Source organism: Dendropsophus ebraccatus, chromosome 3, assembly GCF_027789765.1.
Source record: "Dendropsophus ebraccatus isolate aDenEbr1 chromosome 3, aDenEbr1.pat, whole genome shotgun sequence".
Classification (NCBI taxonomy): domain Eukaryota; kingdom Metazoa; phylum Chordata; class Amphibia; order Anura; family Hylidae; genus Dendropsophus; species Dendropsophus ebraccatus.
The window spans coordinates 139,778,795-139,922,973 of NC_091456.1; the positions used below are offsets into that span (position 1 = coordinate 139,778,795).

Consider the following 144,179-nt stretch of genomic DNA (forward strand, 5'->3'; position numbering starts at 1 on the left):
TTATCTGAGCGGCCTGTCAGCTGAGAAAGGCCGCTCTGAAGCTGGAGCGAGTGGACCCGGGGAAAGGCACAGAACAAGAGGAGCCCTGCAGCCTGGATAGGTAATGTATTCTTCTTTGCATATCGTCAGCGCCGGCCGCGCACCACTATTACATGTAGCGGCCGACAATTATAGGTTAGAACCTACTGTATATCAACGAACAGCCGATGACAATGGCTGAATTTAATTGCTGTTGGCTGAAGAAGTTGGATGCAACCCTTTGAGTGTGGTAAAACAAGAATATAGCCTAAAGCCTAAGGCTGTATTCCCACGTTCCGTGTTCCTCACGGAACATGGACGAGGAATGCCTGTAACAGAGTCTCCCCCGCCCGGGCAGCATCTGTAATTAGATGCTGAGAGCGGGAAAAACTGTACAGATATGCGCCGCACTGTAATGACAGCACCACGTGCGGCTGATTCATTACAGCGCGGTGCATATCTGGACAGTTTCCCCCGCTCTCAGCATCTAATTACAGATGCTGCCCGGGCGGGGGAGACTCTGTTACAGGCATTCCTCGTCAGTGTTCCGTGAGGAACATGGAACGTGGAAATACAGCCTGAGGCCGGGTTCACACTATGCAAAAAACACGGCCGTTTGCAAAATACAGGTTATTTTACGCAAATATGGCAGTTGTTATGAAATACGGCCGTGTTTTTTTATGTAGTGTGAACATAGCCTAAGGCTGTATCCAGCCAGTTTTGAGTCTGGGTTCAAACTACGTATATTTCAGTCAGTATTGTGGTCCTCATATTGCAACCAAAACCAGGAGTGGATTAAAAACACAGAAAGGTTCTGTTCACACAATGTTGAAATTGAGTGGATGGCCGCCATATAACAGTAAATAACGGCCATTATTTCAATACAACAGCCATTGTTTTAAAATAACAGCAAATATTTGCCATTAAATGGCGGCCATCCACTCAATTTCAACATTGTGTGAACAGATCCTTTCTGTGTTTTCAATCCACTCCTGGTTTTGGTTGCAATATGAGGACCACAATACTGACTGAAATATACGTAGTGTGAACCCAGCTTAAGGCTGCATCCAAAGTCTTCAGCCAATGGTAATCAAATGTTGCACACTTGGGTTTGGATGAACGCACGAGGTTCGCTCATCTCTGTTCCTAACATCAATCAAACCTTATCCAAATTCCCTTTTACATATAGGAGTAGCCATATGTACATACCATTCTTCTGATAATTTAGATTTATAGTAAATGTATTTCCAGCAATACATAGACGGCAGTGTCTTTACCTTATGATAAGAATTGTTCTTTTAAATGTATTTACAGAGTGCAGTTTGTTTGGTTTGGAAGCACGAATACTCCCACAGAACACCCACTCTTAGCGTTTTGGTGTCACACGTGTATAACACGGAGATATAAGAGGCTTAACTATTTAATGAAGCATACAAGTCACAATGGCCCTCCTTGCTGCGCTGCTCCTAGAGATGAAGACGTGCTTTGCATGATGATTTCATTATGATTCTGCTAAGAAAACACTGCAATTGGGTGATATAGTGATCTGTCTGAAAGCATTAATAAAAGCACACTAATCTCTGCCAATTGTATAAATGCAAACTCAATATCACATACAAAGTCTCCCTAATGTAATCCTTAAACGTTAATAATATAGTAATTATATAACAGGCAGGTGCAGTGACAAGAATCTATGAAGAGAGCAGTGTAAGAGCAATAGTGGATATCAATAGGCGGATATCAAGCATAAGCGTGCAACATGAAGAGGATCTGTTTCTGTGGCCCCGACAATGGAAATCTCCATTTCAGTAGTGAAGAACAGGTCATTTATAAAGTCAGATATTAGGACTATGTGAACCCAGGCTATGTATTAGTGATAGCAACTTAAAGAGGATGTACCATTGAATCAATGGAGCTGCGTCATGGAGGGGCGGTGGGGGGTTTCTTCCACTGGGGGTGGGCCGGCCCGCCTCCAGTGCTTCAACCCTGGCCCGGTAACCATGAATAGAGCGGCGCAGTTCAAAAAAAGGATTGCAACACTGGCTTCCTCATGTCTGCGCTGTTTGATTCATGTGTCATTTTAAAGAGAGTGTAGCTGTGTTGTTTAACTGTTCCTCTTATTTTTTTGAGCAGTGTTTAAATTGTTGGTATGTAATACTATATTTCAGCGGCTTCAAATGACAGAGCAATCCGGCCTCTGGACCACTAAGTTTGCCCCCCTCCCAGATGCTGGAGATGCTGCAGTGGGGTGGGGGTGGTTCCCATTACAGGCCCTCTACGTCTGTGTCGTCCATAAAACACGGAACATGGGTATAAGGCCTTAGATATCTGTTAGGACAAGGGAATACATAGCGGAACATTTATCATGGTGCGCCTAGGGCACTGGAGAGACACTGAGCATCCCTCTACCATTATCCTCTTCAGCAGCCACAGCCCACACAGCTCTGCCCCTATCCCTGCAGAACATCACATAACAATCACTGCCCCTATCCCTGCAGAACATCACATAACAGTCACTGCCCCTATCCCTGCAGAACATCACATAACAGTCACTGCCCCTATCCCTGCAGAACATCACATAACAGTCACTGCCCCTATCCCTGCAGAACATCACATAACAGTCACTGCCCCTATCCCTGCAGAACATCACATAACAGTCACTGCCCCTATGCCTGCAGAACATCATATAACAATCGCTGCCCCTATCCCTGCAGAACATCACATAACAGTCACTGCCCCTATCCCTGCAGAACATCACATAATCACTGCCCTATCCCTGCAGAACATCACATAACAGTCACTGCCCCTATCCCTGCAGAACATCACATAACAGTCACCACCCCTATCCCTGCAGAACATCACATAACAATCACTGCCCCTATCCCTGCAGAACATCACATAACAATCACTGCCCTATCCCTGCAGAACATCACCTAACAATCACTGCCCCCCTGCAGAACATCACATAACAATCACTGTTCTATCCCTGCAGAACATCACATAATCACTGCCCTATCCCTGCAGAACATCACATAACAGTCACAGCCACTATCCCTGCAGAACATCACATAATCACTGCCCTATCCCTGCAGAACATCACATAACAATCACTGCCCTATCCCTGCAGAACATCACCTAACAATCACTGCCCCCCTGCAGAACATCACATAACAATCACTGTTCTATCCCTGCAGAACATCACATAATCACTGCCCTATCCCTGCAGGACATCACATAACAGTCACTGCCCCTATCTCTGCAGAGCATCACACAACAGTCACTGCCCCTATCCCTGCAGAACATCACATAATCACTGCTCTATCCCTGCAGGACATCACATAACAGTCACAGCCACTATCCCTGCAGAACATCACATAACAGTCACTGCCCCTATCCCTGCAGAACATCACATAATCACTGCTCTATCCCTGCAGAGCATCACACAACAGTCACAGCCTCTATCCCTGCAGAACATCACATAACAGTCACTGCGCCTATCCCTGCAGAACATCACATAACAGTCACTGCGCCTATCCCTGCAGAACATCACATAACAGTCACTGCGCCTATCCCTGCAGAACATCACATAACAGTCACTGCGCCTATCCCTGCAGAACATCACATAACAGTCACTGCGCCTATCCCTGCAGAACATCACATAACAGTCACTGCCTCTATCCCTTCAGAGCATCACATAATAGTCACAGCCTCCATCCCTGCAGAACATCACATAACAATCACTGCCCCTATCCCTGCAGAACATCACATAATCACTGCCCTATCCCTGCAGAACATCACATAACAGTCACTGCCCCTATCCCTGCAGAGCATGACACAACAGTCACAGCCTCTATCCCTGCAGAACATCACATAACAATCACTGCCCCTATCCCTGCAGAACATCACATAATCACTGCCCTATCCCTGCAGGACATCACATAACAGTCACTGCCCCTATCCCTGCAGAACATCACATAACAGTCACTGCCCCTATCCCTGCAGAGCATGACACAACAGTCACAGCCTCTATCCCTGCAGAACATCACATAACAGTCACTGTGCCTATCCCTGCAGAACATCACATAACAGTCACTGCGCCTATCCCTGCAGAACATCACATAACAGTCACTGCCTCTATCCCTGCAGAACATCACATAACAGTCACAGCCTCCATCCCTGCAGAGCATCACATAATAGTCACAGCCTCCATCCCTGCAGAACACCACATAGAAGTACAGCGACAACCACCAGTCCTTGCAGAACAGTACACCTAGAGTGTTCTCATAAGAAAGCCTAGGAAAACAGCTGACTGAAGATAGCGCCGCCGCCGTCTACACAAGAAGCTGGTCACATGACCATGTCGTCACCAAGCTCCTTTGGCACACATGGAAACTACCGCTTCTGCATAATCAATTGTTCTGCAGGTTTTACTACAACCGTCTCGCTACTTCCAGCCAATCACGGCTCTCGTACTAGGCGCAGCCCACCAGTCTGACAGCTGAGCGGTGATTGGCTGATTGCCTGTGACTGTTACCAGCCGGCTGCAAGCTGGGCCAGGATGTACGCGGTTACCATGGCGGCGCTGTACTTCCGCTCCCCTGTATCCGGCCGTTACCTCCTTAGTGCAGCAGCTGACAGCGCCAAGTTTGAAGGTGGGTGAGAAGTGTCAGCGCTGCAGCGCTCCTGTACTGGTATGTATGGGGCCTCTCTGTACAACCGGTGGAGCAGCTTGCAGTGTAATACTCTGTGTGTATACTTTATGGCTCATACGTCATCCTGTTGTACTGATCTGTAGTAAATATGTCCGGGGCTTCTGGTACAAACTAATAGTCCTAGATGGGGTTCTATCCTGGGCTGCCCTGTGGCCTCCATGTACATGAGCCCCTAGTGCCTTAGAGGGATTCCTTATGAGAAGTTTCTACTGCCCCCAGCCCCTGGAGGGTCCTGTGTACCCTGCTGTACATTATATATGCAGTGAGGTGACGCAATGACTTAAAGGGTTTATCTGGTTAGAGAAAACTTTTCATATATTGTTGCAAGTATGAAGAAAATAGAGAGCCTATAGGTTCTACGTTCCTGTCCTGGATCTCTCCTGCCGCATCTCCCCCTCCACTTCTTTGTCTCGTTGGTGATAGCCAGCTCAGCCAGTCACTGGCCACAGCGCTGTCCCATCTCTGTGATATTAGGCACTGTTCACATCTGCATCAGGGGCTTTGTTACCAGGCCTGTGGAGTTGGTAAGCCACGGCTCCGACCCCTGATTTATATCAGGACCGACTCCTGCTCCTTCATAAATGGCCAGTCATATACCAGGGGAGTTATTTATCACACTGGCTCAGCAGCTTCTCCCTGATGTCCTACATAATCCTGGGGCGACTTCTGAGGGAATAAGGAAACATATAAAGCAGCTTCTCCTGTGTGTGCAATGGATACAGCCAGTCTCCAGCCTTTATGTCCTGAACTGCAGTACTCACAACTAGACTAGAAGGAGCAGGTGGTGTTTTAGTGTCTAACTAAATATTCACCATACACACAGAAACACTGCTAACAATGCCAGATACCTGTAATACAGAGGTCAGCCATAGTGATATAGAGAGGGGTCACACATAGTGATATAGAGAGAGAGGGGTCACACACAGTGATATAGAGAGGGGTCGCACACAGTGATATAGAGAGGGGTCACGCATAGTGATATAGAGGGGGGGGGTCACGCATAGTGATATAGAGGGGGAGTCACACATAGTGATATAGAGAGGGGTCACACATAGTGATATAGAGAGGGGTCACGCATAGTGATATAGAGAGGGGTCACGCACAGTGATATAGAGAGGGGTCACGCACAGTGATATAGAGAGGGGTCACGCACAGTGATATAGAGAGGGGTCACGCACAGTGATATAGAGAGGGGTCACGCACAGTGATATAGAGAGGGGTCACGCACAGTGATATAGAGAGGGGTCACGCACAGTGATATAGAGGGAGGGGTCACGCACAGTGATATAGAGGGAGGGGTCACGCACAGTGATATAGAGGGAGGGGTCACGCACAGTGATATAGAGGGGGGGGTCACGCACAGTGATATAGAGGGGGGGGTCACGCACAGTGATATAGAGGGGGGGGTCACGCACAGTGATATAGAGGGGGGGGTCACGCACAGTGATATAGAGGGGGGGTCACGCACAGTGATATAGAGGGGGGGGTCACGCACAGTGATATAGAGGGGGGGGGTCACGCATAGTGATATAGAGGGGGGGGTCACGCACAGTGATATAGGGGGGGGGGGTCACGCACAGTGATATAGGGGGGGGGGTCACGCATAGTGATATAGAGGGGGGTGGGTCACGCATAGTGATATAGAGGGGGGGGTCACGCATAGTGATATAGAGGGGGAGTCACACATAGTGATATAGAGGGGTTACTGTGGGTGTGGGGGCACGTCATAGCGTGCACGTGCGCACACACACACACAGCTGCAGCCATAGCATACTGGAGAAAAACACCACAGGACAGAGGTTACTGCTGCAATACTTATGGCTTCTCCTCCTCCTCCTCTGTATTACACAGGATATCTTCATATTACATTGCTGCTCATATACAGTCATCCAGCATCCAGGAAGAGAACAGCTCAGATCTCCCCCCACACAATGGACTCTTCCAGCTCAGAAACAAACTGCCAAATAGTGACCGACTACTTTTCCCCGGCCCCCCTTATCTAATAGGGCCAGTGTCCTATTACTGATATATTCCCTGACCACCCTTATCTAATAGGGCCAGTGTCCTATTACTGATATATTCCCTGACCACCCTTATGTAATAGTGCCAGTGTCCTATTACTAATATATTCCCCGACCACCCTTATGTAATAGGGCCAGTGTCCTATTACTGATATATTCCCTGACCCCCCTTATCTAATGGGGCCAGTGTCCTATTACTGATATAATCCCTGACCCCCCTTATGTAATAGGGCCAGTGTCCTATTACTGATATATTCCCTGACCCCCCCCCCCTTATCTAATGGGGCCAGTGTCCTATTACTGATATATTCCCTGACCCCCCCCCTATTACTGATATATTCCCTGACCCCCCCCTTATCTAATAGGACCACTGTCCTATTAGAATGTTGCTCATAATATATATTGATAAGCAAAACATATAAAATTCATATCAAAACTCAATTTTAAATTGTTGTAAGATTTTTTGTTAAAGCTAGAGTCAGTCGGTTCATTTTTTTTCCGACTCCAACCAAAACTAGCTCCGACTCCACAGCCCTGTTTGTTACATTATATAACAGATGCCTTTTGTCATTGGACAAATCTGACAGTTTAAAGTGACTGTACCACCAGGCCCAGTCTGGAGGCGGGCTGACCCATCCTTAGTGGGAGGAAACCCTAGCCCCCTCTATGATCAGTGGAGGTTACAGCAGTGAGGAAACCCCTCCCAATTACCAGTCAGCTAGTTACCACCAATCCTGTGTATTAACGGTGCCCCTCGGCTTCTATCTTGGAACAGAAAAACAGAAGTCACAATGCAAGTCTCCAACCACAAGGACCAAAGTAGGCAAGCGTGGAAATGCTTTTAGGCATCCCCTTAAAGGGGTTATCCAGCACTATACAAAAATGGCCACTTTCTTCCAGAGACAGCACCACTCTTGTCTCCAGCTTGTGTGGGGTTTTGTAACTCATTTCCTTTGAAGTGAATGGAACTTAAAGGGGTTATCCAGCGATACAAAAACATGGCCACTTTTCCCCCGCTCTTGTCTACAGATTGGGTGGGGTTTGGAACTCAGTTCCATTGAAGTAAATGGAGCTTAATTGCAAAACATACCTAAACTGGAGACAAGAGAGGGGAAAAAGTGGCCATGTTTTTGTAGCGCTGGATAACCCCTTTAACCTCTTAGGGATATATGCCTTACCCGTACGGCACATGCCTGCATGAGGAGTTCAGAGAAGGCCGCGCCGCGACCCTGCTCTGAACTGCTGCGATCCCGACTGCTATCTGCAGTACTGGCCCGATCGCCGCTCCCGCTAATTAACACCGTTAGATGCACCTGTCAAACATGACAGCTCATCTAACAGTGTTAAATGCAGCCCATCCCTGGTGTCTAATGACAGGATCCCCCCCGCCATGCGATCGCGGAGGGGGATCCCTTGGTCTTACCGGGCTGGCCCTCAGCAACGTAATGACGCTGATCCCTGCTCGGTATTTTTTATTTTTTTTTATATATTTTTATTGGATTTATAAGTTATAGCCAAAAACAATAAGGTGCCATGCAAGACACAAACATTGCACCACATATAAAACAGGAATATAAAAGAAACATTTGCCGGCAAGGGGATTGTAACAAGAGCATCAGGACATATGGGGAGACCCTTAATAGTACAGAGTGGTCATCATATACCGTAAAAAGTGCTCGCAGCGCAGTATAGTAAAAGGGGTCAGTAAGAACAAGGTAACAAAGAAAGAACATCAATGTGGAAGTTGTAAGGCCCCTAAGGTACCCTTCAATGACTCCATACAGTACCATTTTGTGAACTGAAATGGCTTCACTATGTCATGAATTGCCTGCGGATCATAATGCTTTAAAATAAAGATTCTCCATTTTTGGAAAAATTTCTTCGTACCAGAGTCTTTATGCCTCTCCGTATCTATCTTATCGATACCAAAAAAGAACTTCTTCTGTGCCACTACCAAATCAAGGTCAGGTACATTAGGCAATAACCAATTGGTGAACAAACACCGTAAAGCAATCAGTAAAGTGATGTGCACCAATTGAGGTATCGCCCTGCCATCCGACGTCAATTCGGGGGGTGAAATAGGAGTACCTTCGGAGCTAAATCAAGTTTGATCTTGTAGGTGCCGGCTCGGTATTCTATTGCAATGGTCTGCAGCAGACCAAAGCAATATAGCACCGATCTATTAATTTAGAGCACGCAAACTATTCATTTATCACATTCCTGATCTCACACGGTAAACGGCGTAAGCGCAAATACCTGTCAAAGTGCAAAAATTGTGCATTTTTGGTCGCATCAAATCCAGAAACATTGTAATGAAAAGCGATCAAAAAGTCGCATATGCGCAATCAAGGTACCGATAGAAAGAACACATCATGGCGCAATAAACGACACCTCAACCAGCCCCATAGACCAAAGGATAAAAGCGCTATAAACATGGTAATAGAGCAATTTTAGAGAACGTTTTTTTGCTGTAGAAGGTTTTATTTTTTTAAAAGCCATCAAATAATATAAAAGTTATGCAAGTTGCATATTGTTTTAATCGAACCGACTTGAGGAACATATATAACATGTCAGTTTTTCCATAGGACAAACGGCGTAAAAACAAAAAAAAAAACAAAGAAAAATAATTTTTTATTTTTTTTTATTTCACCGTTCATATAATTCTTTTCTGGTTTCACAGCATATTTTATGCAGAAAATAAGTCTGTCATTGCAAAGTACAATTAGTGGCGCAAAGAAATAAGCAAAAAATAAGGGCTCATGTGGGTTTCTAGATGAAAAAATGCAAGTGCTATGGCTTTTTAAACACAAGGAGGAAAAAACTAAAATGCAAGACGAAAATTGGCTCTGTCCTTAAGAGGTTAATTGCAAACTGCACCTGAACTGGAGACAAGACTCATGCTGTCTCTGGAAAGAAGTGGCCATGTTTTTGTAGCACTGGATAACCCCTTTAAAGGGAACCAATCAGCACAATTGTACTAATATGGTTCCCAGCTGCATGCTCGAGTCCATCCAAACCCGATCGTTCGGCATTTGATTAGCGGTGGCTGCTGAAGTTGGATAAAGCCCTAAGGCTATGTGGAAATCATGGATATAGTCATTGGCTGTATCCATGTTTTCCAGACAACCTTAGAGCTTTATCCAACTTCAGCAGCCCCAGCTAATCAAATGCTGAACGATCGGGTTCGGATGGACTCTAGTATGCTCGAGGTTCGCTCATCTCTACATAATGTAGATCTATGTGCAGCTCCCGAGTATACCAGCCACTTCTGCTTTACATGGTGGAAAAGGGATTCACCCATGACACACTCTGTGGGGATGATTGACAGGCAAGGAGACCCTTTAGTGGCCTTTCTGCCTGTCAATCTTCCCTGCAGAGTAGGCTGACAGGCAGGGAGCTGTGACTAGTCACAGGCAGCTCTCCACCTAGATGACTAGTTCCCACCCCTCTCCCAGCATCACACGCCGGAAAAAACCTTTTCCCCCAATGTAAAGCTAGCGCTGCAGACGCACATAGATCTATACTGTGCAGCAAGGAACCATATCAGCACAATCATGCACAATGGTTCCCTTTAAAGAGAATGTTGCATCAGAAAATGACTCTCTTGTAGTTTTTCAATTTAACGGTTTATACTATCCTGCAGTTTTCATCCTCACCACTAAGTTTGTTCTTCCTGTTCCATCTGTGATAAGAAGGAAGCTGCTGAGAAGAGGTCTGTACAGCATTAGGCTGGGTTCACACTACGTATATTTGAGGCTGTATAGCAACCAAAACCAGGAGTGGATTAAAAACACAGAAAGGCTCTGTTTACATAATGTTGTAATTGAGTGGATGGCCGCCATTTAATGGCAAATATTTGCTGTTATTTTAAAACGGCTGTTATATTGAAATAATGGCCGTTATTTACTGTTATATGGCGGCCATCCACTCAATTTCAACATTATGTGAACAGATCCTTTCTGTGTTTTCAATCCACTCCTGGTTTTGGTTGCTATGAGGACCTGACAAGAGGACCAAATACTGCCTGAAATATACGTAGTGTGAACCCAGCCTTAGGGTGTATTTTCACATAAACATTTGGATTGTAATTCTCCCCCAAAAAGCTATGCAATATTGCCAGGATTATCAACCATTGGGGCAAAACAGGGGGCATGGCTTCCACAGATTTCAATCCGAATGTTTGTGTAAAAAAGAAAAATGCACCCTTAGCATCCATTCACACCTACAGGATCTGCAGCAGATTTGATGTTGCAGATGTCAATGTAACTAAATGACTGAACACTATTAAAGAGTCACTGTCGTATTTTTTTTTTTTTTGCAGAAATCAATAGTCCAGGCGATTTTAAGAAACTTTGTAATTGGGTCTATTAGCCAAATCTGCCATTATCTGCATGTAAAAAGCCTTTTCCCAGGTCCCCCCCCCTCCTTCCTCTTTTTCATCCACTCTGAAAAATCTGAAAATTGTGACTTGTTGCAGGAGACGTACCCTGTCTGTTCTAGGGAGAGGGGAGGGGGGAGGAGGAAGGAGGGAGTTAGCCGGCAGCAGAAAGCAGATAACAGAGGATTACAGGCACGGAGCTGGGTGACAGCTGTAATCCGAGCTCAGGGAGGTCACTGGTGATGGTCAGAACAGATAACGGGTGAGGGATTTGTAGATTAACTCTTTGTTGTCCTGTTTTGGTCTTCTCTTTAGCTCTCTCCATAGGAGAACAATGAAGACAGGGGGGAGAGCTTCAAACTGCTTTTTCATGATAAAAATGCATTTTTCGGATAATAAACCCAATTACAAAGTTTCTTAAAATCGCCTGGACTATTGATTTCTGCAAAAAAAAAATTCACGACAGTGACACTTTAAATCTGCCACAGATCCTATATGTGTGAAAGAACCCTCAAAGTTAAAGGTTACAACAGTAGATGGAGATTTAAAGTGACCCCCACAATCTGACCCCCCCAAACTACTTGTACCTTTGGATAGCTGCTTTTAATCCAAGATCTGTCCTGGGGTCCGCTCGGTGGGTGATGCAGTTATTGTCCTAAAAAAACAACTTATTAACTTGCAGCCCTGTGTCAAATTGACGGGCCCTAAAGTGTGTGTGCATTAGACTTGCAACGTCCCTCCTCCCCGCCCTCTTCACTATTAGGAATGCTCCTGGCAGCATTTTTACTATTCATCACCTGTGTGAACACTGCACGTGGGCTGGATAGTTAAGGCACCTGTGCAGTGTTCTGACAAAGGATGAATAGAAAAAATCCTGCTCAGGGGCATTCCTAATGGCGAAGAGGGCGGGGAGGAGGGATGGAGGGGCAGTGCAAGTCTAATGCACAGACACTCTGTCTAGTGCAGCCCGAGGGGAATCCTGGAAAACCTGCATACAGCCTTTGACTATCCATGTTTTCTAGGCAGCCTTAGGGCTGCATCCAACTTCTTCAGCCAAGGGTAATCAAATGCTGCATGCTCTGCTTTTGCTCTTCTCTGATTACAACACAAAACGTAGAGAGTTTTAGTGCTGTTTATGGAGGAAAGCAGCCCTGTTTTTCTGATTCAGTAAAACCCTGTTAAGTGAAGCTTCTACGTCATCAGTCTAATTGTCTCTATCAGAATAGTGTTCTGAGGTTTGATGTTTTGTACAGATGTCTTCAGATGAGGAGAACAGTAGAAGCCCCATCATTCCAAAAGATTCCGATCATGGCAGCTCAGTGTCTTCAGATTTCCAGGTAACACCTAAGGAAAGAGTTGTTTCTTAAAGTTTGCAATATTTATAATCATAACTTATATAGCTCCAGCATATTCTGCAGGGCTAACTGTACAGTGGGTACATATACAAACAAAACGGCTTACAATCTATGAGGAGTTATAAAGTGCTAGTCCTGTGCATTGGTCCAGCCATCTTTTACATTAAACAGAGTAGATCACATATATGTACAGCTTGGTGACTAGCTCATGTAGGTTTATGTACAGCTATGGAGTGTGAGACATGGTGTTAAAGGGGTACTCTGGAGAGGAAAAAAAAAACTCTTTTCAAATGAACTGGTGTCAGAAAGGTATACAGAATTGTAAGTTACCTCTATTAAAATATCTCATGTCTTCCAGTACTTTAGAGCTGCTGTATGTCCTGCATGAAGTGGTGTATTCTTTCCAATCTAACACAGTGCTCTCTGCTTCCATCTCTGTCTGTGTCAGGAACTTTTCAGAGCAGTAATAGATTCCCTTAGAAAACCTCTCCTGCTCTGGACAGTTCCTGATGTGATAGGTCTGCAGGATGAGAAGTACTGGAAGGCTTGAGCTTTTTTAATTGAATTAATTTACAAATCTATATAACTTTCTGACAGTTGATTTAAATACTAGACGACCCAGGGCATACCTGTACGTCTTGGCTCCGCTTGGGGAGTTCAGAGGGGGGTCGTGCCGCGACCCCGTTCTGAACCGTGGTGCTTTCAGCTGCTAACAGCCAGGGAGCGTGGCAGTTTGCGGGTACAGTCCAATCGCTGTGGACGGATCACAGATCTCTATGAGAAATCAGTGTAGTTGTATTAGAAGTCCCCCAGGTTGACTTCTAATTAATGTGAATTTTTTTTTAATTAATAAAAAGCCCTTTCCCCTAATAAAAGTTTTAATCACACCCCCTTTTCCCATTTTATGAATATAAATAAACAAACATATTTGGTATTGCCGCGTGCGTATTCGCCCGAACTATTAAATTATCACATTCTTGATCTCACATGGTAAACATTGTAAGTGCAAAAAAATTCCAGAGTGCAAAATTGTGCATTCTTGGTCGCATCAAATCCAGAAAAGTTTTATTAAGTAAGCAAAGAGTCGCATATACGCAGACAAGGCAACGATAGGAAGTACAGATCAGGGCGCAAAAAATGATGTTAATTATATACAAGTTGGCTATCATTGTAATCATACCGACTTGAGTAACATAGATAACATGCCAGTTTTGCCATAGGGCGAATGGCGTAAACACACACACACACACACAAACAGAATTTTTAAATTGTGTTTTATTTATAAGTCTGTCACTGCAAAGTACAATTACTGGCTCCAAAAATAAGGGTTCATGGGGGTCTGTAGGTGAAATAATGCAAGCAGTATGGCCTTTTAAACACGATGATGGGAAAAAAAGAAAACTCAAAAATGAAATTTGGCCTGGTCTTAAAGGGTTAAATGAAGGGAGGGGTTGGCAAAAAGGATTTGAGACCAGTTAGGGAATGTGATAGGTCTGCCTAAAAAGATTTTTTTTAAAAGATGTTTTAAGGGTAGCTTCACACATACTGTATTTTCTGCTGCGGATCTGCAACAGATTTGATCTAAATAACTGGGCACAGCATCAGATCTGCGCCAAATCTGTTGCAGATCTTCTGCAGATCCTATACGTGTGAATGCAACCTTAGGCTACATTGTCACTTTTGTGACCAGAATGCCACCAAGACCATGCCCTCCTTTTTTCATCAAAAGCCGTGTAATGTTGCTGCGATTATTGTGATAGTAAATGTGGGAATGGGACCTTAGGGATGCTTAAAGCGTAACTGTCATTTCAGGGTCATTTTTCTGAAAACATTAAATATCAACAGTACAAACGATTTTAAGAAACTCTGTAATAGGTTTTATGTACTAAAAGAGTTTCCTTCTGGACTGAAAAAGCAATCTCCCAGCCTCCCCCCTCACATCAAATGAAGCAGGATTTCTGTCTCCATTATGTGGCTATGGAGAGGGGAGGGGCTGTTAGGAGTGACTGAGCACGGAGCAGTCCTGCACAGCACAACACCCTGCAATCTTCTCTCAGTAAGTTCATAGATAAGTACTGACCTTTCTGACACCTGAATTTAGCGTTTTAGGTGCCCAGAGAGTCTACAAACAGCTGACCTTCATGTCACCTCTTCCTGCTCCCTCATCTCCCTCAGCCCCTCCCCCCTTCATAGGCTTACAATGGAGAGAGCAGAGCCCGTCTTCACTGGCTTCTCTGTAATGAAGACGTGTTTGCCTGATAATGCACAGATAAGAAGTCAGGGGGGGGGGGAGGCTGGGAGATTGCTTCTTGAGGACAGAAAGAGGCTATTTGGGCTGATGAAACCTATTACAGAGTTTCTTAAAATCGCTTATACTACTGATTTCTGCAATAAAAAAAAAACATGCACAGCATCAGATCTGCACCAAATCTGTTGCAGATCTTCTGCAGATCCTATACGTGTGAATGCAACCTTAGGCTACATTGTCACTTTTGTGACCAGAATGCCACCAAGACCATGCCCTCCTTTAAAGTTACTCTGTACCCACAATCTGAACCCCCCCCCCCCCCCCAAAACCACTTGTACCTTCACATAGCTGCTTTTAATCCAAAATCTGTCCTGGGGTCCGTTCAGCAGGTGACTGCAGTTACTGTCCTTAAAAACAACTTTTAAACTTGCAGCCCGTGCCAAACTGGCATGGCCTAGAGTTACTATGCATTAGGCTGGCACACCCTCTCTGTCCCTCCTCCCCGCCCTCTTCACCATTAGGAATGCTCCAGGCAGACTTTCTCCTATTCATCAGCTGTGTGAACACTGCACATGGGCTGGATTGTTAAAGCACCTGTGCAGTTTTTACTGCAGAGGAATAGGAAAAATCCTGCCAGTGGCATTCCTAATGATGAAGAGGGTGAGTAGGAGGGGTGGTGCAAGGTTAGGGCACGGACACTCTAGGCCAGTGCTTCTCAATTTTAGTCTTCGGGCCTAACCAACAGGTCATGTTTTGAGGATATCCCATACAAAGAACACCTGTGATAATACCTGATTTACTGATTATAATTATATCACCTGTGCAATCCTAAGGAAATCCTCAAAACATGACCTGTTGGTGAGGCCTGAGGACTGGAATTGAGGAGCACTGCTATAGGCCACGCTAGTTTGACACAGGGCTGCAAGTTTAAAAGTTGTTTTTTAGGACAATAACTGCATCACCAGCCGAACGGACCCCAGGACAGATCTTGGATTAAAAACAGCTATCTGAAGGTACAAGTGGTTTGGAGGGTTCAGATTGTGGGTACAAAGTCCCTTTAACACTGTGAATGTCAGGAATATTACTTTACAAATAAACTGGTGTAGCACAAGCCCTGGAGACAGGAGTAAAAGGTTTGGATTATGGAGAATGTTAGCTAAATGTAAAGCCTGGGTAGGGTGGTAGACCGAGATAAAGGAGAATATGTAGGGAGGTGCAGCACTGTGAAGTCAGAAAATTGTATTGTATTCTGGGCTGAGTGGGCATCCAGTGCAGTGACTGGCATTATTTTCATAATATTTTCTTTTACTCATTTTATTTATTTAAATAAAAAAAAAAAATCTTATCTTCACGCTTTTTATAATTGGTCTTAATTAACCCTTTTATTTACCTTTTATTTACAACAGTATCTTTTTGTCCTTCACCCACGGCTTCCATCTTTGCAGCTTGTTAAGAGGGCCTGTAGTTTACTTGTCTAATGTATACTTTTAATGTGAACATGTTCTTGAAAGAAGGGAGAATTCTGTCCTAGAAATGACATCCATCTCCTGGTTTCATTACACGCTTAAGCAGCAACTATTATTCTGACTCTTTTGTGACAGGATGAATATGACGAGCTTCTCCGCTATGCTGTGGTAACTCCTAAGTTTGGGCCGCATCTCCTCAGGGAGCATCAACTGACTGCTGAACAAACCACAAGTGACAGGTTCTCCAGTCTCCAGGAAGCTGTGCAAGAGCAAATCCCAGGTAATATCATGCTGCTACATAAATGTACTACTAGAAATGTTACATGGCCATGCTTCTAGAAATAAATAACATGGTAACAGAATTGGTGTCTTATGTTCTTTCTTCAGAATAAAACTTGGTTCTACGTTTTTAAGGATCACTAAACATTGGCCAGGGGCGTAGGTAGGATTCATGGGGCCCCACAGCAAAAATTTGTAAGGGGCCCCTCTCCCCTACGCACACATATATGTGTGTGTGTGTGTAATATAAATATATATATATATATATATATATATATATATATATATATATATATATATATATATATATATATATATATATAATTATTATTACAATATACACAGTGGTGCCTTGGATTACGAGCATAATTCGTTCTGGGACTGCGCTTGTAATCCAAATCCTCTCTTAAACCACAGCCAGTTTTCCCATAAAAATCATAGAAATGCAGACAATTGGTTCCACACCCCAAAAATAATGATTTATTATTCTGAATAACATGTAGAACAGATGAAACAAACATTCAGAAACAGCAGAATGTGATATTATAACTTACTGTACAGTAATGGAGAGGATGGGAAACACAAGGGCTGACAGAGACTGCAGGGAGCATGAAGGAATGAGCAGGACAGATGTGGGCACAGTATAGCAGCACTCTCTGAGGAGAGGGGTTACAGCTATGAAGAGATTACCTCCACAGTCCTGTCCCCTGATGCAAGCCTCAGCCTGAAGTGGATCTGCTATGATTTGGAAGGTGATGGAGACTTCCTGGGTCAGAGTACAGGGCTGTAGACCCTGCTATGCAGGCCATGCCCCTCCTCCACTCGCGCTTCCACCCAGTTCAGGGAGCTCTTAACCCTTTAAGGACATGGCCCATTTTCGTTTTTACGTTTTCGGTTTTTCCTCCTTGTGTTTAAAAGGTCATAGCACTTGCATTTTTCCACCTAGAAACCCACATGACCCCTTATTTTTTGCGTCACTAATTGTACTTTGCAATTACAGGCTGAATTTTTGCATAAAGTACACTGCGAAACCAGAAAAAAATTCAAAGTGTGGTGAAATTGAAAAAAAAAACGCATTTCTTTTATTTGGGGGAAATGTGTTTTTACGCCATTCGCCCTGGGGTAAAACTGACTTGTTATGCATGTTCCTCAAGTCGTTACGATTAAAACGATATATAACATGTATAACTTATATTGTATCTGATGGCCTGTAAAAAATTCAAACCGTTGTTAACCAATATACGTTCCTTAAAATCGCTCCATTCCCAGGCTTATAGCGCTTTTATCCTTTGGTCTATGGGGCTGTGCGAGGTGTCATTTTTTGCGCCATGATGTGATCTTTCTATCGGTACCTTGATTGCGCAAATACGACTTTTTGATCGCTTTATATTACATTTTTTCTGGATTTGATGCGACCAAAAATGCGCAATTTTGCACTTTGGGATTTTTTTGCGCTGACGCCGTTTACCGTACGAGATCAGGAATGTGATTAATTAATAGTTCGGGCGATTACGCACGCGGCGATAGCAAACATGTTTATTTATTTATTTGTTTACTTTTATTTAAAACCTGGGAAAAGGGGGGTGATTCAGACTTTTATTAGGGGAGGGGGCTTTTTACTATTAACAACACTTTTTTTTTTTTTTTTTTTTACACATATACTAGAAGCCCCCCTGGGGGACTTCTAGTATATACACTTGGATCTCTCATTGAGATCTCTGCAGCATAGATATGCTGCAGAGATCCATGAGATCGGCACTCGTTTGCTTTCGGCTGCTGCAGCCGAAAACTAACGAGTGCCGAGCCGAGGACGGCGCCATCTTGGACGCGTCCCCGGCCGGCATCAGTAACGGAGATCGCTCCTCCGGGACAAGGTCCCGGAGGAGCGATCTCCCCCACTAGACCCCAGGGAAACGTTGCCTCCGGTAATCGGAGGCAGCTGTCAACTTTGACAGCTGCCTCCGATTAGCTAATTAGCGGGCACGGCGATCAGACCGTGCCCGCTAATAGCAGCGGTCCCGGGCTACTCGCGGCACCCGGGATCGCGGGACTTCAAAGCAGGGCCGCCGCGCGGCCCCGCTTTGAAGTGCAAGTGAGGACATATGACGTACGCATACGTCCTATGTCCTTAAGAGGTTAAACCAGAGCAATGCTCTTAACCTCTTAAGGACCCATGACGTACCGGTAAGTCATGGATCACTGTCACTTAAGGACCCATGACGTACCGGTACGCGGGTCCTTTAAGAGGGTGCCGCGGTCCGGCCGCATGCGATCGGGAGAGATGGCCTGCAGAAATACACTGCAGGCCATCTCTCCCTGTCGGCATGGGGGGGTTGTTACCCCCCCCCCCCCATGCCGACGATCGCCGCAATTGGCTTATCAGTTCAGATCAGCCAATATCGGCGATCAGAACCTTTCCGGGCCATCGGTGACCCGGAAAAAATGGCGGTCGGTGCTGTCCGAGGACGGCACCGACCGCCATTACTGTAAAAAGTAATGGTGGTCACAGTGCCACCGGCCCGATCGCCGTGAACGGCCGTTCACGGCGATCAAAGTCCCCAAAAGTTATAAATACCTGCTCAGGACCCCTCAGCTAGGTAGCTGAGGGGTCCAGAGCAGGTATTTGTACATTACTCACCTGTCCCTGGGTCCTGATCGGCGTCTTCCGGTTTCGCGGCGTCCTCGTCTTCTGGTCGGGTCTTCGGCTCCTTCCTTGACGTCCCGTTCGGCTTTTTTCGGCTCCAGCGTTGTCTTTTTTCGGATCTTGCGCTCTGCTGCCCCCTAGCGGCTGATAAGTGTAATACACTTATCAGCAACTATAGGGATGTTCAGTATGTAATAAAGGTTTTTGGGTTTTTTTCCAATTTTTTTTTTTCTATTTTCCGCACCCTATCGCCGCTGAGTGTCGATCAGCATCGCATGAAAGTGCGCTGCTAATCAGCAACTCCTCCTTTTTGGCATAGGGTGTTTTTTTTCTGTATCCTACTGCCACGGTCTGCTGATAAGTGCCGCACATAAGTGCGGCATTTATCAGCAACGCAGTTTTTGGCGTAGGTTTTTTTTTTTTTTATACTTACTGTAAAAAAAAACACGTAAAAAACACTACATTACACCACACTACACTACATTGAATTAGGGCTGGGCGATATGGGCAAAAAATAAAATCTCGATTTTTTTTTTTTAAATTTTTTGACGATTCTCGATCTAAATCTCGATTTTTTAAAATTTTTTGCTAAATAAACAGAACATTTTCTCCCTGCAGCATCAGATACTATTTTAATATTTTAGACAACAACTGTATTGATTTCCAGTGTAACAGAGGCCCCATATAGTATAGGAAATCATGTTTGTGCCTCCATCTACGTAGGGTGTAGTAGTGGAGGTATAGTGGATAAGGGGTGTAGTAGTACAGGTATAGATGAGGGGTGACTGGGGTAAAACTGAAGGGGACTGGGGTGACACTAAAGGGGACTGGGGGACACTAAAGGGGACTGGGGTGACACTGGGGGACACTAAAGGGGACTGGGGGACACTAAAGGGGACTGGGGTGACACTGGGGGACACTAAAGGGGACTGGGGGACACTAAAGGGGACTGGGGTGACCCTGGGGGACTGGAGGGACAATGGGGGACACTAAAGGGGACTGGGGTGACACTGGGGGACACTAAAGGGGACTGGGGTGACACTGGGTGACACTAAAGGGGACTGGGGTGACACTAAAGGGGACTGGGGTGACACTAAAGGGGACTGGGGGGACACTAAAGGGGACTGGGGGGACACTAAAGGGGACTGGGGTGACACTAAAGGGGACTGGGGTGACACTGGGTCACTGGAGGGACAATGGGGGACACTAAAGGGGACTGGGGGGACACTGAGGGGACTGGGGGGACACTGAGGGGACTGGGAGGGGACTGGGGGGACACTGGGGGGACACTGAGGGGACTGGGGGGACACTGGGGGGACACTGAGGGGACTGGGGGGGACACTGAGGGAACACTGAGGGGATTGGGGGGGACACTGAGGGAACAATGAGGGGACTGGGGGGGACACACTGAAGGGGACTGGGGGGGACACACTGAAGGGGACGGGGGGGACACTGAGGGAACAATGAGGGGACGGGGGGGACACTGAAGGGGACTGGGGGGGACACTGAAGGGGACTGGGGGGGGACACTGAAGGGGACTGGGGGGGACACTGAAGGGGACTGGGGGGGGACACTGAAGGGGACTGGGGGGGACACACTGAAGGGGACGGGGGGGACACTGAGGGAACAATGAGGGGACGGGGGGGACACTGAAGGGGACTGGGGGGGACACACTGAAGGGGACGGGGGGGACACTGAGGGAACAATGAGGGGACGGGGGGGACACTGAAGGGGACTGGGGGGGGGACACTGAAGGGGACTGGGGGGGGACACTGAAGGGGACTGGGGGGGGACACTGAGGGAACAATGAGGGGATTGGGGGGACACTGAGGGGACTGGGGGGTGACTGGTGCAGCTGGAGGTGATTGGAGCAGGAGGGCACATACATCTCCTCCTCCTCTCACCTCCACACACACGCTCCCCTCCCGGCCAGATATGGAGGTCCCGGGTCTGTGGAGGAGGAGGCCGCAGGGACTACAGTAGGTGGTGATCGCATAGCTGCGGGTCACGGAGCTATACAGCGGGAACGGGGGTCTGCACCGAGCCCCCCGATCCCGCTGTATAGCTCCAGGACGAGCAGCGCCGCGATCACCACCTACTGTAGTCCCTGCGGCCTCCTCCTCCACAGACCCGGGACCTCCATATCTGGCCGGGAGGGGAGTGGGACGCTCAGTGGAAGGGGCGGGGGCAGATCAGCGGCGGCGCTGTCAGTGGCTGGAGGCCGCCGGCACTGCACCGCCCCTCTCCAGCCTGGCCACCCAGCATCTTCTCCCCGCTCACCAACACCGCCCCTCTACGGCTCTCCCGCCGGCCTGCACCGCAACCCCCCTTCTCTCAGCTCCTCCCCGGCACCGCAGCCCGAAATGATTTTTTGTGAAAATCGAATTTACGATTTTCACAAAAAATCAAATCGATTTCAACGTTCTGGACGATTAATCGAATTAATTCGATTAATCGCCCAGCCCTACATTGAATAAAGTTTGACACTACACCACTACATACCCTATATACCAATCCCTATATAAAAGTGGCCCCCGGCGTGTTTTCGGTATCGGACGCATACGCTATTATTGCCTCCGACACAGAAACAGCCAGTGAGGATGAATGTAGGGAATCCTTCGTTCCTCCATTCATCCTCATCCTTATTCTCATCGTCCAGTGACGTGTCTGGGGGTAGCGTAGTGTACGCTGCCTCCCAGACACGTCTTTTCCGCCAGTACCGTCCCAATAAGAGATCACGGTATGGTGTGAAATTCTACAAACTCTGTGAGAGTACCTCAGGGTACACTTACAGATTTAGGGTACGTGTACACTTCGGAATGGCGAAGGATAACCCTTTGTGCATTCCGCAGCTGGCACCCCCCGGCGGACTGATGCAGATGAGTGTCTCCACCAGTGTCATAGACTCCATGTTATGCAAGGGCGGATTCCATCGTCCGTCCAAAGAATGAATACGTTGGACGGAGAGCGGAATCCGCCCGTGCATAGAATGGAGTCTATGACACCGACGGAGACGCGCGCCCGCATCAGTCCGCCGGTGGGTGCCAGCTGCGGAATGCACAAAGGGTTATCCTTCGCCATTCCGCAGTGTGCACGTACCCTTAGAGTGTATGATGGAAGGGACACCCGACTCCGCCCCCCACCATCCTCAGAGTTAGTGGGGAGATCATTCGGGAACTGATCTTCCCACTGCTGGATAAAGGTTACCACCTGTACGGGGATAACTTTTATACCAGCACCCCCTCTTCCGGTCCCTCGCTGCCTGAGCTACTGTAGCTTGCGGCACGATCAGAACATATCAGAGTAATAATAGAGCCCTAATATTTAGCAGCCATGGAGCGGACCCAGCGCTTCTGGATATGAAGGACCCCGTATTGCACCAGGACAACATTCTCCAGGTGACGTCCCCCACACTGGAGAAAGGGAGACCCCAGAAGAAGTGCAGAGTGTGGTGTAACAGGGGGATCAGGAAGGACGCCATTTTCCAGTGTGACGCCTGTCCTGATCACCTCTGCATACTGGATCACTTCAAGGCGCACCACACGTCATTGGAGTTCTACATTATCTAAATTCTGTCACTTATTCCTATTTCAGGGGTCACGTTGATCCAGGGATTATTCTGATTGCCATTATGGAGTCGGGAAGGAATTTTTTCCCAGTGATGAGGCTACTGTCGTCTGCCTTACAAGGTTTTTTTTTGCCTTCCTCTGGATCAACACAGGTTGAATTTGATGGACACCTGTCATTTTCAACCTTATAAACTAATAATTGGCCTAATACCCCCAAATAAATTAATTGTCCCTTTTCCCCAGCTATATAGGTATGGCCGCCATTCCCATTAGAGGATGCCATGATGCAATTAGAAAGCCTCTGTGCGGCCAGGACAGTATAATCCCCCACATGTGACCCCATTCTGGAAACTACACCCCATAAGGAATCTAACAAGGGGGGCAGCGGGTATATGGCTCCCTGGTGACGGCCACATTTGGGACATGAAAATGAAAAAAATGGTATTTTTTATTTTCACGGCACATGTGCCCGTCACCAGTGGGGTCCATATGCTCACTGCACCCCTCGTTAGATTCCTTATGGGGTGTAATTTCCAGAATGGGGTCACTTGTGGGGGGTTTCTACTGTCCTGGCAGCACAGGAGCTTTGTAATTGCGACATGGCCTCCATCCTCCATTCCATCCTCCATTCCAGCCTCTAAATGGTGCTCTGTCCCTTTGGTGGCTTGCCCTGTGCCCATATGGCACATTATGTCCACATGTGGGGTATATTCGTACTCAGGGGAAATTATCCTACACGTTTTGCGTTTATTTTCTTTTTTAACCCCTTGTGGAAATGGAAAAAAATCAAGGCTAGACCAACATTTAGTGTAATTTTTTTAACGTTTTTACTCTAAATCATTGATCTTGTCATTATTTTTTCATTTTCACAAGGGGCTAAAAGATAAAAAAAAGCACAATGTGTAGAGCAATTTCCCCTGAGTACGGAAATACCCCACATGTGGATATAAAGCGCCATGCCGGTGCAGGGTAAGCCTCCAAAGGGAAGGAGCGCCATTTGGTTTTTTTGAGGCTGGATTTGGCTGGAATGGATTTCCAGGGGCCATGTTGCATTTAAAAGGCCCCTGTGTTGCCAAGACAGTTGAAACCCCCCACAAGTGACCCCATTATGGAAACTACACCCCTCAAATAATGTAACAAGGGGTGTAGTGAGCATATGAACCCCACTGGTGACGGGCACAAATGTGGAACAATGTGGCGTGAAAATGAAATATTACATTTTTTACACTATAATGTTGGTCTAGCCTTGAATTTATCATTTTCACAAGGGGTTAAAAGAGAAAAAAACACACAATGTGTAGAGCAATTTCCCCAGAGTCCGTAAATACCCCACATGTGGACATAAAGCGCCATGTGGGTGCAGGGCAAGCCTCCAAAGGGAAGGAGCGCCATTTGGATTTTGGAGGTTGGATTTGGCCAGAATGGATGATAAACGCCATGTTGCATTTACAGAGCCCTTGTGCTGCCAAGACAGTGGAAACCCCCCACAAGTGACCCCATCCTGGAAACTACACCCCTCAAGGAATCTAACAAGGGGTGCAGTGAGGATATGGACCCCTTGATGACGGGCACATTTGTGCCATGAAAGTGAAAAAAATGAAATTTTTCCCTTTCACGTCACATTGTTCCACATTTGTGCCCGTCACCAGTGGGGTCCATATGCTCACTGCACCCCTTGTTAGATTCCTTGAGGGGTGTAGTTTCCAGATTGGGGTCCCTTGTGGGGGGTTTCCAGTGTCTTGGCAGCACGAGGGCTTTGTAAATGCGACATGACCCTTGAAATCCATTCCAGTGAAATCCAGCTTCCAAAAGCCAATTGGCGCTCCTTCCCTTTGGAGGCTCGTCCTGCGCCCGCTTGGCACTTTATGTCCACATGTGGGGTATTTCCGTACTCGGGACAAACTGCGCTACATGTTTTGTGTTTTTTTTTCCTTTTATCCCTTTGTGAAAATGAAAAATTGAAGGCTAGAACAACGTTTTAGTGTAAAAAATACTTTTGTCTTTTTTCACGCCACATTGTTCGGAAAATCTGTGAAGCACCTGTGGGGTCCAGATGCTCACCGCACCCCTTGTTACATTCCTTGAGGGGTGTAGTTTTCTAAATGGTGTCCCTTTTAGGGATGTTTTTTAGGTTTTGGCACCCCAGAGCCTCTGCCAACCTGAAGTGGTACAGTCAGAAATGACCAAATATAACGGAGCCATTGAAATTCACTAGGTACTCCTTTATGTCTGAGGCTTGTGGTTGCGTCAAATAGCGCAATAGGGCCACATATGGGGTATTTCTATAAACTGCAGAAACGGGGCAATAATTATTGGGGTGCATTTCTCTGGTAATAGGTTTATAATTATAAAAAATATTGGATTACAATAAAATCTCTGCACAGAAAATTAAAATTTTCAAATTTCTTACACACTTAGCTTTTATTTCTGTGACTCCCCTAAAGGGTTAAAAAACTTTCTGGATGTGCTTTTGCAGAGTTTGGGGGGTGCAGTTTCTGAAATGGGGTGCTTTTGTGGGGCTTTCTAACACACAGTCCCCTCAAATACACTTTAAACCTGAACAGGTCCCTAAAAATATCTGATTTTGAAATTTTACTGGAAATTTGCTGCTAATGTTTTACGCTTTCTATTGTCTAAAAAAAATGAAAGATCGTTTAATAAATGCCGCCAACATAAAGTAGACATGTTGCTAATGCTACTTAATATATAATTTATGCGGCATAACCATTTTCTGTATGAGCAGAAAAGTTTTAAAGTTGGAAAAATGCATTTTTTCACAATTTTTTACGCTATTTTGGGTTTTTTCATAAAGATTCATTATAAGTATCGACTCCAATTTACTAGAAATGTGAAGTACAATATGTCACGAGAAAACAATCTCAGAATCAGCCGGATAGGTAAAAGCATTCCCAAGTTATTAATGAATAAAGTGACACAGGTCATATTCATATAATTTGCTCCGGTCCTTAAGGCCATTTTAGGCCCGGTCCTTAAGGGGTTAAACCAAGTCGCAAGTTTGAAAAACTGTGAGATCTTAAACCAAAACTTTCTAAAACCAAGTGTGTGTGTGTGTGTATGTATATATATATATATATATATATATATATATATATATATATATATATATAATATATATATATTATAGATAGATATGCTTTACTGCTGGTGCACTGATAACCCCTGACTAGAGATGAGCATGCTCAAGTCCATCCGAACCCGATCGTTCGGCATTTGATTAGCAGTGGCTGCTGAAGTTGGATAAAGCCCTAAGGCTATGTGGAAAACATGGATATAGTCATTGGCTGTATCCATGTTTTCCAGACAACCTTAGAGCTTTATCCAACTACAGCTGCCACCGCTAAACAAATGCCAAACAATCGGGTTTGGATGGACTTGAGCATGCTGGAGGTTCGCTCCTCTCTACCCCTGACCTCTGCAGTGATTTCTGCACATTTTCCTTTCCTACTTGATTGCCAGCTGGAGAACAGAGGTCAGAGGTTATCGGTGCAGTGAAGCAGAGATAGGTCTTCTGCTTTTTTTTGTGTTGCAGCATGTAACTAAACATTGGATCACTTACACACTGCAGTACATAAGGGGTTAAGCAGAAAGACACATGCTCTTACCTTCTCCCCTGACCCCTCCTCCTGCACACTGACATTGGTCTATTTGCCTCTCCCCAGTGACAGAATCTAGGTACCCCCTAACAACTAAGACAAACAAGCGCATGGTCGCCTTTAGTATTGCTGATGTGATCAGTCTCTGTAATATGCCAGATGTAAATGACAGCTTACTATAAGCTCTTATCTGCAGTATCATTTCATTATGTGCTAATATATTGTATGTTGCACATTTATGGGGGGTACAGGATTACAAAACATGTCTGCTTCTTCGGTGACCGGTACCACACATTATTTTTATGGATCTAGGCTGCTAAACTGAACCCAACCTATTGATAGGTGTTGTTCTGTTTATGGACTAAAACCATGTATTTTGCTACTTTACTGAAAATACAATGAGATTTTGATTCCGTTGTATAGACAATACACAGATTTGCCAGCTTACTGCCACCTCATAATTATTATGAACACCAAATGAATATTCATAAGAAGGGGCAGATCTGTGCATTGAATGCTGTAGGAGGAAAGAAAGGTCGTCTTGGTGCAATTGAAGGGGTTATCCAGGATTGTAAACAACCCAGCTACTTTCTTGCAAGAACAGCACCACCCTTGTCTCCAGGTCCTGTATGGGATTGCTATTCAACTCTATACACTTTAATGGAACTAAGCTACAAAACCCACACCCAAACTGAGGACAGAAGAGGTGTTATTTCTGGAAGCCTCTAAGCCTGGACAACCCCTTTAAGGTTGTATAGAGGAGGCATGGGAACATGCCTCCCGGTTGACAGATGGGAGAGGCCCCAGGGCACACTATGCAGGTAGAGGAAAAACGACATACTGTGCATCAGAAAGTGTCAGAACAAGGGAGAAGAGATTCATCCTGAGTTATAAAGAAGGACATTGGTGCAGGAATAAAGCTGTGCTCATATATAAGAGAGATTGACAGAAGCCACTGAAACATACACCTCACATGCAGCATCATATATGTAATATGTATATGTAATGTTTCTTTTTAGAGAGACCACAATCTTCATTAGAAGACTTCCCGAGAAGTTCAGAAAGACAAAGTCCAAGAGGGAGTTCCCCATCAGACATTGCTGAACACAATCCGCTGTCAAAGAATCATATGGGTATTAGCAGTGTTTTGCTAACAAGAGAGAAATATAGATTGTAAATTAAAGGGAGACTATCAGCAGGTTTGTATATGCGAACCAGGTGACAGGTACCTGTAGTGGAAGAGCTGTAGATCCTGCACTAGTTGTCTTTTTTTTTTTTTTTCCTCCGTAGAGCTTTTTCCGAGTAATTAGATCTAAAGCAAATATGGTAATTTGTCTTTTTGGTGCACTGGGGGTGTTACTCGGCCCTCAGTGCTCTGGTACATTTGCTTTAACACCCGTGTCTCCTGTCAGTCTTATTCTCCCCTCCCACACACACACACTCACTAGCACCCAGATATTTCTCCCATTCTATGCCCTTTGCCTACCCGCTTGTTAGGTGCTGTGCAGACCCGACAAATAGCTGCACATTTCTGCATAGAACAATCAGCAACTTTTTGCATGTTCTGCGCCAGTGATGGGATCTGCAGTATCCAAATTGACACTACAATTTTTTTTTATTTTATATTTGAAGAACCTGCATTGCAAAGGACCTTTGCATCTGGTATGGAGGCGTTTTCTCCTGTTCATTCGGATGAACTGCTTCTCCAAAGCTCATCCTCTTCTGCCTCTGCCAGATCCCAGAGAGAACGGATCCAAGTAACACAGCTGCCTGTTTCTTCTGAAAACATACAGCAGGTTGAAGAGTTGCTTGATCTATGGAGTGGTAACCTAAAGGTAGGTAGATAAATACCACTCTCTGAGGGACTTCCATTCATAGAGTCCACTGCAGCTCCATTCACTTGGGTATGAGGGGCCACTGTTCCCTTGATCATTGCAGGTCTGAGTGGTCTGACCAGTTAGGTATTACCTATTCTGAGGATATGGGTGGGGTGCCCTTTTATTGTTTGCTCCCAAAGCTGTGTAGATGCTTGGTTACGCTAAAATTCATCTAAAAATCTACTTACCTGCACATCTGTTCTTCTTTCTTAGACAAACGTGTTGGCTGAACTGAGCAAATGGAGACTAACAATAATCGAGAAACACCAGCTGGAATTGAAAAAGCAGAATGAAAAGCACACTGAGCATTTTACTCACCTGAGCAACCAGATAGACGGCCTGCAGGCTCTTATACAGACCTACGAAACCTCCATCCAAAGAAAAGATGAGGTAATACCTGCTATGGTCACTTAGCAGTTGTTCTTTAATGTGAGATTGTGAGGGTTATTAGGGTTTCATAATTCCCATTTATTTTAAGTACATGGAACCCTGTGCTTAGACCCCTTCCATAAACCCTGGGAAGTGACTTTCATGACAGCATTTTTTTGCTATCTGAATGGGTGGATGCCTGCACGTTAGAGAAGCGATGGCAACAGGATGCCCTATGAGTATAAAGGCACCCGTCCAGAATTCTGGACTAGAGATGAGCCAATTGGGCCAAGGTTTGGGTTCTGATGAACCTGAACCATCGGCATTTGAATCCTGCTGAATACGGCCTAGGTCATAGGCTGTATCGCTGTTTTCCAGGCAGGACTCTGGCTGTCTCCACAGAACAAGATGATAGCGGGATTCAAATGCAGATGGTTTAGGTTCATACGAACCCGAACATCTAACCCACTGTGGTTTGATGGCACGGGCAGGACCATCACAATATTAGTGGTTTTGATGTTATGTCTGATCAGTGTACATATGTAATAATGTAAACCAGACTGCACAGATGTTATTATTAGGTAGACATATTTTTACATGAATGAAACAGTGTGGCGCCGGTTGTCTCATTTATCTTTTCCTGACATAGCAGTGGTGATGAATGTGCTCACAGTGGGATCTGTCTCTGGATGAGTACATTTGTAGTCAGTGTCTAGAACATTTCACATTCTCATCCACACCTGGAGTTCCTCTCTGTTCATTAAATCTCTGAAGAATAAAAACATGCTTTTTAGATTTATTGTAAAGTGCCATTAGTTCCGAGTGCTGTACATGAATGAAAGGAGTCCTCCAGGCAGGAGAGCTTTTATGTATATGCTAGGGGAGGGGGTTATTAAAAAAAAAAAAAAAAAAAAAAAAAAAAAAATGGCATTGGGTTGCCAGTAAAGGGTATGGGCGAGGCAAAGGAGGCAAGAGGAATTTGGAAGGTACAGTGAGCAGTGTTACAGTAGTCTAGGCAGGAGATTAGGACTGCATCAAAATTTTTGCTGCACCATAGACAAAAAAGCACAAAGAGATATTTTCAAGACAGCAAAAGGGTCCTGGATGCTTCATTACAATCTAAAGTTATCAAGATGCAGGAGACTGAGGTAAGGTAGGAGTCATTGGCTAAGTTCACATTAAAGGGGAACTCTGGATAAGAAAAAAAAAATTTCTATTAAAAGTGCATTAAAAGTTATATAGATGTGTCTATACAATGTATTACTGTATCTGTACAGTTCTTCCACACTGGTAGCTGATAGAAATCCAGGAAGTGACAAAAATGGCCCTTGTACCAATTCACATTGTCTCCTGCTCCCACTGCTATCCCCCTTAGGAGACAAATATTCAATGCCTCTGTCTCACATTGTGTGTGTTTGCTGATGATACAGACAGGTGGCAGGGTGTGACGTCACAGGAGGCTTGGCTGGCTAACCCAATCCCCTGACTGGTTCACCATCTCAGACCAGCCAGAAGCAGGTGCAGCACTAATTTTTCTGATTGTAATGGGTGGAGGCTGTGATGGTCACATGAGGGAAAGCATTGCATTCTGGGAAATGCTAAACCAGGAAAGACAGAAACACAACACAGAGCAAACACGCCCCCCCCCCCAAACAGATGGATTTTTGGTACTTTCAAAACTGGATTAGACAGGTAAGTAATGCGTTATGCTTCAGCAGAAGTTTCATTTTTTTTTTACCTCTACCCGGAATTCCCCTTTAGGTGATGTTATGGCCATTGGATATTTGCCAAAGACTGACGTCTATTATCATGATCGTTGTAGTCGGGCGTTTTTTTGACGGCCTTTGGCAGTAAAGGCTGTGAAATCATGTGGTGTGAACTTGATGGGAGAAAGATGATAAATTAAAGTTTCTCCATGTTGATCTTCAGTAAGTTGAAGCAGAACAGAAATTCACCAAATAAACACGGTACGATCCAGCATAACCCAAGCAACATCTCTCTCGGTTGTTGGGCGAGAAGGGCTGCGTGGTTTCTGGGAGATAAGTCGCCAGCAGAGAACCTGTGTGAAAAGCCATATTCAGAGGTCAGAGAGGTCAGTGTTGACTTCAGAGGAGATAGCCTGGTGATGTAGCTGTTAATTAACTCTTTGTCTTGTTTTGGTGCCTCAACCTCTCCCCTCTCCATAGACAATCATGAAGACAGGGGTGAGAGCTTCAAACTGCTTTTTCATTATAAAAATGCATTTTTCAGCTAATAAACCCAATTACAAAATTTCTTAAAACTGCCTGCACTATTGATTTCTGCAAAAAAAAAAAAAAAAATTAACAGACAGTGACACTTTAAGAAGATCTGCTGCTATTGTCTTAGTGCTGTATACCACCAGACAAGACAACACAATGAAGAAAATGTTAAACACAAAACCAGTTCATTAGGCAGCAGATAATTATAGTCTTCAGTTTAATAACTGTATGTGCATTATTTTCAAAAAGGAAAGGCAACACTTGGAAGTAAAATATTCATCAGTTGAGATACTCGGATCATAATTTTTTTCACACTTTTATGCTAAATGTAACACATTGACACTAGCTGTGCACAGTGTTTTGCATATAGATGTAAAACATCTTCCTTGTCACTGGATGCCTTAATATAATGATAGTTTAATGTACTTTGATATGGCTCAGCACATACATACTAAATGATCTTATTTACTCTGTGTAAAGATAAATGTGCCTTGGTGTGGTGCTCCCGCTGGCTGCGTGGGAGCATGAGCTATGTGCACAGCGGCAGGACCACTCCGGAGGTGATTGATTGGCTGAGTCATGTTTCCGCAGCCTGCGATTAGCTCCCGTGCACTCATCTTACTGGATCACCGGCTGTTTTGTTTTCCCAATCAGTCCCTCATTATAATAATTATAATTGCTCAATAACTGCGGTCTAATCATACTGAAACCAGCGGTTTACATACACTATACCAAAAGAAACATGTCCTTGTGTTTTTTTTTTTTTACATGAAATCAGAATAAACCTTTCCCGATTTGGCTCTGTTCACACTGCAACAGATCGCTGATCTCAGGGAGACCAGCCAAACGACAACACTGCCGGCTGCTAGTGAAAGTGCTCAATGCAGTAAAGTCCTAGGTGCATCATTTCCCCCTGGGAAACATGAATATGCAAAAGAAGAGCCGTGAAGCCTCATCAAAGAGTCTAGAAACACAGGACTACCCAGATATCCCTCCGGGAAGGACCCAGCCAAGGGGTGGCTCCTGTATGAAACCACCATATTAAGTGGCCCTATAAGTCATCTCTGGGAGTCGGATCGTGACATCACCATTTTATCCAGGAAGTGAAGCCTTGATGTAGTAGTAAATGCAGGGAGAAAAGCACTTTATAAGCATTTCCCATAATAAGTGTATATTAGTGATTTGTATAACTTTTGGGGGCCAATACAATACTTTAATAAAAATTTTCGCCGCACTACTTCTTTAAATTGTACAAAACATGGATTCACTGTGGACACGTTTATTCCCTGGTTATTTTAGTAAGTAATTTTTAGGCTTCATGTCTACAATTTTTTTTTTTTTTTTTTTATTAATGGTCAGAATCTTTGACATAAATGAAAAGAGACATCCTTTGTTCATGCCAGTGATCTTTTATGTGCAGATCATTGCTACATTGCCTTACGCATGATTCATTCCCTCTTATATTTTATTAGAAGCTATGACATCACTAAGTATGATCCTCTTATCTCTAGGTGATTTCTAACCTCACCCATGCCCTGGAGAAGCAGAAGGAAAAGACTGAACTTATGAGGACGTTTTCCCACTGGCGACTTCAGCAGATAGAAGCCAGACAAGAGGTGAAGAGCATGACATGTGAATCTCTCTTATAATATTAGTGTTCTTTTTACTGCTACTATGAAATGACCTTTTCTTGTCTAAGATATTGGGTATAGGAGAGGTTTATTACATTATTTGTCGAGAGTACTGAGGAAATAGATGAATCAACTGATATCAGAAAGTTATATAGATTTGTAATTTTACTTCTATAAAAAAAATCTCAAATCTTCCCATATTTATTAGCTGCTATATGTCATGCAGGAAATGTTGTTTTATTTTCAGTCTGACACAGTGCTCTCTGCTGACATCTCTGGCCGAGACAGGAACTGTCCAGAGCAGGAGAGGTTTTCTATGGGAATTCATAGAAAACTGAGACAGAGTTCCTGTCTCGGCCAGAGATGTCAGGAGAGAACACTGTGTCAGACTGAAAATAAAACACCACTTCCTGTAGGATATATAGTCGCTGATAATTTTTAGCTGAAGGTTTTTTATTAGAAGTAAATTACAAATCTATATAACTTTATGAAATAAGTTGATTTGAAAGAAAAAGATTTTCGCTGGACAACCCCTTTAAGGATCTTTTTTACACTGGCCAATTATTGGCCAGGAACGTCACTAGAAACACTCCTGCAGCCGATATTAAGCCCGTGTAAAAGTGACAGCGATCAGCTGAACACTGGGCATATGCCTGATTATGGTCTGTTTGGAGCCTGCTTTAAAAATTTATCTGTAATGGCTGCACATCATCTTGTGAAAACAGGGGTTTGTGCGGCTGAGAAAGATAAAGGGAAACTGACAGCACTGATATCTAAATATCTGTGCGGTCAGTTTCCAGACCACAAGCAGTCTATACTTACCACACTGCTTGTGGTCCGGCATCTGGTTCTCCAGTCCTCCCACTGCTGCTGTTAGTTCAGGCTGCCTCCTTCTTCAGATTGATTTGACAGCCATACACAGCCAGATTCCAAGCAGATTCACAAGCAGTGTGGCTGGTAAGTATAGGCTGCATGTGATCTGGAAACTGACAGCATGGATATATACACATCAGTGCTGTCAGTTTTCAGAGCTGCATGAATGATACAAGGATCGGTTATGCAGCCCATCTGCTCAGTGGCCCATGTGCTGCTTGCGCAAACAAACGAGCCATTAATCTTGCTGATCAGCACACGTTTTTGGCCCCCATGGTCAATAGATCTGTGTGTCTATAAGGACCCTTAAGGCCCTATTACACAAAAGATGTCTGACAGATTATCTGACACATTTTTTTCAGCCAAAGCCAGGAATGGATTTGAAAAGAGGAGAAATCTCAGCCTTATCTTTACGACCTGTTCTCTGTTTATAGCCCATTCCTGAGTTTGTCTGAAAAAATCTGTCAGATAATCTGTCAGATATCTTTTGGTGTAATAGGGCCCTTACAGTGCTACCAGCTGCGGCTACCATTTGTATTTTTAAGTGCAGATATCACCTGGACTTTCTTTTTTTAATGGCAAAACACAGTGTGACCATTGGAGAACAAAAGGTAATGTATATGTGTAAAACACGGTGCTTCCAGCAGTTCTGTACACTGCTCGCTTCAGCGGACTACATACCTGCTGGAGTGTTGGGAAGGTATCCTGCTGTGTAAGCGTAATGCTAGGTACCTTTTAATCTGTGGCAAGTCCAGAAGTAGTCTCCAATTATTGATGAATAGCAAGTGATAGGTGCAGCCACTGGCATAATTGGGGGGCTACACCTGGACTTACCACAGGTTAAAAAAAAAAGCATCAAGTCCATATTCCGTATTTACAGAAAGTGTGAATGAACACTTAGGGGGAGATTTATCAAACATGGTGTAAAGTGAAACTGGCTCAGTTGCCCCTAGCAACCAATCAGATTCCACCTTTCATTCCTCACAGACTCTTTGGAAAATGAAAGGTGGAATCTGATTGGTTGCTAGGGGCAACTGAGCCAGTTTCACTTTACACCATGTTTGATAAATCTCCCCCTTAGTGTTGTGCAATTATGCAAAACTATGTAAAAACTTACCATTTACGGCAATTTATGTCATGTGTGGCATTGACACATTAGTTCTGTTAAAATTCATAGTTATGACATTTTATATTTCCGTTCTGCTAGTGTTTTTATCCCAAAAAAACATGCAGCAAGTTTTGCACTTTGTATTGCATTGTATTTGTATTTTTTTTTTTATGTAAATCCATTTCTACTAAGCTATGTTCTCCTTACTGAAATTACATCAGAGACACTCTAAGGACATGAAACCGGGCTGCTTGTTAAAAGCACACCAAGAGAATAATGCCAATAGCGCCTAGATACATGCAGTACACATACCACAGCAGAACTCTAGAATCTATACAGTAAGTAATGTCAAGTCAAAATTGTGTAATGTGAGAATTGTTTTGCTTTGTTTTTAGGATTATGCATGCAGTCTGGCTGACAGACATTATAAAAGAATGTTATTGAAGAATATGTGGAGAGCATGGCGCTCCGTTATGGAGTCCAGCTGGAAGGACAAAGTGGAACAGGCATGTCGAGCCAGAGCTGAAGAAGTTTGCATGGAGCTGTCTAGCGACTATGAATCTAAAATTTCTCAGGTATGTAACCCTTCACCAGTAATCCATATACTGATAAACTTTATGTAAATAAACCCTAGTAGCGGCTATGGAATGTAATACACATGCCTGACTTTGCCAGCAATGGTTAGTAAGATGAGTCATTGACATCAGAGGTCATAAAGACTTCTAAAAGGTAGGCGAGATTTGATTCACTTTTTTTTTTTTTTTAATAAGTTCTCTCAGCAGAGCAAGTCTAGTTGAAAGTACATATGACCATGTGCTTCCCTGTTCTTGCCACATGGCCACAGACAGCCTGTGTGGTTCACAGCTGCATGGTACAAACCACTAGGTATATGGACACCACCGATAAGACACAATTAAATCGGGTCAGCAGCGGTCTCTTAACATAAATGATCACCAGTATGCTGTATGATCCACAGCATTTACTGATTCCTTTTTACATTTGTAGCTGAGTGGTGCTCTAGAAGAAGCTAGAGCAGAAATTTCAAGACTTCATGCAGAGAGGGAGCAGTTTGAGGGATCCATAAAGAAAGCATTCATGCGTGGTGTCTGCGCATTAAATATGGAGGCCATGTCCATGTTTCAAGGAAGAGAAGTTCTAGCAGAGCATGGTAAGTAACTAAGGTATATACACAAATTGCTGTAAAGTTTCCTTCCTACACATGGTCACATGAATTTAGACATTAAAAGGAACTATTTTATTTGTGCCAATAGCAACATGTCTTAGCAGCCGTTTAAGACATAGAACATTTTTGGCTACAGGGCATAGCAGCATTTATGTTCATCTGATAGGTGGCAATAGTGTTTGCATTAAGGGGCTTTATCTTCTATCTGTTTGCAGCCCTGTAGAATCTCCATATATAAACAGTGAATACAGTAGTACAACTATATCTGGCCATACACATTTAGGCTACATTCACCCACTGTATTTTTACAATAAAAAAACGGCCGTTATATCAAGTTGTATACACTATGCATACACTATGGCCGTTGTTTCATGTGGCCACACAGAAAAACTGACATTTCTATTTTGTGTCCGCTTTTCAATAAATAGTGGCCGTACAAAATAGCCTGTGCACACAATGTAAAGTACAGCTCCCAGCCGTACATTACATTGCGCTCTACGGCTAAATAGAAAGCGGCCATACCTAGATGTGCCCGTGTTCCAGTTAGAATGAAGTGATGTTCTGAGACATTGACCGTTGTTTGACACGTCAAACGCCGGCCAATGTTCATGCTATGTGTGAACATGGCCTTAAAGGGAACCTGTCACCCCCCGTGCCGGGGTGACAGGCTCCCGACCCCCCGTTAGAGCACCCTATACTCGCCTAATCCCGCCGGGTCCCGCTTCTGGAGGTGGTCGGGTGATGAAGATCTCATCCGCTGCAGCCCGGTGCGCGTGCTGCGAGATGAGTCCAACATCCGTAGAGAATGACAGGAGAGTCCAGCGCGCGCGCCGGGCTGCAGCGGCTGAGATCTTCATCACCCGACCACCTCCAGAAGCGGGACCCGGCGGGATTAAGAGAGTATAGGGGGCTCTAACGGGGTAGGGAGCCTGTCACCCCGGCACGGGGGGTGACAGGTTCCCTTTAATACGCGTTTGAAGGCCTATAGTGGTCTCCTCTATTAAAAACTCATGCACACTTGCCATTCAGCCTAAAACTATCATATATGTATAGTCTGTTTTGGGTTGCTACTAGTATTGTAAAGACCATTGCATGGACGAACTGTATATCTATATCATGAAATCTTTTGTGATTATGTAGTTTTGTTACATACTATATAAAGGATTGGTGGCAGTGTAAGTGTTACACCAAGCTGAACACAAGGTGACACTGTAACACAGAATATATCTTCATTTCTTGCTGGAGACATTGTACATATACAGTATATTGGATGAAAATGCAAGTGAATCATAACATGGAAATGTGAACTGAACATCTGCCAATATTATGATTCTACCTTAGTTAATCCCTTCATTGTTTGGGGGGGGGGGGGTCAATTTAGAACATGTTAGAAAAGAATTCACATTTTTCCCATTAGTTTTGTTATGTAGGATATTTTGCTTTAATGTAAATGTTTGTAAATACTTTTTTTGCTTATAAGTAGCAGACCACCCACCAAGGAGAGAAGACCCTGGCTGCAGTCCCTCTGTCACATTTCAGCAGGTGCCAAGCACTTTTGTTCCAATGGGCTCCTCACAGCACGATCTCCCCTCCTCCGTCATCCCTCCTGCTGCAACAGCAGAGCAACATGTAAGTGAATATATTGATACATGGGTCATGGTTAAATAACAGTGTGGCCCAGAACTTGCTTTATCATCTTAGGGTAGTTATGTTCTATCCAGGTTATGGTCAGGATAGGGCATAACTCAGACAGCTTCTTCAGTCGCTCCATAAAGAATGAATGGAACTGCAGCTTGCACCCACATCCCACAGCTTTGTTTCTGTAGGTCTATTACCATATGAGAGAGTATTACAAAGAGTATTCAGACGGTTGTAATGTGACAGCAGTCCTGTAGTAAAGAGGGTGTCGGAACTTTGACTGGACTAAGAGGAGCTGTAGCCGTATACTTGGGTGTCGTAGTATGTGCTGCTAGCAAGTTTCTGACAGTCCTGCAAATATGAGTGGTTGAAATTTTCATGCTTGCCATAGGTTGTATAGTTTAGGTTTGCCTACCTTTCTGTGTTAATTCCAATCATTCAATCTTTGACCTTTTTAGTTTCGACCACAGTTTGTTCCTTCAAGTGTTTCTGAGTCAAAAGATGATATGAGCGCTCCTGTGGTGATATCTGCCACTACATCAGGATCAAGTGTAATATCCACACAGAAACTGGTAAGAGCTTAATAATTGTGTCTGGCCATAGCCGGGTCCAGAAGATTATGAAATTACACCACATGACTATCTGCTTTCTGGCTTTTGTACAAAGTAGATGGTTATAGTGGCAATGAAAAAGCAGAAGGGCGCATTGCTAAACGCTTCAACCCCTTCGTTCTAGTTACTGGCAGGGGTCTCTGTAGCTGGACTTTAACTGATACACGCGTCTAATATTTCACTATGACATGTCAGAAGTTTGTTTAAAGTGACACTGTCACCCCCTTTTTGCATTATGACTTCTCTACACAGATGTAAAGGGTAAATTTAGCAGTTTTCAGACCTTGTTATATCATACATCATGGTGCTTTTTCCAGTAAAAAGTGATCTTTTATCATCTGCGGATTGTGCTACCTGGGTGGGGCTTCATGGCTGAAGCGCCACTTAGCCCCACCCACAGCACCACCATAGGCCCCCTCAGCGGCTATTGGTGTTGGCTGACCTAGAAAGGGTGGGGCCTAAACCTTTAGGCTGGCCTGTGCTAATGGCAGTCGAGGGGGAGGGGCCTATGTACCGTTTACATCACGGGGTGCGGTCTATGGTGGCGATGTGGGTGGGCCTAAGTGACACTTCGTCCATGAAGCCCCGCCCAGGTAGCACAATCCTCAGATGATAAAAAGATCACTTTTTACTGGAACAAGCACCATGACGTATGATATAAAATAAGGTATTAAAAGTGCAAAATGAACCCTTTACACCTGTGTAGAGAAGTCATAATGCAAAAAGGGGTGACAGTGTCACTTTAAGTAATATGTACGCTTTAAATACATATTTTTGCATGTGTATTTATAATGTTGAAGTCTCATTAGCATGTATTATAAGCTTAAAGGAGTGTTACAGTTATACCAAATATATGTTAATATAATAGAAAGTTAATTATAATAGGAAGTTGCTGTCATTCAGCAATAATGGAGGTTCCTATTGAATGACATCAAACATATTTTTATTGAAAACCATAAGGACTTCATAAGGTTATATGATTCATATAAGATTCATATGGTTCACTCCCAAGACCGACGGGCAGAACATCGGATTGACCAGGGTACATTTCACATCTTGTAAATTCTGTGCACAATCCCTGTTGTTCTGAATAGGGCTTGTGCACAGACCTTGCAAGATTTGAGATGTATCCACGACAATCCCATCTTCTGCCATCAGCTGCGACGGCATGTTAATCTCGGGAGTGAACCATGTTGACAGGTATCCTTGTTCAGGTACACTGTATTACCACTATAAACAGTTCATTTCTGACACCACGACTGGGCACCAATCAGCTGTGCATAGGACATTAATCTATAATGTTCAGAACGTGCAAGCATATACATTTCCAAAAAGAATTGTTGGAAAAGGGTTGGCATCTATAGATTAAAAAAAAAACTTTTGAGGTTTAAAAATAATTTAAACAATTAGCAGTTTTTGCACCCATCTCTGATTTAGCCTGGAGAAGGAGAGCCGTCCATGCCTTTGCACAGCATTACGCTCGTTCAGCTGGCAGCAGTTCACCCTGACTCTCCCATACACTTGCATGCTCAGCTTGGCCAAGTTGCTGTGTTTATTTCAGTGGGGAGGGAACTGCTGCCAGATTCCACTGACCAGGGCTTTTCTCCAGCTGGAACAGGTATATTGAAATCCAAATGACTGATCATGTTTTCTAAAATCTACCATCACAATTGGGATGTATACACATTAGTAGCCAGTCCCGCCAAAATATTGGGTTTGGCAGACTTTTATGTAATGTATATGTGGTGTTCACATTGCAGAATGTGTGGCCACTCAGAGATAAATCCTATCAGCATTTCTTCTGTTAAGTAGAAGCATCTGGAAATACTCGTTTTATCTATTGGTTTAGGAAGATATGCCTGCAGCAAGGCATTGTGTGCATTATCTACTTATTCTGTAGAATGGAAGGAGGGATTTGTAGATGCTATCTGTGGTATAAGTGTCATGAAATCATACATTCTTTACAGCATAAGATGATATAGTACATATGTACAGATTTGCATTGCATGTATAGTAAAATAAGTACTGTAGCAATATATATTCCTGGAGAAAAAAAAAGATTAGCGTACGGTGTGAGATACTGATCACACAATGTAGACGAAAGCACTGGAAGGGAACCTACTCTGTGTCAGATGAAGATCTTCATAGGTTATGTTGCTTTTAGTGGTACTTGTCTTGATGTTCTCTTCTTTATCCTTTTTAAGACGGGACAAGTTTCATTTTTGCATTCTCCTTTTTTCCCTCTTCGTCTTCTAAAAAAATTAATCTTTTTCACCCACAGAACCTTATGAGGGGCAAACCGATACATTTAAGCAAACTACTAGAAAGATCTGTGCTGCTGCCGATAATACTAAGAGTAATGGCCTATTCTCAGGATGAGTTTGAGTTCCCCTATCAGATTTATCCTTGCTGACTGATTTGCAGGGCAAATGTGAAGCCATTTTTAACATAGAGATGAAACAGCTGCCAGATTGGGGGGCACACTATGTTACTGGCTTAGTGCACCATACTCATTGCCTTTGAGAGCCACACCATTTCTAAGGTGGAGAAGCAGCAACACGTACAGTCCTTTGTGCATTGCTGCACACACTGGTTTTCTGAGCGGTGCTGGGTATAGGGTGAGCGGAGATGCAATGTGGTGGTTGATTCATTTAGTTTGTCATTTGCTTTCCAAGTGTTCTTATTTCCCAAAGAGAACTCTGAGATGAGTCTCCTTCCAGACTTATCTGGTGAACTGGAACTCTTGGTGAGTGGAACAACTTTTTCAAGGCTAAATGAATCAATTTATTGGATTTTGGTTTGGCAAGGGTTATGTAGATTTGCACGACTGCAGGCAGCAAAATCTTCATGACTGTCCACAGCCATTAAAGTTTACTATCTAGATACTGAACACCTTAAGTTATATAAGCACATATTAACTCAGATTTATTTTCATGTGCTTTTATAGCCTGTGACAAGAGTTATAACATCAGGTCAACAAAAGGCTGGGAAGACAATAACAGCGCGTATTACTGCACGTTCAGATCTAGCACAGAAGGTCGCCAAGACTGGAGGAAGTGCCAGCTCTGTTGGAGTTTCACCACCAATGAGCTCTGTAGTGGTTGAGAAGCATCATCCTGTTATTCAGGTAACCTTTCCTGTATTCTATTATATTGTATTTTTGGACATTAACAAATGTCCAATAATTTGGTGCTGATTTGCTGTGGTTTTACTGTACAGCTTGTTTTAAAGCTCCCATTCATTTATTTTGGAGCCTTAGGAGGATTTTCATGGAAAAGGGACATGTTGCAGAAGAAATCAGTGTAGTTTTTACCCATGTGAACAAGCCATTAAGGGGGCCTAAATGCATAACTATAGGAGGATAACAATGCTGAAGCACTTAGGGTCCTATTACATGGAGCGATTTTTAACGGCTAACTATAAACCATCACAAACAATTTGGTTAACCTGAAATCGTTCACCATATTACACAGAACGATAATCGTTAGTTATAATCGTTATTGTGATCGTTACTATGATCGTTTACTCCTTCTGATCCCAGCAAAGCAATGAACAATGTGCAATTACACTGAACGATTAGTAAAAAAATGCGGAACTTGAGCGAACGAAAATGGAATTACAGCGAACGATTAGCAAACGATTAACGATAATTTTAGGTTCAGATCTAAATCAACGACCAATGACCGACATACGAACGATTTTTCAATCGTTGCCTGCAATTACACAGAATAATTATTGTTTAAATTCAAATGATTTAACGATTTTTCGCATAATCGTCCTGTGTAATAGGGCCCTTAGGGCCATATTCCACCAGACGATTATCGTTCGCATAATTATTAACAATCTCAATCTCGCTATTGTGAAAGACAGGTCTTATAAAGCGATTAAAGATTTCTCGTTCGGTCGTTAATCGTTAACTCCATTTCAACCGAACGATTATAGTTTAGATTCGAACGATAATCGTCCTGTAGAATAGGGCCCTTAGTCTCAGACCTCTCTATTGTGCTCTTCTGTAATTCCTCCTGCAACTACATGGATAAACTGAACACTGCACATTACTAGTCCCCACCTTGACGAAGGGATGGATAAAGTACTGTAAAGTTTATTTACCGCATGTTTCCAGGAGTAGTAACAAAGTAACAACCTAAATGTCCCCATAAAAAGTGGCAGACACTTCCAGACAATCCAAATCTTTAATGTAAATGTAAAGCGCTTCCTGAGTCTTCCCCTGCAGATGTTGGGGAGAGAAGTGTTGGGCACTTTAGATTTCACCTGCCCAACTCTTTGGCTCTCAGGGAAAAAGATTGGCTGCGGTTTACCTTCCTGCTCCCCATTAACAACATCTGAATGTTTGGCTGAGCCAAACAGTGATGTCCGCAGGGTGACCTAGAACGAACTTCTAGCTGACAGCTTGTTGGTGGTGGTTATTCTCCAGAAATGTTCTTTTGTGGGGAATACAAATCTTTACCGAGCTCACAGCTCCATTAGAGCTAAGATGTTAAATATTTCTGCAATATGTTTCCCAGTAGTGCCATGAATGTTTTTCACACCTTGAGGATTTATGAGATATGTAGCACCAATATGTTTTACCGCCACCCAAGAGTTATATTTAGTCCTAGGCAAATAGAAGTCACACCTATGTTAACAGCCTACTGCTGAGTCTTCTCTCTGTCACACAGCACTGTTACCCATTGGCACAGGGTGGCAGGAGACATTGTGACCATTCTGCTAGACTAGATGGTTTGCATGCTAAACAGCCTGATTCGCATAGTAATGACCTAACCAGAGGACTTCCCAAAGGAAAAAGCAGAACACCTGTTCTACCCAAGTAGAACAAGAGTACCCCATACTGCCATACTCCAAAAATATAAACTTTGTATATAATGATTGAGTGGGTTTAGGGTCAGTGTGACATGTTAATGCTATATAAATGAATAAAATAAAAATGTTCCTTATATATTTGTCTTTAAAGCAAACCATATCTCAAGCCATAGCGGCGAAATACCCCCGGTCAGCGATGCAGAGCGCTAACTCTATCAGTGGCAGAGTTACAGGCCAGAGCACCAGAACATCTCATGTCCACTCCGGGGTTCATTCAATCAAAGTCGTTGAGTGACCTGTACCTCCTTCTTAACAATTATCAAGCAAGAAGAACGCAGAGTAAAGCGGCTATGAAATTTAGTTCTGTAATGACCTGAGGTCTTGATTCTGGTTGGGCCACATCTACCTCTGAATCGGTTTTACGTGCTTTATATTTTTAGATACAATGGAGTCTTTTTTTTTTTTTTTTTTTTTTTCCCCTGATCGATTATAAATTTCAAACTTTTATTTGTTGCAGTTACCAGAGTGCCGTGTGTGTGTGTTGTATAGTATTTATGTAAGTCTAATTTATTCAGGTCTGTTTCTTTGAATACCTTTCTATGTTGTATCTGAAGTTGCATGTCCATTTTATGAACAGAAATATTATCATGGTGCCTTTCATTTTACCACATGTTTATTCCAGTGCAGATGTGTACAGAGCCTGATCATTGATCATAATTGTGGCTGGATTTTACCTGCAGCTGCTGTATTTTTAGTGTTTTACTGTTTTGTAATAAAGGTTTATTTCTACTGTTTTAACTGTTTCCGTTTAGCAGAAAGTGGCTGTTAAATGTGTCATGACAGTACAATAAACTTAAAGGGGATTTCTAATCAAAACTTATTGATAGCCTGTCCTCAGGATAGGGACAACATGGGATTGGTGGAGTGCTGTTTGCTAGAGCTATGGCTTCACTATAGACAGATAAACTGAAGCAGAAGTAGACTGCTTCATTTCTCTTTTGTAGTGGTTGAGCTCGGATTCTCCGGTATAAGAGTTAAGCTGTAGTAACCCCCATCATGGCTACAACACAATATTTGGAGCTGTCTACTTTGGGGTTTGTGCATGTTATTTGCGGCTCTGGCAGTAAATTATATGGTTAGGTATTAATACCAATCTGATATACATAACCTGTTCTGAGGACAGAAAATCAACAGGTTTTGATCAGAATGCCCCTTTAAACTACTTATATGTGTATGATAGCTGTCAGCCAACGGCTGTCTCCTACCAGTACCTCTGACACAGTTGAACTTTTAGTGTTCTATTGTAATCCAACATGCCTGACATTCCCTCCCCGGACAGTCGACCAGTCCCACTGAAATTGACAGATTCAGACAAGCTTTATCCATAGTCTACATCCTTGAGATCAATAGTTTTTTTTTGTTTTGTTTTTTTTTTTTGGGGGGGGGGGGGGTCATACTCTTCACAATAGATATATAGTGTAGGTCTTATACATATTGGAAAGTAATTTATGGATCTAAACTATATTGCCCATACACAGCTGTGGGTCCACACTGTACCCGTGTGTCTTTTGACTTTATATACCGGTTTATAGTTACAAATGTGCAAACTAACAGTAAGTCTGGCCGAACCCAAACCAGATTGCACAGCTGTTGATTGCGAGTCATACGTCTCCTAGAGCTGTAGCCAAGTTTTCCAGGCAGCCCTATGGATGCATCCATCTTTTCCAGGCAGTGGAATTCAACAGCCGAGCGATCAGGTTCAGGTCTGGCTGAACTTACTGTAAATTCACTCATCTCTAATATGTATTATTTGCTATAAAGGTACTATGCTGATTTCCCGGACATTAATGAAAAGCAGCAGTACAACCCAGCTCGATATAGAAAATTACGTTATTGATTAAGATTTAGTGCAATATGGTCATTGCAACTTCTAAAATAAATGCTTGCAGATTTTTTTTTTTTTTGGACCTGTGAACTGCGCCATTCTCTGTCAGAGGCGTTGTGCAGAACACAATGAGGTGACAAGATGCTTTCATTAGAGACGTGGATATCATTATCAGTCAGTGGTTATCATAGGGTTTGGAGATTAAATCTAGAAATTTGTCAGTAGAAACCATATTCTAGAATACAGTAAACCTCTGTTATCCCACATGGCATAGGCCACCACTTGCTAAACGTTTTACACTGAATTCTTATTAAGATTTGCTGTTACATTCAGGTTTTTAGAGTATAAAGTGAAAAAAAAAAATCAACATCCAAACTGTAAAAACAATTCTTGACACAAATGTGAACTTAGTGCTAGAAGTAATGATATAACTACTCATTATATGACTTGTGAGCAATTGAAAGCTCTATACTCCCAAGACTAGAGCCATAATATTATGTAAATATTTCCAAAGGGAGTGTAACTGCATTGATTCTGTTTCTTTACAACCTTGAAAAAATTATGTATTAAAGGTAATCCCTTTAAAGCCACTCTGTACCTACAATCTGACCCCCTTAAACCACTTCTACCTTTGGACAGCTGCTTTTAATCCAAGATCTGTCCTGGGGTCCGTTTAGCAGGTGATGCAGTGATTGTCCTAAAAAACAACTTTTAAACTTGCAGATCTGTGCCCTAAATTTGCACCACCCCTCCGTCTCTCCTTCCCACCCTCTTCATCATTATAAATGCCACTGGAACATTTTCTCCTGTCTGAACATTACACAGGTGCCTTAACGATCCAGCCTATGTTCAGCATTCACATAGCTGAGGAATAGGAGACAATCTGCCTGGAGCATTCCTAATAATGGGGAGAAGAGACAGAGAGGGTGTGCTAGCCTAATGCATACACAATCTAAGCCCTGGCTGTTGGGCACGGGGCTGCAAATTTAAAAGTTGGTTTTTGGGACAATAACTGCATTATCTGCCTAACGGACCCAAGGACAGATCTTGGATTAAAAGCAGCTATCCGAAGGTACAAGCGGTTTTGGGGGGGGCTTTAATATGTTGTTCAAGGATGTGAAGAGACACTAACAGCGATGTTAAGAAAGGAGGTGCCCAGTGAGAACATATTTACGGTTACCCAATCTGCCACCAGTAGGAGGGACTGCACACCGATTGGGAAAACCTGCATAATGACTGGTACACTTTTTAACCCCTTAGTGACCGCCATGCTGCCTTTTCACGGCGGCCACTAATGGGCTTTATTCCGATGCGTACGCCTTTTAACAGCGGGCGCATCGGAATAAATTACCGCCCAGCGGCGGCTGCAGGACGGGTGATCAGCGGTCAGTGTGACCGTTGACACCCTCCTGTAACTTCCCGGAGCGGAGGATTCTCCGCTCCGGGCAGTTTAACCCGTTAAATGCAGCTGTCAAACCATGACGGCGGCATTTAACGGGTCCCGGTGGATCCCGGACGGCGCCGCAGGTCCACTTACATGATCGCGATGTCCCGTGGCGCCGTCCAGGGTCCCGATGTCTCCATGGTGATCCTGGGGTCCTAATGAAGGTCCCCGGGGTCACCATGGAGATGCCTCATGCTGACAGGGGTGGCTGTGGCTATTGCCTGTCAGCATGAGGCATGATACAATACATTGCAGTACATCAGGTACTGCAATGTATTGTATCAATGATCTAAGTATTTTACACTAGTGTACAGTAATGTACACTAGTGTAAAAGTAAATAAAAAAAGTGGAAAAAAAGTGTGCACCAAACACAACACAGCCCCCCCAAATAATAAAGATGCATTACATTCCCCATACACTATAAAACATTACATAAAAGTGATCAAAAACACAAATCATATACATATTTGGGGCCACCCTGGTGTTTCCCTATTTATGTTCCAATACTCGCAACCGAGTGGGACTTAAGGGGCTATTTATCAGGGTGGTGTGGTGCTCTCCCTATCATGGAGGCACCCCGTGGCAACAGGCTAGAGATATCTGGCTATCCCGTGTTTTGAGACTCGCAACCGAGGCTCCACGGACTCCTGTTTTGCATATTTAAATTTTTGGGGGCATCAGTGGAGACTCTTGATTGAGTACTTCATTGGAATTTTTTTCACTGTTCTCCTTGAGTTCAGTGATAACTGTCATATACATATTTGGTATCGTTACGTCCGTAACGACCCAATCTATAAAACTATATCAATAATTATATCGCACGACACACGCTGTAAAAAATAAAATAAAAACAGTACTAGAATAGCTGTGTTTTATCAATCCACTTTAGAAAATACGTCATAAAAGAGATCAAAAAGTCATATACATATAAAACTTGGTATCAATAGAAACTACAGATCTTCGCGCAAAAAATAAGCCCAAAACCAGCTCTGTCGCTCAAAAGATAAGAACGCTATGGATCTTGCAATGCAGGGACTGTTTTTGTGGGTTTTTGCTAGGAAGATAGTTTCTATTGCGCCAAAGCGGTAATAGTTAAAAAAAAACTATACAAATGTGGTATCGCCGTAACTGTAGCGGCTCAGAGAATACATGTATTATGTTATTAGTGACCGCCGATACGGATTTTTACGGCGATCACTAATGGGCTCTATTCTGCTGCCATCAGCTCTTTATGGCGATGGTGCAGAATAGTGCAGCGGTGCCGGTAATGCCCGCAGCCTCCTCCTCTCAGCTATCGAAGGTCGCTGAGGGGTTGGGGCAGAGTGTGGGGTAAGTCCTGGCAAGTCCCCTCACCGGCGATCGCCGTTATTACCAGTATAACGGCGGCCACCGGTAACAGACATTGCCAGTGCAGCTGAACGCTTTCATCTCTTCTATCCGTGAGTCCACAGTGAGAGGAGATGAGAACATGTCCCCCCCCCTGTCCCCAGAATTAACCCTAGTGACGTGGCCACTGACCCTCTCCTCCCTGGGCGGCCATCTGATGCAAGATGGCCGCCGCCATCACTGTGAACAGACTCTGTTCACAGTGATGGATTCCTAAAAATGATCAAAGCTTCATTCTCTCCACCACCGGAGGTGGCGGAGAGCATGGGGCAATGATCGGTGACCACCCGGTGTGGTCCCAGTACAAGTGATCAGCGGTATATACTATATACCACTGATCGCTTGTTCCAAATGGTGCTGGCACTTTTTTACGCCTGTCACCAAAGTCAAGTGCCCTGGATTACCCGTAACCAACCCGGATTACCTGTAACCACCCCAGATTGCCCGTCACCACCCCAGGCAGCCCATAACCATCCCAGACAGCCCATAACCACCCCAGATTGCCCGTAATCTCCCCAGATTGCCCGTAATCTCCCCAGATTGCCCGTAATCTCCCCAGATTGCCCGTAAACACCCTAGATTGCCCGTAACCACCCTAGATTGCCTGTAATCTCCCCAGATTGCCCGTATCCACGCCAGACAGCCCATAACCATCCCAGACAGCTCATAACCATCCCAGACAGCTCATAACCATCCCAGACAGCCCATAACCACCCCAGATTGCCCGTCACCACCCCAGATTGCCCGTCACTACCCCAGATTGCCCATAATCTCCCCAGATTGCCCGTATCCCCCCCTGATAGCCCATAACCATTCCAGACAGCCCGTAACCACCCCAGATTGCCACAGACTGCCTGTAACTACCCCAAATTGCCTGTAACCACCACAGATTGCTCGCAACCACCCCAGATTGCCCGTCACCACCCCAGATTTCCCGTCACCACCCCAGATTGCCCGTTGCAACCCCAGATAGTCAGTGAACACCACCAGATTGCCCGTCACCACCCCAGATAGTCAGTGAACACCCCCAGATTGCCCATCACCACCCCAGATAGCCAGTAACCACCCCTAGATAGCCAGTAAACACCCCAAGATTGCCCATAACCACTCCATACAGCCAGTAAACACCCCAGATTGCCCGTAACCACCCCAGATTGCCTGTGACCACCCCAGATTGACCGTAACCACCCCAGATTGCCCATAACCACACCAGATTGCCTGTTGCCACCCCAGATAACCAGTAAACACCCACATATTGCCTGTAACTAAAATGACACTGCTTCTCTTCTGAGCCCTGCTGTGTGCCCATACAGTGGTTTATGCCCACATATGGAGTACCATTGTACTCAGGAGAACCTCCGTTACAAATTTTGGGGTGCTTTTTCTCCCCTGTTCCTCGTGAAATTGAGACATTTCAAACTAAACAAACATGTTATTGGAAAAATTCAATTTTCTTCATTTCTACGGTCTAGTTTTGAATACTTTCCTCCAATACCTGTGGGGTCAAAATGCTCACCACACCCCAAGATGAATTCCTTGAGGGGTGTACTTTCCAAAATGGGGTTACTTTGGGGGGGGGGGGGTTCTATTCTGTAGACATTACAGGGGCACTGCAAACGCACCTGGCGCTCAGAAACTTCTTCAGAAAAATCATGCACTGAAAATGCTTGGCGCTCCCTTCCTTCTGAGGCCCGCTGTGTGCCCACACAGTGGTTTATGCCCACATATGGGGTACCGTTCTACTCAGGAGTACCTGCGTTACATATATTGGGGTGAGTTTTCTTCCCTGTTTCTCGTGAAATTGAGAAATTTCAAACTAAACAAACATGTTATTGGAAAAATTCTATTTTTTCATTTTTACTGTCTACTTTTGAATACCTTCCTCTAATACCTGTGGGGGCAAAATGGTCAACAAACCCCAAGATGAATTCTTTAAGGGGTGCACTTTCCAAAATGGGGTGACTTTTGGGGGGGTTCTATTCTGCTGACACTACAGGGGCTCTGTAAGCGCACCTGGCGCTCAGAAAGTTCTTCAGAAAAATCTGAACTGGAAATGCTAATTGGCGCTCCTTCCATTCTGAGCCCCGTTGTGTGCCCACACAGTGGTTTATGCCCACATATGGGGTATCGTTCTACTCAGGAGAACCTGCGTTACATATATTGGGGTGAGTTTTCTCCCCTGTTCCTCGTGAAATTGAGAAATTTCTAACTAAACAAACATATTATTTGAAAAAATCAATTTTTTCATTTTTACTGTCTTCTTTTGAATACTTTCCTCTAATACCTGTGGGGTCAAAATGGTCACCACACCCCAAGATGTATTCTTTGATGGGTGTACTTTCCAAAATGGGGTGACTTTTGGGGGGGTTCTATTCTGCTGACAATACAGGGGCTCTGCAAACGCACCTGGCACTCAGAAATTTCTTCAGCAAAAACTGAACTGGAAATGCTAATAGGCGCTCCCTTCCTTCTGAGGCCTGCTGTGTGCCCATACAGTGGTTTACGCCCACATATGGGGTACCATTGTACTCAGGAGAACCTGCGTTACAAAATTTGGGGTGCATTTTCTCTCATGTTTATTATGAAAATGAGATACTTTAATCTTAACAAATATATTATTGGAAAATTTCTATTTTCCATTTTTTTCCGGCCTAATTGTGAATACTTTCCTCCAGCCCCTGTAGAGTTAAAATGCTCATTATACCCCTAGATTAATTCTTTAAGGTGTCTAGTTTCCAAAATGGGGTCACTTATGGGGGTTTCCAGTATACAAGCCTCCTAAATCAACTTAAAAAAAGAACTGGTCCCTAAAAAAAATCAGTTTTGGAAATTTCATGAAAATTTGATAATTTGCTGATACATTTCTAAGCCCCGTAACACCCTAAAAAAGTGAAATATGTTTACGAAATGAAGCCAGAATAAAGAGGACATATTGATAATGTGACTTACTAACTAATTTTTTTAATGTGCCTTTTTTTTTTAGAAGCAAAGAATTTCAAAGTTCGTAAAGTGCAAAATTTTCAAATTTTTCATTATATTTTGATGTTTTTCACAAAAAACACACAAGACAGTGACCAAATTTTGCCACTAACATAAAGTACCATATGTTACGAAAAAAAACAATCTCAGAATCGCTAGCATTTGTTAAAGCATCACTGAGCTATAAGCGCATAAAGTGAGACAGGTCAGATTTTGAAAAATGAGGCTGGTCATTAAGGCCCAAACAGGCTTGGTCCCTAAGGGGTTAAGTAAATCCCCCACCAGTGTATGATTATGCTGGATTTAGTAAGAAGTTCATGTCTTTTGATCAATCCAGGTACAACAGTAGCTGCTCACAATGTAGCACCACACCAGCTCTAAGCTAGCAGACATACATTGTAGTCAGTTGACCATAACCACTTCACATACAACTATTCTTTCACTGTGCTAAGCCACACCCACTTGGCATGTTCTTCACAGAATGGCAAAAATTCACATAATTTTAGCAAAAAATATGGGGATTGCGCCACAATTTTCAACAGTTTGCCATTTTTCTGATGGGCATAGGTCATGTGGCAAAGGAGCACAAAGAGCAAAAAAAATTGCAGGATTTCTAGAAGATTGTGGAAATTTTTTCTTTTAATAACTGTTATATACACACACTAGATGAGCAAATATTACAGTAATAATGAAGCTAAGCTCTTTGTTATCTCTGCAATCCGCTCATCAACCAGCTGCCTTTTAACTTTAACTTCCCCGGGTCCTGGGAAATACTGGATCCAGTCCTGGGAAACTTTTTTTCCTAGCACTGGATCCAGCTTTTCCCAGCATCCAGGGAGGAGCGGCAGTCAGATAAAAGGCAGCCGGCTGATGAGTAGACTGCAGAGATAACAAAGAGCTTTGCTTCATTATTACTGTAAATCCACTTATCTCTAATATACACTTTAAGGGTAGCTTCACACGTACCGTATCGCTGCTGATTTTACGCACAAAAAAACACAAGAAAATCGCAGATACGCCCCTGTGATTTTAGATGCAGAAAAATGGCATTAATTGACCTGCGTATTATGTATATATAAAAAACACAGCGTAAATTACGCACTGAATACGCAGGTCATTTCATGCGATTTTTCTGAGATGCAGTGTGAACACAGCTTTAGGTTTGGATACAGAAGTTGTCTGAGTCTTTCTTTTTTACTGTATGGGGCATCTACAGTACATATGATCTGTTCCTGGCTTTGTAGTCAATATTTGCCATTTAAAACCCGATTGTGTGAATACGCTCTTTCGAAGTGCGTTGTGGGATTCCTCAATATGCACTTTATTTTATTAAAAGAATTGCTTCTGGCAAAACTGGAATTGATATTTAGGAATTTCTTATCACACAATATTCATGATATCTATACATAATAATACAAGACTTACAACAATACATTACCTAGATAACATATATTGGATTCTATATGGATTACCACATATAGAAATACAAGAACACCACAGGGAATAACATTACATACAATTAGGAATGTGCAAACCATCGCTGATCAGGTCTGTTGTCTGGTCATGGTGCATAGACAAACTCTGATAATGTGATGTCATTGTTTAGTCCATACAGTTCTATATTTTATATAGTCTTTCCATCCAATATCAGGAGATAGTGCACTTCTTGGGCTCCACGCCATCAGTGCTCTCTACTCTGAATCTTTCTGTGAAGAGAAGAATGGATTGAAACAAAATAAGTGAGCTAGTAGTGCTAAGAATTAGCAGCTATATGCTTTTCCATAGCAAAGCAGCCTGCTTACAAAGGAAGGCTATGTATTTTTGCTCAATATTTATGCTCAGCATTTTGCAACCAAAACCAGGAGTGGATTGAAAACACAGAAAGGCTATGTTCACACACCGTTGAAATTGAGTGGATGGCCGTCTTTTAAAGGCAAATAATTGCTGTTCTTTTAAAACAACGGCCGTAGATGTTTATGGGTAAATAAACAGGTGTTTTTTTTGGTGGTTCTGTGGAACACAATAGCAAAATGGCCCTTTGTTCAAAAACACATTTATGCCGATAATTGTTACAGCCATTAGGTGTCAGGCCCAAAATACAGCTCTCTTTTTTTTTGACTGTGTATTAAATTGTTGATTGCCGATCATTTTTACGGCTGTAAAATTGATTGATATACCAATTTTTTTCAACTGTTCGCAGCCCACATTTTATGTATTTTGGGCCATAAATTGCCCAAATAGCCATTTTGGTTGTTTTTGCAGTAGCCCAAAAACAGGAAGAAATTATGGCTGAAAAAAGGGCCACAAAATAGCCCAAAAGAAAAAAAAAAAGATTATAAGAAGGCTAAAAAAAAAAAAATCTGTAAAATTGAACATTTGCTGTCAGATTTACCTACAGATCAGAGCATATTTCTGGAGGTCTGAACATTAATCAGCTTTACAAGAAAGCCTTGTACATTTCCAGTATGAAAGGTGACAGGTCTTGCTGTTAATATTTACCTTTTAAAGTGGACTTTTATGTAAAGCAGCACAGTGCTGCTGACTCTCTTTAAAATTACCAGCTTTATAGGTTAATAAATGGTGAATTTACATATAATGGGGAATAATAGAGAGATTTATCTGAGAGATCTTTGAAGCCAAAGCCAGGAACAGATTATAAACAGGGAACAGGCCATAAAGGAAAGACTGAGATTTCTCATCTTTTCAAATCCATTCCTGGCTTTGGCTTTAAAAATCTGTCAGATAAATCTCTCTGTAAACGCACCATAAGGCCATGTTCACATGATGTATGTGTTGTAGAAATCACGGGTGTTATACAGCACTCATTGTATGTGAATGCACTGAATACACTCCGTATACACTACGGCCGGGAATTAGGATGCGGGCGCGCACGGATGCGCCAGCATCCATTCTGTGGCCCGGCTGGGTCACAGAATAGCAGGTGTCTTATGCCATGTGAACGTGGCCTAACACTGCAAGGTTTGGAGCCATTAAATGAATCAGCAGAACTGCAGGAAGACACATGAAGAGGAAGAGGAAGCTTTATGCTAATATTAACCCTTAGAGGACTGGGCCAATTTAAATTTTTGCGTTTTCGTTTTTTTCTCCTTGTGCTTAAAAGGCCATAGCAGTTGAATTTCTGTTACCTAAAAACCCACATGAGCCCTTATTTTTGCGCCATTAATTGTACTTTGCAATGACAGGCTGAATTTGTTCATAAGGTAAACTGCAGGAGCAGGAAAAAATTAAAGTGACTATGTACCCACAATCTGACCCCCCCAAACCGCTTGTACCTTCAGATAGCTGCTTTTAATCCAAGATCTGTCCTGGGGTCCGTTTGGCAGGTGATGCAGTTATTGTCCTAAAAAACAACTTTTAAATTTGCAGCCCCGTGCCCAATAGCCGGGGCTTAGATTGTGTATGCATTAGGCTGGCACAACCTCTATGTCCCTCCTTCCCGCCCTCTTCATCATTAGCAATGCTCCAGGCAGATAGTCTCCTATTCCTCAGCTGTGTCAGGCCGGCACATGGGCTGGATTGTTAAGACACCTGCAAATGTTCAGCATGGAGAAAATGTTCCAGTGGCATTCCTAATGAGGAAGAGGGTGGGGAGCAGGGACGTAGGTGCGGTGCAAAGTTAGGGCACAGATATTCTAAGCCACACCCGTAGGGCATGGGGCTGTACGTTTAAAAGTTGTTTTTTAAGATAATAACTGCATCACCTGCCGAACGGACCCCAGGACAGATTTTGGATTAAAAGCAGCTATCTGAAGGTACAAGTGGTTTGGGGGGGTCAGACTGTGGGTACAGAGTCGCTTTAATTGTGTGGTGAAATTGAAAAAAAACATTTTTTTTATTTGGAGGGTTTTTTGTTTTTACAGCGCTTGCTATAGGGTTAAACTGTCTTGTTATATATGTTCCTCGAATCGTTATGATTACAACGATATGTAACATGTATAACTTTCATTTTATCTGATAGCTTTTAAAAAATTCAAACCATTGTTAACAAATATATGTTCCATAAAATTGCTCCATTCCCAGGCTTATAGCGCTTTTATCCTTTGGTCTATGGGGCTGTATGAGGTGTCATTTTTTGCACCATGATGTGATCTTTCTATCGGTACTTTGATTGCGCATATGCGACTTTTTGATCGGTTTTTATTACAATTTTTCTGGATTTCATGCGACCAAAAATGCGCAATTTTGCACTTTGGGATTTTTTTGAGCTTACGCCGCTTACCGTGCGAGATCGGGAGTGTGATAAATTTATATTTTGGGCAATTACGCACCCAGCGATACCAAACATGTTTATTTATTTATTTTTATTTATAACATGGAAAAAGGGGGGTGATTCAAACTTTTATTAGGGTAGGGGGCTTTTCATTAATAAAAACACTTCTTTTTTTTTTAACACTTATACTAGAAGCCTCCCTGGGGGACTTCTAGTATAAGTACACTAATCTCTCATTGAGATCTATGCAGTATAGATATACTGCATAGATCCATGAGATCAGCACTCGATTGCTTTCGGCTGCTGCAGCCAAAAACAACTGAGTGCCAGGCCTAGATCAGCGCCATTATGGCGCAGACCCCGGCCGGGCTAGGACACGGGAATCGCCCCTCCGCAATCGCATCACGGGGGGCGATCCCCCCACTAGACACCAGGGATAAGACTGCAAATGGTTATCAGATGCAGCTGTCAACTTTGACAGCTGCATTTGATTACTGAATTAGCGGGCACGGCAATCGGACTGTGCCCACTAATAGTCGCGGTCCCGGGCTACATGCGGCACCCGGGACCGTGGTGCTTTAGAGCGGGGCCGGTGCGCGGCCCCGCTCTGAACACCCCTAGGTGGCCCAGGACATACAGGTACGCCCAGGGTAATCTAGGGGTTAAGATAAGTGTGACTATGTAATAACCTGCCATCTGTAGGTGCCCCATGGCCACCAGATCTTCATATAAAGACTTGATTGGATTCTTTTTCTGCAGTAAGATGCCGTGAAGCCATATGAGTAACATCCGGTGACCATGTTCCTTGTAGCTGAATTTACCTGTTATTGGAAGAGAAGAGAAATAATTATTGTATATCATTGCTTGATGTTGCCAGTATGGAACCTCATGTTATAAACCATAGTAGAACTTCTAGTGGATCCAGACTCCAGGCCATTTATATAAATTACCAGCATGTAATAATACATTTTCCCTCATATATAGCCACCTTCAGCCTTAGCTCCTGGGGTAGTTGAATTGATCTTTACTCGTTGAATATATATATATATATATATATATATATATATATATATATATATATATATATATATATACACACACACACTGCTAAAAAAATAAAATAAAGAGAACACTCAAAAAAACATCCTAAATCTGAATGAAATATTCTCATTGAATACTCTATCCTGTACAAAGTTGAATGTGCTGACAACAAAATCACACAAAAATTATCAATGGAAATCAATGGGGGCCTGGATTTGGAGTCACACACAAAATTAAAGTTGAAAAACACACAAAGCTAGTGAGCGATTTACATAGCTCTTGATGGCGATATGTGACCTTAACCTCTTCCCGTGACATACGTTTTTATTGTCACCTTCCGAATTCTGTAACTTTTTGATTTTTTTCATTGAGATCATATAAGGGCTTATTTTTTGAGGGACAAGTTGTAATTTTTAGTCATGCTAATTTTGGGTTCATATACTGCAGTATATGGAGACCCATGCCTCCTTGTTGTAGTCCTGCCATAAAAACACAGCAGGCTAAAATAAGTCATGAATCATAGTTGCTTACCTGTCCACTGCGTCTCAATAGCTTTAATCTGCTGTTCTGTGAAATTCCACAACAACGCCAGCCTCTTCCATTCATCGGGCTTCAGCTGTTGATACGCTAAATTCCAGAGAGCTGTGCGGATCTGGCGTGTCTGTGACGAGTGATCTTGTTTGAATGTCACAGGTTCCTCATGGATAACATCATCCTTAAGGCTCTAAGCAGGGCAAAGGAGAGAAATCAGATGAGACAATCCAAATAATAAAGTCGATATATCATTTACCTAAATAAGAAAAAAAAAAATTATGACACCTGATCAGGGCTGGTGCGTAGATCCCAGTGGTGCTGTCCGTTTTTCAAATCAATGCCCGGTTCCCGCCATTTGCACTGGTTTCTTGATAGGCAAATATGGCTTCTTAGTGCAGTGGCGCAGACGGCACAAAGCGAGTGGTGATTTTAAAAATGGACCACGCCACTGGGATCTATGCGCTGGTGCTGACCAGGTCATAGAAAAAAAAATAGAGAGGTGTCAATAGAGGTTTATGAGTTGCCCTATTGGTTATATCTGCTTCTGTAAACTGAATTCCCCTACCGGACCCAGGCTGTACAGTTGCGCTCTGGGTCGTGATGGGGTTAATCTAGAAACTATTCGACATAGAGCACAATTTTCAGAATTCTTTTTAATCTAGAAATATTAAAGCTGTGTTCTCCAACCTATAGCTGTCCATCAGTTCTAAAACTTCAGCTCCTATAAGCTTTTGGTTGTGACAGTGTGTTGAGTGACCAATGGGATAATGTTTCTCTTTGAGGAGAGTAAGAAACCTGTATGGAGACAAAAGGTCCCCATACACCTTATGCTTTTGTTGCCCGTACCCGCTACTTGCATTGGATTCGGCAGCTGGTAAAAGCTGTATGGGGCTCTCCCAAATAACCACCACTAATAGAGATAGGGGTGGGTGGTGATTTTCCCAGGTAAAGCATTCTCACTGTGTCACAACCCGCCCCATATAGAGAACACAGAACAGCTCAGCCGTGCTGAACGTTCCTGTGTATGGGGACGAGGGACAGGACAGATTATTGACGGCAGAATGACCGTTCGGCTGCCTTTAAAGGACAATATGTAAAGATGTGCAAAGCATCTCTCTGAAGACACCTTTTGGACGTAGCTTCCCCTTCAAGCCTTAGGACATGACTGGGAATGTAAGCCAAGCCAGACAACTCTCCAGAAGGAGAGTTTACCCAGGTGTGTTAGTTGATTTCGCCATCATTCACAACATTATACTGTATTCATAGTGTCATACCTCAGTTTACCTACATAAACTAATAACTTAGCTTGTAAAACATGGTAAACCTTTCCCAATTTCGGGTGGGTTCATGCTGAGGAATTCTCGCGGATAATGTCCGCGGAATTCCACTGTCTGTCCGCGAGCACGGCCGCGCGCCTTTCCACCGGCTCCATAGACACCATTCTATAGGCCGGCGTATTCCGCTATAGCGGAATACGCCGGCCCATAGAATGGTGTCTATGGAGCCGGCAGAAAGGCGCGCGGACATGCGGAAAGGTGCGCGGACAGACAGCGGAATTCCGCTGACATTATCCGTGAAAATTCCTCAGTATGAACCTACCCTTAGGGTCGGATGAGAATGGATAATGAATAATTCTTACCTCTACCCACATATAATATCTTTCAGCTTTGATAATCATATCCACAATGAGGGTGTGATTGCTTCTTGCTGCTGCACCAAGTGGCGTTTTACCTTGCTGCAAACCCAGATAAAATGCATAGTAGAAATGTTATAGAAGAATAAGTATAATCTGACAGATAACAATATGTTTTGTGTTTCAAAAAACCTGCATACTGTTACCTTATCTTCAATCCTAAGTTCGCAACCAGCCTTAAGAAGCTTTTCCACCAAATCAGTGTTCTTGAGCTCAGTGGCTAAATGCAAAGGAGTCTGTAGTCTCTGTAAAGAAAGACACGTAAAATAGACCTATGTGTTTCTATGGTTACAGACTACAAGCAAACTTTAATTGTTGTCTGATCCTCCTCCAACAGTACCTCATATTTCTACTTAGAAATTAGATTAGGATACATCACACTAGGCATAAGTCTTCATAGGAGCTGTATATAGTTTTATTTTTATTATCTGCAGTTATGCTTAATTTTTATTCCCAGATGCAAAAAATTGACTGCAACAACTGTACATCCCCATGGTACCACTATATGTTGGGGTTTTACCTATTCAAAGTATAATTGCACGCTGAAGGATTACAATTAGTTTTTATCTATCTACAGTAATTAAGAAAATGAAGGTAATTTGTTAAGGATCAGTCTTGCTTGTAGAGACTGATTTAATGAATGAGCTCCTTCGTCTGGATTAGGCATTACTTACCTTGTTAGTGGCATTAAATTCATATCCAGCATCCATGAGAACATCCACTATATCCATATGATCATTGAGAATGGCCAAATGCATGGGCGTATTCTTATCCTAAAAAAGCAAATAGAAGCCTTTGTGGGTGAGTGAACTACAATTACCATGTAAACAATAATATTGATGTAGTTACTTACATTAGGGAATGGTGTCAAATCGAAGTTGTTTCTAAGAAGAAAGTTGACCAGGGATATGTAACCTTTTTCTGCTGCTATATGTAATGCACTGTATCTTTCCTGAAGATGGAAAGTAAAATACAAGTTATTATTCTTCAAAAACTATGATATTAAACATTGAGATACTTTATAAAAAAAAACTGAATAAATCACTTTTATTTGGTATTTATTGTATGGTTTAAAGGGATAGTTTACCCCCCAATTTCTTTCAACGTAACTGGTCTTAACATGTCTTCCAGTACTTATTAGCTTCTGTATGTCCTGCAGGAAGTGGTGTATTCTTTCCAGTCTGATACAGTGCTCTCTGCTGACACCTCTGTCCATGTCAGGAACTGTCCAAAGCAGTAGCAAATCCCCATCAAAAACACTCTTCAGACTGGAAAGAATACCACTTTCTGCAGGACATACAGCAGCTGATAAATACTGGAAGACTTGAGATTTTTTTTAAAAGAAGAAAATTACAACTCTATGGCACTAGTTGATTTAGAAGAATTTTTGGTGAACTACCTCTTGAAGAATATAAACCATATCTCTCAACATTTGATAGAAGGAAAGACATTCAGGCAATGTGCCAGGCCCCCATAGCCACATCACATATTCACATTATATAAGCATACCTCCCAACATTTTGGACAGCCACTTGTCATTCACTCTAGGAAAATTTTAAAGCCATTTTTATGCTTTTTTAAATTCAAGGATGCATCCACACATACAGGATCTGCTGCAGAGTGATGCATTTAGTTACACTGATATCTGCAAATCTGCTGCAGTTCCTGTATGTGTGACTGCAGCCTTTGGTCTCATTCACACATCACTAACTCTGTCTGTGATTGCAGAACCGCAGACAGGATTACAAATGTGTTTAACTGTCAATGTCAAATATAACTTATATTATATGTCAATGTCAAATATAACAATGTCAAACAAACCTAACCCCTAGGTCACTTCTGGGGGGGGGGGAGAGTTATATAACTTTGTAATGTGTGTTAAATTGTTCAATAATGAGAAAAAAGTTAAATGCCAGAATTCCCCTTTAATGCAAACCTAACTCCTAGGTCAAAAGAAGGGACATGTAGAGGCAAAGTGGGACAGAGGGACTAGGCTTAAAAGTAGGGACTGTCCCTACAAAAAAGATTAATTTAGGGGATATGTAAATTTAAAGGGTTGCCTCATGAAGATAACCTCTCTCCATATGACCTGTTACAGCATATAGATGTCATATAGGATGATCCATTCTCATTGCCCCCTATCTATAAGCCAGGATGAATAGCTAGGCTAGTGTGAACAATCTGATGGACTAATGGCTTATATAATGTTTTAGGGGAAGATATATTCATATGGTGTAGATTGCTTTCCCCCAAGATAATAATTAGCTGTGAGTGCTCCACCCAACCATAAGGAATCACTTTTCCCTCTGTTATGAGGTCCCTGTGGTATCCCGCCTATCTCTATAGGCTATTAGCTCTATAGTTTCTAGAGTTAAAATAGAAGATAATATACATACAAGATTTAGAGTGTTGATGTCACTTCCATTTTGCAGTAAAAGATCAGCACAAGCCTCATGTCCTCCTTCAACTGCCAAATAAAACGGTGTGGCCCCTGCCTAGTGAACAATAAAGAGACTATTCAGAAAAAACAATGTATACAAATATTATCATCCTGTAGTTCCTTAAGGCCCTCATACATTACATATTAAAGTTGGCCAAATTGGTGGTGATGGGGGTCAGACATGATGGATTTTCACTACACAACCCCTTTGTACTTGAAGGGATAAGCCACTGTCAAAGCAGTCTAGCTGTGGCTTACCCCTCCCTATAGTGACACCATCCAAATGTTAATATTTTGTTCTGCCAATGAAATAAAAAAAGGATTAATTTATGAATATGTGTGAACAGTTTAAGTTGTAGTCAACAGGAATGGAAGCCATCCATGAAGAAGCAGATTTTCCAAAGTGGAATTGTATTAAAAACATTGGCTCATTATTAGAGATTTCTAGCATTCTCCCGAGTCTCATAAACCACTTTAAAAAGAAGTGTTGAGAAATATTCATAGTTAGTTGGACTTTTGGATAATTATAGGTATGTATCCCTCAAAAGTGAATCGGTAACTAAACTTTGGAGACCACTCTGAATAAGGATCTCAATTACTGCGGTCCTGTATAGCCATTGTAGCGGGTCTGATATAAGCTCATCCTCAAAATACAGTACCCAGCATATTTGAAGGTGTTCTTTCTAGATATCCATCATGGTCATATATACCTTATTTGGCCTGTCCTTTTCAGTAAAACGATCCAGCAGGGCCTGCACCACTACAGCATGACCATTAGCAGCAGCCAGATGTAGAGCCATGTTACCACTCTATAGCAAGAAAACATGAAAAGCAATAATCAATGAAGTGATCACACAAGACATCATCCAACCTGGTTCTAACTGTATATTAGTAGAATGAATATATATATATATATATATATATATACATTCCTCTTTCCCATCTGTACTGAGAAGCTTCCCACATGTTCCAGGTCATGCAGCGGTAATAGAAACCAATATGGTTCACATTACCCTCAGAATAGATACAGCAGGTATATATAGTACAGATACAGTATAAGGCCGATATAGTACGTGTTAACTAAGATGAACTAACCCTACCACAGGCACAATGGGGAACAAAAATGACTACAAATTAGCGACAAATTCTGAGATCTCAGCAGAAGTTTGTAAAATGTTTGCAGATGTTTATGAATTATTAATAGGAGCTATAAAAGGACAAGTGTTCTCACCGGAGAATAGCAAAGCTGACTAGATGGTTTGTAAAGCACAAGGGGGTGACGGATTTGGGATGGTGCAAAATAATGTCAGAAAATTTAAATAAAATCAGAAACTTTACTGTACACAAGAATAGAAGCCGTAGGAGTTCTCTTTAAAGGCCACACGAGTCTCTAAGTGCATGGTGGCCATTATCTATCTATTTACAGCCCATTAGTCACAATGAGCATGAAAGTGAGCTGTTACATGGTCATTGGTCTCTATTACCGTGCAATGTCCACTCCTGTTATCTCTACTGACACTCTAGTGCACAGCCCTGCTGCAGCAGGAAGACTCTCTCACTCTCTTTCTGTAGGATTGCCCCATTCACTAAAATGGATCTGAGCTGAATTACCAGACACAACCCATTGACTGAGGTAGCGCTGTTTCTAGAAGTAAGCTGCTGGGTGTTTCTAACACTTAGGAATTGATGAAAAAATGTTTCATATGTTTCCACCCATGCTTGGACTTTGAACGTCAGTCCAGAGGTTTAGCTCGGTAGTCTATCTGTATTTGCCCAGGGAACTACAGAAGTATAGGCAATAGGACCATAGGGTTTAAATCTGACCAAGGAGTCAAAAAAGTTTCTATATTCTTACTAATGTCTTAATAAAGATTGCTGACTGACTATGTGAATGTTATTACAATAGTTTGTCCATCCTTTTTGAATTGGAAATCCCCCTATAAGAACATTTTATTGGCATATATATAAGATATACACACACACCTAGCACTGGTGGCAATGTAACAAAACAACCGGAAAAACTTGTTAGGTGACTTTAAAGAATATTCAAGCAATCTACTAATTCTCTGGAGCATACTCTTCTGTCACCATGACATATGTACCATAATTCACTATTTCTTGCTGCCAAACAGAACAATACTACACCTTGTCTTCCTGAGATGTGAATAGTCCCATAGAAAGCAGATTATTGATCATGTTAATATGCCCATTCTCAGCCGCCAGATGAAAGGGTTCTCTGCCTTTCTGAAAAAAAGAAAAAAAAAAAAACTCTGCAGTTAGAAAATGATATATTGTTATACATATATATCAAACAGAGTTGTACTTGAAGCTCATAGGCCTCAATGTAAAATCTGACGGCAATCTCTGTGAGACACATAGAAGCATGGTGGGACAGACGATAGTTGACAGTTACTTTGGCACAACCTGATCTTGGCGGAACTTTGGATGTATATCGACATCCCCACACCCAGTGAAACAGCTACACAGGAAAAGTTTTGTGAAGAAATAAAAGTTATTTGTTTATGAATCCACATCATTTAAGAGGAGGAGCCCCCTTATAAGTTTCCTCAATGCGCTGCTCAGTGGTAGCAGAAGTGTTCAGAGTTAGAACACTTATCCACATCCCCTCCCCCCTCCCTTTCAATCTCAAGAGTGGGAACCCAAGTTTTGGATTTTTTTTTTTTTTTTATGCAGCAACAAGTCCTACATGCATGCTGCAGCCCCAATTATTGCCTATGAAGCTGCCGGAGACAGCTGAGTACAATGCTCCGCTACCTTCAGCAGCTTCATAGACAATTCATGGGGTAGCAGGACCAATAAAAAGACGTTGAATCAGGGCTCTGTTCTCAAGAGCACAAAGGGTCCCCAGTGGTTGAATAACTCCTTACAATCTGGCACTTGGGTGTTCTTACTTGGAATACCCATTTAACATTTAGTTTTATTCATGGATTCAAACCATGTAATTGAAGTAGTACAAGATAAGCAAAGTAAATGATTAACCAAGTTGCACAACTTTATATGCCAGATGTAAATGATATGTCCACATTGGGTGGATTTGAGAATCTGAAGCCAGTCCTAAACTGCAGTGAGGGGGGGGGTTACTGCAGATTTTCCATGATAGAAGTATTGATGATCTGACCTAATGCTACGTTTACATGGAACGATAATTCGCCCGATGGTACATTAATCGCTCTATGTAATAGGGCCCTATCTGTACAATAAACCACAAGCACCTTTCAGAAATACTGTGACCGGCAGATATGTCACAAAGGAGTCAGACACACCTTACAGAACCAATATTGGAAGCCTTTTACACTCTGTACACCCAGCTCTTACTAAAGAGGTGTATTGTGCTCTGTTTACATGGAGGGAGGCTGATATATAGTAATCCAACACTACACAGAACAAATGGCTTCTAGGTCAGCTGGAAGGACCCAGTTCTGATGTACTGCATTCTGTATGCCGCCATATAAAAACTAAGAAGGACCCTGTTACTGTATATCCTGTTTTACAGCAATAAGGGATGTCATTCTTAACCAGCTCCTTCACTGTTTCTGGTCACAACCAGCAGAATTTTGAATGCAGCTCTGGACTATAATACAGACTGGTTTGGGTTCACATTAATTTTTGTCAGAATTTATTGTTAGTATTATTAGTATTTTTAGCTTAAAAAGGGATGGCTCCGTATGCGGGAATCGGGCTGCGGTTCAAAAAAAAGGACCGCGGCACCGGCTGCCATGCACTGATTGGCTGATGGGGAGCAAGGGGAGCCGAGAGCGTCACACACAGCCGCGGCGCTGAGCAGGTACTGTATGCTCGGGGCTGGGGCTGAGGGCGGCGGGGGGTTAAAGGGTCCCATACAAGCGTGTATGGGACCCATTCAGCTTCACACTACAGGATCCATGGCAGATTTCGCTGCAAACTCGCAGCATGAAATCCGCTGCGGATCCGGTACGTGTGAAGCTACCCTTAAGAAGTTTCTCTGCATTTGGGGCTTAAAGAGGTATAAATCGCTCAAACATAACTTTTGATATGTTGCTACCAATTGTGAGACTAGCAATTCATTCTGTATGTGAGCTTTTCTCTCTATCTCCCCATTCCTTCTGAGGCGGCTGATGTAAACAAGTCCCTATCTGCAACTTTGTAATGCTGGGAGGATTAATCACAGTGAGTTCATTAGCAACTTGACCTCAGAATAACCCAGCATTACAAAGAAGCTACAAAGTTGCAGGTACAGCCTGCCAGGGACTTGTTTAAATCAGCTCACACACAGTTTTTGGTGTCTTCAGCAGAAAGCTGCAACACAGAACTGGGGGAAGGAGACTGAATAGATAATGTATTGTTAGTGTCACCATGGGAAGCAACATATGAAAAGTTATGTTTGAGCAGAATATTCGGTCAAACACCTTTAATAACTGTCAGACAACAGTTATATTTGCTGTCATACGCATACACAGGAACATCAGCCACTCTTGTGCTCTCTATGGGGAGGGGTAAGCCACAGCCAGACAGCTCTGTTGGTGGTGGCTTATCTGTCTGAGAACAAAGGAGTTGAGTAGTGATTTTCCATCAACCCCAACCCCTATCTCCACCAACATAATCTGTTGCTGGAGTCTCAGGAGACTCCCATATATAGATGGCCAAACCAGCTATTCATGTGGGGATCTTTAGAATGCAGGTTATGGTTGTCACACAGACAGATTGTTGTGTTAGTTTAACAGCCGCATGTTCTGGCCTGACTAGGGGTCCAATGACCTCAAATGACAGCTGTCAGGTGGAGACGGCAGTATTACAGATTCAAACATTCATCCATATTACTCTGATATAAAGTAGAACACCTACTGCATCCCGGATGTTTAAGTCTTTCAGCTGCAGCTCCTTCAGCAGATAATCCACTATGTCATTCTTATCATTCTGAGCAGCAAAATGCAAAACATTCATTCCATCCTGCAAAACACAATGATATATTATTTTTTTATATGATACATTTTCCCCATATACTTCACACTAAATATGTCTTGGATGAAGGTTATTAGGTGTGAATGATCCAATGCTCAGATATATGCTAGAATAGCTTCTGCCTCTGCAAAGCCTTTCAATTACATTTAATTTACTCCTAAATCCTCCCTATAATGGACTGGATTTACTAAATCTAATACTTAGGGTCCTATTCCACAGTAACGATAATCGGCCGGATCGGCCCCATTTGGCCCGATTCGGCCGATTATCGTTCGGTGAAATAGAGAGAACGATCAGCCGATGATCATGTCATCGGCTGATCGTTCATTTAGGACCAGACCTAAAATCATCGTTCCCCCACCGCCCATCACTACGGTTGAATAGCGGTGCGCGGTGGGCGACCGACGATTGTGTAACTGAATTATTTGCATTACTTTATCATTTCTTTGTTGTCCCACCCACACAGCGCGCTGTATTCTCTACCTGTAACACCACACAGCACACTGTATTCTCTACCTGTAACATGACACAGCATGGTGTATTCTCTACCTGTAACACCACACAGCACACTGTATTCTCTACCTGTAACACCACACAGCACACTGTATTCTCTACCTGTAACATGACACAGCATGGTGTATTCTCTACCTGTAACAGCACACAGCACGCTGTATTCTCTACCTGTAAAACCACACAGCACGCTGGATTCTCTACCTGTAACACCACACAGCACACTGTATTCTCTACCTGTAACACCACACAGCACGCTGTATTCTCTACCTGTAACACCACACAGCACACTGTATTCCCTACCTGTAACACCGCAAAGCACGCTGTATTCTCTACCTGTAACACCACACAGCACATTGTATTCTCTACCTGTAACACCACACAGCACACTGTATTCCCTACCTGTAACACCACACAGCACGCTGTATTCGCTACCTGTAACTCCACACAGCACGCTGTATTTTCTACCTGTAACACCACACAGCACTCTGTATTCTCTACCTGTAACACCACACAGCACGCTGTATTTTCTACCTGTAACTCAGGGGATTGGGGGATCCAGCCAAGCCTCCTGTGACATCACGCCCTGCCCCCTGTCTGCATCATCAGCCTGATCTCAGCAAACACACACAATGTGAGACAGAGGCATGGAAGATTTTTTGCCTCCTAAGGGGGGGGGGGGGGGACAGAGGGAACAGGAGACAATGTGGATAGGCACAGATGCCATTTTTCCTCACTTCCTGGATTTCTATCAGCTACCAGTGTGGCAGAACCGTACTGATATGGTAATACATTATATAGACACATCTATATAACTTTTAATGTACTTTTAATAGAAAACAAGTTTTTCTTATCCGGAGTTCCCCTTTAAGCTATTTCATACATTTGGCATATGTTTTAGGCTGGGTTCACACTACGTATATTTCAGTCAGTATTGTGGTCCTCATATTGCAACCAAAACCAGAAGTGGAATAAAAACACAGAATGGATCTGTTCACACAATGTTGAAATTGAGTGGATGGCCGCCATTTAATGGCAAATATTTGCTGTTATTTTAAAACAACGGCTGTTATATTGAAATAATGGCAGTTATTTACTGTTATATGGCGGCCATCCACTCAATTTCAACATTGTGTGAACAGAGCCTTTCTGTGTTTTTAATCCACTCCTGGTTTTGGTTGCAATATGAGGACCACAATACTGACTGAAATATACGTAGTGTGAACCCGGCCTTAGAATGCATCAAGGTTTTGGCAAATCCTGCCACATTACAGACCGCCCCTTTTCACTAAGCCCCGCCCCTTGTTAAATGAGAAGTAACATCACACAAAAGTATATTAAAAAAAATATGTAATAAATTAGTTAACTTTATGGAATCTGAAATATTTTCACACAAAGCGTCATTCTGAGGCATAGAGGATTGTGGACGTCACTCCCTTCTAGAAAGTCCAATGTGCCTACAGCTCAAATTGCACCAGTAAAATAGACAATAGCTGACAATTTTTTTAAAAATGTTTCAGACTTTTTAAAACTTTGTGAAAAGTTTATAGAAAAGGGGTGAGGCTTAGAGAAGTTGTAATAGACAACAGTAATAGGTGATACAGCAATACAGACCTGATTTATGGTCTTCTGACTTGCTCCTGCTTTTATCAGCATCTGCACCATTGTTAGGTCAGCTGACCACGCGGCTAGGTGAAGAACAGTGAGGCCATGCTGGAGAAAGAACAGGATGGTAATGCAAGGTTAGGCTATGTTCACACAGTATTTTTGCTCAGTATTTTGGTCCTCATATCGCAACCAAAACCGAAAGTGGATTGAAAACACAGAAAGGCTATGTTCACACACTGTTGAAATTTAGTGGATGGCCATCATTTTATGACAAATAATGGCCGTTATTTCATAACAATGGCCAATGTTTTAAAATAACACCAATTATTTGCCAATAAATGGTGGCCATCTACTAAATTTCAACAGTGTGTGAACATAGCCTTTCTGTGTTTTCAATCCACTTATGGTTTTGGTTGCAATATGAGGACCAAAATACTGAGCAAAAATACTGAAAAAATTACTGTGTGAACCCAGCCTTAATGGTAAAGTACTGTAATTGACTTCAATGGAAGTAAAGCTGTATAAACCCTATTTGTCCACTACACAATTTATGGCACTATCTGCTTCCTGATCTGTTTCACTATGTATGCTGGCACCACAGCTCTGGCAAATAACTTATCGGCAGGGTTCCAACACCAACCTCTGAAATCCTGAGGACAGCCCATCAGTATATTTTTTTCTGGAAACTATCTGCCTTTAAAACCTTGAATTAACTCTCCCCATCATCTCAGCCCATGGGTCCTATGGCAGGCAAACCATTGCTTATAGCCTCATGAAATGTCTTTAGCTTAGTAATTTAGGGTGGCACACCTCCTTTTGCCAACCTCATACAACACCATTAAATTATAATCAAGCAGCAATAGCAATATTAACAATATTGCAGTTTTCCTCTTACCCTGTCCGAAATATCAACTCTTGCTTTATGGTTGAGAAGAAAGGACACGGCTCGATGATGGTTTCCTGCTACAGCGAAATGTAGAGCAGTGCGATCAAGCTAGAGAAGAAGAACAGTCAATGCGTTGTATTTCACATAGATTGTTAAATTACTGTACATACTAGCACACAGTGTCATAAAAAAATGATGTAAGTACTTTCTCATTTTCAGGTTCACAGAATTGTTAGAAATCTGCTAATTTTGCTAAATCTTCACTCATAATTATACATATGAATTATTTTACATGAAGCATGACAGACAATGTGATGAATATGGTGTAGTCAGCAGCTTTAGACAAGCTCCCCGACTGGGAGAAAAGACTAAAACAGAAGAATGTGATTTATGTGACATCTCTAGAACTATAATAATATACATTTTTTAAGGGGTAGCGCCACCCTAGACCATTGTTTATGTTTAGTACAGAAGCTCATAGCCATTTAAGTGGTCAAAAAAGAGAGCCTTTTCTCTAACCCTGGACAAACCCCTATAAAGGGGAACTATCAGCAGGTTGGTGCAAACAAACCTGCCAATATCCCCCTTTAGCTCTTTACCTGATGTTTAGCCCTGGTCCTCCTCCTTTCTGTCTGTCCCACCATTTCGGAGCATTTTGATGCACAGCACATATGCAAGTGAGGTCCTTAAGAGCACGGGCCCCACAGAGCACCCCCCCGGCCCACCCGCAGCCTCCTATGGATGTTCATATATAAATAATTATACCAGTCTCACCAAATACGCATATGCAGGAAGACGCGTCATTGACTGATATAATTATACATACAGTATATGAACATGCATGGGAGGCTGAACATGTTGCTGTCTTTGGGGAGAACATAAACAGGCTATTCCTGAATACATGTGCTGCATCTATTGAGCTCAATAAACTAAAAGTAGTCTAATAGGGACATTTGGTCCGCAGGTACACCAAGGTTTTTATTGACTTGCCATTTTGCCGTTATGCCACTGTATACCACAGTAGAGTTGTAGGTCTGAACATACCCTAACACTCCTCATTATTTGCAAAGATATTCCAGGTTCAAACAGTGGTTTTGACTTTTCAGACCTGTTTAGCCATGCTGGCAGTATTATAATACTTCAACTTACCACATTTCTAGAATTGATGTTCACTTTCTTTTCCTGGAGTGCCATCATAGTTTCCACATCATTTTTCCTTGCTGCTTGATGAAACTCCATTTCAGCTTTTAACACTGAAACATAAAATCAGCATAAAAAGTTAGGGGAATAAAATTTTCTTTTCTATTTAATTTTCTTTTATTCAAGATCATAAAAAAGCTCAGACTTTTTTTTTTTTTCAAAAGAGTCGGGAAGGAGGTGGATGAACATAACAACATGCACCTACCTCCCCGGCTCCAGCACTGGGGTCCGCTATCATCCGCTCCAGTTCCCAGTCCCTGGTCGCTTCTAGGAGTGGGGACCTGGGATGTGACGTGCTAGGCTCGCTTAGCCAGTCAGTGGCCGTTTTTTCGTAACCCCTTTGAGCAGACAGCCGCGGAGAGCGGAGGCACGCGAGCCCTCCTAAAGAGAAACAGTGTCACACTGAGGTAGGCAGGATTCCACAACGGAGAGTTCCACACGAAATTCCGCTGATTTTACTCTGTGTGAACTGGCCCTATATCTAGGGAAATCATATTCTGGAATCTGACACTGCTACACAATAAGAAGCTCATTTGATGAGGCAAAGCTTCTGCATAATAATCCTAAAGAAACAATCTGAGAAAGAAAGCTACAAATTTTGATTTGTTTTTCAGATAAGATGAAATTTTTACCTTTACAGAACGTGAAACCTGCACAAACTGGAAAGATAAGAATGTACCAGTTGGATGGCAGATATGCCTGCTTAGCTGAAATGCGTTATTTTATTGTTCTTTGAGTTTAGCTTAACCAGCTTTACCTTTCATGGGTTATCTTTTACATAAAATATAAAGTTGGGAGACTTTTCTTTTAGAATGATACAGACCTTTCTGGTTAAACAAATAACTTGGGTCCATCAAAGTCTGTTTGCACCCATAGTGACTGTCCACTTTCGCTGATCTATAATGTTGTCTCTATATCCCTACTACAGCTTAACCAACCTTGGACATTTCAAAGACGATTGCACTGGACATTCTGTATAGATTTGTTCTGCCCCCCGACCCCCATGGTCCTTATGAATAGTAGGCTACTAGCTTACAGCTTGCTCAATTACCAATGACAGCAAACATGATGTATTTTAGAGAACATTTCTCCTTTATATAGCTAATGTTACAGAAAACATACTAGGACCTACTTAACTGGCCAAAATTACTCCTCAAACCTAAAAAAGGCTGTAATGTCTTGGCCACTATGTGTCTCACTTCCCTGACCACTGATGTCCACTACCTGTTGTTAAGGGAATTCCATCTCTAGTAGAACAAAACAAAACAGAACACATAGAGTGGGGGTGGGTCTCAGTTAGTGCTGGCGCTTGCTCATCAGCAAGTTTGGTGCTTATTTGCAGTGCCTTCATATGGCATAACTAATTGAGCGGCCTGGCCGCACAAACGTTACCTGCATCATTCATGGGGCCATTTAAAACAAGGAAAACTGACAGCAAAGATTTCTTCACCCCGTGCTGACAGTGTCACAGAGGTAGGTCTGTGACACTGTGAGCTCACTCCTTCTCTTCGGGCCGCTGCTGTGTCTTAGTGTCAGGGAGAAGAACGGTTGCTAACAGCGTTACAGACCTACACTGTCAGCCCGGGGTAAAGAAGGTGAAGATGCCAGATAACACAGCAGGGCAGATGGTAAGTATGCACTGCTTATGTGTTGGGCATCAGAAAACTGGCATGTGTGTGCTGTCAGTTTCCATTGCTATCAGCAGCACATCAGGAAGATGTGCAGCCGATAGCAATATAGTTTTCAGCAGTGCAAAGGATGCGATCAGCCGAGGACAAGGCATTTTCCCGCTCCTCGGCTGACGATACTGTAAGAGGCCCTTTACACTAGCATGAAAACTAGTGTTCTCCAGCTTGTGCGCATTGCATAAAACCTGTCTCTTAAGACTTATCATTAGGAAACTGTTCATTACACAGGTCAACAAAAAAAAAATTTTTTACTGGTGTCCAATATATTTTAATGAATTTGGGGTATTTTTGGGGTGCTGATTCTGAATATGCTATCAGTTTTGCCAGATTGGCTCAAGTTTTTGAGATTTTTGGTATCTTATTTATAGCACTTGTTGGTAAATGCGACGCATCATCTCATTAATTTCTTTGGATTAGTACTTGAACTGAGCAGTTCTCAATATAGTTTTTTGTTAAAGGACAAGTCCGGCGAAAATTATTTTTTTATATGTTATTACTTATGGAAAGTTATACAATTTTCTAATGTACATTAATTATGGGAAATGCTCATATACTGCTATTTCCCTTAATTTAGTGTATCAGGAAGTGTTAGAATTATCTCTGAAGCAGTGACGTCACTACCAACGGTGTAATTCCTATGGAGTGTCCAGCAGGGGGCGCTCTATATATAGAAGTCAATGAGTACCATTGACTTCTATATATAGTGCGCCCCTGCTGGACACTCCATAGGAATTACAGTGTATGTAATGTAATGTAATGCACTGTACTGTTGTGACTTTATGAATACATTTATGGAATACTTTGGGGAGCAAGTGTCCTTGCTCCCCAAAGTATCCCATAAATGTATTCAATGAATACATTTGCAGGGCACCGAGCAGGGAGGGAGAGAGGTGCCATCTACCTCCCCCCCCTTGCTCGGTGCTGGGAACATATACAAAGCACTACTCCCCCATTATCTGCAGATAATGGGGGAGTAGTACCTTTTGCTATCCCTATCACCGCCCGCGCCGCCGCCGCTCACACAGGGGCTGCTATTCATGCCCCCGCCGCTCCCCCTCCTCCTCCCGGCATCAAACTTACGATCGCGCTGCTGATTCCCCGCCGCCCGCGCCGCTCCTAACTACCCGCCCGCTCGCTCGCCCGCCCCGTTCCTGGCCGCCGCTCTCTGCTCATGCCGGCCGCGTCAGCCCGCCCCCATCCCGGCCGGGGACACCAGGAAGCGCCGTGCTCCCGGCCGGGGTGGGGGTGGGCTGACGCGGCCGGCATGAGCAGAGAGCGGCGGCCAGGAACGGGGCGGGCGAGCGAGCGGGCAGGTAGTTAGGAGCGGCGCGGGCGGCGGGGAATCAGCGGCGCGATGAATAGCAGCCCCTGTGTGAGCGGCGGCGCGGGCGGTGATAGGGATAGCACAGGTACTACTCCCCCATAATCTGCAGATAATGGGGGAGTAGTACTTTGTATATGTTCCCAGCACCGAGCAGGGAGGGGGGAGGTAGATGGCACCTCTCTCCCTCCCTGCTCGGTGCCCTGCAAATGTATTCATTGAATACATTTATGGGATACTTTGGGGAGCAAGGACACTTGCTCCCCAAAGTATTCCATAAATGTATTCATAAAGTCACAACAGTACAGTGCATTACATTACATTACATACACTGTAATTCCTATGGAGTGTCCAGCAGGGGCGCACTATATATAGAAGTCAATGGTACTCATTGACTTCTATATATAGAGCGCCCCCTGCTGGACACTCCATAGGAATTACACCGTTGGTCGTGACGTCACTGCTTCAGAGATAATTCTAACACTTCCTGATACACTAAATTAAGGGAAATAGCAGTATATGAGCATTTCCCATAATTAATGTACATTAGAAAATTGTATAACTTTCCATAAGTAATAACATATAAAAAAATTATTTTCGCCGGACTTCTCCTTTAATTAGTGTTCTAAAAGTTTGTTCATAGCTTGATTTTTGCACTAACTTTATGTTGTTGTCTGTTTTCCAGTGAAAAGCATGAACTCATCAAGAAGAAGTTGTCTTAACGATCCAGACTCATTCTGTTACATTTGTGGTGAATATACACTGCAAAAACATAGAAGAAACATAACAGACTTCATAAAAAAAGTGTATTTGGCCTATTTTGGGGTTGTGCTTGGGGACCAAGACAAGTCTTGGGCACCACACAGTGTGCAAAGCATGTATCGAATTATTACGAAAATGGAGCAAAGGACAAAGAAAAAGCTTCAAATTTGGTGTTCCAATGGTGTGGAGAGAGCAAAAATCTTTGATGGTCCTCAAATTCGGAAACTCATTAAAGATTCAAATTTTCCTAAGGAAATGAATGACATTGAAGCTGCTGCATGGTGTAGTTTTGTGTTGGTAGTGAAGAACTTCTTGGGAAATAAAAAGGCAGACAATTATGAAGAACTGGTACAAAACATGCTATTGAGATTTAGAAATCTGGGTGTACACATGAGCATTAAATTGCATTATCTTCACAGTCACTTGGACAGATTTCCAGAAAACCTTGGAGAATTTAGCGAAGAACAAGGGGAGAGATTTCATCAGGATATTATGGTGATGGAGGAAAGGTACCAAGGCAGATGGGACAGACATATGATGGCTGATTACTGCTGCAGCGTGAATCTACAGCGTGACTGCCCGAATAGCTCACATAGAAGAAAATCATATAAAAAGCGCTTTTCCAGCGATTAAATGTCTCCTATCTTTCATGTCTTGTTCATTTTTGAAGATTACTTTCTAAAACTAGTTAAAATAAACTAAAATCAACATTTACTTTGTTAAATTTATTGTATTCATGACAATATCAATAAAGTTAATGCGCGTGTAGCAAATTACGTCTTTTTACACATTTCACAAAAAATCTCAAAAACTTGAGCCAATCTGGCAAAACTGATGACATATTCATAATCAGCACCCCAAAGTTACCCTAAATTCGTTGAAATATCTTTGGCCCCAAAAATGCTGTTGACCTGTGTTATAGAACTGTAAAGTATTTCTTTATTCTTTACTCTGCAAAATCTTTGTCTGCCAACATCCAGTAGTCATCATCATTTTTCTAGATGCCCATATAACTAAGACAGTGAAAGCGAGTCAGAAGTCAGAAAGAGTTACTATTGATGTAGATGACAGGAGCTTCATAATAGTCCTGTATAGTACTAATGGTGTACCATAAAAATAGTATAAAGCCACCATCACTTGGTAGCAACTCATCCTAGCACAGATAGTTCAATATAGAGCATGCAGTACTGTGGAGAGGTGGTACTACAGCCAGTACACCACTAATGCAGATGTGCAACCAGTGAAATGCCAACTCTTGTCAAATTATTCAGCCATACACGTACCACAGATGCGGACTTTCTGTAGCATTTATGTTGAGTATAACTTCAAGGTTCAATGGCCCAGGAAAGATTGTATGTTGAAAATATTCTAACCTAAGGCCATTGTAACTATAAGGAACAACTGTATAGATATAGCCAAAACTTGACATAGAAAGTGCAGAGATAGCAGTCACACATGGGCCCTTAATGCCTGAGGCCATGTGATTGAAGCATTCCTTGTATCAGTGTTATAGAAAGACAGTTGTCAATCAATACTAATTTATCATCTTACCAGAAGCTATATTTCCCAAATATGATCCTGTACCGATCCTGCTGTTACTCCATGCTTTAGCAGTCACTTTCTTTATATGCATCTCATAAAAATGCACAGAGAACGTAACTTCCAGTCTACACAGTAAACACTGGGCAGTTAGAGCTCTGGTCACCCAGGCAAACAATGATATTGTATATGGAAAGTATATGGTAAGATAATTATCAGCTCTGCTATGTTATTAACTAGGGGGGAATCCCAACCAAGAAGCAAAAACAAACAAAAAAAATTTGTGGAGTGTTTCTTCAACTTCAGTTATTGGAAGTTTTCCTCTGCTATACAGCAAGTAGATTGCTGTTCTGCTTTTAAAATAAATATGAGGTTTCAGAAGTGTTTGCACCGATTTGATATATTTGTCTTTGAATCAATCATTGCTAAGAGAATCATGCCTGTGCTAGACAGCTCAAACCATTCATAAACTAGCACTGATGTCTGTGATCAAGGCTCGATCAAGTCATGTGACTGGGCAGCACAAATAATCCTTAGATCGTTCATGTGGCTCTTTCCCCGTCCTGCATAGGGAGATGTCTGGCCAACAAGCATTGCTTGTTCGTCAACTGATTGCTTGTCCTATTACACAGGGTAATATCAACCTTTTTGACAAAGAATTGCATTGTGTAAAAGCACCATTAGAGCCATCTCTACAGTAACAGCATTATGGTTTCCCACCAAGGTGCTTCAAAGCAGACACCCCTTGTAGAACCTAGTAGTAGCTGGACCACACCATGTCTTTAATAACTGTGGAGATGGCTATAAGGGCTCATTTACACAATGCAATTCTTTGTGAAAAAGAAGATGCATATATTTTCAGGGCAAGGTTTATAATATACCTATAATATATTTGTAGTGTTTTCTAGCATGCTGTAGGTGGAACTTGAAGTTTATTTAAGTTGAGGACATCTACAGGTACTAACTCTACAAATTCAGCACATGAACTATTTTATTTGCTTTCAAAGAGTCATTAAGTATTTGCTGTGACTTACGTATCTCGTGGTCTTCAGTCGGAGGGTCATGGCTGTTTATATTCCTTACAGTCTGCACCAGTCCATTAACATTGCCAATCATCTTCTGGGCTCTCTCTCTTCCCATTTCAAGCAGCCTTGTTTTCCTATCTTCGTTCTTCTTACTGTTGTCCTGTTCCCTCATCTCTGCGTTTCAGTATTTAACCTTATTCGATTCTCTATAATATCTAATTGCACTTGTATGAACCCCTTTACAGTGCTACAACAAGGTCAGTCTACATAGGAATTCCTCCATGCATGAACTCTGTGCGGTCTGACGTTTTTCTGCTGTTTGAACACATTAGTATAGAGACTTGGGCTGGGTTGTCGATCAGGTCTCGCCTCTTTGTCACCGTCAGTGATTGGAGTCCCCTACATATGTAGTACAACCGGCCCTGGGTGACTCATACCTGAAGGCACTTGTGACGTAAGAAATCATAAAATTCACTCCAAACAGTCATTAAAGTAAAAGTAAAGTAGACATCAGATCAGACTATAACAAAACGGTGAAATAGGAGGAGAGAAAAGTGCACCTAATCCCAATCCATCTAAATATTTGCTTATATGGAGAGCTTTCCATTGCTTAAAGATTAAGTAAACACTTCTTATGCAGAGCTACAAGTAGAATTACCAGTGTTAGTTCTCTGTATTCGCAGCATAAGCAATGACTGTATGTAGAGATGAGCGAACCTCGAGCATGCTCGAGTCCCTCCGAACCCAATCGTTCGGCATTTGATTAGCTGGGGCTGCTGAAGTTGGATAAAGCTCTAAGGTTGTCTGGAAAAGATGGATACAGCCAATGACTATATCCATGTTTTCCACATAGCCTTAGGGCTTTATCCAACTTCAGCAGCCACCGCTAATCAAATGCTGAACAAACGGGATCGGATGGACTCGAGCATGCTCCAGGTTCGCTCGTCTCTTACTGTATGTGATTGGATAAGTATCTGATTGGTCAGGGCTTGACCTCTTGAACCCCAACCTCACAAGAACTGGGATCCCCTGTAACCCCATGTGCATGGAGCAGTAATTAAGCATGCACGCTATCGTTCCATTCAGTTGCTATGGGACTGCTGAAGACTGATGGGTGCTGTGCTCGGCTGTAATCTCCATCAGTCCCATAGATGGTGAATTCACATAAAATTGCTTGTGAATTTTGATTCCCTTATTAAAGTTAATGGGAAAATCTACAAAGTATCTATAGGTCAATTACCATATAAAATCCCAGCAAATGTTTAAGTTTTGTTATAGATCAGTAAATTCCTGATGAAAGAAGCCATGACTTCTGAGACGCACTGGAAACAATAGCCGTCACACCATATGCTGAATGCCGTAAGACCCACGTGGAGCTCTACAAACAAATTAGCGAGTTTGCATCCATCCGGAGCGACATGCGGGACTCTGAGGAGTAATGATATTTTATATACAGCAAGATCTGACACTAATGGTCCTGGTGATTACTTGTTTTCTTTACTACTATAAAGAAATATAAATATTTTTCCATCTTCAAAGCTGTGAGTTTTTTTTTTTTATTAGATGTAGTTTTAATTTGCACCATTTTAGGGCCATGGGACTTTTTTTAGCTTATTTTTAGCTCATATAATACACTGCAATATTATTATATTGCAGTGAACTGTCATTATGATAATCAACCTCCTGTCAATGAAGCTTGTAACTGTTTTTGTTGCACTTAAAATGTTCTGGATAAATGTATGGAAAAATGGCTCCTTAAACAATCACCATAATAGCCTAATCTAAAAATAAAAAAAGTTATAATTGTTAAGATGTTGAATGTGGGAAGGTAAAAAACAAACAAAAAAATAACTGAAGTGACAGGTTCCCTTTAAAGGAGATTGCCCAGGAAAATTGAAAAAACTCTCCATGACCGGTGGTGTAGTAAAAAGAAAATAATAATCAAGCTATACTCACCTGTCCTACTCCCTTACTGCTACAGTCACAACAGCCTCAGTCCTTGCACTTCTTCATTCTTCTTGTGATTTTGTGACCATGCAGGAACCATCCCACTCAGCGGGACACTGCTGAGGCCACCGATTGGCTGTGTGAGACAGTTCTCACAAGTTCGTAATGTCATAGGCAGCCAGAAGAAGCCAAGAGGACTGGGACCCTTAAAAGGGGGTCATCAATGCTGGAATGGTTGGATGTTCTGGCCCTAAGAACACCTGCTGATAATCAGAACAAAGTAGCCACAGCACTTTTTGGAGCTCCCTTATTGTTATTGTCCACACATTGCCCTTTCATTCTGCTGATTGATAGGGGTAATGGTCCGTTTACACAGAGCGATTATCGTTCAAATTTTCACGCTAACAATTGCATTTAAGCGATAATCTCCTCGTGTAAACGCAGCGAACAATCAGGCGACAAGCAAGAAATCATTCATTGTGGTTCTTTCAACATGTCAATTGTCGTTGGTCGTTTGCTAAAATTTGGCAGATCGCTTCGTCTAAACAGTCTTTCACAGATTTATCCTAATGTGTGAGATGGGCTTAAGCTATCTTACATCGATCACAAAATTGATTTCTCTCTTCGTCTAAACCCTGATAATTATAAAAATAAAATCATTGCTTCAAAATCGATAAATAATCAATTGGGCGAATTATTATTATTATTCATATTAAACGATGGCCATCCAATCAATTTTAACAGTGTGTGAACATAGCTTTTCTGTGTTTTCAATCCACTCCTGGTTTTGGTTGCAAAATACTGACCAAATACTGAGCAAAAATATTGTGTGGGAACATAGCCTAATAGCGTTTACTTATCTCCGTCATGACAGAATCTACAGTCACTTCCAGTACATTTAGCGCTGCTACCTTTTTAGGAGCACATTTTTTTTTTGTTTTCTCCCCCTGCAAAAGGGTTCTGATCTGGGGAAGATTAGCAAGGTTTTTCCTTTATCTCCCCCAAAAATAAAATGTTGTTTGTAAACTATTACACTTTTTTTTGGTAAATATTATGAAGTGGTGCACAGTTGTGCGGTGCTATAGTATCTGATTGCTCTATCACTATTTGGATTTCTCTCGCTTGTAAAGAATACAGTTTGTACAATATTATTTCTGTATATTAAAAGAACAGCTGACATCACTAAAAAAATAGTAAATAGATCCAAATGGCAGCTACTTTTAAAATAAAAATGTTGAATATTTAGGAACTCTTTTGGTTGGATGTTTTTCTTTCTTTGATCCATAAAATACGGGAGTGACCATTTTTATACCAGTCTCCAAACATAATATTTTTGGCTATACAGAATGTTAATAGTCCTCCCGCTAACAAGGTATTTCCTGATACTAAAAGTCACGACTAGCTGTTTCATGGCCTCTCAATATCAGATTTGAATAATTTTTCCTTACCCAGCAATGAAATAGACTTCAATATCATGCACTGAACAATCAATAACTGCTTCTTGTAGAATTCCAAGACACTAGGGCTGCAGAACTGAGCAGCTGTCTGTGAATAAGATTTTAGAAATATAGAAGATTGTGGTCAGAAAAAAAAATATTCAAATCATTGGTTAGTAGAAAATTTTCATTTTATTGTAAAAACTCTCCAAAAAACATAAAACCAGCATAAATTGTGGATGTGTAAGGCGCAGTAAAAGTGCAATACAGTACATAGAATAAGTAAACAGGTAACAGGTAATGGGGTATTAGGGTATATGCATACCTCCCAACTTTTGCTGGGAGGAAAGAGGGACAGTCAAGGCAATGTGCCACGCCCCTTTAGTCACATCACCTATTACCATTATATGAGAAAATAATATTATCACCACATCTTTACCACATAGTGACTTATACCCCCATACCACTGCTGCATAACATCCACTATGCAAAGACAAGTATTCTCCCTCAACGTTGACCATATAGCAGTAGATGAGGCTGTACACAGGCTCTGCAGACCTTATAAATGATTATATTGCAGTTATTCAGTGACTCACAGGGGACGTCTTCGCTTGTTCACTTTTGTGTTTCTTCGCCATCATGTAGAGTCATCTTGAAAACCTCTCCGGTCATCTGAGAGACAAACATTTTAGGGTCCTCTCTCCAGTATCATCCTCATCTGCTTCACAGTAACTTTCTGTGCCCACATATGGTACAGATCCCTATGTGCCTCCATATCCCACTGTAGTAACCCCCATCTCCCCATAGGTCACACTGTAGTAACCCCCATCTCCTCATAGGACACACTGTGGTACCCCCTCTCCCTAGTTAATCCCACTGTAGTATCCCCCCTCCCCCAGTTAATCCCACTGTAGTAATCCCCCCTCCCTTTTTCAATACCACTGTAGTAACCCCCATCCCCATAGGTCCCACTGTAGTAACCCCCATCCCCATAGGTCCCATTTTAGTAACTCACATCCCCGTTCCTGTAGGCAGACCCATCCCTGACAGACCCCTTCCCCCGCCGGGCTAAACTAATTGAAGCAAAGCATTATGTTCTGTGGACAGAAGATAATAAAAACAAATATTCACCTAGTCAGGGGCAGACACAGAGGCTCCAGCGGGCTGCCTGTCATCTACAAGCTGCTGCTGAGGTCACAGGTCAGGGACAACGCAGGAGAGGAGCAGGCAGCCTCACACGCAGCAGGAGAGGAGCAGGCAGCCTCACACACAGCAGGAGAGGGGGAGGCAGCCTCACACACAGCAGGAGAGGAGCAGGCAGCCTCACACACAGCAGAAGAAGGGCAGACAGCTTCACACACAGCAGGAGAGGAGCAGGCAGCCTCACACACAGCAGGAGAGGAGCAGACAGCCTCACACACAGCAGGAGAGGGGCAGGCAGCCTCACACGCAGCAGGAGAGGAGCAGGCAGCCTCACACGCAGCAGGAGAGGAGCAGGCAGCCTCACACACAGCAGGAGAGGAGCAGGCAGCCTCACACGCAGCAGGAGAGGAGCAGGCAGCCTCACACGCAGCAGGAGAGGAGCAGGCAGCCTCACACGCAGCAGGAGAGGAGCAGGCAGCCTCACACTCAGCAGGAGAGGAGCAGGCAGCCTCACACGCAGCAGGAGAGGGGCAGGCAGCCTCACACGCAGCAGGAGAGGAGCAGGCAGCCTCACACGCAGCAGGAGAGGGGCAGGCAGCCTCACACGCAGCAGGAGAGGAGCAGGCAGCCTCACACGCAGCAGGAGAGGAGCAGGCAGCCTCACACGCAGCAGGAGAGGAGCAGGCAGCCTCACACTCAGCAGGAGAGGAGCAGGCAGCCTCACACACAGCAGGAGAGGGGCAGGCAGCCTCACACGCAGCAGGAGAGGGGCAGGCAGCCTCACACACAGCAGGAGAGGAGCAGGCAGCCTCACACGCAGCAGGAGAGGAGCAGGCAGCCTCACACACAGCAGGAGAGGAGCAGGCAGCCTCACACACAGCAGGAGAGGAGCAGGCAGCCTCACACGCAGCAGGAGAGGGGCAGGCAGCCTCCCACACATCAGGAGAGGAGCAGGCGGCCTCACACGCAGCAGGAGAGGAGCAAGCAGCCTCACACACAGCAGGAGAGGAGCAGGCAGCCTCACACGCAGCAGGAGAGGAGCAGGCAGCCTCACACACAGCAGGAGAGGAGCAGGCAGCCTCACACACAGCAGTAGAGGAGCAGGCAGCCTCACACGCAGCAGGAGAGGAGCAGGCAGCCTCACACGCAGCAGGAGAGGAGCAGGCAGCCTCACATATAGCTCAGCTCTCTGCCCCAAAAATCACTGCTCCAGCCCCCGGCGCCTGCACTCATCTTCTCTCCTGCTTTGCCCTGACATGTGACGTCAGCAGCTTGTAGAAGGCAGACAGGATAGAAGAGAGTGCAGGTACCGCGGGGCTGAAGCAGAGAGCTTCCAGGGCAGGCAGCTGAGTTGTGTGTGAGACTGTCTGCTCCAGAAGCTGCCTGTATGTGCAAATAGCCGGCTGATAGTGTCAGATGGTTTCAGTGATGCCCCCCTCAGTGTGTGGCAGCGGCCACGGACACCATCCCTCGCCCGTCCATGGGGGAGGGGGCTGCGGGACACATGGGGGCCCCAGGACGGCAGGACATCACTCCAAAATAGGGACTGTCCTGCCGGATCCCGGACTGTTGGGAGGTATGTACTGTATATGTAAACAGCTAAAATAGCAACAACTTTTACCCATACACACCACCCCTGGACCTCGACACACATTTCATCTCTAGCTTTGTCAAGACAAACTTGGTCCATCTAGTCTAGTTTTAATATTTCTTTTCTTATTATCTTAGGATAGATATATGTTTATCCTAGGCAGGTTTACATTCAGTTATTTTAGATTTACCTACCACATCTTCTGGAAGTTTGTTCCCAAGCATCTACTACTCTTTTAGTAATCTTTTTTTCGAGTGGTCTTGTTAACACCCAGAAAAGCAGAACAGACCATATACTTCTTATTGGTATTTTATGTTATATAATCTATGCAATCCTCCATGAGCTAACCTCACAAATCTGTCAGATTTACTGATAGTTTGTTTAAATGTGTTAAGAGTAGGTAAGGGATAACCTTGATTAATGTGTACAGGCCATATGCCATTTATAATACTCCAATCTTCTTTTCGCATAGCAGTTACCCCTTTCCGAAGAACCAGGTGCGACTGCGGCCTTTCTGACTTAAAGGGCCTAGTGGTGATCATATCAGAAGTACTAAAAGGCTGTTTATAGCTGTTATGAAGTAAGTTAGTGTTTGTACTATAAAAAAATACCCTTTTCATGTTTGTATTTTTTTTCTTCTCTATTTCAAAGTCCCCCTTAAAGAGTTATTCTGGCCTGTTCTTACTTTACCACGCTGCTAAAGGGTCCTCCTAAGGCACCTTCGGGTTCCCACTAAACACTCCTGCTACCAGGCAGGACTGCGCTGGAGTACCCCTTAAAGGATTCTGTTAATTTGTGCTGCTGTAGATGGGCTCTGGCCAGAATGAGTCTGAACACTAGGTGGCCCATACTATGCAAGTAAATGGCATAACACTGTATTCTCTTCTTCACAAAATGTCATTGGCAAACACTACATAGTTTTAATTATACATACAAAAAATAGGATATTTAAACAGTGGTAAAACCCCTATAGAGCGGCACCTTTTCTGGTAGGAGGTTGTATACATCAACCTATTGCCAGCTGCTTTAAGTAGCTACCCACATTGATGAGAAACAGATGCAGGTGAAGCACAAGCTTTGTTAGTAATACCATTCATCATATGGCAACCACTGTACACTCTTTAGATGGCGAGAGCAGTATATTACTGCCCATCTAAGGGTACTATTACACGGAAAGATAATTCGGCCGATTATCGCTCCGTGTAATAAATGCAACGATCAGCCGATGACAACGATCATCGGCTGATCGTTGATAAAGGTTAGAACCTATTTTTGTCGGGCGCCGACTGCACACCGCTGCGTGTAATAGCGGTGTGCGGCCGGCGACTGATGATATACATTACCCATCCATGTTCCAGGGCTGCTCCTGCCGTCCGCTTCTCCGCCCGCTCCCGCACGTGCTCTAGCTTCACAGTGGCCTCTCAGCCAATCACAGGCCGCGGCGGCTGACAGGCCACTGTGAAGCTAGAGCGCGCGTGGGACCCGGGGAGAAGCGGACGTCAGGAGCAGCCCTGGAACGTGGATGGATATGCCAGTTTAGCAAGGGCTGCAAGGACATTGGTAAGGATGTCCTTGCAGCTCTTGTTAAACGATTATCGGGCTGTGTAATAGGCCCAGTAAACGAGCAACGATCAAGCAGATCGGCGCTCGTTTACGGGTATTATCGGGCCCTGCTCGGCCCGTGTAATAGTACCCTAAGAGACATGAAGCTGGACATTCAGTGAGAGCTTCATGCATTCTGCACCAGCACAAATTATGCTGAATGTAAATTTTATTTTCATTTCCTCATTCATTGATTTGTAGCAAAGGGTAAAAGCCAACCCAAAAAGAAACTAAACTAAACAACCAGACAGTACAAACTGTACAAGGTCACTTTTTAATATAGATATTACAGGTAAAGAAACAAAATGAAAATTAACAAACTAAATTAAAAAAAATCAGATTTTTGTTTAATTTTATAATTTAGAAATTTAATAAATACAACAGCATTAAAAATATTGCATGACATTTTCACAGCAAATAAATAACCTACAGAGGTCTACATATGGTTGTCAGAGGTATACCTTATAAAGTGCACTGGGAAAAACAAGTAGCCCAAGTTCAACCTAAAAGATGTGTGACCTGAAGTATTATAAGACATACAGATGATAAAGAGGTTGTGCAGGATTAGATCAATGCTTTTTTTTTCTCCACATAACAGCACCACCTCTGCCAATAAGTTGTATTGCAGCTCATTGCCATGCACATCAGTGGAGCTGAACTGAATTACCAGACCCAGCAGTCAGTCAGGTGCAGTGCTGTTTCTATAGGTTTGCAGAATTCTCTGCCTTCAAACCATATTAAGGAATATACTGATGGATAAATGCTCCAAGTATATCTTTATTTAAAATAATTAAAAATAAACTTATATTGTAAAATATATTATATATATATTCATTGCAAAGCATAGGTGAATGACACTCTCCTATGCAGCTGTCGCTAAATAAATTCTCACCATTTATCTGACCAATGAACAAACATTAGGATTCAGTTCTCAGGGAAACATGCATTGAATTGAATGGCTGAGAGAACAAAGTTCAAAAGTGCGATATTCTCATATACATTATTTTTTTTCCCTAAAATACCCTGCCATTTCTGGGATACTTGAGTATTTGTCAGTTCCTCATAATTTCCTATCTTCACTAAGTACCGGTCTGAGCACAAGAAGAATTGATAAGCTGTTTTTACAAGACAATTGAAGGGTAATATTACTAGTAGTAGACTACGCTGCCCTGGTCAGTGATAGCTATTGCAGCTTGGACAGTTTTTCCGAGATTACTTTGTATGCTATTCCTTCTAGATTCTGAAGAACCCAAAGCTGAGGCAGACACCTAGGTCCTTCGGAATTACTGACATCTGACGTACCCCTAAAAAAATGTTCAATTATCAAGAGTTGCACATACAAATATTTTTTTTCTTAATTATTAAATAATAACAAAAACACTAAATTTATCACATTTAAAATAATTTGCAGAAAATAAATACATGCAAATAAATATTATATAAAGGTCTGGATACAAGTAACAGGAGGTCGGAAAGTTTCTACATAGCCAACTTAAATAAAATAAACTTCATCATTTCATTCTTTGGTTAAGGTGCTCTTCTCAATCGATGCGGTTAACCATGCGCACCCCACTCCAGCCTATTAGGCCTTTATTTCATTGTTTTGACAAATTAAAAAAAAAAAAAAAATTGTCTGATGGCCTCATATGTTCTTGTGTAATAAAGGACGTGGGGCTAACACTTCTAAATCTTCTAGCAGCAATATACATTGTAAGCCGTGTATACAGCACTGTACTGCTGCAAGAACTACCCCCATCGTCTGCATAATGTAAGCCATGACAGTGGAATAGTCTTATCCTGAGTTAGGTTAACCAACAAAGTGGAAGATTGATCTTTTGTGAAAAAATACGATGTACCGTACTATATGTAATTAAGAAACTTATATGCTATGCCAGATGATGTTCCATTGTTCAATAGGAATCTTTAAACATTATTTAAAGAAAACATCAATGGTAAGACTGGAGCGGTTTGTCTTGGCTTTCTTAGATGCTGGGTTCTGTTGTGATGTTCCTAGTCTTCTAGAAAAAAAAAACATGGGGAAAAAAAAGTAAGTAAATGCATAACCACACTTATACCTGCAGATGGTGCTAAAGACTTCTGTATCACCACATCTACTATAGTCACTGTGTATAGAGATGGATTCAGGAGGTTGTCTACTAGGACTTTTCTTTTATTCCCCCCACAGTCACTGGAGCCTCCCAGGAGGTCTTCCAGTGGAGCGGTATATGTGCAATACATCCACAGCAGATGTGATATGACAAGAGACATGCTGTAGATATAAAATGTACACTGCGGGTCAATTTCTGGTTCTGTAAATGCTGTGAATTCCAATCTGTAGTACTTCTCGTATCTGGCCATAGCCCAAATATGTTATAGAGCAATTCCTGTGTGATTGATGGTGATGACACAGCAGACATACATGCATCACATTCCTAGCGTCACGGTACGAGGCTGTACAAGGGAGGGGGATCACAATAAGGGTCTCTGACCATGCTCCAACCCAGTACCAAATAAAACCTACCGTTTAGATTGTGCAGTGGATTTAAGCCCAGCATTGCCTCTGACTGTTATCCCTGCTGGTACGAAAAGAAAAAGTGAGATTAAAGAATTAGTCCCCAGAGTAAATATCTGAAGACACAAAGTATATACAAAAAGGATAAATGTGAAAAATCTGCCAGATAATGTGTTGAAGGTGGTCCTGTGCTGACTGATCCTACCTGATGTGCTCACTGCATGTGGTACACTTGAAATCTAGAAGGTAAAGCTCCAACTATAAGCAAGAGCAGCAGTGTGAACTGAGCAAGGGGGCTTACACATCATTAACCTGGGTATGCCATGTTCTTGAAGTGTCCTTATATTAGGACAATACACCCCTGATCTCTGATCCAACTGGTGAGCTGGAGTCTAACTGCTGCATCCACTGAATGGAGGAAATCTCTCTACAAAATAGAATATACTAGCATATAAGACTTATAGAAACAACCAAACATACACCTATACTCCTGACCAACCATCATATCGGGATTTGCTACTGTATGATAAAGGTCCCACATCAGGGCCGGCTCCAGCTTTTTGTGGGCCCTTGGGCGACAGAGCCTCGGCAGGCCCCTTTGAGGAGCAAATCATGGAGAGACAGGCGAGGAAAGATTTGCAGCAAAAGAAACATGCGGCTGCTGCATATCTTTCTCCTCCTGTATCTCCTGATCTCTCCTGTATGCAGCTCCTGCTGTGTGTGTGTGTATATATATACATGCGCACACACACAGAGCAGGAGCTGTATACAGGAGAACTAGCAGCACCAGCATGATATATATATATATATATATATATATATATATGTAAACATGGTGAGACCCCTAGTTCTCCTATATACAGGTCCTGCTGTGATATACAGTGTGTGTATATATATATATATATATATACACACTGAACATCACTGCAGGACCTGTATATAAGAGAACTAGAGGTCTCACCATGTTCATATGATAGAGACAGAGGAGATAGAGAGAGAGATAGATAGATAGATAGATAGATATATAGATAGATAGATAGATAGATAGATAGATAGATAGATAGATAGATAGATAGATAGATAGATAGATAGAAACAGGAAGAAGCCGCACATCCAAAGGTTCATGAAGCAGGTGCTGTACAGAGTAAGTCCCCTGGCTCGGGGATCCCCAAAAGTATGTAAAGATGTTCCGCAGCACACCAGCATACGTGTAAAAGGTGATTTATTCCCAAAAAAATACAGAGAAGTACAAAAGATGCGACGTTTCGACCTCCTCACGAGATCATTGCTTCATAATGATCTCGTGAGGAGGTCGAAACGTCGCATCTTTTGTACTTCTCTGTATTTTTTTGGAATAAATCACCTTTTACACGTATGCTGGTGTGCTGCGGAACATCTTTACATAGATAGATAGATAGATAGATAGGAGATAGATAGGAGATAGATAGATAGATAGATAGATAGATAGAAGATAGATAGATAGATAGATAGGAGATAAGATAGATAGGAGATAGATATAGATATCTAGTTGTTTTGTGTATAAAGGTCCTGCTGTAACATATATATATATATATATATATATATCCTGCTGTAATAGATATATATATTACAGCAGGACCTCTATACACAAAACAACTAGAAACCAGCACATACAGAACACTTAGTTTGCAGAGCCTACCATGCTGCCCTCTATCAGGTCAGGTGTCCGATCACATGACCCGTGACATCATCAAAGGTCTTTCACACTCAAAGGTCCTTTCCTACTCGGCTGTAGGGAAGATTTGTGAAGGAAGACAGGTGCCCGGGGACCCCAGTATGTATCGGCGTGGCCCCTAACTGTCACATGCGGCCTCTAGGGGCCCAGTCCTCTCTGTTACTACACTTTTTTTTCTTTTTTACTAACAAAAAAATGTAGTAACAAACAGGAGTGGGCCCCTAGAGGAGCTGTGGGCCCCGGCATTTGCCCTAGTTAGCCGGGTGCTGACGCCGGCCCTGTCCCACATACAGAGTGGTGTCTGCCATGAGGCGGGATGAATATCTTGCCTCAGGTGGCAGATTGCAGAGTACCTGATGGACAGCATGTTCCAAACTGTCTGACACCTTTGTCTCCATTGACCCTAATGTTCTGAAATGCCAGCTTCACAAAGAAATAGAATATAAGGCAGTCAGAACTGGGATTTCAGTCATTTATTACTAACTGTGACTATTATATAGTACAATTTGCTGGTACTATTATATACTGCAGATTTTCTTAGCACAAACCTTACTAGTGCAAACCTAGTTTTTACCTGAGGCAGCAGAAAAGCTAAAATCAGCCCTTCTGAACTGACATAAAAAGGTAAAAAACTATAAAAGAACTTAAATTCACTAAATTTATACTAATTTCAGTTATTTTCAGGGCTGTGGAGTCAGTAAGCCGCAGCTCCGACACCTGAATTTTATCAGGACCGTCACCGACTCCTGCTCCTTCATAAATGGCCAGTCATATACCAGGGGAGTTATTTCTCACACTGGCTCAGCAGCTTCTCCCTAATGTCCTACATGATCCTGGAACGATTTCTGAGTGAATAAGATATAAAGCAGATTCTCGTGCTTGTGTGTGTGTGTGTGTGTGCGCGTGCGCGCGCACTCAGTGGATGCAGCCAGTCTCCAGCCTCCATGACCTGAACAACTCAGAACTAGACTAGATGGAGCAGGTGGTATTTTCTGCTGACAGTCTTTTATGGTTCTAACTAAATATTCATCATACACACAGAAACACTGCTAACAATGCCAGATACCTGTAATATAGAGGTCAGCCATAGTGATATAGAGGGGGTCACATATAGTGATATAGAGAGAGGTCACACATAGTGATATAGAGGGGTCACTGTGGGGGCATGCCATAGCGCACACACACACTGCAGCCATAGCTTACACACACAGCCTCCTGCAGCCATAGCACACACCGACACAGCCTGCTGCAGGCATAGCACACATACACACACAGCTGCAGCCAAAGCATACACACACACACACACACACACACAGCCTCCTGCAGCCATAGCATACACACACAGCCTCCTGCAGCCATAGCATACACACACAAAGCCTGCTGCAGCCATAGCGCTCACACACACACAGCCTCCTTCAGCCATAGCATACACACACACAGCCTGCTGCAGCCATAGCACATATATACACACGCACAGCTGCAGCCAAAGCAAACACACACACACAGCTGCAGCCATAGAACACTGAAAAAAAAACCACAATCTTCTCCCAGAAAGAAAACACCTCACTGAGGACAGAGGTTACTGCTACACTACTTATGTCTTCTCCTCCTCCTCTATATTACACAGGATATCTTCATATTACACTGCTGCTCATATACAGTCATCCAGCATTCAGGAAGAGAACAGCACAAATCTCCCCCCACACAATGGACTCTTCCAGCTCAGAAACAAACTGCCAAATTGTGACCGACTACTTTTCCCTGACGACCCTTTTCTAATAGAACCAGTGTCCTATTAGAATGTTGCTCATAAAATATATATTGATGAACAAAACTTATAAAATTCATATCAAATCTAAATTTTACATTTTTTAAAGATTTTTTTTTTTAAAGCCGGAGTCTGAGTCGGTACATTTTTTCCCAAAACTAGCTCTGACTAGCCCTGGTTATTTTTCTTTTTTTTTTCTTTTTGGTTGCATAAACTTATAGCTGCTTCTACGATTTTGATGGGAAATAGACAACAGTCAATTTCCAAACAGACAGACAGACATGGGAAATAACAGCTCAGCTTTACCACTATCTAAGTTCTGGATTAAGCAAAGTTTTTGAACCTGTTTGAAGAATACAGAATTCGGCTGATTACAGAATTCAGTACAATACAGTAAAATGTTCAAAACTGGAGATTTTCTTCAGTTTTATAGGTGACACTGCAGAAACAATACCCTCAAACGTATTTGTTGGAAAACAAAAGGAGGAGAACTAAAAATCTCATAAATACAGAGCACTGGCACTTTGCAGCAGTAAAAAATAAAAAAAACATTAATTATGATGCCGTAAGCTCACAACATGATAAGGAATGATGATGCAGGGAGATCTGAGGTCTAGTCCATAGCATCTATGTGAATTCAGCCTTATAGGTTATGGTGAAATTAAAGTTGAAAATCAGTTGTATTTTTAAAGTGGCCATACACATTCAATAACTAATGGCCAAAAGAGAGTATAAGGTGTAGGGGGACCTTACGACGCATTTTCTGTATTGATTCACCAGTCAAAACAAACAAAAAAAAAAAAATCAACAAAAATGCACATTGTAATGATAAAACTTATTACTGATTCACATTATAGGTGATCGGTATCTGATTGGTAGGGGTCATCAATCACGTCAACAAAGGACCCTTGGCTCCCGGGTACATGGAGTGTCAGCGTAAACGTTTTGACTGCCAATCCATTTATTTGTTTTGGAAGTACCAAAGATAATCAAGTGGATTAAAAGGGTCCCGTGGCTACTGATCAGAGCTCAGTTACCTTAAAGGACAAGAATCCACTGTTCTTGTGACTGGTGGAGGTCCCAGTGGTTGGATCATCAATAATCAGATACTTTTCACCTGCCCTGTTGACAGGCAATAAGCTTTAACGGCACCATGGGTCTCCAAACTGTGGCCCTCCAGCTGTTGCAAAACCACAACTCCCATCATTCCTGGACAGCTAAAGCTTTGGATTTGGCTGCCTAGGCATAATGGGAAATGTAGTTTTGCAACAGCTGGAGGGCCGCAGTTTGGAGACCCATTAAGGACTGAGCGAATTTTCACTTTTGCGCTTTCATTTTTTTTTCTCCTAGTGTTTAAAAAACCATTGCACTTGCATTTTTTCACCTACAGACCCATAAAAGCCTCTTTTTTTGCATCACTAATTGACTTAATTTTTCCATAAAATATGCAGCGAAACCACAAATAAAATTGTTTGCGCTGTGAAATGGAGCATTTTTTTTTTGTGTGTGTTTACACCCTTAGCCCTATGGTAAAACTTTCTAATTTCTATGGCCATCAGGTGATTTTGTATTGCATAGTGGATTGCAGCCCTCCCCCCATACTTGGGACACATGGAAATGGGCTTCCTCACATAACATATATGACGTAAATGACATAGTCCCTATAAAGTCAGTATAATACACAGCACACACCATAAGAATAGCTCTGTCCTACTCGTGACTGCTGGATGTAAGACTTGCTAATGTGCAGTAAACCTCTTGCGGACTGTAAAAGTTGTACTTAAAGAGAAAGTCCTGGCAGGATCTTAGTTTTCCACATGACTTTTGTCTGTGTATGCCGGGCACTGTGCCATGTTTACAGATTGTGCTCTTAATGGCTCATTCACCTAGAGCAGAAGGTGCAGCCAAAGGTCACTGGCAGTTCCCAAGACATCCAGGATCTGCTCTCACAGCCCATTATTGCTGTGACTCCTGATGGCCGGGCAAGGTAAAAACATGAATAATAGACATGTAATGTGGACCAGAGAGATTACATGAAAACTAATAGATAAGTGCAAACATTAAAAAACGTTAACAACAACAGAGAACAAAAAAGCTAACAAATAATCGGGGGCAAGATACATTGCTCTATACAAGTGGTGTCAAGCCTGTCACCCTTCAGCTTTGGCAAAACTACAATTCCCATTATGCCTAGACAGTCAAAGCTTTAACACTGGCTGTCCAGGCATGATAGGGATTGTAGTCTTGCAACAGGGCTGCAGGCTTGACATAAGTGCACTATAGGATCAGGTACTTGCTTTACTGTTAAAGCGAATGTACCAGCAGCACATAGCTTTTCCGTTTTTACCATAAATAGACCGGCGCCGTTAGAGATGCCGGTGCCACAGTCCTTCTTTTGAACCGCAGCCCAGTTCCCGCGCACAGTACCGGTCTATTACCGAACACTTTCCCAGGCTGAAGCACTGGAAACTCCCTCCCCATTATGACGCGGCTCCATTCATTCTACTGGAGCCGCGTCATAGAGGGGAGGGGGTATCTTCCCACTGGGGACGGGCAAGCAAAATACCACAGACATGTTATATAATAGCCAACAGAGTGCTGCTCCTCATGTACACACTTGTACCGAAAAGCCACTTTGAAGTTCAGGTGCAGTATAATTTCTTCTCCTAAGGTCTGTATTGTACAATGTCTATAATCCTTATTTCTCTTACCATTCTGAATATCCTTTTTAATTGGATGTCTTGGATCCAGGTTAGTTGTAGGTTCTTTAAGTTCTTCTAGAATTCCTTTATTGAGGCATACATCGACATGTCTATTAAACACTGCTAGGTCTGAGGTATCTTGCTGTATGTTGCACACTGGGCAGATGAATACGGCTTCTTCATGACATATTGATAAACATGTAAGTGACACGGCTTTACTCTCCCCAGTATTTTTGATGCCTACATCACTTTCTATCTGATAATTTTCCATAGGCTTCTTATAAATAATTTCCTTATTGCACGGGGCTATCTGTACTTCTTGGTCATGGATCGCACGCATTGTGTTTTTATCAATGACAAAGTCGTCCAAGTCATCAGGTGGTGAAACAGTCACCATTTTGTTTTTAAGATTCTTCATATGGACGTCTTTCCTGAGGCCATCAGAGAAGCCTCCATTGCTTTTCTTGGCTTCATCATTATTTGTTCCACATACACTTTCACATTTGCTTACCATTTCCATGTTATCCGATGGAGGTGATTTACTCAAACATTGATCAATATGTTTATTAAATGCCTCCAGATTCCAATCACTTTGTTTTATCATACATATTGGACATGTAAAATCAGGTTCCTGGCAAATCTGGTCAACCTCAGTTATGTCTTTTTGTTGGCATGGATCTTGTGTCACCCCATTCTGCTCCCTAGTTGGGGCCGCCTTACTTGTAGAGCCCTGCTCCAGCCCCAGTTGTCTTGCTGCACGTTTCTGGTTGAAGAAGCTTTCCCTCTGCAGTGCAGGAGTCTGTGTTGCCTGGACGGATTTGTCTGCCATTTCTGAACAGTTGATCTTTGTAGCTTTGCCTAGGCCCAGGAAACTAGTGATACTTCTTTGATGTTTTCTGTCATCTTCAGATAGAAATCCAGAAATTCTTACACCTTGATCAAAAAAATGACAGTAGTTAATAGGATGCTCCAGAGACTGTGCAGGAATAAAACAATACAGGCTTACAAGCTGAGCCGTACTCTATACACAGTACAGTGGGTGCCAGCTATATTATACAGGTGACAAGAGCCAGCAGCAGAAGATGGCTTCTGTCCCAGCAGTTTAACCCTTCAGATGCCACAGATAGACAGCATGTACAGGATGTATTTACAAGCTGTCATGGCAGTGTAGGCTTCCAGGCCTACAATGCTTTTATAGAGCATTCCTTTTATACACTGCCAGAGACTTAACAGGAAAGCTGGAAAAAAAAATGCACCAATACAGAAGTATTGGAAGGGTCTAAATTATTAAATGATCTTTATCGCAAGATGTACACAGTGCCAGAATTGCTCTGTTCTGGTCACCTCTCCAAAAGTAAATAAATATAAATGTTGTATGTATCCCATACTATTACCAATATAAACTACAGATCGCCAAGCAAAAAAAAAAAAAAAAAAAGCCCACATACAGCTTTGTCGAAAGAAACAATAAAGGTACGGGCATCAGCCTATAGTGATTTTCAACACAAAGCACCAAAAACTGTAATCATAATAATCCTCAGGGTTTTTTTTTTTTTCATTTAACAAAAAAATTTTTTTGGACCCATGATGTACCGATACGCCAGAAGGTCTGGAGGCTCTATGAAATAAGCTGAGAAGCTAAGCTCGCTTCATAGAGGGTGAGGGTTGGCTGCTATGTCCGATCTTATTAAATGTAACAATATTGTCCCCATACAGATAACAGCGTGAATGGAAAAAACAAAAAAAAACGCCAGAATTGCTGATTATTTGTTTCATTATACATAAGAAAAAAAATAACAAAGAGCAATCAAAAAATAAGATCCCAAACAGCCCAACTGAAAAATTAAAGTGCTATGGTTCTTAGAAGACAAGGAGGAAAAACCGAAAATGCAAAAATAAAAAAATTGTCCCGGTCCTTAAAGCGAATGTAGCATCAGGTACATCACTTATTTTTTTTTTTTTCTTTTTTTTTACATATCACTCAATTGGCGCGGGTGTGGGAATCCTCTACGCCATTTTTTTCCCCAGCTCTATGCACTGGGGTAGGAACTGCTGCACCCCAGTGTGACAATATCCCTTCCCCTCTGTGACACACCTACATTAGAATCGATGGAGGCACATCACAGAGATATTGTCACAGAGTTACTGTGCAGCTCATGGAGCATACCAGCCGCGGCTGCAGCAGTAGCTTTATGAAGGTGAAAAAAAAGTTAAGGAAAGTCCCGTTAGTTGCCTCTTTGCCTGTCAATCAACCTCGCACTGCAGCCTGAAAGACAGAGAGCCATGACAAGTCACGCAGCTCCCCGCCCAGATTACTGGTTGCCCCCCTCTCCTGTCCTTGCACACTGGAATAAACCAACAAAACACGGCTGTCTGTGGATGGAAGCCTGCCTTGGCAAGCCCTTGTCATGATCGCAATACTCGCACCTTGAGTTAGACATTAACAAAAAGGGGCCACCCTGGTGTTTCCCTATTTATGTTCCAATACTCGCAACCGAGTGGGACTTAAGGGGCTATTTATCAGGGTGGTGTGGTGCTCTCCCTATCATGGAGGCACCCCTGGCAACAGGCTAGAGATATCTGGCTATCCCGTGTTTTGAGACTCGCAACTGAGGCTCCACGGACTCCTGTTTTGCATATTTAAATTTTTGGGGGCATCAGTGGAGACTCTTGATTGAGTACTTCATTGGAATTTTTTTCACTGTTCTCCTTGAGTTCAGTGATAACTGTGTTTTGTTGGTCGATTTGCTATTGCCCCAACTAGCCAGAATCCTACTCCACACTGACGAGGGGCAAAAACCCCGAAACGGCTGTCTGTGGATGGAAGCCTGATTTGGCAAGCCCTTGTCATGATCGCAATACTCACACCTTGAGTTAGACATTGACAAAAAGGGGCCACCCTGGTGTTTCCCTATTTATGTTCCAATACTCGCAACCGAGTGGGACTTAAGGGGCTATTTATCAGGGTGGTGTGGTGCTCTCCCTATCATGGAGGCACCCCGTGGCAACAGGCTAGAGATATCTGGCTATCCTGTGTTTTGAGACTCGCAACCGAGGCTCCACGGACTCCTGTTTTGCACACTGGAATAAAACCACTTTTTCACCTTTATAAAAATACTACTACTACTGCAGCCGCGGTGCTCCACAAGCTGCACAGTAGATCTATACTGTGGTGCTGGGAACCATATCAGAACAATCATGCCGATTGGTTCCCTTTAACGGGTTAAAAATACAAAATTGACGTGGCACAAAAATGGTGTTATTAATCAAATGTACCATCAGGTACATTGCTTTGTTTTTTTAACCTTAACGGATCAGCACCGGCGTGGGGATGCTGGTAGCGTAGTCCTTTTTTAGAACCCCACCCTGTTCCTGTGCACAGCTCAGGTCTATTCTCGAGCACCGGCCTGCCCCGAAGCATTGTGGGCAGGCCTGCCGAGCCCCAGTGTGACGTGGATCCATTAGAATCAATGAAGGGCTTGCTCCCAGCACCATCAAGTGTAGAATATCAATAGAACGGTGTCGGCACGGGGGAGCCAGTGGCGCAGTCCTTTTTTTTTTTTTTTTTTTTTAACAGTGGCCCTGTTCCCGCATACGGCGCCGGTCTAATACCGGGCACCAGTCCGGGCTGAAGCACTGGAGGCGGGCCTGCCTGCCCCAGTAGGAGTAAACCCCCGCCTCTCTGCAACGCAGCTCCATTGATTCTATTACCCGGTAACAGACCGACGCCATGCGCAGAAACAGGGCTGTGAATCAAATCTAACTCATTCCCTTAATTATCTTGTATGGAGTGAAAGAGTCAGGGAGTGAAACTCCGCGCTCTCCACCAACTGTATCTCAGAATAACAGTGGGTCTCAAGAGTGAGACCAAGTGCGATCAGCATTGCTTTAATACATACATATATGCAATCTAAAGCAAGTTTTATAGTACCAAAATTCTACATTTACCCATCAGTCTCAGTCGTAGAGGTTCTGGTGAAGCCAAATCAATTTCTGTCTTCAGAATTTCCTTGGCAACAGAAAAGATTTCCTCCTCGGTAGATACGGCATATGACACAGTGGATGCTCTGGTCTTGACTTCAAATTTGACATTTTTTAGTTTCAAAGTAACTGTTCTGCCCTATAATAAAGGAAGTAGAAGTCCAGTTATAAAAAGTCCTATAAAGGCTCCAGTCAGGGCCGCTTTAACCAGAGGGCACATGGTGCACGTGCACCGGGCCCACTGGTTAAAGGGGCCCCCCCGAGCAGGCAGGCCGTTGCTATGTGCGACCAGTGCGGTCACACAGGGCTCCGGCCACCAGCCTGTCAGGGGGGAGCGCCATGGATGGGTAATCTACTTACCCCTCCATGGCGCCCCCTGCAGGCCCCCCCCCCCGTCCGCCGCTGCTGCCGCTGCTGCGGCGCTTCGGCGGCAGCGTTACTGACAGAGAGAGAGCCATTGGCTCCCTCCCTGTCAGTCAGTCCCTCTTGTGGCCGCACTTCCTGCGGTCACAAGAGGCCGCACTCTCCCTCTAGCGCCCGACGTCACTGGAGCGTCGGCGCGAGGGTAAGGGGAGTGCAGACTCTTGTGACCACAGGAAGTGCGGCCACAAGAGGGAAGAGAAGAGGAACGCGTGGACCTAGGTGAGTAAAAGTGTTTGTTTTTTTTCAATATTATATGGGAGGGGGAGCACATAAACTATTGGGGACCACAGGGGGCTATATACTATGGGGGGGCACAGTGGGCTATATACTATGGGGGGCACAGGGGGCTATATACTATGGGGGAGCACAGGGGAGCTATATACTGTGGGGGAGCACAGGGGGCTATATACTATGGGGCAGCACAGGGGGCTATATATTACTGGGGAGCACAGGGGGCTATATACTATGGGGGAGCACAGGGGGCTATATACTATGGGGGAGCACAGGGGGCTATATACTATGGGGGAGCACAGGGGGCTATATACTATGGGGCAGCACAGGGGGCTATATACTATGGGGGAGCACAGGGGAGCTATATACTATGGGGGAGCACAGGGGAGCTATATACTATGGGGGAGCACAGGGGGCTATATACTATGGGGGAGCACAGGGGGCTATATACTATGGGGGAGCACAGGGGGCTATATACTATGGGGGAGCACAGGGGAGCTATATACTATGGGGGAGCACAGGGGAGCTATATACTATGGGGGAGCACAGGGGGCTATATACTATGGGGCAGCACAGGGGGCTATATACTATGGGGGAGCACAGGGGAGCTATATACTATGGGGGAGCACAGGGGGCTATATACTATGGTGGAGCACAGGGGGCTATATACTATGGGGGAGCACAGGGGGCTATATACTATGGGGGAGCACAGGGGAGCTATATACTATGGGGGAGCACAGGGGAGCCTTATACTACTGGGGAGCACAGGGGAGCTATATACTATGGGGGAGCACAGGGGGCTATATTCTACTGGGGAGCACAGGGGGCTATATACTATGGGGGAGCACAGGGGGCTATATACTATGGGGGAGCACAGGGGGCTATATACTATGGGGGAGCACAGGGGAGCTATATACTATGGGGGAGCACAGGGGGCTATATACTATGGGGGAGCACAGGGGAGCTATATACTATGGGGGAGCACAGGGGAGCCTTATACTACTGGGGAGCACAGGGGAGCTATATACTATGGGGGAGCACAGGGGAGCCTTATACTACTGGGGAGCACAGGGGAGCTATATACTATGGGGGAGCACAGGGGGCTATATTCTACTGGGGAGCACAGGGGGCTATATACTATGGGGGAGCACAGGGGAGCTATATACTATGGGGGAGCACAGGGGAGCTATATACTATGGGGGAGCACAGGGGGCTATATTCTACTGGGGAGCACAGGGGGCTATATACTATGGGGGAGCTATATACTATGGGGAGCACAGGGGGCTATATACTATGGGGGAGCACAGGGGGCTATATACTATGGGGGAGCACAGGGGGCTATATACTATGGGGGAGCACAGGGGGCTATATACTATGGGGGAGCACAGGGGGCTATATACTATGGGGGAGCACAGGGGGCTATATACTATGTAGGAGCACAGGGGGCTATACACTATGGGGGAGTACAGAGGGCTATATACTATGGGGGAGCACAGGGGGCTATATAATATGGGGGAGCACAGGGGGCTATATACTATGGGGGAGCAGAGGGGGCTATATACTATGGGGGAGCACAGGGGGCTATATACTATTGGGGGGAGAGCACAGGGGGGCTATATAATATTGGGGGGAGAGCACAGGGGGGGCTATATACTATTGTGGGAGAGCACAGGGGGGCTATATACTATTGTGGGAGAGCACGGGGGGCTATATACTAATGGGAGAGCGCACAGGGGGGCTATATACTATTTGGGAGCACAGGGGTCTATATACTATGGGGGAGAGCACAGGGGGGCTATATATTGGGGAGAGCACAGGGGGGCTATATACTATTGGGGGGAGAGCACAGGGGGGCTATATACTATTGTGGGAGAGCACAGGGGGCTATATACTATTGTGGGAGAGCACAGGGGGGCTATATACTATTGTGGGAGAGCACAGGGGGGCTATATACTACTGGGGAGAGTGCACAGGGGGGCTATATACTAATGGGGAAGCGCACAGGAGGGCTGTATATAACTGGAGGAGCACATGAGGGTCTATATACTACAGGGACACCTTAAAACTATGGAGGCACAGAGGGGTGTAACTATGTAGGGGTACAGAGGGGTGTAACTACTGTATAGAGGTACAAGGGACCTAACTACTGGATGTGTTGGAGCCTTAAATATTTGTCTGGCAGATTCTGGAGAGAAGATTCACAGCCAGGAGAAGACTTCAAGGTGGCCCAGGCTGGATGGACAGAAAAAGAAAAGGTGACAGACTCTGATCGGAGAAGACGCCCCCGGTGAGTCACTGGATGTAACTGCACTCTGTTATAGGATTGTAGTGTTAGGGGTCATGATGTGGCGGTATTATGTAATGGTATCATTGGTGATATCTTTCTGTTTTGTTTAGTGCAGTTTTTATGTAATATGTAATCACTGTATGGTGGGAATAGTGTTATAAGGTAACTACTGTATGTATTGGGGCTCTTGATACAGTGTGGGGGCAAATTCAGTACATTATACAATGTGCCAAAAGGGAAGGGGGGGGGGCCCACTCTTGAGGGCTGTGCACTGGGCCCACCAATGTATTAAAACGGCCCTGGCTCCAGTGTGTTGCTTTTGGCTGCAGACTGGAAGTTCACATACAGGTTATGGAGTTTGAGCCACAATAGAAGCTAGGTGTTCCACCCATTGAGTGAACTCTGACTGCTCCATGCACATGCCACAATATTATTCCTCAACTTAATAAATGCTTAAAAAACACACAAAGTTTCTAGGCTTCAAGTGCAAAGCAGGAAATAACTGGACAAGGACAACTATAAAACAACCTAAGAAGGAGGAACCTTAAAGACAAGACATAAACAAGATCCTGAAGGAAAATTTAGGAAACACAGTGTGGAAACAAAGATAGCCAGCAGTTTAATGGATAAAAGATGTGGGTGGGTGTATGAACCCACTAACTATTCTATACTATCTGTGAGAGCACACAGAAGTTTTGCTTGCTTTGGGTGTATTTTACCTATGAGAAAATACATTTTGAAGTTGTTTTGCAGCCTGCAACTGGTTTTTCTTGCTCTTAATTCTTTCCCCTGCATTCTACTGCAATAAACAGTACGATCAGTATTATAAGCCTGATAGTCTTGCCCACTCCTCCTCTTAGTATTCTCCTGTACCCACACTCCTCCTCTTAGTATGCTCCTGTACTCACACTCCTCCTGTTAGTATGCTCCTGTACCCACACTCCTCCTTAGTATGCTCCTGTACTCACACTCCTCCTTAGTATGCTCCTGTACTCACACTCCTCCTCTTAGTATGCTCCTGTACTCACACTCCTCCTGTTAGTATGCTCCTGTACTCACACTCCTCCTGTTAGTATGCTCCTGTACTCACACTCCTCCCGTTAGTATGCTCCTGTACCCACACTCCTCCTCTTAGTATGCTCCTGTACCCAGGGCCGCCATCAGGAATTCCAGGGCCCCATACTGCCAACTTGTCTGGGCCCCCGCCTTACCAAAGGCATTAATCCAAAAAATCTTCAACTCAGGACATACGTTTGGCTATTTAAAGCCCATAATGGGGGCGTGGTTTAGCTACTGAGGAGAGCGGTTGTGCCCTGGCCGAGCTCCCGCTACGAACTGCGATTATAGCGGCTATACTGCACGGATAGACTTTATTTTACACCCGACTCTTCCCTGGACTGTCAGCGACTGGTTGAGATGAGAACCACATCCAGACAAGCAGCGGCGGCAGCACGCAGGAAGCTTGAAGCCTCTCTCCCCTCTGCACGGGTAAAACAACATGGCGCCGGAGTCCCTGCAGCTCCCCCTCCTTCCTGCTCTTATGCCGGCGGCGGAGCGGAGTGGCAGACTGCTCCGCCACGTACAGCATCAGCGGGGTCGCGAAGGGAGCCCATTACAGCCCGTACTGTTCTCTCAGCTGATGGAGGTAACAGCCGGAATAGCCTGCCTGCAAACACCGGCTCCCCCACTCCTGTGCTGAGCTTAGCTGCGGAGCGCAGCGTCAATCCCCCTCCGTCTTCATTAGGGCTCCCCCTCCCCCCCGGACTGCTAATAGCTCCACTACACAGCGGTGCACAGCCTCTCCTATGATTTCGCAGCAACAGAGTCTGAGTGCACACGCTCCAGCATTTCTGCCTGCATCTGCTCCAATTAAGTCTGTGCCTCTGAGTGACCCATTTGACAGTCTGTGCACACCTGATACTCAGCTCACTACAACCCTGCTGAGAGAGATGCTGCTTGCTTTCAGAGACTCTATACAGATCAAACTGGACAATACAATTGAGACTCTCCGAGAATCTGTGTTAAAAATTGAGCAGCGTGTTCAGCATGTGGAAGATAAGATTGTGGACATGGTACAGGAATATAATGTACTGGTCGAATCTCACTGGCAATTACATAAAGAAGTGGCTCAGATGCGCGAGACTTTGACCAAGGTGGATGATAGATCTCGGGCTCACAACTTGAAATTAAAGGGGTTCCCCGAATCCGTCTCAAACAATTATCTAGCCACCTTCACCTGTGAGCTCATCAAATCGACACTTCCTGACTGCCATGCTGATGACCTTGCCGTAGATTGGCCACGCCGACTACCGAGACCACCTTCCTCCGGATATCCCGAGAGACGCTCGTCAGACATTTACACGTGAAATCTGCTTTTCTTGCAGCGGCTCGACAGCGCACCTTATTGCCTGCCCCGTACTCGACAGTGGCTGTTTTCCCGGACTTATCAGCAGCTACGCTAAATTTCCGGAGGTCATTTGCACTGGGGTAACAACCGCACTTTGGGAACATGGAATCCAATATAGTTGGAGGGGCACCTCTGGCCTCGCAGCTACCAGAGGCCCGGACTGTGTGTGGATCCAAGACCCAGAGGAGGGGCTACAGCAACTACAGGCATGGAATCTCCCCCACCTTCTCCCGAGCCGCCTTGCCCGGAACACCTCAATGTCCCCATCACCATCCTCATGCTCAGCACCTGGTTAAGTGACTCCATGTTACGAGTTTTCGTGTTCTAGGAAGCGATTACCCTACTGTTCAACTAACTTGCCAGATTCACACATCTTTTCTCTCCTCACCTGCACTAAACTGGACTATGTGCCCCATACCCAGACCGCAGACATGGGTTAATTCCATTTGACTTATGTTCATTTGCGGCCCTCATGTCTTGTCTTGATGTATCTTGTGTCCCTCCGTCTTGTTTGTGTCTTCGTGGCCTCTTGTGAGTTTTGTTTCCCCCTCCTTCTACTTTTCTTTTTTTTGTGTCATTGGCTAATAACTGGTGGTCCTCTGCGCTCCACTGAGGTGACCCCAGCTTTGCTTGGACCTATCTACGTCTGCATCCCTGCCCTCTTTTACTTTGTGGACATTTGCGTTGTTATATGGCACGTTAGAGGACATTATGCGCCTTCTATGGACACACTCTCTTTTAGTTTTATGATCTGTCTTGCTTATGTTGCCGTTCACATATGTACTTACTCCTACAAGCCGGCTACCAGTTTTGCTCTTACATATGGTTGTCCTATTGCTATCACTGTATTTTTACTTTTAGACACTACTACTTTAAACTGTTTCTCTACAAGTTACGATACCTGTATACATATCTCCCCTCCCTTTTTATGTCCCTTTCCCTTTTGTTTGCCTCTTTCTGTCACCCCCTTTCCCTCCCATCTCTCCCTTCCCCTTCCCCTCCTTCCCTTCCCTCCTTCCCCCCCAGTCCTACCCTGCCTCTGCACTCTGACCCTATATCCCTCCCCCGACCTCCCCCTCCCCCCCCCCCCCCCCCCCTTTTTGGTAAATATGCCAATAATGTGTTCCCTACTGTTGTACTATAAAAATTCTGAAAAATTTCAATAAAATACTTTGAAACGTAATACATAATATGTGTTAAGTTACGAGTCAATTAAGTCATGTTTTCAGCCTTAAAAATAACTATTGTTTTATAAAAGAATGGCTGAAAAATGTCATGTCTTTTTTCCACAAATAATACTGACACATCATAATCACAATAATGTTTTGCCTGACTTCTCCTTTAATATATATAGACAAATACTGTAAAAATAGGCAGATACACACATGTATGCACACACACTCACACAGATACAAACATAGGCAGGTTACATATAGATCCACAATACATGTATACACACAGATAGGCACATTACAAGATGTACAAATATACCAACATAGAGAAATTACACAGATACAAACACATGCAGATTCCATATATACCTCTACACAGACACATAGCATAGATGCAGACACACACATGCAGATTCCATATATACCTCTACACCAGGGGTCTCAAACTCGCGGCCCGCAGGCCAACTGCAGCACGCGGGACACAAGTTTGCGGCCACCACCACTTTACTGCCCGGCGGCCCCCCTCCGCCGCCCGGCCCATTGATCGATCACTCTTGTAACCGCAAGCAGTGTTTTGCTTGCGGTCACAAGAGTCTGTGTTGGACGGCCCCCGGCTGATGCTGCCTCCCTGGGGGTGTCCCCGGGATTCCCAGGCAGCACACGCACCAGGGAGCTGAGTGCGCAGCGGCTGTTGCTTCCGGGTCAGCCTGGTAACAGCCTGGCGCACACAGCTCCCTGGTGCGCGTGCTGCCCGGGAATCCCGGGGACACCCGCAGGGAGGCAGCATCAGCCGGGGGCCCGTCCGTAAGAAGGGAGCTGCGACGGGGGATCGATGTGTTCGGCGAGTTATTTTTTTGTTTTGCTCTTTATCTACTTTGCAGGGTACAAGATATGGGGACAACATCTACAAAGGGGGGGGGGGGCGCATCTATTTGGGGGGAAAGATAAGGGAGGCATCTATCTGGGGGGGAGATAAGGGAGGCAACATAAAGGAGGCATCTATATGGGGGGGAGATAAGGGGGGCAACATAAAGGAGGCATCTATATGGGGGGGAGATAAGGAGGCAACATAAAGGAGGCATCTATATGGGGGGGATAAGGGGGGCAACATAAAAGAGGCATCTATCTGGGGGGGAGATAAGGGAGGCAACATAAAGGAGGCATCTATATGGGGGGGATAAGGGGGGCAACATAAAAGAGGCATCTATCTGGGGGGGAGATAAGGGAGGCAACATAAAGGAGGCATCTATATGGGGGGGAAATAAGGGGGCAACAAAGGAGGCATCTATATGGGGGGGATAAGGGGGGCAACATAAAGGAGGCATCTATATGGGGGGGGGAGATAAGGAGGCAACATAAAGGAGGCATCTATATGGGGGGGAGATAAGGAGGCAACATAAAGGAGGCATCTATATGGGGGGGATAAGGGGGGCAACATGAAGGAGGCATCTATATGGGGGGGGAGATAAGGGGGGGCACATAAAAGAGGCATCTATATGGGGGGGATAATGGGGGCAACATAAAGGAGGCATCTATATGGGGGGGGATAAGGGGGCAACATAAAGGAGGCATCTATATGGGGGGAAATATAAGGAGGGGACTACATGGGGGCATCTACTATAGGGGGACTACACAGAGAGGGGCACCCAAGGAGATGCACATGGGGCCATCTATATGGAAGACTGAGCAAGGGGCCATCTGTACACAGAGGGGGGCATATTCTATAAGGTGGATCAGATAGAGTCAGCCTACCTACTAAATGAGGCTGTAAAGGGGCCAATACAGATGTGCAGTTAGTAGAGAGATGAGGATGGTGCCAGTGTGAGGAGCCTAATATGTTTCTCTGGTAGATTCTGTGGATTTGTGGCTCGAAGAAGTTCTCACAATGGCCCAGGAGAGAAGGAGAAGATGATGAAAAGGGAAGAACTCCGATCAATGAAGACGTCCCCTGTGAGTCACCTGATGTAACTTTCATGTTCAGAAAGTTAAATGTTAAAGGGAACCTGTCACCCCCCGTGCCGGGGTGACAAGCTCCCGACCCCCCGTTAGAGCCCCATATACTTACCTAATCCCGCCGGGTCCCGCTTCTGGAGGTGGTCGGGTGACGGAGATCCCAGCCGCTGCAGCCCGGCGCGCGCGCTGAGAGATGAGTCCAACACCCATAGAGAATGACAGGAGAGTCCAGCGCTCCGTCATTCTCTATGAGCGTTGGACTCATCTCTCAGCGCGCGCCGGGCTGCAGCGGCTGAGATCTCCGTCACCCGACCACCTCCAGAAGCGGGACCCGGCGGGATTAGGTAAGTATATGGGGCTCTAACGGGGGGTCGGGAGCCTGTCACCCCGGCATGGGGGGTGACAGGTTCCCTTTAAGGAACTGTCAATACAGACATTTGAATCTGAATAATAATAATTACATTTGATGACATTGGAATGTTTTTGTAAGAGCTTTTCTTGTGGAAACCCTGATGCGGCCCAGCCTCACCCAGACTCTACCTCCAGCGGCCCCCGGGTAAATTGAGTTTGAGACCCCTGCTCTACACAGACACATAGCATAGATGCAGACACACACATGCAGATTCCATATATACCTTTACTAGCACACAGACAGACACACACACATTTAAGCAATGGAAAGTGAAAAAATGGAGGTCAGCTCACCTTGTTGTTGTATAGTTCGGATATCAATGCATTGAGGGAGGGTGCACGGTTCCAGGCGGTGGCTAGCCGTCAATAGGTAAATGGAATGGAAAGAAGGTGCGGATCCAGCACTCCAAGGTAAGTTAAAAATCTTATGTTTTATTCAATCATGTTAAAATACAGCAGAGCTATGTGTGCTGTGTGGCCCAGTAGATTGACGCGTTTCGCGCATGCGCGCTTAGTCATAATCTGGTGAATGATGTACAAGTGTGAGTTTAAAAACAAGTTGCGGCCAATGGAAGTATTCCCAGTGCTAGCACTAGCAGGTGGAATGGGTGCATGTAGTTAATGTGTTAACCCTATGTTAGCATCACTTCAGGTGTTAGGCGGCTGGTAACATTGTAACATTGTAATATGTTATATATAATAAAATATGTATAAAGATATGTACTACATGTGTAATGCCGCGATTTCCCTGATTGTCTCCATCAGGGAAATCGCGGCATTACACATGTAGTACATATCTTTATACATATTTTATTATATATAACATATTACAATGTTACAATGTTACCAGCCGCCTAACACCTGAAGTGATGCTAACATAGGGTTAACACATTAACTACATGCACCCATTCCACCTGCTAGTGCTAGCACTGGGAATACTTCCATTGGCCGCAACTTGTTTTTAAACTCACACTTGTACATCATTCACCAGATTATGACTAAGCGCGCATGCGCGAAACGCGTCAATCTACTGGGCCACACAGCACACATAGCTCTGCTGTATTTTAACATGATTGAATAAAACATAAGATTTTTAACTTACCTTGGAGTGCTGGATCCGCACCTTCTTTCCATTCCACACACACATTTATTCATAAGCACACACATGCAGATTGCACAGATATATGATCAGAGGCACAAACACACACACACACACACTTACTTTTTATCCTTGAGGTCCCCATTGATACAGTGCTCAGATACAGATTATAAGTGACACGTCTAATAGCTCAGATACGGATATCACTAACACGTCTATAGCTCAGATACGGATTATCAGTGACACGTCTATAGCTCAGATACGGATATCAGTGACACGTCTATAGCTCAGATACGGATATCAGTGACACGTCTATAGCTCAGATACGGATATCAGTGACACGTCTATAGCTCAGATACGGATTATCAGAGACACGTCTATAGCTCAGATATGGATATCAAAGACACGTCTATAGCTCAGATACGGATATCAGTGACACGTCTATAGCTCAGATACGGATATCAGTGACACGTCTATAGCTCAGATACGGATTATCAGTGACACGTCTATAGCTCAGATACGGATATCAAAGACACGTCTATAGCTCAGATACGGATATCAGTGACACGTCTATAGCTCAGATACGGATATCAGTGACACGTCTATTGCTCAGATACGGATTATCAGTGACACGTCTATAGCTCAGATACGGATTATCAGTGACACGTCTATAGCTCAAATACGGATTATCAGTGACACGTCTATAGCTCAGACACGGATATCAGAGACACGTCTATAGCTCAGATACGGATATCAAAGACACGTCTATAGCTCAAATACGGATTATCAGTGACACACACTACACACACACACTCTCTCACACACACACACACACACTCTCTCACACACACACACACTCTCTCACACACACACACTCTCTCACACACACACACACTCTCTCACACACACACACACTCTCTCACACACACACACTCTCTCACACACACACACACACACACACACTCTCTCACACACACACACTCTCTCACACACACACACACTCTCTCACACACACACACACTCTCTCTCACACACACACACTCTCTCACACACACACACTCTCTCTCAGACACACACTCTCTCACACACACACTCTCTCACACACACACTCTCTCACACACACACTCTCTCACACACACACTCTCTCACACACACACACTCTCTCACACACACACTCTCTCACACACACACTCTCTCACACACACACTCTCTCACACACACACTCTCTCACACACACTTACTTTCTATCCTTGAGGCCCCAGGGGGGTCACTAGTGAAGTCTCTGCTCCCAGTCAGCAGCCTGCAGCCCCTCCTCCTTTGCCCCGACTGCAGAGCTGTATACTGGAGGGAACAGTCGTCACAGCTGGGAGGGGGAGGGAGGGGGAGGCAGGAGAGAGGAGAGGGGCCCGCTGCATCTTCCTGTCACCTGGAAGAGCACACTGGCCGGAAGTCACCAGCTCCGCACGAGCCTGGGAGCTGCTGAGGAGGGGGCCGGTCCATTGTGGAGGGAGGGGGGGGGGATTCTGCAGCCCGGTCCACAGACAGTGCAGGGGGGAGGAGGGCCTAATGATTTTAGTTAAGTAGAAGGGGCCCCTTGCATCTGTGGGAGCTCTCCCCTCTCCCTGCACTGTCTGTATACCAGGCTTCTCACAAAGTGTAGTGTGTGGGAGACCCGGGCCCCCCCATAGGCCGGGCCCCATACACCTGTACTGCCAGTAATGCCCTGATGGCGGCCCTGCCTGTATCCACACTCCTCCCATTAGTATGCGCCTGTACCCACACTCCTCCTGTTAGTATGCTCCTGCACTCACACTCCTTCTGTTAGTATGCTCCTGTACTCACACTCCTCCTGTTAGTATGCCCCTGTACTCACACTCCTCCCGTTAGTATGCCCCTGTACTCACACTCCTCCTGTTAGTATGCCCCTGTACTCACACTCCTCCTGTTAGTATGCTCCTGTACTCACACTCCTCCTGTTAGTATGCCCCTGTACTCACACTCCTCCTTTTGTATGCCTCTGTACCCACACTCCTCCTGTTAGTATGCTCCTGTACTCACACTCCTTCTGTTAGTATGCTCCTGTACTCACACTCCTCCTGTTAGTATGCCCCTGTACTCACACTCCTCCTGTTAGTATGCTCCTGTACCCACACTCCTCCTGTTAGTATGCTCCTGTACTCACACTCTCCTGTTAGTATGTTCCTGTACTCACACTCCTCCTAACAGGAGAGTGTGAGTACAGGAGCATACTAACAGGAGGAGTGTGAGTACAGGAGCATACTAACAGAAGGAGTGTGAGTACAGGGGCATACTAACAGGAGGAGTGTGAGTACAGGGGCATACTAACAGGAGGAGTGTGAGTACAGGAACATACTGTTAGTATGCCCCTGTACTCACACTCCTCCTGTTAGTATGCCCCTGTACTCACACTCCTCCTGTTAGTATGGTTCTGTACTCACACTTCTCCCGTTAGTATGGTTCTGTACTAACACTCCTCCTGTTAGTATGCTCCTGTACCCACACTCCTCCTGTTAGAATGGTTCTGTACTAACACTCCTCCCATTAGTATGCTCCTGTACTCACACTCCTCCCGTTAGTATGCCCCTGTACTCACACTCCTCCCGTTAGTATGCCCCTGTACTCACACTCCTCCTGTTAGTATGCCCCTGTACCCACACTCCTCCTGTTAGTATGCTCCTGTACCCACACTCCTCCTGTTAGTATGCCCCTGTACCCACACTCCTCCTGTTAGTATGCTCCTGTACCCACACTACTCCTGTTAGTATGCTCCTGTACTCACACTCTTCCTGTTAGTATGTTCCTGTACTCACACTCCTCCTGTTAGTATGCCCCTGTACTCACACTCCTCCTGTTAGTATGGTTCTGTACTAACACTCCTCCTGTTAGTATGCTCCTGTACCCACACTCCTCCTGTTAGTATGGTTCTGTACTAACACTCCTCCCATTAGTATGCTCCTGTACTCACACTCCTCCTGTTAGTATGCTCCTGTACTCACACTCCTCCTGTAGTATGCGCCTGTATTCACACTTCTCCTTTTAGCAAAGCCAGTAATAATTTGGATTCAGTCTTTAAGAGGACGTTTCACTAACCTTCAATCCTTCCTTACTGAGGTCTTTTGCAAGATCCTTGCAGAGCTCCTGACACAGCTCATACTGTTCCTTAGCCAAGCTCATTTCACTGAAGGTCCTGAAATTAACCATTGAGAAGATGATCATTTATTAGTTACTACATATAAACATTAAAGGGGTTAACTGGTGATACAAAAAATGTATAGATATTTTGGGGTACATTTGAGTACATTATAAAACAAGAAAAACGTATACTCAACTGCCCCGATCCCCCACAGCTGCTGTGCCAATGCTTTCCATCCTCTCGGCTACTTCCTGGTTGCTGAAGACGCACCTTTCCTGCAGGAACTGTCCAATTCAGCCAATTACTGACTGATGCAGGACATCAGTGCGGCTAGTGATTGGATAAGCTCGGCAGATCATGTTGGGATGGCACATTTTTAGGAGCCAAGAAGTAACTGAGGATTTGCCAGCATTGGTGTGGTGACGGTGAGGAATCAGTGCAGGTGGATATAAGTTCTATTTTTATTTTTACCCCACCCCCCAACCATATATTATTATTTTTAACCAGCAAAACATCCTTGGTCAATGCAGTTCATAATAAAATATATACAACTAGAAAGGGTAGAAAGTTAGGGCTCTATTTATTGAAACTGCATATTATTCAGTATTTTCTGTAAGTGCTTTTTTCTCTGGCAGCTGGGCGTCTCATTGGAGAAGCTCGGAAGAATGACAGAGGCTTCAGCGACTTCTGGGGCCTCTGCCATTCTCCCGAAGCTCTCTCGGCAGCCGAGCGTCTTGGATATGACACTCGGCTGCCGGGAGAGCTTCTGGGACCTCCGGCGCAGACAATGTGCATCACACTGCCTGCATCGGGAATGTGACTGGAGACACGCGGCTGCCGGGAACGGGTCACGGGTGAGTTGAATCGTGGTTTTTATTTACAGGGGTCACCGCATACGGTGGGGATGCGGACGTTTTTGAAACCACCCACCCACTGTATGCGGCAACCATATCCAGCATATAAGATGACCACCGACTTTTATGAAGATTTTTCGGGGTTAAAAAGTCGTCTTATATGCCGGAAAATATGACATAAGTTTATCATTAAAAACACTTCCCTCCTGAAACTTATTTCACTTTTTTACATATTTAAAGGTTCTGATATTATAGATTAAATTCTCCAAGTCTTTCGAGCCAAGCATAGAACTTGCCTTTACTACCGCCTGGTTGAACTGGTGACTCATTTTAAGGCTGTCAGAATTCACTAACCCTAATTCCTTTTCTTCAGAAGTCTTTGCTAACACAGAAGTGCTGTTATGATACTCGGAGAGCGGATTCCTTCTCGCCAAGTTGTTTTCCACCATTTTTCTAAGTAAAGCTAAACCAGGTTCCATGTTACATACCTCCAGGAAAGTGCATAAAATTATTCATATAGAAAACATACCTTTCTGTGCTCATGCTTTTTCTTTCTCCATCTCTGTCAAACAAAAATATACATATATTTTTTAAATACTTATTGTACAAATATTCTGCAGTTGCCTAAACAACATTGAATTAGGGATCTGGCATTCATTACTTCGAGGTGTAAAATGAAAAATTTAAGCGAATATATGAAACTTTGAAATATGTATTACAGAAAAAAGTGCCTCTTTGTCCGCTCATCAGTGAGGTTTCCTCACTTAAGTATAAGGTTGCAGTTGCCCAGAGAAGTCTATTAAGAGGGGACAGGGAATGGTTAGAGAGACAGAGAAACTGCACTGGCTTGTGGTGAGTATCTAATCTCATCCCAGTACTTGATTTACAGTTTACACTGTTCAACAATGCTCGATCATGTTTTCCATGCTGCTACTACTTCTGAGGTTATGCTAAATACAATACAGGAACAGGATGTGTATGCAGTGTATAGGAGGCATCATAGCAGCAAGTCTCCCCCACTTGCATAGGAACAACTTAAAAAATAAAAGGGAGAGGGCTGCAGAGGTGCAAAATGCAACAAAGAGCATTGAGGCTGCAAACACACACAGGTTATTTTGAGAAAACTGCCACTCCAGTTTTTGTGCCAAATCAAGAAGTGGATTCAAATGGGATGGACACTATAAAGGGAGGACTTGTACTTTCTTTTTATGTTGGATCCTCTTCTGGTTTTGGCACAAAAACTGCAGTGGCAGTTTTCCGAAAATAACCTGTGTGTGTTTGTAGCCTCATGGTTAGTTAGCATTTAACAAAAAAAAAAAAAGACACTTCTGTGTGACATTATGGTGATGGAGGTAATCTAAGCACACAAATATCCACTCACTTTTCTATGTGTGTTGATCCAAGGCCCAGGGAAATGTGTAAAAAGTTATGCCAAGAAACATCAGAGAACAATAGAGAGAGAAGCGCCCTCTGTTGGTACAGATCAGTACATGTTGTAATTCCAAGAGCTTGTAACATTTTCTCAGTGACTTTTCCTATGCCTGGAACCTACAGTAAAAAGCACACATCTGTCAGTAACAGTTTAGAGTGAGCTGTCAGCATTACATAGGGTGTAGCAAGCAATTTCTGCTGACTAGTACAATATCTTCCAGGAGCTGCTGTGTTTTCATGCCTGACGAATTTTAGTTTTATTACTATTTCGCTGTGTGTGCCAGGAACACACAAAGAATTGCGGTGTAAAAACTGTGTATGTTGGGAATAAGAGAGGATATTATTATAAATTGTAATATAATTTGCTGTAATATAGTTTGCTGATCCAACTTTCAACCACTTCTCTACTAAGTGAAGACAAACTGGGATGTTACTGACTTTTTCCAGGCAAATAATGTTGATGACCTGGCACCTGAATACAAATTCCATGTATGTCTTTTGAAGCATAACAAACGGTAAAGTGAAGACAACTTCCTACAAGACATGAAATGCAAAGGCTTCCACATCGGCAGGAGGTCACTGGTTTTGGCCGCCATCTAAGGAAAGGCAGTTGTGCCGCTATAGATCATGTATTCATGAATACAGCATGCTTAGAAAAAAAACAAAAAACAGTATTGAGCATTGCACGATGCTAGACATGTGATTTGTGTTTGCTGTGTCCTGCACATGTTGTGAATTTTCCATTAATTTTGGTAGATTTTACAGTGGAAGCAACAATCTAAGAAGGGGGATGTGCGGCTGATAACAATGCATTTACTTGGCTGTACAAATGATACAGCAATCGTTCATTAAGTATGGCCACACGATTCATCAAGCCTTTTAAAGCCTCTGCAAACAAGTGTTGATCTCTCTCCCAGTGCCTGTTTGCTGCATTCTATCGAGCCATGTAAAAGGGCCCGCATTCATTGTCTGTGTCTAGTACTGTAGCTTAGGGCCTTTTTACATGGGCCAATTAGCATTGCCAGAAACGCTCATTCAGTCGACAATCGCTGATAAAGTGTCAGCGATAAACGGAGGAATGTGAAAACTCCCGCCCGGCTGATCACGTCTTTTAAGCAGTCCTATAAATCACTGTTTACTGGCCGCACATTTTCCTGTTTAAACAGGGGATGTGAGGCCGATAGCAATGTATTTAAATGGCCGCACAAATGATACAGGGATCCTTTGTGCGGCCCAGCCACTCAATTAATTGTGCTGTGTAAAGAAACTGCAAACAAACAATCTCACTAATTGGCACTTGTTTGCCACAGATGGCTGAAGATCTGTTAATGTAAAAGGACCTTAAAGTGAGACTGTCACCCCCTTTTTGCATTCTGACTCCTCTACACAGGTGTAAAGGGGAAATTTAGCACTTTTCATACCCTATTTTACATCATACCTCATAGTGCTTGTTCCAGTAAAAAGTCATCTTTTATCATCTGCAGATTGTCCGGAAAGACGGGGCTTCACGGCAACTGCGCCACTTAGCCCCTCCCACCACACAACCATAGGCCCCGCCCCTCCATTACATAATTGGCACATAGGCCCCACCCCCTCGACGCCAATTGGTATGGCCCGACCTAGAGGGGGTGGGGCCTAGACCTTTAGGCCAGCCTGTTCCAATGGTCGGCGAGGGGGTGGGGCATATGTGCCAATTACGTCACTGAGGGCCACGGTGGGCGGGGCAGGTGGCGCAGTTGCCGTGAAGCCCCGCGCACCATCACCTATAATGTAAAGTAAGGTATGAAAACTGGTAAATTTACCCTTTACATCTATGAAGAGAAGTCAGAATGCAAATTGGGGGTGACAGTGTCATTTTAAGTTTTAGGCTGTGTTCACACTGCGTTTTTGTAATCCATTCAATGTATCCATTTTTAATTGGTTACTATTAACAGACAGAAAAACGTAGTCAATTTGTGTCCGTTAAAAACAACACATCCGTTTCTATCCATTTTTTTTTAATAATGCAAGTCAATGGAAAAACGTATCCAAACAGATGACACACAATTGCATCCGCTTTTGTGAAACCAGCCTTATTCACTTTCATAGAAAATGCTGCAATACCAGATAAGGCCAAAAAAAGCCCATGGGCAAGATTGGAGCTATGGTTCTAAAAAAAAATAACATTTTCTTTTATATTACCACAGATAAACCTTTTATTATTGGAATGTTCTTATCCATTAAAAACCTCTTACTTTACTTGAAGTCAGCCTACAAAGGACATTATATGGATTATATTTATTTTATTAACAGATGACCAGCAGAAAAGCATGTATAAAATGGGAGCAGTAAAGGTCTGCAATGGGACATATGAGCCGCTGTGACAATTTAAATGGTTGATTCATCCAATTATATATCCAAGTTATATTGTCAGTGGATCCTCATGAAAACAATGGAAACTGCCAACATCAATCTAATCAATCCTACCTTCCTTATAGGCAAGTCTTTGATGAAGTCCATTACCGCCTGTCTGTCATGTGGAATTACATACTGCCCATTAGGTTTGTTCTTATCACTGCACACTTTGGCCAACATCATGTTTGGGGCAATGCCTGAAAAAAAAAAAAAACACTGGTAAGACTGGCTGTTCTATCCTAGTAGTATAGTAGACCTTAAATTATAGGCTCAGCACCTGCCAGAGCAAAATGGTATCTCTCTTTAATGTCTATGCAGGGGATTTGAAGCCACAAAAGTGTTAAACAGAAATATAAGAGCCAGAGTGTTAGAATCATATCTCTCTACATGGCATTATTATGTTGGCAGACATTGCCGTCTGGCTAGTATTGCCTGTGGGCATCTGGGCATGACGTCCAGATTCATAACAAATGGGGCATTTGCAAAGAAACAACCAGAACAGAAAGGTATAAGATCCAAGCAGTCAAGAATTATATCCGCAGAGCAGCAGACCTTAGTATCTTGGCTGTCACATGCTGGTGTAGACAGCAGCCAGAAGTGAGGTATAGAGTATTGCTGCAATTTTGGGTATGTTAGGTGAAAGAGAACGCATAACCAGCCGGTGATTTACCTGCACTGGCGGTCAGCGTGGTTTTCTGTTCTATACGAAACCTCATTTCCCTTACAGCTTCCTCTGCCGATGTTCCAAAGACAAACACTTTTCCCCCTGGTTGTTCTTCATTCTCACATTCTGTATTGTGTTTGGAAAGCTCATGACAAAGCTCATGGTCTGGTAAAAAGGTAGGACTGTCTTCAAAAAGAACCGGTGATGTGCACAGTGTTTCTTCTGGTTCACACTTGGCCTTAGTACTCTCTGCATCTAAAATCACCAATAGTATAAAAAATTGATACATGGCAGAAATGGTCACTTTATAAGAGTCTAAAATATTCATGGTACACTAAAGAAGACTATGATGGTCTACGCTCAGGATAGGCTATCAATGTGTGATTGATGAAGGTTTAACCTCCAGGACTTCCATTGTTCAGCACAATGAACGGCATGCAGTCAGGGCTGTGGAGTCGGAGTAGTGGAGTCGGAGCTAGTTTTGGCTGGAGTCGGAGTTGGAGATTGTTTTGGCTGGAGTCGGAGTCGGAAAAAGAAATGTACCGACTTCGACTCCAGCTTTAAAAAAATCTTAAGAAAATGTAGAATTGAATTTTGATATGAATTTTACAAGTTTTGCTCATGAATATATATTATGAGCAACATTCTAATAGGACACTGGCACTATTACATAAGGGGGGGGGGTCGGGGAAAAGTTGTCAGTCACTATTTGGCAGTTTGTTTCTGAGCTGGAATCCATTGTGTGGGGGGAGATCTGTGCTGTTCTCTTCCTGAATGCTGGATGACTGTATATGAGCAGCAGTGTAATATGAAGATATCCTGTGTAATATAGAGGAGGAGGAGAAGACATAAGTAGTGTAGCAGTAACCTCTGTCCTCAATGTGGTGTTTTCTCTCTGGGAGAAGATTGTGTGTTTTTCTTTAGTGTTCTATGGCTGCAGGTGTGTGTGTGTGTGTGTGTGTGTGTGCGTGTGTGCGCGCGCGCACTATGGCTGCAGTAGGCTGTGTGTGCTATGACTGCAGCAGGCTGTGTGTGTATGCTATAGCTGCAGCAGGCTGTGTGTGTGTGTGTGCGCGCTATGGCTGCAGCAGGCTGTGTGTATATGTGCTATGGCTGCAGCAAGCTGTGTGTGTGCGCACTATGACTGCAGCAGGCTGTGTATGTGTGCTGTGGCCGCAGCAAGCCAAGTGTGTGTGTGTGTGTGTGTGCTATAGCTAAAGCAGGCTGTGTGGGTGTGTGCGCGTGCTATTGCGTGCCCCCACAGTGACCTTCTATATCACTGTGTGACCCCTCTCTATATCACTATGGCTGACCTCTATATTACAGGTATCTGGCATTGTTAGCAGTGTTTCTTTAAGTATGGTGAATATTAAGTTATAAACATAGAAGACTGTCAGCAGGAAAAGACCACCTGCTCCATCTAGTCTAGTTGTGAGTAGTTCAGGACATGGAGGCTGGAGACTGGCTGCATCCACTGCACAAACAGGAGAAGCTGCTTTATATACAGTATTCCTTTATTCCCTCAGAAGTCGCCCCAGGATCATGTAGGACATTAGGGAGAAGCTGCTGAGCCAGTGTGATAAATAACTCCCCTGGTATATGACTGGCCATTTATGAAGGAGCAGGAGTCAGAGTTGGAGTCGGTCCTGATAAAATTCATGAGTCGGAGTTGCGGCTTACGACTCCACAGCCCTGCATGCAGTAATACAATACTCCGTAATTGTGCTGATCAGTGGGGATTCCAGATAGTGTATTAATGTTATAGTCCTAAAGGACCTTTGCAACACTAGGCAGACAAAAACAAGGGCACTTAGCAAATAGATGTCCAAAGTGGTGGAGAGCAGGATCGGCCTAGATCACGGACGTAGATAGATAAATATCAAAACTTTAAAACTAGTCTGACAACCATGTAAAATAATCTGATCACAAAATCACACACAACATCCAACTAAGAAAGTGACAGTATAACAAGATATAACTCCAGGGCTTTATACCTGCTAATGGCTTTTCATTTTCAACATTTCCTTTTCTAACAACAAAACTTCTCCGCTCTTCTGGCAAAGTCAGTCGTTCTTCTAAATGATCAGTGATATCCAAGTAGGCCTCATCAAGGCTTAAAGGTAGAAAGTTGGGATCATACTCAGAAAATATTTCTCGAACCTGGGGAAAAAATATTATACATATATATTTAATATGGGTTTAAAACAAAGGTTTCTAGTTGTCCTGGCAAGCTGGAAGATGTAGTTTGGCAGCAACAGTGGAGTTGGAAATTACAAAATTCTAAAGGGGGGTCACTAACTTGGCTCACCAGCAAAGCAGAAGTTTTACTTTCACAGAATCTGAAATGCCACAGGGTGAAGAACACTATTCTAGAATATTACTTGTCTTCTACTTTACCTCTGTATTTTTTCAACTGTAAACAATAGTCTAGCCTGAAAACAGATTTTGAAATACTAAAAATATCACAAAAGAAAAAAATTAAAAGAACAGAAAGGCGCTCCAAAAAGGTCTATAATGCTAAACAGTATTAAAAAAAATCATGGAAAAATATAGGGCAGAGACTTAATGATTGCCCCATGTTCTTGTGGATTTCATTAAGACTTCCCAATTTCCTTTTTAAACTCCAAGAAAAACAATCACAGAAATATAACCTAGCGTGTGTAGTTGTGTTTCTAAGGTAGGACGATTAGATTTAGGCTGCATCATGGACAGGGATTGTTAAATATATGGTCTGTTATTGACGATAATACAAAAATTTCTTGCATTTTACAGATTTTATTAAGGGGTTGTCAAGAAATACATTTTTATATACAAGACCAGTGGGGTTAAAATAAAAAAGGACATACTTACCTCCCCTAATCCCCTGCAGCCTCCGCTCCTGGTTCCTGATTCCATCTTGTTCCTGTGAAGTGTTGTCTAAGCAGCAGCTTCCCTGCTCAGCCAATCACTGGTTACAGTAGTATGCCACCTTAATCAGTGATTAAAGGGGTAGTGCGGCGCTACGAAATTATTCACAGAATAACACACATTACAAAGTTATACAACTTTGTAACGTATGTTATTTCTGTGAATCGCCCCCTTCCCGTGTCCCACCACCCCCGCACGTGTACCCGGAAATGTGGTGCATTATACATTACCTGATCCGTGTCACGCATGTCCGCCATCTTGTGCCAGGACGTCCGGCCGAACTGCTCCGACCGTCCCTAGTGCCAGCCGCCTTCTGCAACGTCATCAGATGCTCAGCCGCGATTGGCTGAGCATAACTGTGCTCAGCCAATTGCGGCTGAGCACAGTTATAATGCGGCAGAGGGGGGCCGGCATCAGGGACGGCGGCAGCGATTCGGCCAGCCTCCCGAAGATGACGTCCTGGCACAAGATGGCGGACATGTGCGACACGGATCAGGTAATGTATAATGCACCACACTTCCGGGAACACGTGCAGGGGTGGTGGGACACGGGAAGGGGGCGATTCACAGACATAACATACATTACAAAGTTGTATAACTTTGTAATGTGTGTTATTCTGTAAATAATTGTTTATCGCGCACTACCCCTTTAACTGAGCAAACAAGGAAGAAGTGGGGCACCAGGAGCGCTGTTACAGGGGACCAGGTAAGGTGAGTAAGACCTAATTTTACCACTAGCTGTATATAAAAAAAATTAATTCGCAGACAGCCCTGTTATTACAATTTTCTAGGACATACCTCTTTACTTACTGCCCGATATTTGTCAAAGTTTAGTGGGACAATATGTAAATCTGGACACAACTTCTTTGCAATGAATCCTGGCATAGCTGCACGTACGCCAAACCTTCTTGCTAAATAGTTTGATGTGGACTGCAAGGAAAAAAGAAAACAATAGATAAATAAATGAACCCCTGACCTGAACGACTAAAAATACCATGGATACGTTCACACCGCATAGATCATTAGCAATACCAATTATATGGCTACAGGTGTGACTTACCAACATGCTCATGGATCCAACAGCCATGGGTTTATTTCTCAGTTCAGGATTGTCTCTCATTTCCACCGCAGCATAAAATGCATCCATGTCAACGTGCACAATAACACGGCTCAGATCACGACTCCGCTCAAGGTCTACAGCCAGCTTGTCCACCTATTCAAAATTGTTGTAGGAGAAAAACCATTAAAGGGGTTGTACAGTTTTAAACATTTTTCTCCTAATCTGACCCTTTGCCAAAGTTATACATACCGCCCATGTGCTTCCAGTACCAGAATGGTCATTTCCCCTGACTTTGACCCCCTCTCCAGCTGCACAGGAAGTTCTGGCGTTCTAAAATTTTGTCGTCACATACTTTTCTCTGTCCTCCATTTTGTGCCAATACGTCACAGAAGGTGGGCAGTCTTGGCAGTGAGACAGTCTTTCCTAATTGGTCCCCTTTCTGATGGCTAATTTAAATACCTGGGCGTCTGAATTTCCATTGGTCTGTCAAAGAGCTGCCAGTGTGGTTATGTGATCTCCCTGTATGTCCATACAAGCTGTGCTGGATTACAGCCTCTTCCTGATGTAGCAGAGCGGAGTTTCACTACAGTGCTGCCGTGTTTCTGGAGATACGCTTGCTCCAGGAACATTGCAGCACAGTAGTGGAACTCAGCTCTGCTACATCAGGAAGAACAGCAGAGCTTATATGTACATGACCCTGCCGGCTGGGTCACCTCCTCCCCCCTCATCAGCACGTTGCCTAGCTCTCTGCAGCCCCCACTCGTCACGCTGCCTACCCCTCTGCAGCCCCCACCGTGCGGCTTACCTCTGACCGGCAAAAGGATCCTCTGGATGCCGCCCACCCTTCTGGACCCTCTGCCGGCCAAGAATACATGCAATGTAGCAGGGCTGAGTTCCACTATGGTGCTTTCATGTTTCTGGAGAAAGCTTACCTCCAGGATCATGAAAGCACCGTAGTGGAACTCAGCTCTGCTACATCTAGAAGATTCTGTAATCCAGTGGCAGTCGGCTGCCCTGCATTGCCTACATGCTGTTATGTTTATCTGGATAACAGCATGTAGGCAATGCAGAGCAGCCAACTGCCATTGGATTACTGGGATTTACATAGCTGGACTTTTCTGTCTAGTAAGAACTCCCCTGGGCTTTTGGAGCTAAGTTCAATACTAATAGAAAGACAGCTATCTCAGTGCTAGAGAGTTTAATCTGTAAAAACTAGGTGAAACCAGACTGAGTAGCTCGATACAACCATGCACTTAGCTTAACCACCTTAAATCCTGTGACAGGTCAGCTTTAAGGCTATGGATATTGGAGGGCTGAGTGCTTGACATATTGCTATTGTCTGGAATAGGGACATCACAACACAATAATTATGAGGGGCCATCAAACACATTTATATTAGGGTGCTCTTAGACATGGCGATACTGCATGTATTCCTTTATTAAGGTCTGGAATCCTGGACACTTTTTTGGCATGGGATTGGGTAGAAAAGAGCAAAGATCAGTAGTCTACAGATCACATGTGGGTTCCGATCTAACGTAATAACAAAAATTACACTCAAATATATAAATGTATAATGTATATAAATCTGGAGGCCAAATGTGGAGTACTGCTCATTTCAGACTTGTTTATGAGACTTTTCTCACACTGGTATTGCTGGTTATGTGCATTTCAGCTTGTCTTATGATTTCCACAACTCATAACACTCTTGATCCAGGCATGACCAAAACCTGTGACTGGCTCACAACACACTCCTCACACCAACAATAGGAGATCTGTCTGATAGCTTGCGGTCAAGTTCCCTTAAACCTTGACCTTCTAGATTCAGCAAGCCAGCCAAAAAACAAGGATAAACTCTGTTTTGAAACAAAGTACAATCCAGTCCTTGTGTTACCAAGTGTGAAACAGCAGGGTGTATAGAAGACTATGTTCTTTTCTAGATAAAAATAAAATTTAAATGTCTATTCACATTCAGGTCTCAGTTATGACAATCAAAAAACCTTTAAAAAAAAATTTCCATTTTTCCCCTGGAGCCTTTTATGGCCCTTTAGGGCCAGTTCACACTGAGCAAATTCGGCGGAATCCGGCCTGCCTCAAATTTGCTCAGTGTGAACTGGCCCTTACGAAGGCTGAAGGAAGCAGATAACTGGTGTCGATCTCTGTGATTGACAATTATTTGATCATTCATACAGCCATTTAAATCCATCATTACTGTCAGCACATCATCTCTTTACACAGGGTGATGTGCGGCTGATAATGATAATTTAAATGGCAACACAAAAGATTCAGTCAAAGAACAAGCACATGATGGTTCATTGGATGATTGCTGGCCCCTTTACAGGGCAGATTATCAGGAACTATGTATTACGGTTTTTGAAGTGTACACAGCCAAAGATACATCCCAAATGCATACTGCTGTTTTTCCAGCTGTAAAATTACAACTATAGTTAACTACTGTTATGTCTATTATGACTTTCTTCACCACCATTGAGGTGGAACAGTGACATCCACATGACGTCTGCAGTGCCCTCTGCCCAAGTATCTTTTACAAGTGCAAGGGGCAGAGTATACATTCAAGTTTGTTTTTTTTTAACATAACTGAAAAACTACAAAAGTAAAAACAAAACAGTAGAAACAATCCCACACGGGTAGGAAGCAGTAAACTGGTGTTCCTACACAAAGAAAACAGAATTGTATCTTGAGGTTAAAGTCTACAACATAAACTAACAAAGAAAATCTATGAATACTGCAGTCTAGACATAAAGCAAATAATCAGGTACATGAACAAGGGAAATTGACATTTCGGACCAGTTCACACTGAGCAAAATAGGCGTAACAATCGTGTCTGCCTCAGTGTCAACCAGTGTCTCTATGGGAGGGCTCGCTTGACATGTCAATTCTTTGAGCAGAGACAATGTTTAACACTGAGGCAGGCAGGATTCTGCTGCGGAATTCTGCCAAATATGCTCAGTATAAACAGGCCCTTAGGTGAACAATATATAAAAGCGATCATAATTAAAAAATGCCAAAGAGCAGTGTTGGCTACAAGAAGGGTCTGTAAGTATAGTATCCATATTTATAATTGAAGTAAGATGGAGTATCACTGTACCTGGATTTGCGCTTTCTTTATTTGTGAACTGGTCAACACAGATTTTTGGTGCAGCATTTTCTCAATGCGCTGATTTACTTGTTGGTCTTTCTTTAGTTCATTGTCGTAAAATTTTGAGCCCTATAATAGAAAAAGAATAGTAAAAAGGATTGTCTTAATAAAATGTACTGTTGCTTTAAGCGAATGTACCATCAGGTAATCACTTTATTTTATATTTCTCAGTCAGAGCCGATGCGGGGATGCCCGTGGCATGGTCCCTTTTAAAAAAAAAAAAAAAACATGAGAAGAGAATGGCACAAAGTGCGGGAACCGGGCGGTGTTTGAAATAAGGACCGCACCACCAGGATCCCCACGCTGGTGCCGACCGGATAGAAAAGTTATGTACCTGATGGTACATTCACTTTAAAGTGTCCCTGTCATTTAACAAAACTTTTGACATGTCACAGTAATAAGACCTCAAACAATGATCAGCGTGAAGTTGCGTGTTTTACTCCCCTGCTCGCTAAGATCTGTCTAGATTCAGGAGACTGTCCCACAGACTCATAATGAAGCGCATTTCCTGCAACTGGATAGAGATCACAGTAAAGAGCACAATTGTATATTAAAATGATCGGTCTGATCCCTGGTCTGAACACCCAGACCCCGATCAAAACTTTTCACATGTCTGTTAGAGAGAGATTTTACAGAATCCACCAATTACAATAAGTGATGGTCACAGCTCCCCCTTTCCTGCACAATGACCTCTGCAAAGGTCACAGAGCTTACCTAGAAAACTCAAAACTCTCTTATGGATGTCAATAAACATCTCAAAGCATACATATCCACGTGGAAGCTGGTAAAAATATGTCTAAATTCTGCTAAAAGCAGGCATGCCCCCTCCCCCGCAATAATGTAAAAACAACAATTGTACAGTACTTTTAGAGGGGAACTATCAGCAGGTTAGTCAAATCTAACCCATTATAACACCCCTGATGCTGAAAAGGAAGGTATGCGAATTACCTTCCCCCTTAGTGCTGGTCCTGCACTATTGGTGTAATCTTCCCTCCGGTGCACTGTTAGAAGCACTGCCGTGTCATTGGTCCAGTCCTTCTAGTGATAATCAATGGAGTGGGCGGGCCGGATGATGTGGCAGTGCTCCTAACAGTGCACCAGAGCAAAGATTACTCTGACTAACAGCGCAGAGGAGGAAGGTAACACACATATCTTCCTCCTCAGCATCTTGGGCGCTATATGGGGCTATCAGCATAATATAATCTGCTGATAGTTCCCCTATAAAATCTGAATAGGGTAACCCTGGCTTTCTTTCTGGAAACAGCACCTTTTCTGTCCTCAGTCTGGGTGTGGGTTTTGCAGCTCAGTTCCATTAAAGTAAATGGAGATGAATTGTAATACCACACATAACCAGGGGTAATACCACACATGACAGGGGTGGTGCTGTTTTTGCAGGAAACTAGCTATGCTTTTTCTAATCCTAGATAGCCCCTTTAAGAATAAATGTCCTAATTTTTGAAAGATTTTCTAACTCTTGGTACTGTAAAGAAGGCAATAAAAATTTACAACAAACAGAAGTAGTATTGATGGAATTCAATAAAGTTAAGAGGAGGGCCGCACGGAAACCCTGCTCTGAACCACAGCAATCCCGGCTGCTATCTGCAGCCCGGGACTGCAGCAATTAGCAGGTACGATCCAATCCCCGTGTCCTTTAATTAGGCATTTAGATGCAACTGTCAAAGCTGTTTAAGCATTTAAATGCCTTTTGTCCCCCATCCGTGGGTGTCTAGTGGCGGGACCACCACCACCATCCCCCCGCCCGACATGATCATGGAGGAGCGGTCCCTACTTGCTATCTGGCCGGGGGTCTGCATTGTAATCCCGGCGCTGATCCCAGCTCGGCAATCTATTGTTCTCGGCTGCCGCAGCAGAGAGAAGTGGATCACCGATCTCATTGATCTATGAAGTATATATATACTGCATATATCTCAATGAGAGATGAGTGCAGTAATATTAAAAATTGTTTTTTTTTATTAATAAATATCCCCTCCCCTAAGTCTGAGGAACATTTTTTAAAAAGGTTTTAATTTTTAAAAGCTGTCAAAGAAAATAAAAGTTATACAAGTTATATATCGTTGTAATCGCACTGATTTGAGGAACATAGATAATGTGTCAGTTTTACCCTAGGGCAAACAGTGTAAACACAAAACCCCCCCAAATGAAAAAAAACTGTTTTGTTTTTTTATTTCACCACGCACATAATTTTTTTTCTCTCCTCACCTTCATGACGGCACCACTGAGTTAACTCAGCCCTGAGGGACGGGAAAAGCACAAACACGAGAGGTTAAAAGCCCCTCCCCTTCCCACTTACACCAGTGCTTTTCCTGTCCCTGTAAGGGCAAGCGCAAGAGTACGGGGGTCCGTCATGAAGATGAGGATTCCTGAAAACAGAAGCAAGAAAAATACCTCCTTCCAGGGGATCGATCGGGGCCTAGGTCTCCTTCCTTCCCAGGGGCATCTGGGGACTTCGGTCCGGAGGCGAGCAGGCCCGCGTGGCGCGTCTGCTCCATACTGCAAGGAGGCGGGGATCCTGCACGCCGATGGCCTCTGCGGCTTCCCCCCCTCGCGTCTCTACTCGGGCCGCGCGCGGATTACTTCCGGGTACTGCGGGTCACGTGATGGATCCGGAAGTGACGCGTACGTCGCGTCATGACGTCACACGCCGGGAGCGTGCTTCCGGGACCGGCGCGGTTGTTTTAAAAGGTGAGTGCAGGAGAGGGATAGCTGATCTGAGGTCTGCATTTCTCATGGAGGGTGCCGGATCAAAGAGGTCTGCTACGGCGGAAAAAGCTATGCCCACAGACAAAGCCCCACAACCGCAGCCGGGGGTGAGTTATTTATTTATTATTACAATATGTCTTACCTGGGTCACTGACTATGTATTCTATAGCACTGGGTGGATTGCTGGTTATATTATACTACAAAAATCCATATGCATGTTTGCCTAGGAAAAGGAGAAGGAGAAGGGCCCTGCAAGGAAATGTAACCTTTGTGGCGCCAGGCTCTCTTCATCTTATAGGAAAAACATTTGTGCAGCCTGTATAGGCGATATTGTAAAAGAGGATAGAGTCTCTTTTCTGTCTGAGATAAAATACATGATAAAGGCTGAAATAGCAGCAGTCAAACCACCTCCTCCTACTCCTACTGTATCTCTAGCACCATTACCAGTGCAAATGGATCCTGTAGAACCTGTAAATATATCCCCTACTAATGTGCTACCTATAAACACCAGGTCCGTCTGACACTCCAGCTACAGTTACTCCATCACCCCCCCCCCTGACTGTAATCCAGTGGCTGTTGCGGGTCCTAGCTCTTTTGGAGAACTAGTAGTGAGACCAAAAAAGCGTAAGACTGTGTCTATATCATCTGACTCTGAATCAGAATCTGGTCAATTATCTGACTCCCCTGTAATATACTCTGAGGACTCGGATACTCAGGAGGGTGCCAGAAGATATATCTTTCCTACAGACCATACTGGAGCTCTCCTTAAAGCTGTTAGGAGCGCTCTTGGAATGGAAGATGTACAAGAAGAATCAGTCAAAGATAATCTCTTCGCAGGGTTAAAAACAAAAAAGAAAACAGTGTTTCCTATGCATGAGTCTTTACATCAACTAATACAGGATGAATGGGAAGACCCAGAGAAACGGCTCATGGTTCCGTCCCAGATAAAAAGACGTCTCCCCTGACGTCTCCCCAGATGAAAGACCCATTGGATAGGAAGGCAGAAAGTCTTCTGAAAAAATCCTGGGATACAATATCAATATCCCTGAAGAATAACATTGCGGCTACATGTGTAGCTCGTGCCTTACATGTCTGGATAGGACAATTAGAAGATCACCTAAGGAATAAGAAATCGAGGGAACAAATAATTGGATCACTCCCTCTCTTGAATCTTGAAGGATGCGGCAGCTTATCTGGCAGACTCAACAGCCGAAGCAATCAGAATATCGGCCAAAGATGGGGCACTGACCACTGCGGCTCGACGAGCCCTATGGCTTAAAAGTTGGACTGGAGATAATATCTCCAAGTCAAAACTCTGTGGCATTCCCTTTGAAAGGAACTATGTTTTTGGTTCAGCTCTAGATAAAATTGTAGAGAAAACGGCGGACAAAAAGAAGGCTCTACCCGAAGGGAAGACCCCAAAAAAGAAGGAACAATACAAACGGCCCAGATTCCAAGAAGACTATAAGGGCAAAGGGAAAACTGGCCGTTGGAGCTATAATAGAGGAGGAAAGGGGAAGAATATTTTTTCAACCCCGAGGCCTCAAAAGACAAGCAATGACGACATTCCAGTAGGGGGGAGGCTGACCAATTTTCGGGAGGCTTGGTACAACATCTCAAAAAACCAGTGGATCCTCAAGATCATCTCCATAGGATACCAAAATAGAATTCCTGGAGCCCCCCCAAGGAAATTTCTGATCTCCCGTCAAGTAGAGAGGCATCTACAAAAAGAGCTCGTGGAAAATGTAAACGAGCTCATATCTTAAAATGTAGTGATTCCTTTCCCAGTGGAGGAACTAGGGAAGGGTCATTACTCCAATCTTTTTCTGGTTCCCAAACCAAATGGATCCCACAGATTGATTATAAATCTCAAGCCTTTGAACAAGTACATCAAATACTTGAGGTTCAAGATGGAATCAATCAAGTCCACTACGCCACTGATAAACAATGCGGTAATGGCATCCATCGATCTTACCCATTCAGGCAGCATCTCAGAAGTTCCTCAGATTTGCCATCAAGATGGAGGATCAGGTCCACCACTTTCAATTCCGAGCTCTACCCTTCAAAATTTCGTCCGCACCAAGGATTTTCTCCAGTGTCATGGGGGAAGTGATTTCCTACCTTCACCTGCAAAAGATCAACGTGGTATCCTACCTGGATGACCTCCTACTGATAGCGGAATCAGAACAGAAACTTCATCAGGACCTTCAGGTAACTTCAGACATTCTGACTTCCTTAGGTTGGATTATAAACCAGGAAAAATCAGACTTAAACCCAGATACCCTGAAAGACCTTTCTGGGGATTGTCCTAGACTCAAACAAACAAATGTCTTTCCTACCTCGAGAAAAAAGATCTTCTCTTATTCAGCGTATCAACCAATTCAGAAAAAAAAAAGAACTCTTGCAGGATCAGAGAGACCATGTCAATCCTGGGGTCGATGACCCATGCTGTACCATGGAGCCAAGCCCACTCAAGAACCCTTCAAGCCGCAATGCTCAGATCTTGGAACAAGAAAGATTCGGGTTTGGACAAAGTCATGTCTCTCTCCAAACAGGTCAAAGAATCCCTCCGGTGGTGGACCATCCCCTCCCATCTGAAAAAAAGGAGTTCATTGGAACCCAACATCCAGGATAGTCATCTCCACCGACGCAAGTCTATCAGGATGGGGAGCCCAGGTGAATTCTCTACCTCTACAAGGTACTTGGCCTCCAGAAATATCTCAAAAATCTTCAAATTTTCGAGAACTCATAGCCGTTCTGATGTCCTTGAAGCAGGCAAGTCCTATACTAAAAGACTCGCATGTTCACATTCTATCAGACAATGTGACAACTGTGGCTCATCTACGGCATCAAGGGAGTCCGAAACAGAATTCTCTTCAATCTATCTCAGATCAGATATTCTCCTGGGCAGAAAAACACCTTCTTTCCCTTTCAGCAACCCACCTCAAGGGAATAGACAATGTTCAAGCGGACTTCCTGAGCCACCATATCATTCACCCAGGGGAATGGTGTCTGAACCAAGACATCTTTCAGATGCTAATAAAGAAATGGGGTACACCAGAAGTGGATCTCTTTGCCACTCGACAAAACAGGAAGCTGGAGAAGTTTTTTTCTCTGAATCCCAAGGACAGAGCTCTGGGAGTGGATGCGCTAGCACAACCATGGACTTTCAAAATGGCTTATGCCTTTCCGCCTACCCCTCTGATCCCCAAGACACTCCAGAAAATCAGGCCAGAACAAATAACAGTGATTCTTCTGACCCCATTCTGGCCAAAGAGGGCATCGTTCGGCCTACTACAAACCATGAGTCTGGAACCACCGATACAGCTTCCTCTCCTCCCAGATCTTCTCCATCAAGGTCCATTACATCAACCCAACCTGGAAGATCTACGGTTGACTGCATGGATCCTGAAAGGTCCATGTTAAAAAGTAGGGGACTTTCAGATTATGTAATTACCACCCTACAAAAAAGCAGGAAACCGGTAACTGCAAAAATATATCTAAAAGTATGGAAGGTCTTCTCATCCTGGTGTCCATCTCCTCCACCGTTTCCAGCTGATCCTGACATACCATTAATTCAGGAATTCCTACAGGCTGGATTGAAGAAGGGGCTAAAACCCGCCACCTTAAAAGTACATGTATCAGCCTTGTCGGCCATATATGATACTAATATAGCTGACCATAGGTGGGTGAAAAAAATTTATGAGGAGTGCTTCCAGATCTAATCCTACTTTAAAAAATGGCGTTCCACCTTGGGACCTCAACACCGTCCTAGAAGGTCTAACTCGTCCTCCATTTGAACCATCAGAGGCCAGTATAAAAATTTTGTCCTGGAAAACGGCCTTCCTGGTGGCTATTGTCTCGGCCCGTAGGGTCTCAGAAATACAAGCCTTCACTATTAGGGAACCTTATTTTATTATTCAATCAGACTGCATAGTTCTCAAAACTGATCCAAATTTCCTTCCCAAAGTGGTCTCTAATTTTCACCGTTCCCAAGATATATACCTACCATCCTTTTGTAAAACACCTAGGAATATCCAGGAAGAAAAATTTCATCTATTGGATGTTAAGAGAGCAGTCCTCCGATATCTAGAATCATGCAGTTCTTGGAGACAAGATCAAGCGCTTTTTCTTCTATTCCAGGGGAAAAATAAGGGCAAAAGGGCTTCCAAAAGCGTAATATCTCGCTGGATAAAAAACGCTATTCTAGAGGTCTACAAATTAATGAACTTACCTTCTCCTTTACCAATCAAAGCCCATTCCACCAGAGCAGTGTCCACTTCTTGGGCGGAGAGAGCCTGCGCGTCAATTGAACAGATCTGCAGGGCTGCTACTTGGTCAACGCCTCGCACGTTCACCAGACTTCAGACTTCAGCTACAGCGGAACGAAGATCTTGCAAGCTGTGGTCCCACCCTAAGGTAAATTGTTGGTATTCTCCTGTGGTGCCGTCATGAAGGTAAGGAGAGAAAATGGTATTAGTCTTACCGGTAATACGGTTTCTCCGAACCTTCATGACGGCACCACCATCCCTCCCTAAATATTAAGTACTCACGTGGTGCTAGTGTTGTTATAAAATCACTGGTGTAAGTGGGAAGGGAGGGGCTTTTCCTGTCCCTCAGGGCTGAGTTAACTCATGTGGTGCCGTCATGAAGGTTCGGAGGAACCGTCTTACCGGTAAGACTAATACCATTTTCTGTTTTCACAGTATAATTGGTCCAAAAATTAAGTTGGTCATTGCAAAGTACAATTAGTGGCGCATCTGGGTCTCTAAGTGGAAAAATGCACACGCTATGGTCTTTTAATTTTTAATCACGAGGAAGAAAAAAACAAAGGCGCAAAAATGAAAATTGGCCTGGTCTTCTAAGGGTTAATCCATCACTTTAAAATCCAGGTACATCCAAATACAGAACAAACTGACAGGTTTCAGCCAAGCTGATTTACTCATAGATCAACCGTAGGGTCCATTTACACAGAAAGATTATCTGCCAAAGAATTAAAGCCAAAGCCGGAAACAGACTATAAACAGAGATCAGGTCATAAAGGAAAGCCTGAGATTTCTCCTCTTTTCACATCCATTCCTGACTTTGGCTTCAAATCTTTGGCAGATAATATTTCTGTGTAAATGGACCCTTAGACAGAGAATGATGATCTATGGCTGAAGCCTTTGGTCGAAACACATCAGAATTTAAAGTGATAGAATAAAGTGAAGTTTTATTGGATTCCACTAGTGCTGAAACAACTTCCTCTATTTGCCGAGACTACTGCCGTTACTCCAAGCACTTTTGACTTATAGCGGTAAGAGCTGGTTTGTGTAAAATACTAAATAAACATTCACTTACTTTCGTGGCTTCCATTATGATCTTATTGATCTTCTCCTTATCCAGACCTTCCATTCCAGCCTTGTTGTCATTAAGGCCCATTCTAAACTGAAATGCATCCTTATTTGGAGCTTTCTCTTTTTCTACATGGGGATCCATTGTCTGAATTTCAGCTTGAGGTTCACCACCTGTCACAATGAACAAATGTTAGTAGCTTCCCAACAAATGGTTAGTATTAGGTTGGGTTCACATGTACTATAAGGTCCTCATTTTGATCTGCATTTTCAGCCAAAAACTATAATGGAAAAACATCCTCCTTCTACTATATTTTGGACTCACTGGAGAACAAATGCTAACAAAACATTACATTTGAACCCAAACTCATCGGAGAAGCTCGGGAGATGCTCGGCTGCTAGGAAAGCTTCGGGAGAACGACAGAGGCACAGGAAGTCCCTGAAGCCTCTGTCATCCTCCCAAATCTCTCCTGGCAGCCAAGTGTCTCCGAGCTTCTCCGATGAGACGCTTGGCTGCCAGGAGAGCTTCAGGGACCTCTGGCAAAGACAGTGTGCATCACACTGTCTGCGCCGGGAACATGACGGGAACCGCGTGGCTGCCGGGAACGAGTGACAGGTGAGTTGGTTGTTTTTTTTTTTTCTTCAACTTCAGCTAACCCCTGTCTGACTGAAGTAGGGCTCCGGCTAGGAAACCCTGCTGCGGTCAGGCAGGGGTTAACATTTTCTATTGTATATAGGGATGGTCCGAACCTGCCGAAGTTCAGGTTCGTATGAACCCGAACGCTCGGCATCAGATTTCTGCTGCGTGCCTGCTCCGTGGAGCATGCGGATACAGTGGGAGGAAAGCCTGGAAAACTGGGATACAGCCTATGGCTATGGCTGTATCCCAGTTTTCCAGGCGGTCCTCCCGCTGCACAGAGCGGGCAGACAGCGGGAATCATTACCAAGAGTTCGGGTTCGTACGAACCTGAACCGAACTCGGTTCGGACCATCCCTAATTGTATAAGACAAACCCCTGAAAATCTTCTTAAAAGTCAGGGGTCGTGTTATACGCGGGAAAATTGGGTAATCAACTTTTTGCCACCCACGAGATGACTGACTGCACCCTTAAAATCATCGTAGCCCTCCCCAACCCACAAGATCACCACTCGGGAGCAGCAGCAGCTGGGCACTGGGAGCAGCAGCAGCTGGGCACTGAGCAGCCCTACGGGGCAGGAAAGACCCAGAGTGCCATTACTGGAGAGCAGGTGAGGACTCGGGATGGTGCCCTGCCCCCACCACGCCTACCAGGTAACGAATACTACTATTGCTACTACTACCCATGATACTACTCATGATACTACTACTCCTAATACTGCTCCAACTACTATTGCTACTACTCCCACTACTATTTCGACTAGTACTCTCACTCCTCATACTATTACTCCCACTACTATTGCTACTACTACTCCTGATACTAGTACTCCCACTACTACGGTGTCCCTATTACTACACCCCTTAACCACTATGCCTCTACTTCTATACCCATCATAATTAGCAATAAAAAATAAAAAAAGATTTAAATTAAGAAAAATTTGGCCATATTGCCCTGCCCTATTTCTGTTGACAAGTCAATCTAACTGATCAGCACTCCTTAAAGCAATATTCCCACCTCAACTAACATAGTTGTACTTGCAGTGCTCGTCAAGTTAAATATTTTTGCACATACATTTAGCAAACTTGTCTTCTCTCCTGATATGCTTCTCTTTTCCTTCCTTTATTGACAGCTCATTGACTAGTTACGAACCACCACTCTGCTCTTAAAGGGGTAGTGCGGCGCTAAACATTTATTCACAAAATAACACACATTACAAAGTTAAACAACTTTGTAATGTGTGTTTTGTAAGTGAATGGCCCCCTTCCCCGTGTTCCCCCCACCCCAGAAGTGTGGTGCATTATACTCACTGCATTACTGTTGACCCCCGGCCGCCATCTTGGGACAATGACGACATTTTCGGGAGGCCAGTCAAACCGCTTCAGCCGTCCCCCCTCTGCCGCGTCATCAGCTGCTCAGCCAATGCAACTGAGCAGCTGATAACGCGGGAGAGAGGGGCCGGCATGAGGGACGGATGTCGTCATTGTTCCAAGATAGCAGCCGGGGGTCGACAGTAATGCGGTGAGTATAATGCACCACACTTCCGGTGGTGGGGGTGGGGGTGGGACACGGGGAAGGGGGCCATTCACTTACATAGCACACATTACAAAGTTGTATAACTTTGTAACGTGTGTTATTTTTTGAATAAAAGTTTAACGCTGCACTACTCCTTTAAAGCATTGGTGTGGCTGTTATATAACTATAATGTAAAAGTTTAGAGAATATATATATTTTTTTATTTTTTTTTTCAGTTATTCACTATAGCTATGTGTATTCTAGCCAGACCACTTCTTTTAGAGCGGTGGTCTGTAACCTAGGCAACGTGCTGTCAACAATGGAAGGAAAAGTGCAGCATATCAGGAGGAGGAGACAAGTTTGTTAAATTAGCAGAAATCTTTTTGAGCATCCCTAGAAGTATGTTAGGTGAAATGGGAATACTGCTTTATTGGGATGCTACATAGCTCCATCAACTAAAGTACAAATGATCACTGAACCATTCATGCAGCCTTTCATCTTCATCATAGGTGGCCACGCATCACAGCGATTACACAGGGTGACATGTGGCTTACATCTAGGTTCTTGTGTTTTTACACCAAGAATAGGGCCACCAACTGCTTTATTTAGGAGAAGCTAAAAACCAGAAGCCATGAAATGCCAGTGTGTACAGCGTCTTAAGGGGGCACTCAATAATAGCGGGTGAGATATGTGATCTAACCGTAGGGAATTTTGTGCCGCAAGTCATCCTGGTGTGTGATTACCTTAGGGGTATGTTCACACAAGACATCTCTGGCTCAATATCTGAGACTAATAATATGTTCTATGCTGCTCCTCCACAGAGATTACTGCCTATTGTAATACACCATAAACATTTCACTTCAGCCAGATCAGGATGTACAGGCAGTATAGGAGGATAGAAAGCAATGGCCTTCAACCTATGTCTCTCCAGCTGTTGTGAAACTACAAGGCCCAGCATGCCCTGCCAGCTGCACTATGTTCAGGATATACAAGCACTGATACCGCAGAGACATGTCTGGACATCACTGCAGAGTAACATAATGGTCCCGGCCAGTAACAACACTGCACACAATGTAGAGAGCCTGTTGTCATGTTGACCCCCCCCCCCCCCTACTGCTGTACATGGTATCGCCTCGCTATGTGTCCGCATCACTTACCAGAGTATAGATAATATATATTACGGCTCCACTTTTATGTTTCCCTCCATTCACACAAAGCTAAGAGCTTCCTCCTCTACACAACACTATAAGCTGCTTGTCTTCCTGGAACAGGGCTCCTCCCACACAGGAAGGTGCGGCCGCCATCTTTGATAAGGGAATTTCTCAGCACTCTGTAACTAGTATAGCTTCCCTCATGATACATAACACAGTGTTGTGGATCAGAGGCTATACTTTCTATCAGGATTTACTCTATAAACAGTCAGGACCTTATAGGCATTGCCCACCATATCATTTTAGCAGTGGTCTGTGAGCTGTGGTTCTCTAGTTACTTCAATTCCCACAGGCATGCTGGGAGTTGTAGTTTCACAATAGCTGGAGAACTACAGGCCATGGATCACTGTTATTACAGTATAATCTCATACCTCCCAGGAAAGAGGGACATTCAGGCAATGTGCTAGACCCCATAGCCATATCACCTGTTCCCATTATATAAGCATACCTCCCAACTTTTTGGACAGCCACTTGCGGGTCACTCTAGAAACATTTTAAAGAAATTTTTATACTTTTTTTTTTTTTTTACATACAAGGATGCATCCACACATACAGGATCTGCTGCAGACTAATGCATTTAGTTACATTGATATCTGCAAATCTGCAGCAGATCCTGTATGTGTGACTGCAGCCTTTGGTCTCATTCACACATCAGTAACTGTGATTGCAGAACCGCAGACCGGATTACAAATGTGTTTCAGTAACTGTCCGCATTTGCAAGGAGCCTACTGTCAGATAGGTGACACAGACGCACAATGGCTTCTTCGTTGTTTTGTGGCATGGATCATGTCCCCAAAACGGATCCGTAAAACCTGCAGATGTGTGTATGGGGCCATATGATCTGCATGTGTGAAAGGGGCCATAATGTCACATGATCCTTTTAAATGTCAGTTCTTTCGGCGGAATACGGAATCAGCCGGCCCTCGCTTCCGTGTTCCAGTGAAGTAATTGGGAGAGAAAAGGCTTCTGGTAAGCATGCGCACTGGCAGCCTTTTCATTGGCTGGAGCGCATCACATGGCTCCCAGCATGGTCAGCCAATGAGGGCTGAGCAAGCTGGAAGCCTTTTTTCTCTAAGGGTGGGTTCACACTACAGAATTCTCGCGGATAAATTCCTCGGAATTCCGCCAGCTGTACGCACTCACGGGCGCACGCCTTTCTGCCGGCTCCATAGACACCATTCTATGGGCCGGCTGATTCCACATTCCGCCGAAAGAATTGACATGTCAGTTCTTTCGGCGGAATACGGAATCAGCCGGCCCATAGAATGGTGTCTATGGAGCCGGCAGAAAGGCGCGCGTACAGCAGGCGGAATTCCGCTGAGTTTATCCGTGAGAATTCCGTAGTGTGAACCCACCCTTATTCACTTTTGCAGCAAGACCAGGCCTTCCCCCAGCTATGGCCAGCACAAGATGGCGCCGGGAGAAGAGGACGTGGTCGACTACTAGTTATTAGGTATGTATGCTTTCTTTCAATTCTGGGAGGGAAGGGGGGATGTGTTATATAACTTTGTAATGTGTGTTAAATAAGCAAAACAAACAAACAGTAAAACGCCGGAGTTCCCCTTTAATGCAAACCTAACTCCTAGGTCAAAAAGAGGAACATGCAACTCCTATAAACCAACTATAAACTTCATTTAATGCATGACATAAAAATACATAATCAGGAGTTAAAAATCTGCAGCCATGCACACACGAGTAATAACACTCAGGATAAATACAATAAGGGTACAAACCCACTTGACGTATTTGCTGCGTGAAACAGTCTTAAAAATAAGCAGGCAAAACGCAGGTTGGCTTTATACAATTGTTCTGCGTTAAAATACGCAATTGCGTATTTTTGAAGCGTGAAGCTACATGCGTTTTTCGCACAGGTTGTTAACAACTGATGCTTTGCTAACAACAAGCTTCACGCTTCAAAAATACGCAATTGTGTATTTTAACACAGAACAATTGTATAAAGCCAACCTGCGTTTTGCCTGCTTATTTTTAAGACTGATTCACGCAGCAAATACGTCAAGTGGGTTTGTACCCTAACGGTGCGTTTACACAGACAGATTTATCTGACACATCTTTGCAGCCAAAGCCAAGAACAGACTATAAACAGGGAACAGGTCATAAAGGAAAGACAAAGATTTCTCCTCTTTTCAAATCCATTCCTGGCTTTGGCTTCAAAGATCTGTCAGATAAATCTGTCTGTGTAAACGCACCACAAAGTATAATGGTGCGTTTACACAGGCAGATTTATCTGACAGATTTTTTAAGCCAAAGCCAGAAACAGACCTAAAATGGGAATGGGTCATAAAGGAAATACTGAGATTTCTTCTCTTTTCTAATCCATTCCAGGTTTTGGCTTCCAAAATCTGTCAGATAAATCTGCCTGTGTAAACGCACCATTATACTTTGTGGTGCGTTTACACAGACAGATTTATCTGACAGATTTTGGAAGCCAAAGCCAGGAATGGATTTGAAAAGAGGAGAAATCTCAGCCTTTCCTTTATGACCTGATCCCTGTTTATAGTCTGTTCCTGGTTTTGGCTTCAAAGATCTGTCAGATAAATCTGTCTGTGTAAATGCACCATTACACTCAGCAATGGTAATTGCATTTGTAACACAGACATCTGTTAACAGTTAACACAATTGCCGACTCTCCCCAGGTAATGTATAGGGTAACCTACATAGTATTTCACAGTGCCTAGTAAACAAGGTTTAAACCCGCAAGGAGATACAGTAGTAAAGAGAAATAATACCTGAAGTGTGGACGTGTGCCAGTTCCCCTTTCAACGCACGTTTCACATTCGCTTTTTCCCAGGAGGTTAGCAGTCCCTACGCCTCTGCCTGTGGGGACTGCGGAAGGATCTGGTATCTGACACCTCCCCACTCCCAGTCAGATGACCCGCAACATGGCGTGGCATCATGACCTTGTCACGAGACCTGCCGTAAAGGCGGCAGTACCTGGCCTGGATATGTGACACAAAAGACAAGACAAGATGAACAAACACAATAAGAATAGTCAGCAATCCGGGTCAAAATGGTCGGGCAGTAAAAGTACAAAATCGTATCCTAAGGCGTAGTCAAATAACAGGCATGACATGGGAAAGCTGAACATTCCGGTACCCCTTCTCAGGGCCCAACCCCATTCCCGCCTGCCTGAAAAATAGACACTGACCCCGGCTTTTGGAAAATTTTGGCCACAGCAGTCAATTTTATTGACAAATGAACAATTAACACAATTATGCAATAACATATAAATATCAATAAAACTGCTAACCCCCAACTATCTGAACTAACACGGGAAGGAGGTCCTTCAGGCCATAAACCATAACCAGCCGCCCATAAATTGTACCATCAATGTATATGGCTATCACCATCTCACCACTGACCCCCCAGCCGGGTCCCAAAGGCTCAGGAGCCCTACCCCAACTTCGATTACACTGGCTGATTATCCCCAAAAACAAAAAAAAATTACTCCCCGGGACACCACCCTGTCAGGAGCCCACAAACCTCCAAGTCCACCAATGATCCTTAGTCAAATGAGGGGGGAATGGGGGTGCACCTCACCTTGTGTACCCCCTTAATTACAAATTTTGCCAACCCCAAGGACCCCCTAACCACGAGTACATGTAAACCCCTGACATGTGCGAGCTCCCTCACAAACACAAGGCCCTTTCCAAACCTTTCTGAATAGCCAGCGCCCACGAATCTGTCCCCACAGTGTTTAAGTGAACACCATCACCAAGACAGAAATTGCCTTCGCAATCCTCCAAGTCGCGATGCCTCATGGACACACCACCATTACGAGACACATACGAGCCCACCGCCCAATTTAACCAAGGGGTCAAAAATTAAATGTTACTGAAGCTAGATGTTCTTGCTCACTAAGTCCCCCTGAGTATTTTGAGCCATCTTCCACCTTTGTAGCTGCTGCCATTCCTGGGCTGCAAGTTTTTCTAAAAGCCAATGTATATGCAAGATGGTGCTGGCCAGGAAACTACATTTCCCAGCATGCGGTGTGCGTTTCCCTGATTGGTCCAGAGGAGTGTGTATGTCTGTGTGCTAATGCAGAATTACAACTCCCATCATACCCTCATAGATGAAGTCTTGTCAGGTCATGATGTGGGTTGTAGTACTTATTTATTACAGTGTATAACAATACATCATCATGCCCTGAAAACTTCATATACGAGGGTATGATGGGAGTTTTACTCTGACGACCACCACATCCAAGTGACAAGACACGCAACTCCCGAACACAACTCCCCCCCCCCCCCCCGGGCGATGGCGCCAACACCCCGAACTCCCCCCTCCCCTCCTGGTACCAGAGATGTGCAGCACCTTGACCCCCCCACCAGCGTTACTGGAGCTGTGCGGCATCCCGACCCCCCCCCCCCCCCCCCCCCCCCGCCAGCTGTACCGAAGTTGTGCCTCGCACCCAGAGCCGGCCTTAGGGTATATGGCGCTCTGTGCAATACTTTCATTCGGCACCACCCCCCCCTTGATACCCCCTAATAGTGACATAGACTAAATCCAACACCCTCCCACCCCTCCGGACAACCCCCACAATCAAACCAGGCTAAGGCTGAAGGATTTAGATATGATAGATAAAATCCTACAACAAGCACCACCCCTAAACCACCCGACTCCCGTTAAAGGTACTTACCAGCACACAGGAGGACAGGTGCCTCTGCGGCCGTCCGTGGCCTTCCTGATTGGCGCTCCTGCAGACAATTGTACACAGGGGCGTAGCTAGGGGTTAAGCCTAGGGGAGGGGTGAGGGAGTCTGAGTGGGCCCACGACCGATTATGTTACCTATAGGGAACATAAGCAGGTTACAGTGCCTATCTATCTATCTATCTATCTAGCTAGCTAGCTAGCTAGCTCCATCATACTGGCTACTATACAAGATGCTAGAAAAGCTGGGTGACCTCCATTATACTGACTACAGTACAAGATGCTAGGAAAGCTGGGTGACCTCATTATACTGGCTACTATACAAGATGCTGGAAAAAGCTGAGTGACCTCCATTATACTGACTACTATACAAGATGCTGGGAAAGATGGGTGACCTCATTATACTGGCTACTATACAAGATGCTAGGAAAGCTGAGTGACCTCCATTATACTGACTACTATACAAGATGCTAGGAAAGCTGGGTGATCGCCTTTATACTGACTACTATACAATTTGCTGGAAAGCTGGGTGACCTCTATATACTGACTACTATACAAGATGCTGGGAAAGCTGGGTGACCTCCATTATACTGACTACTATACAGGATGCTAGGAAAGGGTGACCGCCATTATACTGACTACTATACAAGATGCTGGAAATCTAGGCGACCTCCATATACTGACTACTATACAAGATGCTGGGAAATCTGGGTGACCTTCATTATACTGACTACTATTCAAGATGCTAGGAAAGCTGGGTGACCTCCATATACTGACTACTTTACAAGATGCTGGGAAAGCTGGGTGACCTCCATTATACTGACTACTATACAAGATCCTGGGAAAGCTGGGTGACCTCCATTACACTGACATACAGGATGCTGGGAAAGCTGGGTGACCTCCATCATACTAACTACGATAAATCATTGCTAAATAAATCATTGCCAATCACAAATGCCATGTAATGTAATCCAAACCTCGTTTCCAGGAGGTCTGCAGCCCGCCGCGCGGGAGTTCCAGGCCTCTGGCGTCGGGGGCCCACCTGCCACCGGTCCCCAGACCCGAGCTTCTGGAGCCCATCCGCGACTTTCCCCGCGCCGGCTCCCGGTCCTCCAGCGTGGTTCTCTCCCTGGGACCTGCCGGGAAGCCCTGGCCGGGTGGGAGTTCCAGGCCGCCGTCGCCGCCATGCTTGCCGCCGGTCCCCGGACCGGAGCTTCTGGAGCCCTGGGGCGGCTAGGGAACCTGGCCGGAGGACCAGGTGCCGGCGCTGGGAAGGCCAGGGCACGGCGCAACCCCCGTGAGGGGACGGCGGACCAAGGCGTGGGCCCTCCCGCCTCAGTGGCGCGGTCGGGGCGCACTGAGGACAGTCCGCCCCAGTTGGACAGCCGCGCCTGAAACCCCGCTTCTCCCGAGGGACCCGACGCCCTCCCCGGCGAGGAAGAGGGACTGTGACGGGGGGAACGGAGGGACGGAGTGGTTTGGGGGAAGGACACGGAGGCGGTCTGCTTCCTCGGCCCCCGCCGGCGGGCATCGGGGGAGGCCGAGATTCAAGCCGGCAAGGTCGCACCCTCGCCCGGATCCAGTCAGGCGCCCGGTCCGACTTTCAATGGTACTTTCTGCGCCTACCATGGTGACCACGGTTAACGGGAAATCAGGGTTCGATTCCAAAGAGGGAGCCTGAGAAATGGCTACCACATCCAAGGAAGGCAGAAGGCGCTCAAATTATTCACTCTTGACTCGGGGGGTAGTGACGAAAAATAATACAGGACTCTTTCGAGGGCCTGTAATTGGAATGAGTACACCTTTAACGAGGATCTATTGGAGGGAAGGTCTGGTGCCAGCAGCCGCGGTAATAAGACGTGTGTTTGTGGGCTCCTGAGAACCAACACTACAAGGGAAGATTGCACCTTGCTTTCCCCAGGGAAGTGTCAGTTTCCTAGGGAGAGTTTTCTCCACTTGCCCTGATGGAGGATCGTGCCTCCACTCCCCGATCTAAGCCGGCGGGGGGTGGAGAGGAGAGACGACCGGCCAGTTTTCCAGCCAGCTATCCTAATGGGGGTTCCAGAGGTTCATCTAGAACCCGCAGAAATGTGGGTTCAGCCCCCCCAAGCAAGCCAAGGCCTCTGGTAGCCATAGAGGAAAGCCTGCAGGAGGAGAAAAGCCTGTGGAGGAATGGGGTGAGAGAGGCCTGGAAGAACCCGTGGAGGTATTCGGAGCAAGAATGTCTGCAAGATTCGCCAAGTATGAAACCCTTGGTCGACGGCTGAGAGTTGCAAAGGAGGACCAGGTCGCAAGGAACCTTGCTAATAATTCCTCAAAGACCAAAAGAGGTGTGCATGCTCAAAAGGTGAAAACCTTAAAAGCTGAAATTGTGAACATAGAAGAAAGAAGGCAAGTAATTTTGGATGGAAGTGGAAGCTTTCGGGAAAAACTCCTGAACGATGACCGCTTCACCGCCATGAAAGCCCCATCCAGAGGTAAGGAGGAGGAATGTGAGAGTGAACCCTCACTCTCACAGGAGGATGGGGGGAGAAGGAATGTTGAGGCAGAAATGGAGAGTGCAGAAGCTGAGAGCGAGGAAGAGGTGGTTGTTACCAAGTACTCCAAGTGCTCCCAGTGTCCCATGTACCCCATGCACCCCCGTGGATAGCAGTGGTGGTATAGTGCCTGGTCATGTAGCCTTACCATCATCCTCTGAAGGTGAAGAGGAGAGTGAGAGCGAGGAAGGTCTGATGCATAGTAGTATCCTGAGGGCCATAGTGTTTCAAGAATCTCCCACCAGGTTTGAAAATTTTTGTTTGGAGAGGAGATGCCAGCAGACTCTAAAATGAAGAAAAAAAGCTGCAAAAAAAGAAGAGCACAAGATACAAAACTGGTCTACACTACCTTTCAGACACCTGGTCCAGCCGGAAAGCTGGGTCATGCTCCTGGATCCCCGAACCTGCCAGTCCCTGTTTCTGAGGTAAAGCGGGGCCAGGAGAGGGGGCAGAAGCACATGGCTAGCAGCAATATGGTGGAGGACGCCACTCTCAGTAGTGGGAGTGACGTAATTTTTGTTGATGAGGGGCCTCCGGGCTAATCGGAGGGCTCTTATTGCGGGCCGTGGCACCTTTGTCGTGATCTCGGTCACCTTTTCAGTCAATGTCCACGCTCTTTTTCCAGAGCTGCGTCAGCTCCAGCCAGAGAGAGCCTAAGAGTTACTCTGGCGGGGAGGGAACCAGAGAAGGGAAGATGGGATCCGGGCCGGTGAAGAAGCACAAGAGAGTAGGCAGGAGGAACGCAAGAAGAGCAGGGACCTTGGGAGTTCCCATGGTGTAGTCTAGGATCCGGCTCCAAATGCTGTTTCAGAAGTGCAAACTAAGGCTCTGGAGGATTTTGTGCTGGATGAGGAGGTCCAGATAATTGAACGTGAGGAAGGTGAAATTGCCAGTCCCTCTGATTTCTCCCATTATGAGAGTTTGGGTGAGGGTTCAGAAGGGTGGCAGACACAAGAAAAGCGTACCAAAAATAAAAACACTCAAAAGAGCAAGAAGGGCAACAAGGGGAAGGGGAAGGCAGGCCCCTCAAAAAATACCAAGAAAGCTCTTGTCCCAGACCAGAGACCAAAGGACCTCTGCTGCCCCTCCTCTGATCGGCTTGTCCTATCGCTACCAGTCCTCCGGGAGGAACAGGGCCTACACCTTCGGAGGTAATTCCTGCGGAGGTGCAGGTTGATCAGGCAGGTGGGACCGAGAACCTCGACATGGACTTATCCATGTCACTCAAACGTCCGAAGGGGGGTTCTAAGGAGTCCTCCTCGGATGGGGAGGAGCAGGGTAGAGGTGGAAAGAAGAGATAATGTTTAATTTGGTATTGTATATATATTGGTGTTGTGTAAGACCGTCCAACTTGATCACCCTCGATGGCGGTACTCACTCCATTGACGCTGGCCTCTATTTATTGCGCCAGCATTAAGTCTGATACGGCTCGCTTTGCGGCATATAGCTTTTCTGAAAATAATTTAAGTAATGTAGATATTTTATTTTTGAAGACCAGGTTAACAGATCTTGCTGCCATAGTGAAGGCCAGGAGGGAGTGGAGGTCTGGGCCTTCACACTGGTCTCTTGCGACAGAGCCGTATAGTGGAGTGGCAGTGCTTTTTACCGCACCTGAAGAATGCTGGCGGGTTATTGAGCTGGAAATGGGGAGGTGCCTGATCCTGGATGTCCTCATGAAGGGACAGGAGCTTCAGCTCATCAATATCTACGCTCCACAAACAAAGTGGGGCCATAAAGATCTCTTCATGAGGATAAAGCCTTTCCTTTTTACCAGCCTGCAGGTTATTTTTGGTGGGGACTTAAACCCTTTAAGGACGGGGCCACTTTTCGTTTTTGCGTTTTCGTTTTTTCCTCCTTGTGTTTAAAAGGCCATAGCACTTGCATTTTTCCACCTAGAAACCCACATGAGCCCTTATTTTTACTAAATGTACTTTGCAATGACAGGCTGAATTTTTGCATAAAGTACACTGCGAAACCAGAAAAAAATTCAAAGTGTGGTGAAATTGGAAAAAAAAAAAACGCATCTTTTATTTGGGGGGATTGTGTTTTTACGCCATTCGCCCTGGGGTAAAACTGACTTGTTATGCATGTTCCTCAAGTCGTTACGATTAAAACGATATAATATGTATAACTTTTCTTGTATCTGATGGCCTGTAAAAAATTCAAACCATTGTTAACAAATATACATTCCTTAAAAACGATCCATTCCCAGGCTTATAACGCTTTTATCCTTTGGTCTATGGGGCTGTGTCAGGTGTCATTTCTTGCGCCATGATGTGTTCTTTCTATCGGTACCTTGATTGCGCATATACAACTTTTTGATCGCTTTTTATTATATTTTTTCTAGATTTGATGCGACCAAAAATGCCCAATTTTGCACTTTGGGATTTTTTTGCACTTACGTCGTTTACTGTACGAGATCAGGAATGTGATTAATTAATAGTTCGGGCGATTACACACGCGGCGATAGCAAACATGTTTATTTATTTATTTTTAATAATAATACTTTTTTTTCCTTTTTTTTTATTCTTACACTTATACTAGAAGCTCCCCTGGGGGACTTCTAGTATATACACTTTGATCTCTCATTGAGATCTTTGCTGTATAGTTATACAGCAAAGATCAATGAGATTGGCACTCGTTTGCTTTCGGCTGCTGCAGCCGAAAACAAACGAGTGCCGAGCCGGGGACGGCGCCATCTTGGAGCGGTCCCTGGCCGGCTTCAGTAACGGACATTGCTCCTCCGGGACAACGTCCCGGAGGAGCAATCTCACCCACTAGACACCAGGGAAATGCTGCATCTAGTAATCGGATGCAGCTGTCATGTTTGACAGCTGCATCTGATTACTGTATTAGCGCGCACGGCGATCGGACCGTGCCCGCTAATACCCGCGGTCCAGGGCTACAAGGGGCACCCGGAACCGCAGCGGTTCATAGCGGGTCGCCGCGCGGCCCCGCTCTGAACACCTTTTACGGGCGCATGACATACGGGTACGTCATGCGCCCTTAAGAGGTTAATAATGTCACCAGGTCTCATGACAGGAGAGGCTCTAGTGACCGGCTGGCCTACGACAATGTCGCGCTGAATAGCATAGTTAGGGAAGCTACGTGGGTTTCACCTATCATCGAGGTAGCTGTAGGTCTAGATTAGACAGGTTTTATTTAAAGGAGGAAGCCATCTCTTCTGCAGTGAAGGTGGTTGAGGTGGAGTTCTCCGATCACTGTCTGATTTTGTTTTCTTTGAATGTTTCAGAGACTCCCCGGATGGGCAGAGGTTACTGGAAGCTGAATTCGTTCCTCCTGGAAGAAGCAGATGAAAAACAATCCTTTGAGGACTTTCTTCAGAGTCAGGTGCCTCTCCTGGAACTTTGTAGTAGTTACTCAGAGTGGTGGTAGATGTTCAAAAAACGGGTTGCCAAGTTCTTCCACCAGCTCTCGAGCTTCAGAGCCCTGAACAGATACCGTCTGTATTGGGGCCTGAGGAGGAAACTCGAGCATCTGGTCTCGACTGGAGGTAGTCGATCGGAGATCTCAAGAGTGAAAGCCTTACTCATGAGGTGCCAGTATGATAGGCACACATCCTTGGTTTTTAAGAGAGATTTTGGGAGGTTCCGCTCGCCCGACCCTTACAGAAACTGTAGGATGTCAGTGAGTTGTAAGATCGTGATGGGTTGACTGACAGTACAAGATCTCTGAAGCGGTCCAGTTCAGAGATCTAGGACATCGTCAGATCCTACTACATGGACCTCTTGGGGAGGAAGGATCTGGATCAGG

The 144,179-nt window shown here is 44.1% G+C and overlaps 3 protein-coding genes across 8 annotated transcripts; 1 reads left to right on the forward strand and 2 right to left on the reverse strand.

Annotated features, from left to right (window-relative positions):
• Positions 1-4,364: 4,364 nt before the first annotated feature.
• On the forward strand, positions 4,365-43,531 carry POC5 (POC5 centriolar protein). 3 transcript variants are annotated; one of them, XM_069962774.1, is made up of 13 exons: positions 4,365-4,709; positions 12,383-12,466; positions 16,334-16,478; positions 27,324-27,437; positions 27,937-28,139; positions 28,395-28,571; positions 32,302-32,406; positions 34,798-34,977; positions 35,408-35,570; positions 37,066-37,214; positions 37,682-37,795; positions 40,782-40,961; positions 42,807-43,531. In XM_069962774.1, the coding sequence occupies exons 2-13, from the start codon at positions 12,383-12,385 to the stop codon at positions 42,948-42,950; spliced, it is 1,758 nt and encodes a 585-aa protein (XP_069818875.1). In that variant the 5' UTR covers positions 4,365-4,709; the 3' UTR covers positions 42,951-43,531. The 3 variants fall into 3 exon arrangements, with proteins under 3 accessions (XP_069818875.1, XP_069818874.1, XP_069818876.1); XM_069962773.1 differs by having other exon boundaries at positions 4,366-4,670; XM_069962775.1 differs by having other exon boundaries at positions 4,368-4,670; positions 37,069-37,214.
• Positions 43,532-51,269: 7,738 nt separating this feature from the next.
• On the reverse strand, positions 51,270-76,145 carry ANKDD1B (ankyrin repeat and death domain containing 1B). Of its 3 annotated transcripts, none has more exons than XM_069964631.1 (16): positions 75,797-75,885; positions 73,123-73,223; positions 69,402-69,505; positions 68,262-68,360; positions 67,373-67,471; positions 65,132-65,236; positions 62,435-62,533; positions 61,000-61,098; positions 60,246-60,344; positions 58,703-58,801; positions 58,524-58,622; positions 57,996-58,094; positions 57,796-57,891; positions 56,154-56,346; positions 55,271-55,402; positions 51,270-52,056 (listed from the first exon to the last, which is right to left on the reverse strand). In XM_069964631.1, coding segments are annotated over exons 2-16 (1,482 nt in total). In that variant the 5' UTR covers positions 73,124-73,223; positions 75,797-75,885; the 3' UTR covers positions 51,270-51,997. The 3 variants fall into 3 exon arrangements, with proteins under 3 accessions (XP_069820732.1, XP_069820733.1, XP_069820731.1); XM_069964632.1 differs by lacking the exon at positions 73,123-73,223 and adding an exon at positions 69,658-69,833 and having other exon boundaries at positions 75,797-75,853; XM_069964630.1 differs by lacking the exon at positions 73,123-73,223 and having other exon boundaries at positions 75,797-76,145.
• Positions 76,146-83,831: 7,686 nt separating this feature from the next.
• Positions 83,832-133,246, reverse strand: POLK (DNA polymerase kappa). Of its 2 annotated transcripts, none has more exons than XM_069962778.1 (15): positions 133,147-133,246; positions 129,848-130,014; positions 121,736-121,855; positions 118,630-118,782; positions 118,368-118,499; positions 116,658-116,823; positions 114,670-114,918; positions 114,072-114,196; positions 111,556-111,722; positions 110,704-110,736; positions 109,278-109,374; positions 96,151-96,322; positions 92,212-93,135; positions 86,028-86,079; positions 83,832-85,524 (listed from the first exon to the last, which is right to left on the reverse strand). In XM_069962778.1, exons 2-15 carry the CDS (start codon positions 129,983-129,985, stop codon positions 85,437-85,439), a joined length of 2,616 nt encoding a protein of 871 aa, XP_069818879.1. In that variant the 5' UTR covers positions 129,986-130,014; positions 133,147-133,246; the 3' UTR covers positions 83,832-85,436. The 2 variants fall into 2 exon arrangements, with proteins under 2 accessions (XP_069818879.1, XP_069818877.1); XM_069962776.1 differs by having other exon boundaries at positions 86,028-86,082.
• Between the last annotated feature and the right edge of the window lie 10,933 nt (positions 133,247-144,179).

Coding starts and splice junctions, on each gene's coding strand:
- POC5 (XM_069962774.1), top strand. CDS start 12,383: ATGTCTTCAGATGAGGAGAACAGTAGAAGCCCCATCATTCCAAAAGAT. Junction 16,479..27,323: donor TGTGCAAGAGCAAATCCCAG/GTAATATCATGC, acceptor GTTTCTTTTTAG/AGAGACCACAATCTTCATTA. Junction 35,571..37,065: donor AGAAGTTCTAGCAGAGCATG/GTAAGTAACTAA, acceptor TTTGCTTATAAG/TAGCAGACCACCCACCAAGG.
- ANKDD1B (XM_069964630.1), bottom strand. CDS start 75,959: ATGAGGGAACAGGACAACAGTAAGAAGAACGAAGATAGGAAAACAAGG. Junction 60,345..60,999: donor AAAAGGACAGGCCAAATAAG/GTATATATGACC, acceptor ATTGTTCACTAG/GCAGGGGCCACACCGTTTTA. Junction 58,802..60,245: donor ACATCAACACTCTAAATCTT/GTATGTATATTA, acceptor TTCCATCTTCAG/GAAAGATACAGTGCATTACA.
- POLK (XM_069962776.1), bottom strand. CDS start 129,985: ATGGATCCCCATGTAGAAAAAGAGAAAGCTCCAAATAAGGATGCATTT. Junction 114,197..114,669: donor CACGCTGACCGCCAGTGCAG/GTAAATCACCGG, acceptor TTTTTTTTTCAG/GCATTGCCCCAAACATGATG. Junction 93,136..96,150: donor TCTACGACTGAGACTGATGG/GTAAATGTAGAA, acceptor TTTTTGATCAAG/GTGTAAGAATTTCTGGATTT.